Below are 144,179 nucleotides of genomic sequence, written 5' to 3'. Positions count from 1 at the left end.
AAGTGAAGTGGGGCTAATACATATAACTTGGTCAAATCGAAAGACCCCTTGTGCTACAAGTCCCCTGGAAAATAGAAAAACCCAAAGCAAAAGTACCACTACAATAAATAATCATCTAACTCTACAAGACAGCAGTGCAGCATTTGAAGCAGAATTTAGGAAAATTATATTTTAAAAAAGAGTTAGCAGGGATTTAACAACTAACAGCATCTATTGGATGAAATGATAAGCTTAAAAAACAAACAGAAAGGGACCACTCAATGTTCAAATTCTAGGAAACAACCTGATCAGATCAGCACTCTAAAAACTTAAAGGAAGAGGAAAGGACACTTCAAAATGAGGGAAACACTTCCTTGAAGGAACTAAGCAAAGTAAGAAAAAGAGAAGACCCAGGCTACCAGATTAAAACGTGGTCTGGAATAGACACCCCTACACATGCACATGAGGAGTGCACACAGGAAAGTAATAGCACCTGTCTCTTATGCTAATAAAAATAGAATGTAGAATAAGAACAAGATCAATGAACCCAAGGAAATAGAAACAACTTGGCTTCCAGAGCCTCTCTCTAGCAAAACTCTCTAACCCTCAGAAACAAAAACGACCAGTTCCTAGAAAGGGGGAGAAAAGTATTCTGTCAACCATCCCACTATAGATGGAAAGCCTTAGAAATCTGCTCAGGATAGTGAGTGTACAAGAACTAGCACAAAAATCAAAAGGGATTGTTATCCACAAGAATAAATAACCTCTACAATATTGGCCAGAGAGGATACAGCACTGCCGATAATTACAAAATATCAATGCCACCACACCTGCTCCAAACTCACTAAAGTTTACATCATTCACTTCAACAACATGCCCAGACATTCACCACTGCAGAGCAAAGTACATCTGAACGGAGATGGGAATATTGGGCAAACTAATCAAAGATTTGTCTCTGGACCAAGATCTAATAATCATAATCATAATATAACACATCCATATATCTCAAAGCACTTTACAAAGGAAGTGGGCATCATTAATCCATTTTAAAACAGAAGAAAATGAGCCCCAGAGAAATGAAGTGACTTGCCCCAGGGTCCCCAGTAGGTCAGTGGCAGAGCCAGGTGAGAGTCTGGATCTTGGTCCACTGAATTCCTCCCATAATGAACCCTTTCATCCAAGAGCTGGACACCATAGGAGTCAGCCACCATATCACTGACATGGAAGAACATCAGTCCAGCACATGACCCTAACCGTACTATGACAAACAAAAGCACTCTAGTAGAGAGACACAAATCAAATTTAGATAGTCTGACACACAGATATTATTATAGGTGAGGGAGAAAAAGCTAATAATCATGGGGAGTGGTTCTCTCTTCAACTATGGTCCTTGTATGCTGGAATATGAAACAAGCAGTAACAACTCAGTAGCTTTCTGTCATACTGTTTTAAGGTGGAATTTTGCATGTTTTTAAAAAACCATTATCTGAATTGATACCAACTCTTTGAATAGGGAAAAAAACCCACCCTGTAAATGTGTCCTCTTAAATTTTCATTGTGGCTGTGACACTGGCAGGCCAGATGCCAGATCTTGCAAGACTTCAGGCATTAGCTAAGAATTGACAAACTCATAGGTGGAGACCAGAGTAGTTCCCCTGTATGTTAATTTAGTGTTTAGACTCTGTGAAATGTTTGTAAATTGCTGCATGTATTAATCTCACTTGTAATGTCTGTATTCCATGTTATAGGAAAATATAAACATTTTGCTTTATAACCTTTGAAAATGTTTGCTCTGAAATTGTGAACTCAGCCATGGGAATCATTCCCTCTGCCCACCCATGAAGACTATCAAAATTTAAGTGGGCCTTTATAAGACAAAAGCTTTGTTAATTGACCCATCCACCCATGGAGTAGTAAGTGCAGAAGGCCTCCTCCCACCGCTTTGAATGCTGGAAGAGGGAAATAAATATAGCTGATGTGAAGATTTTTCATCTCTGCTATTTGAACTCTTACAAGTCCAGAGAAACCAAACTGATGCCAGAGATCCCCAGGGATTACCTCCAGGGTCCCCACCCTGAAAGACACTTTGAATTGACATCACTATAACTCTGTCACTCTTAGGATTTAGATGACACCTCATTCATGTGTATATGTTTGTTTGCTTTAATCTGTAAATAACTCTCTTATTTCTTTTTCCTAGTTAATAAACCTTTAAATAGTTTATTACAGGATTGGCAACAGATGTTGTCTTTGTTGTAAGATCTAAGGTAACCATTGATCTGAGGATAAGTGACTGGTCTCTTGGGACTGGAAGCAACCTGGATGTGGTGTGATTTCTGGTGTAAGTAACCATTTGTCACTAAGGCTGGGTCTACACTACCCGCCTGAATCGGCAGGTAGAAATTGACCTCTCGGGGATCGATTTATCGCGTCCCAACGGGACGCGACAATCGATCCCCGAATCGACGCTCTTACTCCACCAGCGGAGGTGGGAGTAAGCGCCGTCGACGGGAAGCCGCAGAGGTCGATTTTGCCGCCGTCCCTACAGCGGGGTAAGTCGGCTGCGATACGTCGAATTCAGCTACGCTATTCGCATAGCTGAATTTGCGTATCTTAAATCGACCCCCCCCCTGTAGTGTAGATGTAGCCTAAGGATATGGCTACACTTTCAGCTGTACAGCGCTGTGAGTTAAACACGCCTTCGTACAGCTGAATAGGGAAAGCGCTGCAGTCTGTCCACACTGACAGTTGACAGCGCACTTGCGTGGCCCCATTTGCAGCGTTTGCAGCTGCATTGGGAGTGGTGCATTATGGGCAGCTATCCCAGCATTCATGTGGCTGCAATGTGCTTTTCAAAGGGGGTGGGTTGGGTGGGGTGGAGTGTGACAGGGAGTGTGGGGGGAGAGAGAGTGTTTTGGGGGTGCTGAGAGTGTGTCAGCACCCTGCCTTGCAAGTTCCCTCACCCCTGCCCTCCCAATTCTCATTCACTCACTCAAAGCAAACAGCAAAATGTTTGCATTTTCTCTCTAGTAGGGAGCTTTGAAATGGCACTTGCATTTCTGGAGCCAATCACAACAATGAAAAGAGTGGCCACTTGATAAGGGGATTATCACAGTGCAGCAAGTTAACTCCTCGTTCACACTGACACCCCGGAGTTGTAGCCACTACGCTGCATCTCTTATTCCTCTCGGGGAGATGGAGTACCTGCAGCGCTGTAGCCACGGAGACACAGTGTTGTACATGCCTTGCCAGTGTGGACGGGGAGTGAGGTACAGTGCTCTGGGCAGCTTTATTGCGCTGTAACTCGCAAGTGTAGCCAAGGCCTAAGTCTAGTTTGCCTGGGTGGCAAGATAGACAGGAGAGTCGAAGGGTGTCTCTGACTTCAGGGTGAGACTGTTATAATGATCCAGGACGTCACATTTTTACTGGCTTGGTGAAATCTAATTATAGAATGCCCCACCAGTTTGGCGTATCTGCCCTGGTTTCAGAGGTGAAAGTAAGCTGGTATGGTCCGGTACAGCATACCGGCAAGAGCCAGTACACCGTGCCAGACCACACCGGCTTCCGCGGCAGGGATTTAAAGGGCCAAAGCCCAGAGCCCTTTAAATCCCGCCCACAGCTCCAGTGGCCGGGCTGGGGCCGGGATTTAAAGGGCTGGGAGCTCCGCAGCAGCTAGAGCCCCAGGCCCTTTAATTTGCCCCTGAGCCCTGGGGGCTCCCAGCCACCTCTGCAGCTGGGAGCCCCAGGTTGATTTAAAGGCCCTGGAGCTCCCAGCCACAGCCGGTGCCCCAGGGCCTTTAAATCTGGAGAGGCCCCACCTCTTCCGGATGAGGCCACGTCCCCCCAGGACTCCGGCAGTACCGGTAAGTCCAGTAAGTTACTTTCACCCCTGCCTGGTTTTGACAATCTGCCCAGAGATAGGCACTCACAGTCGGGAGCCACTCCACACAGCACAACAGTGGCATCTGTAGCCTCATTTACAATAAGTGCATCATGGTACATGGAATGTGTCTGTAAGGGCTCTAAAAAAGTGAGAGCAACAACTAATTCTAAATTAACCATCATGCAGGAGTATCATGAACCCTGACCTGAGAAAGCCTTTTAAAAAGGAGGAGGCTATCAAAGAGCCGTCGCTGTAAACTATTGCTCAGCACAAGAGCTGGCAATGTTAAATATTGTTCTGCAGTCTGACTACTCACTGCAGAGGTGTTAGATTGCCATAAACTCTTACCCGTACTTTACTGGTTAGGTATGCTTGAATAATAGTCACCATCCAGAGTTGCTCTGATGTGGCTAGATAGAGCATTTCTTCCATTATTCCCAGTACATCAGCAAGGACGTCATTGGGCAAATGGTTGATGAACTTGTTGGCCAAATTCTGCTCATATTTATGCTGGATTTATGCCATCATGAAAGGAGAATATGGCCTATGTTTCCATGCAATATTCAGAGCCAGGAAGTCCTCAATTCCACTCTTAATTACATGGATGCAACTCCCACTGCAGTCAATGGGAACTCTATCCATGTAACCAACAGCAGACTTGGGCCTCTACAGTTTGCAGAGGGCTAGACTGTGATCTCCTAAGTCACAATGTGTAGTACCTTACTGCACAAGTAGTCCCATTGATTTGAATGCCACTACTCATGGAGCAAGATACTATTCAACGTGAGTAAGGGCATTATAATCTGGCCCTTATATAAGCTCACTACCGTGTCCTATTCCAGCTGTAACAAGCAACTTGTCCGTTGGTATTACCACCCAAATTAGAACAACATTAATTTACAGATAAAGTTCTGCAGACCAAATCCTCCAGAAGAAACAAGTAAGAATTGGATTTCATTGTATTCTTGTCAAACAGAATAACCAGTCCTTAACCCTTTCATCAAGAGCATATCATCTATACAGGGCCAAATTCTTCTCTCCATGATACCAGTGTAGATCCAGGGATATCAGTGGCATTATTCCAAGTTTACAATGGTTAAGCCTGGCCTAAGTTCAGAGACAGAATGAGTTTTGGAAAGTCTCAGAGTTTCCACAAATTTACAGTAGGAGACTATCAGTTGTGACTGTAATGCCAGTAGTCATCAAATCAAAGCATTCAAAGGTACATCACTTGCCAAAGCAAAACACTTTCCTTTGCACAAAACCAGAGAGAGGGTAAGCTCCAATTGGCCAGACCCCAATTATCTCAAATTTGCGTCTGAAACAACAGCAAAATAAGCTCATTTACTTTCAGTCACCTCCCTTCATCTAATAATGGGGGCCCTGGTTTCAACTATTTTTTTCCTGAGTCTGATACAAAATGCATGCCTTAATTACCTTGTCATTCAGTGCAGAAAGTTTAAGTTTAATATGATACATGGAGGCAGCATAGGGGCACCTGCAAATGGACCAGATGTTGCTGGTTCATGATGATCACTGTGCAATGTATTTGTATATGGTTCTCATTTATCCAGCAGCAGTTGGAAAGAACAGCTGGTGCTGGGAATTCATCAGCCATACTTCATCAACACACTTTCTAACAGACTGTTACAGGAGTGACTGTGAATGCTGATAGGTTTTCATTGGAATTAAGGGAAACTATAGTAGGTAACCGGAGTAGGAGCAGACAAAGATTAACCAAGACCGATTAACACACTAAAAAGATAATCCTTCCTAGTGTCTTGAAAGAAGGAAGTAGAAAGATTCTTTGAGCTGAGGGGTAAGTATTTTAAACCAATTCCACATAAGTAACCTCAGCAAGTCCTCTAAGTGAGCTAAAAGAAATAAAGCAGAAAATATATTGATCTATCTGCAATCAAAGCTTTACAAGCAGCAGTAGAGAAGCATCTAGATTAAAGCAGGCCTCGGGCAGGACTGTCACTCTGGTATTAAAGGCATAAATGTTCCATCATATTTTTAGGAGGTAATTATTTGCTAGAGAAACAAAATATTTGACTATATAAAGTGACGTCTAGTTACCTATGGGTACGTGAATAAAGTTTCATATACACACATAATAAAAAACAGTGTGTGCATATATATAGTAATATACAGTTAAGTGTGTAAATGGTCAGACATTCAAATCCAGCCATGCTAAAGTTTACACATACAATTTTAAGTCTGCTCCCCTGTAGAGATACATTTCAAGAATCTTCAAACATGTGATCACATACTGCTTCACAACCAGAAGCAGCCAAAGCAGGGACTGCTGCACTGGAGGAGTGGTGGGGGAATGGGTCGTAGCCAGAGCCACCCCTCTCCTCACCACCCCCTTAGACCAATAACCCCAAGGCCAGGCCCAGACCAAATGGTCCCCCCCCATTTCTTAAAGCTTTGAATACCTTATTTTTTGTTGCATGTGTACTGCATTTCATGACTTTGATGTAAGATTTGCATGCATGATTTATCCTTGTTATATAAGACAATAAATTTGCATGCTAGGATCTGTAAATCTGTCTTTATTCGTGCCATATATAAGCAAATAAAAAATTGTTTCCTCTAAGCGTAGAGAAACTTTTTAATGTTAAGAATAACTGAAATGTACTAATATGAAGAAATTGCACCAACACTGGGTAGACCAGATTACAGCAGGTGACAGCCTTAGAATATTAACCCTAGTCCTTTAGTCCAAAAGCTCACTTTTTTTGCCTTTGCCCACGCAAACTGAAGCACTGCATCAGAGAGATCCAAACACTGGCCAATGGCATTTTCAAGCAATAAAATAGCAAGTGATGTCAGTCTTTCTTCAGCCATTGTCGATCGAAGATATGTTTTAATGAGCCTGAGCTTCGAAAACCTGTGCTCACCACTCGCGGCTGTGACCATCAGCATGAGCAGAATCCTCAAAGCTATTCACACAGCTCTGCATCATGAATGAATTGGAGAACTTAGAGTGGAGAGTTCTTCCCATGTGGCAAAATGTGACGGATGTTGTCCAGTTCGACATAGATGCCTTTATCATTGATGTTCAAACATTCCCTATGTGTCAGCATCTGGTGAAAGTCCATGCAATTGTTCAAGAGTATTTTCCTTTCTGCAAGCAGCTTATTAAGGTCATACAAACTCCCTCAGGTCTTTTTATGGTGCTTCATTTGTCCAAACTTTCTTCGATGAACACTTGAGCAGTGTCAATGAGTGAGCAAAAATCTCCCTCTTAAAATTTGTCTTCTGAGCTTCCCTCACCTCATCTCTGCCCTCATAATAAAACTGTCTCTTCTTCCGAGGAATACGAGTTTCCCTGAAGATAGGCTCAACTCCTAAGTTTTCCACTGTTTCTTTGGCAGCAGTGGTGGCACCTTCAAATCCATTAACTTTGTAGGCCACAATGAACTCAAGGAAGCTTCTCATCGAAGTAGTAGCAATCACAATGTCCATCCTCTGAGTTTGCAATGCTTTGCTTACAACATTTAGTTGGAACAGGATACCAGGCCAAACCACAAATGAGATCAGAAATTTGAAGTCAGTGGGCTGGTTTGCCAGGCTTTGCACCTTGTGTCGGATTCTGGCCTCGACTCTACTCAACTGTGCCAGTTTCATCAGGGCATTGTAAACCTCGGTCACTTGGTACCTCACTGGCCTTACGCTGTCAATGTGGTCTCCCAGCAGGTGTCAATGAGCAGCTTCAGGATCAGATTTGTAACATTGTCTGTGAGGCTCTTCCACCCAGTAGTTGATGCTGAAAACAGGATGGATATCCTTTGCAGAACTCTGAAGAGAGATACTGAATCTAAAGAAGATGACACTGCATCTGACACAACCAGGCTGAGGGAATTGCAGCCAAAAGGCACAAAGAAAGCTCTTGGATTCAGCGCAAGAATTCTTGCCTGGACGCTACTGTTTCTTCCCTTCATGTTCATGCCATTGTCATAGCTTGGCCGGGGCATTCCTGAAGCTTTATTTTATTCTCATTCAAAATGTTCATAAACAGTTCTGTTAGGCCTTTTCCAGAAGAGTTGTACACCAACCGGAAACAGATAAAGTGTTCCTTTACTTGGACACAGCCATCCTTGTCATCAACAAATCTTACTATAAATGACATCTTTTCACTGTGACTAATGTTGGGACTGCAGTCCATTATGACAGCATAGTACTTTGCTTTGCTGAGCCGCATCAATATGATATTGAATACCTTCCTTGGCATAGGATCAATCAATTCGTTTTGAATTTTTTTGCTGCAGTAATGGCCCATCGCTTCTTTATGAATTACTCAACAAAGGGGCTTACGCATGACATTGTCGTATTTCCCCAGCAGCTCTACCAAACCGAGGAAATTACTATTATGTTCAGTGAACAACTTATCGGATGATCCCTGGAAAGCCAAATTATTCTTTGCAAGGAAGAGGGTAATATTCTGTTTGAGCCGGGACTTAACTTCCATCAATTTGGAGTAGGCCGCAAAATGGCCAGATGACTTTTCATGCTGATTCATGTTGATTCAGAGCATCAGCTAAGTTATGCCAGTAATTGTCCCTCAAAAGCACAAGCAACAACTTGGCATTCTTGTCAAATATTTTGCAACAAAAACAGAACACTTTGTCAGTTGATTTCGAGTAAACTAGCCAATGCTGATTCAGTTTCTCACCATTCTCAAGAACTCTTTTGCAGTGTGACTTTGGGAAGTGTCACTTCTGCTCATTTACTAGAAATGTCATATCCTCCATTTTACCCAGTCCATTCAAAATTGTATGATCAATATCGGTAGAGTTTAGGATCACCCACCATAAAGCAGGATCTGATTAATTGATTTGTGGTGTGCAATTTTTCTCACTGCTGTTTCTGTCATCTGATTCTTCTTTATCGTTTCTCTCCTTTTCATAAAAAGAAGAGGAGTACTTGTTGCACCTTAGAGACTAACACATTTATTTGAGCATAAGCTTTCGTGGGCTACAGCCCACTTCATCGGATGCACGTAGTGGAAAATACAGTAGGAAGTTTTATATATATATATACATAGAGAACATGAAACAATGGGTGTTACCATACACACTATAAGGAGAGTGATCAGTTAAGGTGAGCTATTATCAGCAGGAGAGAAAAAGAACTGTTTGTATTGGTAATGAAAATGGCCCATTTCCAGCAATTGACAAGGAGATGTGAGGAACTGTATGATTCGCTCCTCAATTTCTTCTGCACTGGAACAATCGCTACGGCCTAAAATCTGGTATATGTTGTTCTGTTTCAGATATTTTTCCATCAAATTTGCCCCTTGTTGCAAACTAGATTGCAACTGAGCTTTTCACTTCCCCTACTGAGCTCCTGAAGGCTTCTTCGAGAGGCATCTTTTCTTTTCTATGGGGGGAAACAGACAGTATTAGGGAGAGCAAAAGTCGATGTTCTGCAGTCTTAGAAAGTCATCAAACATTATGTGTTAAGCATGGCAAAAGAAGTAATAGTATTTATTTTATATTGTTGCATAGATAGGGTTTGATAAGTATTGTGGTCAGATGTTGGCTGCGTGTGTGTTCATTCAGTGTGCTGTCCCAGCTCTGCACAGATAGAGGAGATAGCAGACCTCAATTAAATTGCCCAATAAATCCACAGACTTGGTTTTCAGCGAAGACACCCAGCCAGGTTTACTGTCGACAAAGCACGGTAATAGTACCTGGCAGACTCTACGAGGCTACTAAAATATGTATGCCTGTAACAATGGACACAACCCAGTCAGTGGCGGGACTTTCCACTGCTCCTTAGGCTGGCCAAAGACACTCCCTCTAAGATACATCTTTATACCCTGATGTAAACAAGCTACATACTGTCATCCTGACCTTATCTTTTAAGAGGGGTCAGTGTGTTCCTGTTATCCTTGGGGGATGTTTTTGTACCATCTTTGATATCAGGATGTTCTGGTACCACTTAATATCGAGATGTGTTTGCATAAGTATTTTGTGACTAGCACTTCTTAGGAATGTGTATTTCTGCAATATCAGCCCTGTTCTTGCCAGATTCTGTGAGCAGGTCCTGCCTCATATCAGGCCTCTAATACAAGGGCTTATGTCTCAGGCTCTCTTCCTACTACAGGTATCTCTGGTGTCTCATTAAATATGTCCTTTATTAGTCGCTACTAATACTCTTCAAGTCTTAAAACACAAGTACACTTTCACAATTACACAATAAACCAAGGTTCCCAATATTGCAGCTTAGCTCTCACTTCATTTCATTCTTATAGCTCACTGACTGATTGGCAAGACCCGGTCCCTTTTATACCTGTGAGGGTGTGGCTGACAACATTCTAGGACGTTTGAAGAAAATATAGTTCTCAGAAAGTCTGGACAGTTTTGCGAGTTTCTACAAAGGTCCACAACCTTCTAAGAGGTTAGTGACAAATGAATCCACATACGGAATACCTGGAACATGTTACTTCAAACATTCTATTTTCCCTTTTGTCGCTAACAACAAAAACAGCACCCCAAGCCCAGCGCCGCCAATGCCTGGCACCCCAGGCAGTCAGCTGGGTCTCCTGCCCCTAAACCCGACCCTGCAGAACCCCTCCACTTTAAAAGCACTAGAACCCAGCTGGTACCTCCCCTCCTTCCCATTGCCATGTGGCCTTGGAAGAAAACTGCAGAGAGAAGCCAGCGAGAGACTCCAGTCGGTAGAGGAGCAGAAGCATAGAAGCAGACAAAGCAGGGACATCTGGATATTCAGAGCACTTGCTACAGTTGTGCCTGGTCTTGATCTGCCCTCTGCTGGGAGGTTGATGCTCCTTTCCCCTCCCTCACAGTTTCACTCTACACTTGCCCTGCCTCCGCCCCCTCCCCCTCCTTTTCTTTTCATTTAGCTGATTTCACATGGTGCTCCTGTTTCATGTGATTGATTAACACAATGAATGTCCTCTAAAGGCTGCTGGACATTGATTTGTCGATCTCGCGATATGATTAGCAATGTGAAATTTGTCGGAATATTGCTAATCACCTCTCTTGCCATACAAAAGAGGAAGATAATCCCCTCCTAACTGAACCCATCCTCCCACCAAAAATACCATGGAACTAACATAACGTTTGCCACCATCACTGTGCTTCCTCACCCATTCTCTCACCCTTTGCCTGTCTTGTCAATTTAGATTGTAAATTCTTTGGGAGCCAGGACCGTTTGCTACTCCGTGTTGGTACTGCGCCTAGCACAATGGAGGCTCATTCTTGGTTGGCCCTTAGGCACTCCCATAATAAACATGGTTAATGAATTAATTCTCAAATGCAATATTGCATCATGCAATCTTTCCCCATCATCTTACATACACATGTATTCCAGAGGTTTCTCGAATGTATTAGACAACTTTATCTCCCCCTGAACCCTGTTGGACTCATGTTAGCTGGTTTTTCCATGCAAGCAATAAATCCCCACTCCCAAAGAGTAAAGAGTCTCTAAAAAAGATTTCCCACTGTACAATAAATGGTACAATCTCCTGTATGTAAATGTGCAGTATTAGTTTTACCTCAGGAAGGGAGAGAGCCATGACTCATAAGAGATTAAGCCCTCTTGTGGGTTATGAAATGTATTTTCTCCCAGGCACAGAGGATAAATCTGGTATAACACTGCCCACTATGACATATATATTGTTTATGCTAGGGGGAATTCTGAATCCATGCCAACAAGAAGAGGTTCTGCAGTAACCCTCGTGTGGATGGTAAATCAGAAACCTTTTGGTTTTAATTAATTCACAAATAAGTTATCGATCATCCTCTCTATCAAAGCCAAGCTTACAGCACAGCATCCGAGCTGACTGAGACTAACAGTCTTTTCAACCTGAACGACAGCCAATTGCACCTGTCCAGACCTTCGTTTATATCTTCCACAGCTAAGGACCAAACTCTGTGTTAACTTACATCCCATGTAACTCTACTGAAGTCAGTAGGATGCCAAGTGGTGAAGTCAGGGAAGAATCTGGCCCCAATAATTTTGAATTCAACATCACGGTGGGCCAGAGCCTCATATTTTAAATCCAGTCATAGACTGATGCAGTTGTCTGACAGTGATTGACAGCCTTATGGGCCCTCGGTGCTTGGGTGAATCTCAGCACGACAGCTAGTTGGACTGAAGGAGTGCAGTCAATGATCGTGCATGCATTTCAACTTTACATACACATGAATCTGAATCCTTCCGGCACAGTCCGATGCCACTTAGGGCACGAACAAGGTTCTACCATCCCCGTCTATCTTAGGCCATTCTTTGTGTGTCTTTTGTGTTCTTAAATCCTATAAACTTTCCCTTTCTAAGCACTGTTTGACAGGATGATTCTTTCAGTTGGCCCCTATGGCCAGTTCCTCCAGCTGCAATGGCAGATGTCCCGACTTCATTCTTAGCACATGTCCCAGCTATTCCCATCTTCTTTTCTGAATAATTTTAGACATAAGAGGTTGTAGAATTATCTGCTGAACCTCAGCATTTGTTATGAACTCATTCCATTTAATAACTAGTATTTTTAAGCCATTTGCTTTCAAAGGCATTTTGATGTCTGTCTGTACCTTTCAGTGGATTTCCAGCTTTCACATCCATAAGAGCTGAAGATTCATAGTTTGGTCTTTAATTTGTAGATTTTAAATCACCAAATCATGTTTCAGCAGCTGCTGTCTTATCAGTTCATGACATTATTTCCTTCTGAACATCCCATTTGGCTTGCAGGTTCATATCTATACACTTATACAGGGATCGGCAACCTTCGGCACGCAGCCCACCAGGGTAAGCCCCCTGGCAGGCCGGGCCGGTTTGTTTACCTGCCGTGTCTGCAGGTTCGGCCGATTGCGGCTCACACTGGCTGTGGTTCGCCGTTCCAGGCCAATGGGGGCTGCGAGAAGCCGCTGCCAGCACATCCCTCGGCCCGTGCCGCTTCCCGCAGCCCCCATTGGCCTGGAGCAGTGAACTGCGGCCAGTGGGAGCCACAGTCGGCCGAACCTGCAGACACGTCAGGTAAACAAACCGGCCCGGCCTGCCGGGGGCTTACCCTGGCGGGCCGCAGGTCAAAGGTTGCCCATCCCTGAACTTATATATGATAAAACTCAACATGGCCTTGCCAAGGAGTCAAGACAAGTGCTTCTGTTATATAATGGTATATCAAGCAGTAGCTAGTACCTGAAAAACTGTTACTCCATGTACAAAGCAAGGCAGTTTTTGAGTAGACTGGTACAGAGCTGTACTCAGATGCTGGAAGCATGAAGCAGGAAACTCTTAAGGCACACAGTGCTGTACATCCTATTCATTCTGATACTTACCTTAACTCGAAAAAGCTATATGTTTGCAGGTTTTCTTCCAGAACTTGGAACACAAGCCTTATCCTCATCTTTCTAGTAATCATACATAACACTTTCACCCAGCAAACGTTATATATCCTGACAATGGGATGGATTCTTCCATCCATGAAAGCTACTTTGTGCTGCAAACGTAGGACTCGGTGGCTAGAAAAGGTCAGGGGAGGATTCCTCCTCTGCAGTTCTGCCACATTTCACACCAGCTACCTCTCCCATGGCATAAGGGAATGGAGAGCTATGTGGCAGGGCTATGGTGGAGCAGAGCTTTGCTATGCTTGATCCTCCACTAGTGTAAGGTCCATAATTTGTGTTGGTCCTAAGCAGTTCCTAAGTTCAGGAGCCACAGCAGTTCCCTGTGGCCTCCTCTGCTCGGAGGGCATGGAGAATCATGTGTGCAGAATGTTACTAAGTCAGGAAAAATATACTGCACTAATATCTACCACGATCAACGCTTCGTCATTTCAGCCCTGGGGGCCTTAGCACTCTAATGGGCATCCCAGAAATAGTTTTTTGTTACTATAAGATTGGACATTCCAGGGCATTTGGAGAGGGAGCCTTATCTGACCATTAGAACATGGGACTGGGTTTCATTCCCAGTTCTGCCACTAACTAGCTGTGTGACCCAAAGCCATTTAACCTCTCTGTGCCTCACTTTCCCTGAATATTAATACATAATACATAATTACATAATACATAATTATTGGAGATGACTAATTGAGCAGAATGTCATTCACAAGAGTAAGACTGGTCTACACCCAGTTTGTGTATTGGTATAACTATGTTGGTTAGGGGGGGTGATTTTTTTTCTACCAAATGATCACACCAACACAACCCCTCGTATGGAAGCAATTATGTGGTTAATAAATGTATTTATACGGATACAGCTTCTTCCCCTTCCCATACAAAAATAAGCTGTACCAGTACGAAGCACCTTTATACATGTATACCTGCATCCCCACTGGAGGGAGGAGGGGAGTGTACTGCTTAAACTATACCAGCATAATTAAGCAGTACAACTTTTATTTAGGCCTTAGATTTTCCTTTCACCCATTTTACCTCCATGCTAACCTTCCCTGCCTAAATTCTGGGTATATCCGATTTTAAAATATATCCCAACTGTATGTCTTTGACAGAATAATACATGCTTTCCAGCTACATAAGCAATTATCTTTCAATCCCCACTCTAGCTATCATCTCTTGTTTACTATAGAGATGTTGACTCCTCTGATTGGCCAATGACACCAGCCTCCATTGTCTATTTGTTACATTTTCAAATGAGCACCGTTGTGCTTTATCTCATGCTGCCCTCACGCTTGGGAGAAACTCCTCATAAATATCTGCAAAGCAACCTCATTATCCTCCTAAAAACTCTCCTTTGCCATCATGCCTACAAAAAGCTTGACAATGGTTAATCCACAGGTATGCTGGGACAACCCTATCATGGTGACCAATACTGTCTCATTGTTTCCTTGCACTCTCCCAGCTGTTTATCTAATCAAGCTTTGTCTCATCTTACACTTTGATACCTAAGCGCCTTGGAGCAGGGACCATCATTTGTTCTCTTTGTACAGCGCCTAGCACAAAGGGGTCATGGTGCATGGCTAGTGCTCCTAGGCTCTACAGGAATACAAAATAATGAATTCATAATTCCTCATCTATATCCCAAACTACCAAATTTCATCTGAATTAGAATTTGTTATGGGAAATGTAAATCCGCTCTAGTATTTATACTAAATATAGTAGAAAGAGAGAGCTTAAAGCATGGGCCCGGTGCAAGGCCTGAGGCCTGAACCAAAGTCAGCAAAAGTTATACTGTGAGAAACAGTCAGGCCCTGCCAAACGCAGATGCTTGCCTGACAGTCAGAGTCCGGTACACGAACTGGGCACCAGTATTGCTAGCATTGCTAAAACACACTGAATATGTAAACACATTCCAGCAGGCCAGCACAAGAACACCCCACCCTAGCGCACGATAAAATGGTTTAACAAAAGTGAGGAATGGGGATATTTTGTCTGAAACATCAAACAGAAAAGTACAAGGGGTGGTAACAAACATCATGAAACGTGTAAGGTGATACGTAGGTTGTTTATCCCAGATTCTTTGTCTCAGTCTATAAATGTTCGGATACCGGGCTTTAACCCTTCGTCTGACCTAGGAGGCAGTGCAAAGTCCCGCTAGTGACTGAACTGGTCCATTGTCCCGGGCATACATGTGTAGCGTACCTGTAACCATTGAGCCCCGTGCTTCATTGGCAATAAACCTAACTGAGTGCCTTCACTACTGAACAGGTCTGTGGTTATTGGTTAGTTCGATCAGAGCTGCCATATGGGCTATCTGGCCAGAGCCAGTGCAGCAAGCAAAGAGAATGCACACGTACAGCCAAACATCTGACCACACGTACCTGCTTCACAATAGTGTTTTGTATCTGCTCTAATTAGTGTTTAGATGTGACTCGAGACCCTTGGATGACAACTGCAAATTATGATTAGTTTCTGACTCTATCAACTTAAGCCCAGCTGCCTCTTTGCAGCAGTGCAGAGGAATGACTCCTTTATAGAAAATATGGAGAGGCAATTCAGGAAATAGGTTTATCTGCAGGCCTTTGCTCCCAATAAGGAGGATCATAACTTCAGGCATAATGGAGGAACATAACCCACAAAAGCACCACATGTCCCTCCAATTCTGAAGCCAGCGAAGCTAGGCAATATGGATGATTTTTTAAACTGAGCAGTGAATTCAGAACTAATACCTAACAACCTAATAACAATGTCCAACCAAGAGGGGAAAGCAAGCCTTTTAAGGCCTACTGTAGATCTTTCCTTTGAAAAAGTACCAATTTAGACAGCTAATGATTGATTTTCCAGGGTAAGGTTGCCAGCAGGATGATATAATATGTTGTATTATTGCTTGATCAATGAGCGGTGAAGTTAACAACCTGTCCAATATGGGTTTAATACATATAATGACCAGAAAAGCATATTCCTCAATGCCTGACTAATGTGGAAAGATGACAGCGTCTATTGTGCAGATAGCCATGAAGAAATACAACCTGCAATGGCATTGCCATCATCAGCTCAAGGACCCCAGGAATGTATATCTTTGTATTGTACACTTGACAGGCTGGCAAGAACAAGTAGCTGCACTGGGCACTGGAAAATTTGCCTACACAAAACTATCCTAATGAACAGGCTTTTCACTTTCATATATGGTCAAACTACTGAACCAAAAAAAAAGTTTTCCTGACATTTGATTTCATACACTTAATAAGGGCTCTTGTCAAAGGTTTAGGTACTAAATTGGATCAACCTTAAGACTGTTAGAAGTCTTGTTTCTTTAGTATTATTGACTATCCTTTTTATTTAAACTACCTTTCTGATAAATCCAGTTCTGGTTACCTGGTGCATTGTTATTGTTGGAACTATATTATTTCAGGGCTTAGATTTCAAGTTCCTTTGGCAAGGCCCACCTCCTATTTTGTACAGCACAAATCACTGTCACCAGTCAATAAGGGCTGGATTGTGTCATTTAGACAAAGCCTTACAATTCTGCCTAATCTTAAAGCTGCACTTTGGAGTCACTGTTCGCCCTCATGAAAGTCTAGAAGAAGCTACCTAGGTAAATGAGAGGAAGGGTGGTCCAGTGATTCAGTCACTAGCCAAGGCCTTGGTAAACATAGGTTCAACTCCCTGCTGTGCCACAGACTTCCTGATGGACCTTGGGCAAGTCTCTTAGGACCAGATTTTCATAGGTTAGTATCTAAAGATGCAGCTGAACTGAAAACAGCATAGGTATTGCTTAGTCATTTTTGAAAATTCCTGTGTCACCTTTCTGTGCCTCACCCTGGTGACAGTGGTGGTGACAGTGCTATGGTCAGAGAACATGCTATAAGTGCTGGGTGTCCAGGACTGGCAAAGGACGGTGCTTTTGCAGCATGAAGTGAGGTTTTTTACTCACAAAAGCTTATGTCCAAATAAATCTGTTAGTCTTTAAGGTGCCACCAGACTCTTTGTTGTTTTTGTGGATACAGACTAACTCGGTTACCCCCTGATGATTGTTAAATGTGGAACACAAATCTTCATCAAAGCCACAGTCCCTAGTTGTTACTGGATTTGGTGAGATGACAAGATGGAATTTATATTTTCCTGTTTTGGAACACTTAGGAAGGATAGTCAGGCTCTAGGAGTTCCTGATTCCCAGTCTCCTGCCCTAACCATTAGATCACATAGTTCAATATGTAAATATTGGCAGTAAAGTTGACCTAACCTCATTTAAAACTGGGAGCTAAACCAGATTTCTAATGATCAAAACCATATCCGTTCACTGACTTACTAGTAATAGAGAGAGACACCAAATGTACTTTGCTTGATTTTAACCAGAGAAAAGGGTAAAAGAGCCCACTATGGTTAAATAAGGATGTAAAGAGTACAGTAAGCAATAAGCTGAAGGCTTTTTAAAAATCCAGCTATCTAGTATGGAGCAGGATTGAGGAAAATCCATATATAATGCAAGAGTTGACAAGGTTTTTATTACAGAGAAAGAAACCTACACAATGAGTGAGAGAGTGTTTCAACCAGCATCATGAATCTCAGACAGTCGCTCAGCTCTTTAATTTTGAGGAGAAGTTACCTTGGACGGTTGCATGAAGGCTATAAACATCAGCTGTTCCATTGTGACTCTCCAGGAGCAGATGGGAGGAAACAAACTGGAGAGAGAAGAAATCCAGAGATCCGGCAAATCCCAGGTCTGACCATCTTTAAGGAACACTGCAAACCTTCTAAAAAGTCTTTCCACCATAAAAATGATTCATAACACTGACACCATCTCCTGCTTCCCTAGATCCCTACCAGCCAACACCCTTCCCTCTCCTAAAAGAGAGAAAATTAATTTTTAAACATGTAAATAGCCTCTGCCAAGCAGAGTTTGGACCCCAAAGAGGAAGCTGTTCCAAAGCCCAAGCTTCAGGGCACACTGCAGTGATTGCCTGCTCAGCCAGTCTCTACAGAACGGGGCTGGTTTCTTATTTATTTTTGTTGACATGGAGTTGCTTTGTTGCATTAATTATTGGTTTCGCTGATGTTATTGACTGTAAATGACATAGGGTTGCTTGACAGGTCCAGTTTATAACTGGGGAAAACTAAATCAGTTAATTGTATGGGATTTAGTAAGAGAACTTCATGGGAAGAAATAGATTATTCTAAAACCATCTAGAATGCATGTGATCTTTCTCATCGTAGCTTTCTTTGAAGATACGAGGCTTTTATCTTGGTTAAAATCAATGATGTTACTCCAGTGTAATGGAGAATCAGGCCCATTTATTTGTTACCAATATATTGTGATTTTTCAGCAGAAGAAAAACGCTCAAATTGTTTTACAAATGCTCATTCACTCTCCATACCCCCTCTGAGATAATTAGATATTATACCCATACTCCAGAAGTGTTAACAAAATATGCCAAGTGACAATCAGGTTCACACAGCAAGTCAGTGTCAGAGCTGGGGACAGACCAAGGAGTGAGGGCCAAGATTTAGCAGGATTTTAGATACCTGTCTCAAGACGCAGTAAAAAGGCCTGATTTTCAGAGGGAAAATACTCACTCTGTCTGAAAATCAAGCCCTTTTGCAGTGTTCAAATAGTACGCCCAAATCACTAGTTACTTTGGATATTCTTGACCAATTACTCTGATTCTGCTCTATCCAGTAACAATGCTCCCTCCCAGTTGCTGACGTAACAGCTGAGAATTATGTATGGAATATATAGCAGCACATAATATAGAAAGTCTATTAGTGCTTGTTTAAAACCAGAGCCATTTTAATGTGCTATCCCAATGATAGCACTAACATGTTACTCATCTGAAAGATAAACAAAAATCTTCTCCAACAGAAACATCCTAACCTCATATTATTAAAAAAACAAACCATCAATATGCAAGAATATAATACCATCTAACATCTGGTAAAAATAACCACTTGAGCTCTTCTATTGCAGTGTCCGATGTTCCCACAACCCAGCAGTCTCCCACCACATCATGCACAAGGATCCAATCCTGAAACCTTTAGTCACATGAGTAACACAGGGAAGCACACAGGACTGCTCATGTGAGCCAGGGTGGCAGGATCAGGCCCCAAAATAGCAGACACGGACAACGTTCAAACGGTCCTTTTGAAGCAATTTTCTGCCTGAGCACTACTGCTAACAGCTGTAGATCATCCCCCACCAACCTATCCTGTCTCCTTTTAGGACTATATAATATCTCAGCAGCCAGGCAAATGATCAGCTAGAAAAAATATCACAGGAGTGTTTTTTTTTCAAAAGTTTAGAGATGTATAATGGCAAAACACACTTAAGCAACTGAGAGGACATTGCCGATGTATAGAAGGAGCATGTACTGTAGCATCATATCGTAATCTTCTTCTTAGTTTTGGTTTTGCAACCAGCCATGAATAAGCAAGGAGGAGTGATCGCTTAGGGAAATGATTTAGTGTTCCTGGTGTGCTGTATCATTTCAGTTCCTCTATAGTAATAGCAGCATGACATCCTCCGCTCCTGTCCTGCATATCTGACTAATGCAAGTGAAAGAAGTTTGTAATGGAACTGCCATTAGAGGGCTATAAATCAAAGAAAAGATATACTCATGCATACATATATATGTGGCAGATGATTAAAATATATATTTCACACATATATATTCTTTTCAACCACTTCTCCAGTGTGAGACTATCTTCACTAGAATCACAGTTTTATGTTATGAATACTAATGTTATTTCAAAGTATGGGGGTGGATTTTACCTCTCCACATTTTATAAATTTACATTTTTCCATTTTCTGGAAAGGCAGAAAATCTTAGACAGTTACTAATTGATAATCCCTGGCACTGTAATGGTTTTAACAGCCAAGGTTCAGCCTCTAATTCCATGTTGCCCCTGACAGTGTGTATATGGGCAGTGATTAATTTGGTCATCAGAGATTGAATGTCAGACCTCTAGGCCTAGACCCCGTAGTGCAGGTATTGCACTGTGCCCATATAGAGCCCCACTGAAGTCAATGGAGCATTGTGCAGATGCAAAGATTCACCTGCATATATCTCATTGCAAAATCAGGGCCTAAATCACAGGTGCAAGAGCTGCAGCAGACATATCCTCTTTGGAATACATGCAGAGCAGGAGAAGGGCCACAACACTGAACAAAACAACAAGGAGTCCTTGTGGCACCTTAGAGACTAACACATTTATTTGGGCATAAGCTTTCATGGGCTATAACCCACTTCATCAGATGCACGGAATGGAAAATACAGTAAGCAGGTATAAATATACAGCACATGAAAAGATGGGAGTTGCTTTACCAAGTGGGGGGTCAGTGCTAACGAGGCCAATTCAATTAGGGTGGATGTGGTCCATTCTCAACGTTGACAAGAAGGTGTTCCTTCAACAGAAAGAAAATATTTTTTCGTAGTGACCCGCCACTCCCAGTCTTTATTCAGGCCTAATTTGATGGTGTCAAGTTTGCAAATTAATTCCAGTTCTGCAGTTTCTCGTTGACGTTTGTTTTTGAAGTTAGGCCTGAATAAAATCTGGGAGTGGCTGGGTCACTACAAAAAATAATTTTCGCATCTTTTCATGTGCTGTATATTTATATCTGCTTACTGTATTTTCAAACATTTTGAATTGAAAATTTTGCCATTTTCCTGAAAAAAATATTTTTGCTTTTCAACCTGCTCTACTTAGTGGTGTGTGTGTATGTAATCTATCTATCTATCTATGTATCTATCTATCTATCTATCTATCAAATCACCAATAAAAGTTATAAAGTGTCACATTAAAAGGAACAGCTTTTCATAAGGTGTGCCAGTATTCAATGAAGCATATGCAACACAATATGCATGACACATAGGGCCTGTTTCTCTATTCTGTTACTTCATGTTTACAGTGTTGGAACCATTGATTTCAATTGTGTTAGCTGTGTAAAACTGGGGAGAGGGTGGAGAATTAGAGTGTCAACAGATCCCACTAATGCACTAATTGATCGGATGCTTTTTTCGAAACTTACTGCATTACATACAGAGATGCAGAAAAATGCCATCGACCTGAGGTTTGCTTCGCTCAGCCAATAATGAGCAGGGCCTGAAGAAGAATGTGGTCATGCTCTAGTCACAATCTTCACTGCCCACACTTACGGCTTCCCACCCTTCCATGACCACCACATCCAGTACCCCAGTCACCATGTCCACATTCCCAGGATTCCAGGATGAGCCTGTAACTAATCTAATGTGTTGATCCGCTGATGAAGAAAAGCCCCTACAATACAGGCCAGGCTATGGGCCAGATTGAAAGCCCAATGAGATCAATTAGAATGAGGACCAGTGAGAGAAGTGCCTCAGACTTCCATTGAAAGCTTTTTTATTTTAAGAAATAAAACTGTTCTCAGACTACTACTGCTGAGGCTGATTGGAGTCCAATTGGATTTACATTCCCCCTCAGTGTAAATCCAGAGTCATTCTATTAACGCAAATGGATTTGCTCTCCATTTACACTTGTGTAATTTGGCCTCATTTGAATTTGCATCTGTATCTGTGATGCATTGCCTTTCCACACTGCCATCCTTTGGAGCAGGTAGGGGATTAAAATCTCGCTTTTTGGTGTATGCTCCAAACATCCTGCCTGCTCAGAAGAACAGAGCAGACAGGCAGAACAAAACCCAAGCAGAAATTGCACATCTGCAGACTCATGGGGAAACTCTGCTCCCTGGCTTTGTTATTCTTGTGGTTGTGGTTGCCCGGCCAAGTAATTTCTATATTAATATCTGGCTGCAGTGAAGTTACAGCATATTTTCAGAGCTCAGGAAAACAATGGGAATAAATGTTCTTTGTTTAATAAAATGTTCAAGGTCCAAGTTCAACGGAGGCAGTGCAGCCTAGTAGACAGAACTGGAGTCTCTAATCTAGTGCACTATTCCTGATTCTGCCACTGACCTACCATATGACCTTGGGCAAGTCACTTCCCTACTCTATGCTTCTGTTTTCCTTCACCCACCCTTAGTCTGTCTTGTCTGTTTAGATTGTAAACTCTTTACGGCAGGGACTGGTGAGTTTGTAGGATGCCTAGCACAACGAGACCCAATCTCTGTTGGGGCTTCTGGGCTTTCCAGAAATACAAACAATTAACTCACAAAATTAGAGAAATTAAAAATTGAGGTTTCCACTGTCAACACACCCAATTGTGTTGGTGCATATAATACAGCTCACACCGATCACAGACTCCTGTAAAGCTAGCCCCTGATTCTTGGTTGGTATAAGTCAGTGCAGCTTCAGTGAATGCAGAGCTATGTCAATTTGCACCAAAGGTACAAAAAAGGGTGTGCGAAGAACCTCGACTCTGAGTGTCTTTACTCTTTTGGATTTAAGTTCGTTACATGAACATTGCTTTACATTGATAAGGGTCCCGTGGGCCTGTTCCTCCTCAGGCTGTAAACAGTGGATTAACTGTAGTGTAGACACAGTGTACATGAGGGTAGAATCTGGCCCACTCTGTTCATTTTACAGTAACATTTTTCTTTGTATAGGTCCTTGAAGGAAAAGAAGCTCTGTTTCTCCTCTCAGGTCAAATTGGTTAAATAGGAGATAAATGGGATCAGTTTAGTTGATAGTCTACTGATGCCATCTGGTGGTTAAATGTAAGTACTACAGACAAATAAGAGAAATATCTTATTTACAAATCTTTTGATCGTGAATAGTGAATTTAATGTTTTCTCATTTTATGCCTTCAGTTGCTCCCAGAAAACATTATCACTTCTCCAGTTGTTCTCACTCCCCAGTGAACCCTTTTTTGCCACAACACCCATCCCGCGGTAAAAAATCCATTGCAATCAACATACTACACTGAGTATGGTGAGAGACTGTGCCCCACACTCTCAAAGAAACTGAGATACCACCAGCCACTGTACTATGGGCCGCGAGTACAGGTCTGTCGCATCGTATGTGCATTTAACATGCGCAAATTCAGCTTTACGCGGTCGGCAAAAACAAACACACAAAAAAAGAGAAAAAAAACAATTTGAAATACTGTTCTTGTAGTGTGGGCGATTCCGCCTGCCATTACACTCAATGTAATTTTGACTATACGCGGTTTTCGATTTATGCACTGACTGCGGAACGTAACCCCAGCGTAAGATGAGACAGACCTGTACCTAATGACTGTGGGTAGAGAGGCCTGGCCTTGGGGCACTAGGTAGTGCTGGGTTGGCAAATACTGGTTAACAGTGGGTCTTACGAAGTAGGTGGGCATTTAGGTTGCTATGTGCTGGTATTATGAGCAGGGACGGTTGTAGTAGGTATGTTGGGGTTTACTGCTGTTGCACTGAATTCTATAACAAAGATATAATCCTGTGGTGAATTCTATGGGATGGTTCAAAAAGCTATCATTTGCTATTAAATTCTAAGGGTTTTTTAGAGGGGTAGTTATAAATGTTTCATTTACAGTCATTTGAAGTCTCAATATACAAGTTTTTTATTTTCTCCCTAATTGGTATGTGGGTCTATCAAAGACTATTGGTCTTTCCCAACATACTTCTTTACCCTGGCTAGATGGAGCCCTTTAAGAAGTTTTCATAACTTCATGCATAAAAAGCAGTTACTACTTTACTAGGCATTATTAATCCTTATAGATTTTAATCCCAGAAGGGACAATTATGCTTATCTAATCTAACCCCCTCCACCTGCATAGTAGAAGTGAAAGAACCTAATCCAGTGTTTTCTATATCCAGCTCATAACTTCTGTTTGAGCTAGAGCATCTTTGTGAAACACATATCCAGTCCTGACTTGGACTGCCAGCAATGGAGCATAGAACATACCTCTAGGCAAATTGTTCTAATGGACCCTTCAAATGGACACTGGGTGGTGTCTCAGCACACGCACTACTTGGAGTAGATTCTAGTATGTTAAATGACTTCTCTTCATGGCTGAATGGTAAGATCCTTGGGGCAGGGATGCTTAGTATATGTTTTTACAGCACCAAGCACAACAGGGTCTTAATCTCAGTTGGGGCCTCGAGGGTGTCATTGTAATACAAATTAATAATAGGCAAGAGGATGTAGATGGTATAGACAATATGAACGTCTCTATAAATTTTAAAACAAGTATCATCCTTGATAAAATGTGGACGGCCACCTTTAAACAATAGCAACAAAGAAAACTCTAATACCTTAAAATGGTTTGTCTTGGAACTGCCACAAGGAGGAATTCCAGCAAGCTGCAGACCAGATTTACTTTTGCCTTCAGAGATGTTGAGAAATGCTTCATTGGGTTTTTTGGGGTTATGTAGTAAGGCCAACACTGGGGTACTCTTCCAAGCACTCAAACCAGCCACTGAAGTTTGTTTCAGTTGGTATATTAGTCAGTCTCTTCTGCACCTCTCCAGCTAGGACATGGCTTTTTCAGAGGAGCCTGCATGGTCTTTTTTGTCTAGATGCCATGTCCGTTTCTCAGGCTGCCAACAGTCATTTTGTTTCTCTAAAGAGCTTCCTAATTGTTTCATTGTAATGATCCCTAAATGTGTCCATTCCCACTGACTCCCCTTCTGCTGTCCATGTATGCTTGTCACCTGGGCTCAATCACTGAACATAGTATCGGTTCAGCCGTCGACTTCAATGGGAGCTGGATCAAGCCTTATGTCTCTTGCATAGCAACAGCACCACCTGGAAAGGACTCCTTTGGCAGTGATTTCCTACTCGAAAGTGAAATAGGATAGTAGCTCTGAGCCATTGTGCCTGCCTTGCATATCAAGGAAACCATCTGCCAAGTGACTGGTGGTATGTAGGTGAACGCCGACAGAGACAGTCTTCGCCCTATGCTGCTATGTTCGCAGTCCAGGATGTTGCCCAGAGGTGGAAGGAGCTGGGCATCACTGCCCTTCATATCAAGCTGCGAGCTACAGGTGGAAATAGGACCAAAACTCCTGGACCTGGTGCCCAGTCAGCCCTCAGAGCTCTAGCTCGTTCTGGAATGAAGATTGGGTGCATTGAGGATGTCACCCCCATCCCCTCTGACAGCACTCACAGAAAGGGTGGTCACCGGGGTCATCATCTGTAAATAGTGGCTGGCTTTTGTTTCATCATCAAACCTCTCAAAGAAAAAAAATCACAGAAGGAAAGCAGGAAAGTTTGACTCTCTGCATAGTCACTAGTTTGCATTGACCTTCATTTGGAGGCAGAGAGATGGATAGCAGTAACTTCAGCAGTCTTACTGAACCACAGAAGAGCTGAAAACATAACCCCTCCCCCTTCTGTGAACAGTCTCCTCTCTAGCAGGAAGAGGGAGGGCACTATCTACATCTGAAGTGATTAATCTGGCAATGATTAAAGGAAGAAGTGGACCCAGAAGGAGGACTGATTTCCAGTCACCTGCAAACTCTCAGAGCCTCATTTCAATTAATCTGTTTTATTGCTCGATTCACCTCTGCTGTAGGTTTAGCGATCTGCCTTTCAAGGATCAGTAGAGAGTATTTCCTTCCACTCCTGGACAGAGCAGCCTGTGTGATTTTGCAGCTGAGGATTTCTGTTCCCTCTTGTCTAATACACTGATTCTATCCGTGTAGCAGCAGCATTATTGTCAGATATTTACAGAGCTCGCCTTTCAGATACTGGCTCCAACTCCTAGCCTTCCCCAAAGGCAGGAGGAGCAAGTTGTTTTTCTTCTACCACATAAGTTTTGTGACAGTTATTTTAAAAGGATTAAAATTTAATCCTTTCCTTCCCTTTGTTTTCCTTCTTAACCTGCGCTCGATCCTCTTTTATTCTGCTCTACCTTTACATTTTCTTTGATCGGTTTCTCAGTTGCATTTTTTTTTTAACCCAGGAGGCTGAAAGTTTATCTGTTTGTACCTAGCACACTTATTACATAAAGCCACCAAGTCCAAGAGCCTGATTCGCCATTGCATTGCTCCAGTTTCATACCACTGCAACTCCCTTGATTTGAGTGGAGTTACACCAGGATAAAATTGGAGTAGTGCAGCAGTGGATCAGGCCCCAATGTACAGATCTGGATCTGGAAATGAATTTCCTTAAAGCATTCAGATTCCTGCTGAAGGTTCAGTCCATTCTAGATTGGTTTCTGAATCATGAAGTTTGGATCCAGACTGGAACTTCTCCGAATCTGGGAGGATGATTTGGATCTCCCATTCTGGACCAATCCTTAACAAACATATGGAACCAATATTATTTGGTCTTAAGTCCATGTAAATTTGTCACCTGTTTCAATGGGTGTGGGATCAGGCCACTAGTTAGGTACCATTATGTGCCTATATCATTTGAAGTTTGTGGTGGTCTGAGACCTAACTATACAGTAACATCAGGGGGCTCTATATGCTTGTTCTTCCTCAAATGTGTTCAGTTTTCAGAGAAAAGAATGTTTTCTTCCTGTAACTCCTACTACTGCAAACTCATCCTAAGATCTGAAAGTTGAGCTTTCTCCCTGTTGCCTCTCTCTTCCAGAATCGAAGATCCAGCAGTTGGAACGTTGCTGGCAATATTGTTGTCAGTGCATGAGGACAAGCAGAACTCAACTCACTTTTCCAGAGCTATCCTGTCTCTATGACAACAGTCATAAAAACTAGTTTCTCAGGATATGTCTACACTACGAAATTAGGTCGAATTGATAGAAGTCGTTTTTTTAGAAATCATTTTTATACAGTCGATTGTGTGTGTCCCCACACAAAATGCTCTAAGTGCGTTAACACGGCGGACTGCGTACACAGTACTGAGGCTAGCGTCGACTTCCAGAGCGTTGCACTGTGGGTAGCTATCCCACAGTTCCCGCAGTCTCCGCCGCCCATTGGAATTCTGGGATGAGATCCCAATGCCTGATGGGGCAAAAACAGTGTCGCGGGGGGTTCTGGGTACATGACATCAGGCCTTCCTCTCCCTCCCTCTCTCCCTCCCTCCCTCCGTGAAAGCAACGGCAGACAATCGTTTTGCACCTTTTTTCCTGGATTACCTGTGCAGATGCCATACCACGGCAAGCATGGAGCCGGCTCAGCTCACCGTCACCGTACGTCTCCTGGGTGCTGGCAGATGTTGGACTGCATTGCTACACAGCAGCAGCTCATTGCCTTTTGGCAGCAGATGGTGCATTATGACTGGTAGTGCTCTTTTCGCCGACCTCGGTGAGGTCAGTCAGGGGCGCCTAGGCAGACATGGGAGTGACTCAGCCAGGTCATTCCCATCTTCTGCCGAGCAGCCAGGAGATGACAATGGCTAGCAGTTGTAATGCAGCATCTTCTGCTGGGCACCCAGGAGATGACGATGGCTAGCAGTCGTACTGCACCATCTGCTGCCAGCCTAAGATGTAAAAGATAGATGGAGGAGAGACTTGAAACGAGGTCTTCCCATCCCTTCCTCCCTCCGTGAAATCAACAGCCAGCTAAACCCAGGGTTTTGAGTTCAACCCTTGAGGGGGCCATTCTGTGTGACAGTTGTTTGTGTTTCTCCTTGATGCAAAGCCACCCCCTTTGTTGATTTTAATTCCCTGTAAGCCATGTCGTCAGTCACCCCTCCCTCCGTCAGAGCAATGGCAGACAATCGTCTCGTGCCTTTTTTTCAGCGCAGACGCCGCCATAGCACTGGGAACATGGAGCCTGCTCAGATCACTGCGGCAATTATGAGCACTGTAAACACCACGCGCATTATCCTGGAGTATATGCAGAACCAGAACCTGCAAAAGCAAAACCAGGTGAGGAGGCGACGGCAGTGCGGTGACAAGAGTGATGAGGACATAGACATGGACATAGACTTCTTACAAAGTATGGGCCCTGGCAATGTGCACATCATGGTGTTAATGGGGCAGGCTCACACCGTGGAACACCGATTCTGGGTCTGGGAAACAAGCACAGACTGGTGGGACCGCATAATGTTGCAGGTCTGGGACAATTCCCAGTGGCTGCGAAACTTTTGCATGAGTAAGGGCCCTTTCATGGAACTTTGTGACTTGCTTTCCCCTGCCCTGAAGCGCCAGAATACCAAGATGAGAGCAGCCCTCACAGTTGAGAAGCGAGTGGCGATAACCCTGTGGAAGCTTGCAATGCCAGACAGCTACCAGTCAGTCAGGCATGAATTTGGAGTGGGCAAATCTACTGTGGGGGCTGCTGTGATCCAAGTAGCCAATGCAATCAAAGAGCTGCTGAAAATGTGGGAAATGTGCAGGTCATAGTGGATGGCTTTGCTGCAATGGGATTCCCTAACTGTAGTGGGGTGATAGACGGAACCCATATCCTTGGCACCGGAGCACCAAGCCAGCGAGTACATAAACCGAAAGGGGTACTTTTCAATGGTGCTGCAAGCCCTGGTGGATCACAAGGGACGTTTCACCAACATCAACGTGGAATGGCCGGGAAAGATACATGATGCTCGCGTCTTCAGGAACTCTGGTCTGTTTCAAAAGCTGCAGGAAGGGACTTTCTTCCCAGACCAGAAAATAACTGTTGGGGATGTTGAAATGCCTATAGTTATCCTTGGGGACCCAGCCTACCCCTTAATGCCATGGCTCATGAAGCCATATACAGGCAGCCTGGACAGTAGTCAGGAGCTGTTCAACTATAGGCTGAGCAAGTGCAGAATTGTGGTAGAATGTGCATTTGGATGTTTAAAAGCGCGCTGGTGCAGTTTACTGACTCGGATAGACCTCAGTGAAACCAATATTCCCATTGTTATTACTGCTTGCGGTGCGCTCCACAATATCTGTGAGAGTAAGGGGGAGACATTTATGGCAGTGTGGGAGGTTGAGGCAAATCACCTGGCCGCTGATTATGCGCAGCTAGACACCAGGGCAGTTAGAAGAGTACAGGAGGGCACGGTGCGCATCAGAGAAGCTTTGAAAACCAGTTTCCTGACTGGCCAGGCTACGGTGTGAAAGTTCTGTTTGTTTCTCCTTGATGACACTCCCCCCCCATTGGTTCACTCTACTTCCCTGTAAGCTAACCACCCTCCCTTCCCACTTTCGATCACCACTTGCAGAGGCAATAAAGTCATTGTTGCTTCACATTCATGCATTCTTTATTAATTCATCACACAACTAGGGGAATAACTGCCAAGGTAGCCTGGGAGGGGTGGGAGAGGAGGGAAGCACCGGGTGGGATGGGGGAGGAGGGAAGGACAAGGCCACACTGCACTTTAAAACTTTAAAACTTAAAAACTTTAAAACTTATTGAATGACAGCCTTCTTTTGCTTGGGCAATCCTCTGGGGTGGAGTGGCTGGGTGGCCGGAGGCCCCCCCAGGGCATTCTTGGGCGTCTGGATGAGGAGGCTATGGAACTTGGGGAGGAGTGTGGTTGGTTACACAGGAGATGTAGCGGCGGTCTGTGCTCCTGCTGCCTTTCCTGCAGCTCAACCATAAGCTGGAGCATATGAGTTTGATGCCCCAGCAGCCTGAGCATTGACTCCTGCCTTCTATCAGCAAGCTGATGCCACCTATCAGCTTCAGCCCGCCACTTTCTCTCTTCAGCCCACCACCTCTCCTTGCATTCATATTGTGCTTTCCTGCACTCTGACATTGTCTGCCTCCACGCATTCTGCTGTGCTCTGTCAGGGAGGACAGCATGAGCTCAGAGAACATTTCATCCTGAGTGTGTTTTTTTCGCCTTCTAATCTTCGCTAGCCTCTAGGAAGGAGAAACATATGCAGATGGTGGAGGAAAATAAGGGAGAGTGGTAGTTAAAAAGACACATTTTATAGAACAATGGGTACACTCTTTCATGGTAAACCTTGCTGTTAACATTACATAGCACATGTGCTTTCGTTACAAGGTCGCATTTTGATGGCTTCCATGGAGGACAGACTAAGGCTGCCCTCCCCAGAAACCTTTTGCAAAGGCTTTGGGAGTACATCCAGGAGAGCTTTATGGAGATGTTCCTGGAGAATTTCCACTCCATCCCCAGACACGTTAACAGACTTTTCCAGTAGCTGTACTGGCCGCGAATGCCAGAGCAAATTAATCATTAAACATGCTTGCTTTTAAACCATGTCTAATATTTACAAAGGTACACTCACCAGAGGTCCCTTCTCCGCCTGGCGGGTCCAGGAGGCAGCCTTGGGTGGGTTCGGGGGTTACTGGCTACAGGTCCAGGGTGAGAAACAGATCCTGGCTGTTGGGGAAACCGGTTTCTCCGCTTCCTTGATGTGAGCTATCTTCAACCTCCTCCTCATCATCTTCCTCGTCCCCAAAACCCGCTTCCATGTTGCATCCTACTCTATTGACGGAGTCAAAGCACAGGGTTGGGGTACTGGTGGCTGCACCCCCTAGAATGGCATGCAGCTCATCATAGAAGCGGCATGTTTGGGGCTGTGACCTGGAGCGGCCATTTGCCTCTTTGGTTTTTTTGGTAGGCTTGCCTGAGCTCCTTAATTTTCACGCAGCACTGCCATGAGTTCCTGTTATAGCCTCTGTCCTTCATGCCCTTGGAGACTTTTTCAAATGTTTTGGCATTTCGTTTACTGGAACAGAGTTCAGCTAGCATGGATTCATCTCCCCATACAGCGATGAGATCCTGTACCTCCCGTTCAGTCTATGCTGGAGCTCTTTTGTGATTCTGGGACTCCATCATGGTCACCTCTGCTGATGAGCTCTGCATGGTCACCTGCGCTGATCAGCTCGCCACGCTGGCCAAACAGGAAATGAAATTCAAAAGTTCGCGGGCCTTTTCCTGTTTACTTGGCCAGTGCATCTGAGTTGAGAGCGCTGTCCAGAGCAGTCACAATGGAGCACTCTGGGATAGCTCCCGGAGGCCAATACCATCGAATTGCGTCCACACTACCTCAAATTTGACCCGGCAAGGCCAATTTCAGCGCTAATCCCCTCGTGGGAGGTGGAGTAAAGAAATCGATTTAAAGAGCCCTTTAAGTTGAAAAAAAGGGCTTCATTGTGTGGACGGGTCCAGGGTTAAATCGAGGTAATGCTGCTAAATTTGACCTAAAATCATAGTGTAGACCAGGCTTCAGTCAATTCAGCAAATATGGGGAGCAGACAGCTAGAACAAGGAAGGAGTCACTGTGATCCTGTGGATCAGACACAGGCCTGGAAATCAGAAACCTGGGTTCTAGTCCTATCTCTGCCAATAGCTTTCTCTGAGACCTTTGACAATTCACTGTAACTCTGTGCCTCAGACTCAATAAAGAATAAGAGAGTTGCCCTCCTTGATATAGTGTTTCAAAATAGAGGGCTGAAGAGTGCTACAGTAAGAGCTGAATATAATTACTTATAGTCACTTTTCAGACTACAGCCACACTAAGAGTCTCAATCTATAATCTATTCCTGAGTTCAGGAAAGAGTGAGACCGAAGGAACAAATATTCATTCTGAACATGTTTTCCATGCTGACCATATATAATTCCACTGAGATGTGTCATCTTTTCTTTGAAATATTGAAGAGGGTGTGATAAAAAATTTCTATTTCACATTGCATTGCAATCACACAGCAAAATAAAATGAAAATTTAAAGTTTCATACATTTTTAACTTGTTTTCAATGTTAAGGTCATGATGCCTTGTTCTCCCATACAACAGAAATGGATCTGTGCTTCTGAGTTAATGCACCAAAGCTGCTCGAGATGTGGATACTCTGAGTGGAAGATTTAAGTGGGTAAATGTTTGCTATCCGATGAACTTGTTCAAACACATATGAAGGTATTAATCATGCAGGTAGCATCCTAGCTAATATATATGTAAGCAGAATCTGAATGAGCTCTCCCCTGACATCTAGTGATGAACTGGGGGAAAAGACCTCAGGAGTTGACTGTATTTTCATAGGTTTCAGAGTAGCAGCCGTGTTAGTCTGTATCCACAAAAAGAAGAACAGGAGTACTTGTGGCACCTGAGGCTTGGTCTACACTACCCCCCCTAATTCGAACTAAGGTACGCAACTTCAGCTACGTGAATAACGTAGCTGAAGTCGAAGTACCTTAGTTCGAACTTACCTTGGTCCACACGCGGCAGGCAGGCTCCCCCGTCGACTCCGCGGTACTCCTCTCGCCGAGCTGGAGTACCGCAGTCGACGGCAAGCACTTCCGGGTTCGACTTATCGCGTCCAGACTAGACGCGATAAGTCGAACCCAGAACTTCGATTTCCAGCCGTCGAACTAGCTGGTAAGTGTAGCCAAGGCCTTAGAGACTAACAAATTTATTAGAGCATAAGCTTTCGTGGACTACAGCCCACTTCTTCGGATGCATATAAAATGGAACATATATTGAGGAGATATATATACACACATACAGAGAGCATAAACAGGTGGGAGTTGTCTTACCAACTCTGAGAGGCCAATTAATTAAGAGAAAAAAAACTTTTGAAGTGATAATCAAGATAGCCCAGTACAGACAGTTTGTACTGTACAAACTGTACAAACTGTCTGTACTGGGCTATCTTGATTATCACTTCTAAAGTTTTTTTTCTCTTAATTAATTGGCCTCTCAGAGTTGGTAAGACAACTCCCACCTGTTTATGCTCTCTGTATGTGTGTATATATATCTCCTCAATATATGTTCCATTCTATATGCATCCGAAGAAGTGGGCTGTAGTCCACGAAAGCTTATGCTCTAATAAATTTGTTAGTCTCTAAGGTGCCACAGGTACTCCTGTTCTTTTTTTTGTATTTTCATAGACACACTTACTCTGCTTGGGGATCAGTAGATAGACCTGCATTGCCAAAGTGATCAATTTTGGCTGTTTTAGATTAAGACTCATTTTAATATGGGAAGCGCAGTCAGGAAAGTAACTAAAATACTTTCCTCATGGATTGTATTTTCTAAATGGTGAACCTACCCTAAATTCTCAATTACTGAGAGACAGTCTTCACTCATTGATATATTTTGCTTTCCACAATCAAATCTCTGTACATCTTTTCATGAGTGATGTACCGGAATACTTGGATGCTAATATATAAACTATATTCGTAAATGTATTCACATAAATATGCGTTATTACTGATTATATACTATATGTATCATATAACTTTTAAAAACAAACTCTGTATTTGTGGATAATCTAAGCACTATACGCACATGTACAGACACTCTTGTCTCAATCTATGTATTATATAATTTTTTTAACATTAGTTTTAATAAAAGTTTTAAATGTATTGAATGCAAGGGTAATGAAGTGTTGTTATCCTTATTGTATGAGTAAAGGGCAGCACAATTGTACTGAAACAACCCTAATTCAGGGGGTCACCCTAACTTGAACATCACTCGCTAAACAGGGGGTAGTGATACCAAATGCAAATAAGAGTTAAAAAGGAGAGGAGCTGGGGGTCTGAAGCTGTTGAATGGGTCTTTGAAGCTATTTGCAAGAACACATCTATGGGGCCAGTTCATTGTGGCTATCATTGTTGTCAACTGCCAACCTCCCATTGACTTCACTGAGAGAAGTATTGGGCCTAGTACCTGTGTTGTTTAAAAAGTGATAGAGAATGAAATGAATGAACCTGCTAAGGGAAAAACAGTCCAAAGGAGAAAAGCAATTGGAAGGAAGATGAGTGAGTAGTAGCTACTGTAAAATTGATCAGCAGAAGCTAGCATATCTTCTTTATTTTATATAACTAAAATCTCTGCAGCTGAGACTTTATCCTTGCAATGCAAGTATTCACACGCTCCCAAGCACACACTGTGGAGGGTAGAGGAAGGCTAATAAATATAACTAATGAAAAACCTAGGAGTGAAATTAAAATCAGAAAGTCATTGGCCAGGTTGATTTTTATCATTACACAAAGTTCCTCTTATAGCACCACAGGCCAAATCAGCAGCATTCCTGCTTCTGCAGGTTGTGAGAGGCTCTGCTGGAAGAAATGTACTAATCAGGGCCAGCTCCAGGCACCAGCTTACCAAGCAGGTGCTTGGGGCGGCCACTTCGGAGAGGGGCGGCACGTCCAGCTGTTTGGCGGCAATTCGGCGGACGGTCCCTCACTCCTGCTCGGAGCGAAGGACCTCCCGCCGAATTGCCGCTGCAGATCGCGGCTTTTGTTTTTGTTTTGTTTGTTTGGCTGCTTGGGGCAGCCAAAACCCTGGAGCCGGCCCTGGTACTAATACAATTTAACGTTTGCTTGTAGTGCCAGAGATGTGCATGGCACTTTACAGAGAGAATACAGAAATGGGGCAACATTTTCAGATGTGCTTAAGCGACTTGGGCACCTAAGTCTCATTGGCAGCTGTGATAAATGAAAGCAGGGGGTAGCTCCCTTCTATGGACACCCAACCAGCCAGTTAGCTATAAAGTCCCTCTCGGTAGTTGTTCTCTGCTTGCTTTACCTGTAAAGGGTTAAAAAGTCTCCCTGGCTAAGTAAAAGAAAGGGAGCGGGCACCTGACCAAAAGAGCCAATGGGATGGTTAAAACTTTTTAAAATTGAAACAAGACTCCCCCTTTGTCTGTTGTTGTTCTCCAGGGAAGAGGGGAACAGGGCAGCAGTTATGCTATGAGAAGCTTTAAGCCAGGTATGAAAAATCATCAGATCATACCTAGAGCTACTTATTTGAAACCCCCAGATGTGTAAGTAGATCAGGAATGTTTAGAAAGATGTGATTAGGTTTATTTCTGTTTATTTCTTATGGCTACTGGACTCCTCTGTGCTAACTCAAATGCTTTTGTTTTACTTGTAACCTTTAAGTTGGACCTCAAGAAGGTTATTCTTTATGTTTTTAATTTTTGTAAGTGGGATTTTTAAATCTAGCAAAAGCCTAAGATCCAGATGTATTTTCTTTCTGTTTGTTTTTAATAAAATTTACCTTTTTTAAGATCAAGATTGGATTTTTGGTTTCCTAAGAGGTTTGTGCACATGTTGTTTAAGTAGCTGGTGGCAACAGCTTATTTCCTTTGTTTTCTTTCTCAGCTCTTCCCGGGTTGTGTGTGTGTGTGAGAAAGGGCTTGAGGGTACCCCACAGGAAGGAATTCCCAAGTGTGCCTTCCTGGGTCCAAGGGGGGTTTTTTTGCACTTGAGTGATGGCAGCATCTACCCATCCAAGGTCAGAGAAAAGCTGTAACCTTGGGAGTTTAATACAAGCCTGGAGTGGCCAGTATTAATTTTTAGAATCTTTGCAGGCCCCCACCTTCTGCACTCGAAGTGCCAGAGTGGGGAATCAGCGTTGACAGCAACCAATGGGAACTATGTTCCTAAATCACTAAGTGCTAATCCATGTCTAGATTATGCCTAGATTCACAAACGGGGCGATTTGCCACCTATTTCACCTGCATGACCTAAGCCACACAAAAGATGTATGTGTGTTTACATCCAATAGCCAGGGCACTCCTCTGAGAGACCCAGGATCAAGCCCCTGCTCCAAATCAGACTCAGCAAGGATTCAGACCTGGGTCTCCTACCGTCCAGGCAAGCGCCTTGGGTATTCTGGCCTGGATCTCTCTCACTCTTTCCTGTTGAAGCTGATCCACTCAGTATAAATAATTCACTAATCATTAGGGCAGAGAGAGAAGGTCTGTACAGCCCCTGGGATGGGAAGACCTCGTTTCAAGTCCCTCCTCCAAATCAGGCAGAGCTTGGATTTGAAAACAGGTCTTCTCCATCCCAGTTGAGTGTCCTCACTCTAAGGGTGTGGGGCTTCTCTCTTTTTTTGAGGGGGTGGGGAGAAAGGACTGACCTGACTTAGTCTCCTAATTCCAGGAGAGGGTTTATAGTTGTGAACCCCAAGTGGAAGGACGTGCCTCCCTTCACCTCAGAGTTAGGCACCAACTACCTTTGAGGAGTGGGCCTTAGCCCTGCTCCTTTCCTTGGTATTTCCTATTGGTTAACTCAGCTTGCGGTCTTCAGAGAATCCCAATCTTAGGCACCTAATTCTCCTATGGGAGCCTGGGCATCTTCCTTGGGACTGTGGATTCCACTAGGCAGCAGGGCACTAGGTGTTGCAATAAGTCTATGTCCTGTGTGCAGATCGAGCCCTGCCCCAAGAAGCTTATAACCTAGGTTGTAAATACATCAGGAAAGGGATATGAAGTGAAAAAATCTGCATGTAATAAAAAAAGTCACAAGTTGCTTCAGTGCCTTCTGTTGGACAGGTACATAATGGGAAGTGGGTGGCTCAAATTTGGTTGAGGGAGGGTAGGAGTATGCGTCCCCTATGTTTCATGTCCTGCTGTCCTATTGACACCATCTCTATACATCTCCTTTAATTCATCCATAAAGCATGTAACAATAACCTATCTCTCAGAGGACGTGTCGGGTTTAATTAATGGGCTCTTTAGGATAATACTTGGCACTTACACTGCTTTACATTTTCAAAGTAAATTTAATCTTCACAACACTCCTGGGAGATGGGAAGTGCAAATACTTGCCTTTTTATACACAGGGATACAGGGCTAGCTGCTGATCCTGACTGCAGGTGAATGGTAGTACATTACTCCATAAGTTGCCCCCAGAAGTAAATGGAACTACTTCAGAAACTACAATTCAGACATAGACAACGAAAACAAACTCACAGTCTCTTCAGCTGACTTGTTTGCTAGGGCAGAATTAACCTTCCAGGCTCCCAAAACAACCTCTTGTCTCCACACCCAGCAGCTGATAGAGGGTATGTCTACAATGCAGTTAGACACCCAGGACTGGCCTGTGCCAGCTGACTCAGGCTTGCAGGGCTCAGTTTAGGGGCTGTTTAAATGCAGTGTAGACATACCTTTACTCTTCCTTAAATAGATTGCAGGCAGGCTAGCCAGCTTCAGCGGTTTCCCAGGCTTTTCTATTAACCTTGGCCTTTCTGTGGACAAATTCTAGAGCATCTTGCATTAATCACCATCACCAGTTTAGCTCTGGAACTCTAATGGGTGGTACACTCCATCAGAGAGCCCCCGTAGAGCAAAGATTCGTGAACTTTATTCAGAGTAAATTAATACAATAACATGCTCACAGCCACAATCTCTACCAGAGATTAAACTAGAAACTCTGCAGCCACTGCAAAGGAAAATTGCAGACTTATAATTAATTAATTGTCTATGACTAGGCTCTTAGGTGCTACTGCAATACAAATAAACACATAATAGAATTAACCAGAAGTGGTTTTATTTGTACCAGGGAAAACTGTATCATGCCAATGACACCAGACTGAATGATCCCAGCTAAGAGATTATCTGTGTCCTGCATTTTAACAGACAGCAGGTTTTTTGGCCTTCAAACTACTCAAGTTGGAAAAAAATAAAGGAAAAAAAAGTCATTCTGCCTCCACCCCCATGTTTCACTAACAAATTAGAATAGCTGGTAGAGTTTGGTAACAGGTTCTCTGCTAGATCACAGGTGGAGAAGAAATATTAACTTCCCTGATTCTTGTGCCAGTTCCACCTATCCAAATTATCTGTTTGGTTTCACATGTGAACTCTATAATCCTGAGTGTAATATATCACACTTTTGCACTTACATAACACCTTCTGCTTACCAACCTCAAAGTGCAAGACAAAAATTATTGAATTAAACTCATAATGCCTCTGTGGTCTACTTATTTTGTTTATTCAGACTTGGTCACTGCACCTGTCTATGGCTCTAGACGCATTACAAAATTTGATATAAAACAGCCTCAATGCAATATTAGCACAGGGCCCCCAAACAGGCCTGTAGATCATTTGAGAAAACACACAGACCTAACAACCCCCAGCAACATCCACAATCCGGTTTCTCCTCTATCAAATTACCCCGCTTTACATGATCTGGAATTGTTTGGCTAGACCAGGGGTGGGCAAACTTTTTGGCCAGAGGGCCACATCTGGGTGGGGAAATTGCATGCAGGGCCATGAATGTAGGGCTGGGGCAGGGTGTGGGAGGGAGTGCGGGGTGTGGGAGGGGGTGCAGTGTGCAGGAAGGGGCACAGGGCAAGGGGTTGGGGCGCAGGAGGGGTGCGGGGTGTGGGAGAAGGCTCAGGGCAGTGGGTTGGGGTGCAAGAGGGAGTGCGGAGTGTGGGATTGGGGGCTTTCCACTCGGCTCCCGGAAGCAGAGGCCTGTCCCCGCTCTGGCTCCTATGCGTAGGGGCAGCCAGAGGGCTCCACACACTGCCCCTGCACCAAGTGCTGCCCCCCACAGCTTCCATTGGCTGAGGTTCCTGGCCTATGGGAGCTGCAGGGGGCGGCGCTTGGGGTGTGGGCAGTGTGCGGAGCCCTCTGGCTGCCAGTACACATCCGCGTAGGAGCTGGAGGGGGGGGGCACCTGTGGACAGGATAGCATGTAGAGCCGCCTTGCCACGCCTCCGTGTAGGAGCTGGAGGGGGGAACATGCTGCTGCTTCCGGGAGCAGCTTGAGGTAAGCATCGCTCAGAGCCTGCACCCCTGACTCCCCCCCCGCGCCCCAACCCCCTGTCCCAGCCCTGACTCCCCTCCCGCCCTCTGAACCCCTCGGTCTCAGCCCAGAGCACCCTCCTCCACTCCAAACCCCTCATCCCCAGCCCCACCCCAGAGCCCTCAACCCCAGCCTGAGCTCCCAATCCCCAATTTCGTGAACATTCGTGGTCCGTCATACAATTTCTATACCCAGATGTGGCCCTCAGGCCAAAAAGTTTGCCCACCCCTGGGCTAGGGACACCATCCCTGCCCATCCTGGCTAATAGCCATTGATGGACCTATCCTCCAGGAATTTATCTAGAGGCAGAAATGAAGTCTGTCAGAGTGGATGGACAGACATAAACAAGTGGGATGTGAGCGAACAGGTAGAAGGAGGGGCAGTGGGGTATGTAAAAAGAGGGAACTGGAGAAAGAGCCCCTCGGCCACGCTAGCATCCCCAAACCCTATTCAGATCATCTTCTCCCTCTCCCGCATGTCTGTCTCCCGGTTCTTTTCAATTCGCAAGAGGCAGAAGCTGCAAACTCTGGCTCGGGATCCGGATCTTCCCAGGGCCTTTGAATTGGGGAGGGGCTGATCTGAGCCCGTCTCTAACCGAAACAAATTCCTGCTCCCTTAAGAGGCTGGAGACTTGCGGAGCTGCCTCCCAGGGCAGGCGCCTCTGCCACGCAGCGAGAGTTGGCGGGGCCCGGGCTGGGTTCAGGGAAGCGCCGTAGTCCGGAATCGCCCGTCCCTGCCTGCGGGAGCGAACCGGACTTCGCCCCGGCGCGGAGCGGGCTGGGGACAAGTGGCAGCGCCCAGCTCAGGGCCGGATCGCCGGGCAGCGCAGAGCAACCCGACCGGGCCAGCATGTGGACCGCGCTCCGGAGCGGCGCCGAGCGGACCTCGCCGCGGGGCAGCAGGGGTCGCGTTTGTGCCCTGAGCCTGGGGGTAGCCGCGCTGCTCCTGCTCGGCTTCCTCATCGGTACTGTGCAGCGAGCTTGGGGCCAGGCTTTGGGGCGGGGAGGCGAGGAGGGCTCTGGCTGGGATAAAGGGGGTGGGGGCTTCCTTACAGGCCCACACAGGGAGTGAGCCCCTTTAGGTCAGGCGAGGTTTGTTCGTCCTTCTCCAGGGCAGTCTCCAAGTCTTCAAACTTTTTTTTCTGGCGACCCAGTTGAAGAAAAATTTTGATGCCCGCTGGGGATGAAGGGTCTGGGGTGTGGAAGGGGCTGGGGGGGGGGGGGGGGGTTGGGGTGAGGGCTGGGGGATGGGGCCGGGAATGAGGGATTCAGGGTGTGGGAGAGGGCTTGGCTGGGCAGAGTGTTGGGGTGCGGGAAGGGGTCAGGGCTCTGGGCTGGGGGTGCAGGCTCTGGGGTGGAGCGAGGGATTTGGGGGGGACTCAGGGCTGGGGATTGGGGCATGGGAGGGGTCAGGGCTCTGGGCTGGGGGTGCAGGTTTTGGGGTGAGGCTGGGGATGAGGGGTTTGGGATGCAGGAGCGGGCCCTGGATTTGAGGGGGTCTCATGGCTGGGACAGGGGATTGGGGCACAGGGTTGGGGTGCGGGCTTACCTCCGGTGGCTCCCAGTCAGTGGCGCAGCCTGGGAGCAGAGGCAGGCTTCCCGCCTGTCCTGGTGCTGCAGACCGTGCTGCGCCCCGGAAGCAGCCAGCAGGAGGTCCAGCTCCTAGGTGGAGGCGTACATGCGGCTCTACACAGCTCTCGCCCACAGGCACTGCCCCCACAGCTGCCATTGACCGATTCCTGGCCAGTGCTCAGGGCAGGGGCAGCGCGCAGAGCCCCGTGGCCCTCCTGCCTAGGAGCCGTACCTGCTGCTGGCTGTTTCTGGGGCGCAGCGAAGTGTCAGAACAGGTAGGGACTAGCCTGCCTTAGCTGGGCAGCACCGCCATCGGGACTTTTAACGGCCCAGTTGGCAGTGCTGACTAGAGCCGCCACGACCCAGTACTGGGTCTCGACCTGCAGTTTGAAAACCACTGCTCCAGGAGATCAAACCCGCTCCACTTTGCAGTCACTCACTGCAGGGTAAAGCGCCCCAGGCAACACCTCGGACTTCGCAGCAACTGAGCTCACAAGCAAGCGCGTGGCGTGGGGGATGGGCGGAATTGGTGTTTTGGGTGTGATTGTTTCACAGTTTGTCAGGGAGAGGAATAGCAGAGACAGGGCCAGAACAAAAGGCAGAAGAGAGACACACACTGAAAGAATGAAACAAACACACTGAAACAAAGAGCCCCAGATGAATAGCCACAGACTGGCTGGTAGAGAGCATACACTTCTTCCTTTGGAGGTTTTTCTTTTAACTTCTCATCTTCCCCACCACTGAACTGAGCATTTTCCATAGGAGACTTCCATTTCCCCCCAATTCCACAGGTTAAAAGGGAGCAGTAATGGAAAAAGGTATAAGAAAAGGACCAAAAAGTCCTATCTTTAATCTTGGGGGTTTCTTTGCCATTTATTCATGGTTTGTATCGCTAGAAAGCCTTAAATGAATTATTTTCTGCTCAGAGAGATGTACATATGTATTAGGTTGTGCTAGTCCCCCTCTCTGTCACTGAAGGGTTTTTCCCTGTTGTATATTTCCCTTTCTACATTTTGAAGTTACCGATGTAATCTCTGCCGTATTCACACAGAAAACTCTGTGTGTGTGTGTGAGGAGGGGGGGGGGGAGGAGGGGAGCTCTTTTAAAAAATGGAACTCAGAACTACTGGAATTCTAGTTTCTATAACCAGATGTCCCTGGTGGAGCACATCCTCTGTCTTTACTGTTCTAACTGATTTTTTTTAAATAATTATTTAGGACGTTTGAATAAGTTTACAAATCCTTGCCCTTTGAATATCAGAAACAAAACAATCATTACAACAGTTAACTTTTGTTTAAGGAGACGTTATAATAACCAATGTTTCATAGGAGAAAAGTCTGGAGTATGCAGAGCCCAAAGTTACAGAGATTTACATGTCACCCCATAAACTTGCAACCCACGTCCTTCTTTGTTTCTGTGCATCTTTCTAAAGATGCTCTGCTGAGATGAATTGAACCAAGGTAATTAGTCATTTGGTGGCCTGGTGCTTATGGGACAGTAGATGGAACTCTTCAAAATCCACAGTCAAGTAGGGTTGCACTGACGAATAGGGATAATATTTCCTTTTTTCCCATTCCATCTATCTTATCTATCCAGGCTATAAGCTCTCTTACTTTGTGTTGGTTCAATGTCTCACATATCAGACTTTGATCTTGGTTGGGTCCTCTAAACACTAGTGTAATAAATCCAATAATAAAAGGCATGATAAAATCTTGAACTGATACTGAAAGTTATTGTCATGGCCCATAGAAATAATGTTTTCCTAGTGCGCTTATCGTTGTATTTTGCAGGCTGGTTTACAAAACCTACTGATGAGGTAACAGCCCCTATTTCTCATGAGAAGGTGAAGAAGGTATTTATGGCTGAAATGAAAGCTGAAAACATCAAGCAGTTTCTATAGTAAGTGAAGTCTGTACTTCTATCCACAATATTCATCTGTGATCAACTGGTACAATGACTAGGTTTGTGAACAGACTTTGGGTTATAGCCTCTGTCTAAAATACCCATGTGAGTCATGTTTGACAGTGGAGCCCATCACAGCTCTTCCTGTTGCTTCGTAACTTTTGTGGGAAACAGTGGTCCCTCTATAGAGAGCAAGGTCCAATGATTTCAGTGTTCAAACCCTCACTCTGTGCTTCTCTGGGGTGGTGAACAGTATTAGAGGACTCAGAGGTCAAGGCTGCCACCCCATCACAGCCCAGCCTCCCCCACTGCAGCCAGGTTCCATTTGCAGGGGAGTGTTTACTCTGCATCAATTTTCAGGCAATACTCTGACTGCAAAGGGAGATGTACAAGTGGATCGGGGAAGTTAGCGGAGTTACACCAGTGTAAATGGGAGGAGAACCAGGCAGCAGGTCCTTGCCTTCCAGACTATTTGCAAGTTAGCTCCTCCTCCCTGTCTGCTCTTGTCTTCTACTCACATTTGCTATGTCCAAGTCACATGTCCTTTTCATTTTCGTCTGCCACTCTTACCCTGGCAATTCTTTCCATGTGGACCCTATGTCTGGAATCTCCTCTCTGACATGCCTCTAAGCTCTATTCCTTTGTGATGAGAATAATTGATATGGGCGTCTGGAGATGGGCATCTGGAGATGACCCCAGCTGGTCAATTTAAAATCTGACCAATTACCACAAAATAAATCTGTGGTTCTCACACCTTCAAGTTCCTTCTTAAGGATACATTTAATCCAAAAGGCTTATTCCACTCACCCATCCCAAGGCATGTTAACTAGGAGGGTAGGCCCAGATTGTCTGTGGTATTTAGTCACCTAGCTCCCACTGATTTTGGATTTGAGGATCTGGTCCATAATGTTTTAAATAATCTTGTCCTTGTGTTAAAGCCTGGCTGGAAGGCTGTTAGCATCTCCTGAAAATTGAGACAATGGTACAAGAGGATGGGGGGGAGCATAGATTAAAAAAAACAACACCCGATAATAGTCCTTAATTTCTATAATTTATTCTAGAAACCTTAATTAGGGAAAAGTTGAGACACATTTAGTAATTTATATGACGTGGTTGGGTAAATTTATTAGTAGTCTCTTAATAGAGTCCAGCATTTGTTAGAAGTTATTATTAATTCCAGTCAGGAACAGACCAGAGACCTCTGTTTATTGCTAGTAATTAACTTTCAGTGTAAGAAGTATCAGTGATTTAGGGATTCTGCCTACATATAACTCCCAACCTTTTAAAAAACACATGGTTGGGCCTAGGTTTAAATGTTCTTAGAAAACCAATCTCACTTGATGAGATCATGGCAATTCCACTGATTTAATGTTAAATGCATTTGCCACAAACCATTGCAATTATTAAATTACCCTGGACTAAATAAGATCAGGCTAAATGATTGTATAGGAAATAAAATTTTAAACCAGGATTTGGTTATTACCAAAGTAAGATGGTTGCTAAACATTCTTGCGGTAGGATTGCTTTATGCCATCAGAACTCCCTATCTCTATGCCCACCGCAAACATTGCTGCCTCAGCTTTCAAAACGCAGGCAGCTCTGAGGTAGAATGTGGCAGTTACACAACAGTAATACTGAACAGCAGATTGGTGCAGGAAATGAACACAACATCCAATTAAAACAGCAAAGGGAATATAAGGATAGAGAATTCAATTACTTGAAATGGACCTTAGCCAAGATCCTGGGAGTTAAACGTTCCCAACTCTAATGAAAAATGTGACTGGCTCTTTAATGACCACAAATGGTCAGGGCCTTAGTTCTACATGTCACCCAGGAGTTGACACCTCTACCAGAACAGTTGCCACAACACCATGTTAGAACATGGGCTTAATATTAACTTAGGGAATGTTGGGTTAACCACAAACATTCTTTGTAAAAGAAGAGGAACACGGGTCTTCCAGAATGCTCAGTTTGCCAACTCTGTTCTCATTGATCTAGGGAGCAAGGGTCAAAGTTGTTCTCAATCATATCTCTGCAGTTCACATAATATTGCATTACTGACTAATATAGTGACTCTAGGGCTTGGCTAGTAACTGCTCTCTGTAAAAGTTGCATTGCCTGATCTTCACCAGAGTACTAGAGTATCAGGAATTCTCCCCAGGTTAGGGCTCAGATGCCACTGTACACAAGGGTGCACAATGTGGCAGATGGCATGTATTTAAAAGTACATAATCTAGTATTTTCAAAAAGCAATATCAGTGTAATTAAAAAAGTAAGTATTTAAGTAAGTAATGTAAAACAAAGGAAGCACTAGATCAGGAATCGGCAACCTTTAGCACGAGGCCCACCAGGTTTGTTTGTTTACCTGCCATGTCTGCAGGTTTGGCCGATCGCGGCTCCCACTGCCCGCGGTTCAACGTTTCTGGCCAATGAGGGCTGCGAGAAGCCACGGCCAGCACATTCCTCGGCCCACGCTGCTTCCTGCAGTCCCCATTGGCTTGGAACAGCGAACCACAGCCAGTGGGAGCTGCGATCGGCCAAACCTGTGGATGCGGCAGGTAAACAAATCGGCCCGGCCTGCCAGGGGGCTTACACTGGTGGGCTGCGGGCCGAAGGTTGCCGATCCCTGCACTAGATACTGTGACAGGGTCAGGCCAGATGGCTACAGGAAAGTGATAAAAGGTAGATATATTAGCCCCAGATTAAGCAGGTCCCTTTTCCCTGAGTAAGATAATGGGCTGTTCCAGAACAATCAGGAAGTTGCTGGAACCAATTAAGGGCAGGCTAATTAGGACATCTGGAGCCAATTAAGAAGCTACCAGAATCAATTAGGACAGGCAGGCTAATTGGGGCACCTGGTTTTAAAAAGGACCTCACTTCAGTTAGTGAGGTGCGTTTGAGCAAGAGGCGCAAGAAGCTGAGAGTGATAAGGTGTACTGCTGGAGGACTGCGAAGTACAAGCATTACCAGACATCAGGAGGAAGGTCCTGTGGTGAGGATAAAGAAGGTGCTGGGAGGAGGCCATGGGGAAGTAGCCCAGAGAGTTGTAGCTGTCACGCAGCTGTTACAAGAGACACTGTAGACAATTGCAATCCACAGGGCCCTGGGCTGGAACCCGGAGTAGAGGGTGGGCCCGGGTTCCTCCCATCCCATTCAACTCCCTATTTGAGACAAGAGGAGGTGACCTGGACTGTGGTCCCACCAGAGGGGAAGGTGTTTTTTGGACAAATAATCATTTGTGCCAAAATTCATGAAGACTTATGAAAAACATCATGAATATTGCATATCATATGGCCCCATGAACAGTAGCAAATCAAATTTAGAGATCAGAGTTTGAGTAAATTTGTAAATCAGGTTCTTCAGTGTTTGTTTGGCTGTAGTACAGGGAAATAATAATAATATCTAGTTCTTATCAGTAGATCTCAAAGTGCTTTACAAAGGAGGTCAGTATCATTATCCCTGTTTTAGAGATGGTGAAGGCCTCATCTAACAGTCCAATGGTAGAGCTGGGAATAGAACCCAGGTCTCCTGAATTTCAATGCAGTGATCTATGCACAAGGCAACACTGCTTTCTAGAAGGGGAAAGTAGTAATAGTTGAGGGGAAACTGAAGTCTTTGATTTCTATGTTTATAAAACTGACTTAAAACCATAAGTACAGGGATGACAGGGTAACTGGTTTATTCTGGGCAGTTCTGATGGCTTTTCATATGTTTTAAAATGTACTTGTTTCCAGTTAAATCAAGAAACTCACTTCTAATTACAAAGTCCAGTTCCTAGTATTGACTGCTAATAAATGCCCATTCCTTTCCCTAGTAATTTTACACGGCGTCCTCACCTCGCAGGCACAGCTGAGAACCTGCGCCTTGCACAGCAAATCCAAGCCCAGTGGAAGGAATTTGGATTGGATTCGGTTGAGCTGGTTCACTATGATGTCCTGTTGTCCTACCCTAATAAAACGAATCCCAACTACATCTCAATTATTGATGAGCATGGAAATGAGGTAAAGAAGACACCAGGTTTTGCATCTCAGGGTTTGTCTACACAGGGAAGTTAATTTGGATTAGAGTAGGATGTGAATTTAAAGTGGAATTTAATCCTTATTAACTCACTCTGTGGATGCTCTTATTTTGGATTAGGAGTGCCTTATTTTGAATTATTTTAGTCCATTGAAGGATTAAGTGGATTAAAATAATTCAGAATAAGAGTGGCCACATAGATAATTAATCAGGATTAGCTCCCCATGTAGACAAGCCCTAAGAGGAAAAACTCACTTTCATATACCTTGGGATAAGAAACTGTGGGTGCGGGGAGGGGAAATCTATCCTTCACTCTGCTAATATTTTACTGTATGAAAATCACATTAGGCCCAATCCAAAGATCATTGAAATCAGTGGTAAGAGACTGTCACTGACCAGCTTTGGACCAAAACTGAGACCTTAATCTTTTTGTACCTTAATTTTCCCTACTGTAGATTGCCAACTGGGGGGAGGGATAGCTCAGTGGTTTGAGCATTGGCCTGCTAAACCCAGGGTTGTGAGTTCAATCCTTGAGGGGGCCACTTAGGGATGTGGGGCAAAAATCAGTACTTGATCCTGCTAGTGAAGGTAGGGGGCTGGACTCAATAACCTTTCAAGGTCCCTTCCAGTTCTATGAGATAGGTATATCTCCATATATTATTATTAATACTTGCCCATATTTGTAGAATGTATTGTGGTCTATGGATGGAAGAAGTACTACATGAATGCTGCTTATTAAACTACCACTCCAAATATAAGGAGAAAAGCTGCATTCAGCTTCATTAGTCACATACTTATAGTGGAGGTAATTGTGCTGTGTTCAAACTTAGCAGTTGTAAGGGTGGCTGTGTGTGTCTAGGGCTAGAGCATGGGATTAAGGCTGTATATACACAAGCAAAAACTGGATGTGTAGTTCACTACCCGGGCAGCTCCTTTGCTGGTAGAAGCTGTGGTGTATACAAAACTTAGATCTTTTTACCACTCTGTTATCTAACCTTGGGTTGCATATTGTGCAGAGAGAGCCATATGGGTGGGCCACTGTGCTCATGCATATTTTATTGGGGCTCCATGCTGGTGCAGGGTCTCCCTACTTAGTTCTCTTTGCAAGATCAGGGCTTTAGCCTGCAACCTGAAGCGCATGCCCAATAGCTGGGCGGGAGGAACCCTGGGTTAGACAGCAGAACTAAATTGATCTAAACCATAACCATCTGAGAAATATGCCCATTTGGACTGTGGCTCTTTCTAATATTCTGTCTTTTTCTTCTTTCAAACTAGATCTTCAATACATCATTATTTGAGCCTCCCCCTCCAGGATATGAGACTGTTACAGATGTTGTGCCACCATACAGTGCCTTCTCAGCCCAAGGGGTACCAGAGGTAAAGAGATTAGAACTCTCAAATTCCAGGCTCCCCACCCTATGTTAGGGTTGCCAGTTTTGGTTGGATGTATTCCTGGAGGTTTCATCACGTGACCTAATCTTAAAAGATTAATCTTTAATTCTTGAAGACTCCTGGACAATTCTGGAGGGTTGGCAATCCTATCCTACACTCATACCATGAGACCACATCATCCCTAGAAAGTGTTAGCCCTTGTGTATTGGGAAAATTTTGAATTAGGCAATTATATTTGCCTGCTTAAATTTCACCCTCTAGCTTCAGTTGAAGATTTTTGACTCTCTTCCTAAAAAAAAGATGTTTATTGTTGTTGGCTGCTATATTCTACCCCAGTGATCACTGTAAACTTAGTTTAATATTTTCAATCTTGGGTAAAAAGTCAGGATCCTAAATCCATATTTAGGTATCTAAATAAATAACATTGTTTTCAAAGGTGTTGTGCACCCACAGCTTCCATTGACATCAATAGAAATTCTGAGCTTCAGTATTTCAGAAGATGGCCATATAAATGTGCCATATTAAACATAAGGGATCCTGGCCCCATTGAAGTCAATGGGAATTTGCCATTGACTTCAGTGGGGACAGGATATTGTCCAAGGAGAAACTTTGTAACTTATGGGCTTGTCTATTTGGGGAAAATACGTCATGTTAGAAATTGTGTTAACTGACATGTTTTAATTAGCACAGTGTTAAATGCTACTTTGCCCTTGTCTACACTAAGGACAACCATATTTCAAAACAAGCTAGCTTAAGCAGCAAACACAGCTGACTAATATTTATTAAAATACCATGTGCTAGCTAGCACATGTTAAAATACATATTTCTCCCAAGGTAGACATGGAGGTAGATATTCAGAAGGTCAAATGGCACATATCAGAGGGGTAGCCGTGTTAGTCTGAATCTGTAAAAAGCAACAGAGGGTCCTGTGGCACCTTTAAGACTAACAGAAGTATTGGAGCATAAGCTTTCGTGGGTGAATGCCCACTTCATCAGACGCAAGTAATGGTAATGGCACATAGGTGCTTAACTCTCATTGAAATTCAATAAAGTGCTTAAGTGTCCTTTATGCCTCTAAAAATCTACCCCATGGCCTCTCAGGGCAAATTTTTTTTTATCATCATGTTAGCTAAACAATATGAGTTTAATAACTTTTCTAACATGATTCATTTTACCAGTGGATTAGACAAGCCCTATTATGAGCAACGAGTATTTAACCCATACCCCAACTCTTTCAAAAGACACTTGTATGAAACATTAGCTGGTGATGAAATGCTCGGTACTCGTGGGTATCTGCGTGGTTATACTTTAATCAGCCACACAATCTATGGAGTAATGGTGGGTGCCTTATTGCTGTGTTGCTTCTGAAAGTACCAGTGTTTCTGTGAATGCTGCCACAGTCCCACATCGCAATATCTTGTGCCACTGTCACTGCCATCAAGTATCAGAGGGGTAGTCGTGTTAGTCTGGATCTGTAAAAGCAGCATTAGTCTATAAGGTGCCACAGGACTCTTTGTTGCTGTCACTGCTGTGTCATTCTTAGAAAGCACCACATTTCCAGAAATGATGAGAAATCATATGGCACTCATCATGGGCTGGATCCTTCATTTCCTATGCACCCAGAACTCCCATTGACGGTGGCTGGAGTATAAGGAATGCAGGATCAGACCCCCATGTGGTGTGGAAAGTTTTGGTTACAAAAAATTCTAGGCAAGCTACCCATGTCTTAGGGCGAGTAGTTCCTTGAGGACACTGATTATACCAAATGGATCTGGAAATAATTGTATGGGGGGAATGTGCATCCAGTCAGTTGTGCTGCCCACTGCAGAAGAGGAGTTAGGGAAAGCTTTTTGTGTCTTTCCCCCGCCCGGCACACATGGGCAAGAATCAGGTACAATCTGGCTCTTGTTAAATCCCAATGCTCTTGTGTTGCCAGACATTTGCACTTTAGAACATTCCGTGGAGTATTATTTTTGGTACCTCCTGTTTTGCAGAGGGTTCCAAAGGACAGAGGCTTCCTTGTAAAACTAGTCTGTAGAGCAGGAGCTTCCCTGTGTTATGTCGGGCTGTTAATTACTATTTTTTTTGGAGTTTAGTAATAGGCTGCTCAAGTCCAGAAAATTAAAGGTATCCTGCTCACAGTTTGGTTTAATATTCAGAGGTAGCTGGAAAATCAGACCAGATAAACTCTATTCACCAGGGAATTTTCAGTTAATGAGATTTTGTAGAACTGCAGCAGGACATTTGGAGCATGGTGTATGGGAACACTCATGGATTATGACCGCCTGTCATAAAATAGTATCCTGAGAAAAACACTCTGACTGTGTCATTTTATTTGGTCTCTGGTGAGCCAGAATAAGTGATAGAAAGTAGGGGAACAATACCAATAGATCTGAAAGGCTGAAGCTGCCTTTTCGAAAAACTAATTAAAATTAAATACATGAATGTTATCTGAGGGGGAAAAAAATGATGCCTGAGAGACACCAGACTTTCTCTTCAAAGAATTGGATGCTAATTGTTCCTTACTCGTGGTCACAGAGTTGGCAAAATCTTCATACATCGAGCTAGTGCTATCAACAATAAAGTGTTCCAATGGGCTGCTCCATTACATATCAGAAAATTCTAGATGATGGGTTTTCTTTTTATACTAACTATATGCTTTTACCCCGACCCCCCATACAATTAGTTTTAGTGCTTGTGAGAAGTTCCAAGTCAGCAGACCTGGCAGCTTGAAGTCTTTAGTTTCTCCATACAACAGATACAGTACGGTCTACATCAGTGCCAACTGCCTCCCCTGTTATTTATTATTTGTATAATTGTATGACGTAGGGGCCCCAAACACTATCAGGGCTCTCTTGTGCCAGGCACATAGTAAGAGACAGTCCCTGTCCCAACGACGACGTTACAATCTAAGCAAACAAGGCAAACAGAGGGTGGGAGAAAGGAAGTATTATCCCCATTCATAGGTGGGGAACTGATACACAGAGGGGAGGACTTGCCTGAGGGCCCACAGGAAGTCTGTCACTGTCAAGAATTAAAATCCAGGTTTGGTGAGTCCCAGTCCAGTGCCCCAGCCACAAGATCATCCTTGCCTAGGCACAGTGGCCTTCCCATTAGTCTGAATGCTGTCGCTAATAGTTTCTGTATCAATCATGGAACATTACGTGGGCTCCTTTAGGAGAGGCAACATAAGATATGATTGGTTCAGCTGCACAAGATGCAGAGCCCCTTTTCACTTGTGAGTTATGTTTTAGCCAGGGATGCCCACTCCATTATCAGCTCATTATATTTATGGGCCAAATCCTGCTTGCTGTACTTCCCTGGCATGCTCTTGGGAGCGTGTTCAAATAATGTTACTGAACTGAAGGCAGACGTGGGGTGACTGCCTTGCTTCTGATAGAATTCTCCCTTCTTTGGATACAGTATCACCACCCCATCAGGGTTGATGCATACCTGCGGTACATAAAAATATTTTTGATGAGCAAATTTATGCCACCTATGATTTTGGCCCCATGCACACAGCTGAAGAAGAAGATGGCAACTTGCTCTTTGTAAGTATAAATGGGACCTCCACCAGGAAGCAAAAGCTCATACAGCTTGGAGCAGCACTCCCCCTGGCCAACAAACGTAGGCAAGAACACATCATAGCTAGAGCCCTACCAAATTCATGGTCCATGGTGGTCAATTTCATGGTCATAGGGTTTTAAAAATCGTAAATTTCATGATTTCAGCTATTTAAATCTGAAATTTCATGGTGTTGTAACTCTAGGGGTCCTGACCCAAAAAGGAGTTTTTTGGGGGGGATCACAAGGTTATTGCAGGGGAGGTTGCGGTTCTACTACTCTTACTTCTGCACTGTTGCTGATGGCAGTGCTGCCTTCAGAGCTGGGCAGCGTGAGAGCGGCGGCTGCTGGCTGGGAGCCCAGCTGTGAAGGCAGTGGCACCGCCAGCAGCAGTGCAGAAGTAAGGGTAGCATGGTATGGTATTGCCACCCCTCCTTCTCTGCTGTAGCTGGTGGGGTGCTGCCTTCAGAGCTGGATGCCTGGCCAAGAGTTGCCACTCTCCTGCCACCCAGCTCTGAAAGCAGCATGGAAGTAAGGCTGGCAATACCACGACCGCCCTAAAATAACCTTGTGGCCCCACCCCGCAACTCCCTATTGGGTCAGGACCCCCAATTTGAGAGAGGCTGATCTCCCCCGTGAAATCTGTATAGTATAGGGTAAATGCACACAAAAGACCAGATTTCACAGAGGGACACCAGATTTCTCAGTCCGTGACACGTTTTCATGGCTGTGAATTTGGTAGGGCCCTAATCCTAGCACAGTGCTGAGAGCTCCACTGTCAGCCTATCTATTGCGGGAGTGACTGAGATCCTGGTCCACAAGGCACATAACAGGATGAGTGCAAGCTGCCTCAAAGACCACCATTCATGACCTTTAAGACAGCTGTGCTTTACAGGGACACTACAACTAGACGGGCACACAATAAGGCTCTTGTGTACAGACAAAGCGGAGTTCAGTATCAAGACTGCAGCTATGGAACAGAGGAGATCATAGGAATTGCCATATGCAATCAGACCTATGTATCCTGTCTCTGACAGTAGCCAGTGCTAGATCCTTCCTAGGAAGGTGCAAGAACCCTTCAGTAAGCAGATGTGGGGTAATCTGCCCCCATGTAAATCTCATCCTGCTTTTGAATAGTTAGAGATTGGCTTAAACTCCAAAGCATGAGGTTTAATAGCCTTTCCAAATGTTCGTTATTAATCATGACTCTGGGTATTCTTGTTATCCATATAAATATCCAATTCCCTTTTAAAATCTTTTTAAATGCTTTATCTCAATGACTTCCTGTGGCAATGCGTTCCACAGTTTAATCACACATTTTGTGTAAAATTATTTCTTGAGTTTCCCACCTTTTAATTTAATTAAATGTCCCCTTGTTCTTCTGTTCCAAGACAAGGACAGAAGTTCCCGATCTCTCTTCTCCAGACCATTCATTATTTTATTTACTTTTATCATGGTTCCCTCTTATTTGTCTCCTTTCTAAGGTAAATAATTGCAATCTGTTAGCTGTCTTCACAAGAGAGTTTTTCCAGACCTTTGATCATTCTTATCACTCATCTCTGAACCCCCTCCAGTTCTTCAATACCCTTTTTCCATGTGGATGATCAGTACTGTATACAGTATTCCAGATGAGGTCACACCATTGATTTATATAAAGTCATTATAATATTCTCCATATTATTCATCATTCTATTCTTTATGCAGCCTAATATCATCTTAGTTTTTCTTACCATGTTCAGGTCTAGATGCAAGAACGACCTCTTAGAAAAGGCCTCCTCTGAGGCTTGCTCTACACTACAGAGTTAAGTCAATATAAGGCATCTTACATCAATTTAACTCTGTAAGTGTCTACACTGGGGTCGGCAACCTTTGGCATGCGGCCCCCCAGGCTAAGCCCCCGGCGGGCCGGACTGGTTTGTTTACCTGCCGTGTCCACCGGTTTGGCCAATCGTGGCTCCCACTGGCCCCGGTTTGCCGTTCCAGGCCAATGGGGGTTGCGAGAAGCCACGGTCAGCACGTCCCTTGGCCCGCGCCGCTTCCCACAGCCCCCATTGGCCTGGAACAGCAAACCATGGCCAGTGGGAGCCACAATCGACCGGACTTGTGGACGCGGCAGGTAAACAAACTGGCCCAGCCCGCCATGGGGCTTACCCTGGCGGGCCGCATGCTGAAGGTTGCTGATCCCTGGTCTACACTAAAATGTAGCTCCTACCAATGTAACTCGCCCACTACACTGACTTAATAACTCCACCTCTGCAAGAGGTGTAGCGGTTAAGTCGATGTAGTTAGGTCAAGACAGTGTCCATGTAGGCACTGCATTGCTTACATCGACTTTCAGAAACTGTCTCATAGACTCATAGACTTTAAGGTCAGAAGGGACCATTATGATCATCTGGTCTGATCCACTGCATGCTGCAGGCCACAAAACCGTCCTTACCCTTCCCTTGACTCTGCTGATGAAGTCCCCAAATCCTGTGTTTTAGTGACTTCAATTGGCAGAGAACCCTCCTGCTAGCGATCCCTGCCCCATGCTGCGGAGGAAGGCGAAAAACCTCCAGGGCCTCAGCCAATGTACCCTGAAGGAAAATTCCTTCCCGACCCCAAATATGGCGATCAGTAAGACCCCGAGCATGTAGGCAAGAGTCTCCAGCCTGACCCTTGTTAGGCATTATACTATTTACCTGCCATTGCTCGGTATTCCTCAGCTAATATGTTTTACCATTAAACCATTCCCTCCATAAACTTATCTAACTTAACAGTGTCTCACAGTGCTCAACACTGGCAGTTAAATTGGTGCAAGCGCTCCTGGTGAGGAGGTGCACCACCCACGCAAAGAGTGTAGTGTGGACATATAATTGAATTGATTTTACTGCAGTGTTTGCACATCAACATAACATAGGTCGACTTAATTTTGTAGTTTAGACTTGCCTTCAGTAACAGCATCCTCCATCTTATGAAATCTGAAGAGAGGAAGTACTATAGAAGACAAGAAAACAAAAAGCAAAGAAAATTGGGGGAGGGATAGCTCAGTGGTTTGAGCATTGGCCTGCTAAACCCAGGGTTGTGAGTTCAATTCTTGAGGGGGCCATTTGGGGCAAAATCAGTACTTGGTTTTGCTAGTGAAGGCAGGGGGCTGGACTCGATGACCTTTCAAGGTCCCTTCCAGATATAGGAGATAGCCCATCTCCATTAATTAATTAAAAAAAAATACTGAAGTATATAGAATGGGCATAAGGAAAGGGTGAGAATTGCCATTATCTGTTCTTGGAAAATGAGTAGTGTTTTTAAATGTGTTACATTTCTAAGCATCACTTAGCGCCATGACCAGCCACATTTTTAAACATGACTGTCTTTGTCTGCACTAGGTTCTGAGTGGTGTTAACAGGGTGGCCAATCAAGCTGGGTGAAGATTTTGGAGAAATAGAAATTCTGCTGAAAAATCCATTTTGGAGTCTGAAATTCTTAGTGAGTTTGGGTCAAATTCAACAAATAGCTTCTGCGGGGGGGGGATCTAAAAAGTAGAAATGAAATATTTTGAATATTTTAAAACATTTGATTTTGTTTTTTTTATATCAAAATGTTTCAATTCTATGAAAATTTAAAAAAAAATTCATTTTGGTTCAAATCAAACCAGATCAATTATTCACTCAGCTCTAATTACCAACAGCAAAGGAGTCAGGTGGCAAAAGAAAATATGAGATTGGTTTAAAAATCCTAAGATTTTTTTTTTTTAAATTGGGATTATTTTTATTTGGATTCTGGTTTTCAGCCTTTTGAATGCACTCAGGTCACATTCTCCAGCTTTTCTCCATAATCATGAGGGCCAAAAACTTTTTTTTTTTTTTTTTTAAATGAAAGCTGATTTTTTTTTTTTTTTTTTTTACGTAATCACTTATCTCTGGGAGGTGGTGCATTAAGTAACACATCAACTATCCCAAGAACCAAGATAAAATTACAAGAGCTGGCAACATTAGTTAAATATATGGGTTTGATGCTGGAACCACTTGGTGAAGTCCTATTGCTGTATTGTGCAGGAGTTCAGACTAAATGATGCAGTGGCCCTCTTCTGGCCTTGAAATGAATAACTCCATAAATATATTAGTTAGCACATTTTAAAATACCACTTACTTTTCCAGCATAGACAAACCTTTTGTTTGCAAACACATCATACTGTCTCTAATTGCTAGGGCTTAGATTCCACAATGACAGACACCATAGAAAAACCTATAAAGATCTGATAGGTGATAATTGTCTACAAACATTTGAAAGGGTGTAAAACTGATCACTTGGGTGAGGTGATGCAGGGTGCTACAAAGAGGTACAACTAATGTTGTCAGATGCTACCGGTGTGGTGCTCTGCTCTGTTCATTGTTGATAACAGTTGGCTGTGTGCGTGTGTTCCCTCTGTGTGCTGCCCCAGCTCTGCAGATCGCTGACACAGTAGACCCTGAGAGAACCCCCAATGACCACAGTCTCTGAGAAGGTATGAAGGCACCCGGCCAGGTTTATTGTCAAAGGAAGCACAGTAATAGTTTCCTGCAGACTCTATAGGACATACTACGAATATATGCCCCCTGACAATGGACCGGCTCAGTGAGTGGCGGGACTCTCCACTGCCCCCTAGGCCAGACAAAGACATCCACTCAGGGGTGCACTCTTAGGCCTAGTCTTCACTTACCGGCTGGTCCGGCGGCACGCCATCGATGTTCTGGGATCGATTTATCGCGTCTGGTTAAGACGCGATAAATCGATCCCGGATCGATCCCGGAAGTGCTCACAGTCGGCGCCGGTACTCCAGCTCGCTGAGAGGAGTACGCAGCGTCGACGGGGGGAGACTTCCGGCCGCGTCTGGACCGCGGTAAGTTCGGACTAAGGTACTTCGAATTCAGCTACGTTATTAACGTAGCTGAATTTGCATACCTTAGTTCGAAGTCCGGACTAAGTGGGGACCAGGCCTTCTACACAGGTACAAACAAGTTACACATTACTCCTGACGTATTGAGGTGCAACCCCCCCCACACACGTAGTAAGGTACAGCCCTTCTACGCAGTAAGGTGTCACCTCTCACTTTGTACATGTTGGTTTGAACAAAACAACTCTATCCATCATATTACCCTTTTGACTCTGTCCTTGTTATCTGTGTGGAATGTGCAAGTATCCGAGTGTTCTGGTACCATCAGGGCATATGTTTATATCTCTAATGTCCAGTATTTTTTAGGTATGTATATTTGTGCATCATCAGCCCTTTCCTTGCCAGCTTCTGTGAGCAGGGCCTGCCTCTGGCTCACAGCTTAACTTTGCTTTATATTAGCAAAGTCTTGACCAATACTTTAGTTCAGGCCTTAGGCCTCATACCGGCCCTCTGGCCCAGGGCTTCATCTTACTACAGCTAAGAATAATTTCATCAATTAAGGAAAAAATAACTTGAGGCTGAACATCAGGAAAAAAATTCCTAACAGCACGATCCAGTTAGGATTGTGGAACAATTCCCAAGGGGATATTTAAAACTGAACTGGACAAAAGATTGAAAAATATGCTGTGAAGTATACTATGAGGGTTAGATGACCTAGTAGGCCATTTTCATCTCTGGGCCATTAGAGGCTACTAATAATTAAACTTTAATCAGTAGGACTATTCATGAGAGAGGCCATGTCCTACCTCAGTAGGATAGCAGAATTGGGCCTACCTGAGTATTCACTGCTAGGCCTGGTGTATGCTTAACAGTTTTTCCAGCATAGCTATGTCAGGGGGGAGGGGAGTGGAAAGGAATTGCACCTCTTAGAGAAATAGCTATGCCGGCAAAAGCCCTACTGTAGATGTAATTATTTAGACAAAAAATCCAGTCAGGAAAGGCTGGCAGAATCCAACACTGAATTTGCAAACAGGTAGGGTAGAGGGTACCTGCCAAATCCATGAGCTCTGCCATTAAATTTAAAGAGTCTTGCAAGACTTTAATATAATAATTATTAATGGAGATATCCCATCTCCTAGAACTGGAAGGGACCTTGAAAGGTCATTGAGTCCAGCCCCCTGCCTTCACTAGCAGGACCAAGTACTGATTTTGCCCCAGATCCCCATGTGGCCCCCTCAAGGATTGAACTCATAACCCTGGGTTTAGCAGGCCAATGCTCAAACCACTGAGCTATCCCTCCCCCCAAACAGACTCCACAATGAGTTCCCACCATTTGCATAATTTCACCCCTTTTTGAAGTGCTATTTCTATAATTTACACTGGAACTTGCTTGTAATACTATGAAATCATCACAGTGTTCTGAAGGGATCTACACTCGCTGTGCGATTCCCAGTGGTATTACTGAAAGCCCTAGTTTTGTTATATATGGAGGTTCATTTTATAGAAATGATGACAATCTTTTGAAGGAGCCAGGAGTCCAAGTAGACACGGGTCTTACTAAGGTAAAATTGCACATGGATTTTTTTCTTTGCACCCTGCATGCTCCCAAACATCCAACATGAGAACTGTAGTTAACAAGACTCCTGTTGGACAAAAGCAATGGGATGTTTTTAAAAAGCACAAACCATTTGAAAAATATGCTGCACCCATAACAATTTGAGCCCCCCACCCACATGACCAGGAAGCAACATACCACAGTTAGACTAGACTTGACTCCTGGTTATCACAAGGAAACTGTTTGATCGTATAATGTTCTAAAGTGATTTTCTTTGTTTCTGTTAAAAGTGCTTGCTTCAAATCCACAGTTAACATCATTAGGAATGTGGGGGAATGCTCATTACAGCATGTGGCATCATAAATTTAACAGAGACCATTACAAACCTCCCCCTCCAAAGAAACCCTAGGGCACTTCACAGCAGAAACTTAAAAAAAAGAAGTGGGGAAGAGAGAAATCAGCCATTTAAATGAATTCAAGGCTATAGGTCCAAAATACGTTTATTTACACCAGTGTACGTCCATTGATTTAAATTAAGTAGCTCCAGATTTACATCAGAAAGCAGAGTTTGTCCCTGAAATTTGCATAATCCCAGATGTAAATAGTACTGAAAATTAGCCTGTTTACTTTTTACTTGGTTTATTTAACGGAATCCCAGTAGGAAGGATAAGAGAGAAATATTAACCCCCCTAACAGTGCAGATGCTGACCAGCAGGAAACATAATAAAGGCTCCACTGTAGCCTGTCTGAAAGCACACAGAGAAAATTGTAATTGAAAGACCTAACCTAAAACCCATTGAACACAGCTCCTACCCACCCAAGCAGGCGATTCTGCATGTGGGGCACTTGCAAACAACCCCCTCCCGCCCTGCCAAAGTACTATGATGGAATGAGAGCAGTGAGGGCCTAAACACATCTAGAGTCCTCTGTGAGGATAGTATTGGAGGGAGTGCTCCAAAAGCTGCAGGTTTCAGAGTTTAGAACTCATTCAAATGAGGAGAGATAGCTCAGTGGTTTGAGCATTAGCCTGCTAAACCCAGGATTGTGAGTTCAATCCTTGAGGGGACTGTTTAGGGAGCTGGGGTAAAAATCTGTCTGGGGATTGGTCCTGCTTTGAGCAAGGGGTTGGACTAGATGACCTCCTGAGGTCCCTTCCAATCCTGTGATTCTATGGATAGGCTAGTTTACAACTCATTGAGCTATTGTTTCAGATTCTCTGCAGGTGGATACCACTGTGTTGGCTATTCTGGGCTCAGATTTTCAACAAATCTTTGTAATCGTGAGGGATGAAAACATAAGGCCAGATGTGCAGCTGGGGGTCAATCCCTCTGTTGTCTTCAGTGGAGGTATGCAATGTAATCTTCTGATATTGGGACCTTATTTCATTTTTAAATGAAGACTCAGATTCTGACATCATCATGTGACTCCAGGAGCTGCCAATTATACCTATGCCTTAATCCTGCCCTGCGCTCCTCGATTTTAAGAACAGATATCAGGACCTATTGAAGGCCTCCTTTGTTTTTGTTACTATGGTATCCATCTGTGTTCTTACTAAATAAAAAGAGTGTTCTAAAAATTTTTGAATATCCAATAGAAATCTTTATGGAAAACAGGCACAGCAGTGATGTGAGGACACGTTGGGCCAAATTCTGCACTTGTGTACACTGGTGTAAATCTGGAGTACTTCCATAAGCATCATTGATGATCCAGTTCTGCCACCTTTACTCACCTTGAATAATATTTTACTACACAAGTAGTCCCAGTCAGGAAAGGCAGGCAGAATCAGACACTGACTAGGCAAGCAGGTAGCATAGAGGGCATCTGCCAAACCCACAAGCCCTGCAATTAAATTGAAAGAGTCTTTCAGGATTTTACTACAGTGTCCACACTGAATTCTTACCATTTGAATAATTTTGTGCGTTTTTGAAGTGACATCGCTATAAACACTGGGAATTTCATTCTATTACTAGCAAGTTCTGGTGTAAAGTTCTGCGGGGATCTAAAGTAGCTGTGTGACTCCTAGTGGGGTTATTGAAAGGTAAAGCTGGGATTTTTCATAAAGAAATACCATCCTATAATGTATTTTTGAGTAATGTGTCAGAGATGCCTGAGCGTTCAGATAAGTGACTCTTTTTATTGTACTTAATTTTCCTGATCGTATTTCTTAAAAAGTGGGATTGTGTCTGCATGTTGCAGTGATTACCTTTGCTTAATCAAGGAATTCATAAAAATGAAAAGCTATAGAATTGTATGAAAAGGTTTTAACAATAAATTTTAACTCCTATGGTGACTTGGCTTATCCTTTCACTGTAAAACAATTTCCCTGATTGTGGAAACCCAGCAGGCTGCCGTTAATTGGTATAATTACAGCTCTCCAGTTATGAATGCACACAAATCAGCATTTTTGTATTGGCTGACAAATATGGAGATGTATAAAATTGGGGATTCTGTACTAGACATTCTATAGAAATAATGATGAGAGAATGGGCCAGATTCTCCTCTCCCTTATAGTGGTTTGACTCCAGTGTTACTCTGTTGACTTCAATGGAGTTCCCGATGATTTACACTGGTGAAAGCATGTGGAAACTCAAGCCCATGGTAGGGTTTCAGAAAGCTGTTACAAAAAATCATCTTAGTATGGACATATCGTTTGGTCTGAACAAACCAGGCCACAACCTCAAGCAGGTGTAAATCAGCTCCACTAACTTCAACAGAGCATCACCGGTTTACACCAGCTGAAGATCTGGCCCATCGTGTTTGGCTTAAGTAGAGTCCACTCTTTGTATGGAGTAGTCCCCACCCTCATGTTGCCTCATCCCTGCAAGACCCGGCCCCTCCTTGCTTCCCTTCCACCCCCCACTTCCCCACCCATTGCTAGCCTTTGTGAGATGGCTTGTTGCTGTGGGTGTGGATGCGGATGCAGGTAAAAGACGGCTAGTGAATCACAGGTTGATCCTGGCGGATGTGGATCGGATGCGGATCCACATTTTTGAATCCACGCAGGGCTCTAAAGACAGGCTGTTATGCTTATAAGAAGCACATGGGATCTTTTTCAGGGGAAAAGGCAATATGCTGTGTTTATTGAAGATACAGCAATTAACATATGCACACACATTAATCACACACACATGCTGTCACAGCAGTCGATGTTATAGTTACCAGTCCAGAGTCCGGATCAATCTAATGGCCAGCTAGGTCGATCACGGGTAGGTAGGAGACAGGTTTTGTTGGTTGCGACATGATGCTCCGGAGAAGTCTTGGCAGGATGAACCTAAAGTTGTATGGCAAGGCACCTTGTTTATAAAGTGGATGTTTTTTTTATTGGAACCAATGAGTTTTGCACTGTCATGCTGTTGTTTGAGTGCTTGTTTTTTTAAATTGTTCTTTTTATTTTTTTATTAAGTTTTTTAGGGAGTTACCCCATGCTGGTTTTGATTACAGCTATTTTGTCCCCATTGATCGGTGCCTGTTTTATTTTAGAGTTGTTAATTTGCCCTTTTTTGACATTTTAATAGGGGTGTGTTGTAATTTTCTGGTGCTCTTGTGTCCGTTCTTGGTTCCTTTCTAGAACATTTGGTTCGGTGATGGCCTTTACATTTATTTTTTTAACACACACATTTCTCATTCACATACAAAACAGAATTGATTTACACAGAACATTTAAACAGGAACATCAAATTGCAATGCAAGAGAAAAACAATTATTGCATTCTTTTATGTATTCTAAAATGCTAAACCTACAACGAAGTGGTGACCCTAAAGGGTCTGTTACTGCTTTGAAATCAGCCCAGCACAGATTCTGGCTGAGGCGTCTCTACCAATGGCCCATTCCTTTCTGCTATTTAAAAAGGGTGGTGTCCGGATATGGTCAAATCATATACCAATACATTTAATACATGCTACATTATTATTTTTTATAATAAAAATTACAAACATAAAATCCTACTACTACATATCCCCCTTTTGACCCTTCAAGAACAATTCTTGAGTAGGTCATATTTTATACGACTGTTTTATAGAAATATATGCTTCTCGAGGCCAGCAGCCCACGGTGAAGAGATTCACTGTAGTACCTTTTTGGAATTAAAGGAGAAAATAACTGTGCATGTGCACAGTAATGCATACAGATAATTCATTATATATGTTCTTCCAGTAGCTAAATAGCTCCATTAAAACCCAAGCTCCAGGGCTATTTTTGAATGTGAAAGATTGGAAAAATCTGCCATTCTGTGTACAGGTGTATTTATTTATGCTGCTAGGATGGCAACTGCTTCAAAATAGATACCATTGTTCCATACTTCACAAACACCTGTATATAGAGTAACAAATAGGAGACCATCTTCCCAAACTTTCAGGTTCAACCAGGCCACCACTTGATTCTGATTCAATGGAAATGATTTAACTATTGGAAGAAATGTAAATACAAAGGACTATTTTTATGCAAAAGTGTAGGAAACCAGCCTGTGAGTGGCTGAATTGGCAGGATGCAGCTATAAATGTTGCTTGAAAAGATGGTAAAAATATTCATGAATATTTTCTTAAAATAGTATTAAAATTTGTAGACAAATCAAAGAATTCCAACTAATTGTCTTGCTAGTTCAGCATCCTCCCAATTTTTTTTGTCAAGATGTAGGGTTGTTTAGTCTTTTCATCTCAAACTCTGGTAACATTTCAGTCAACTCTGCTTGCAACTGCTATGGTTGCTGCATTCAGAGTTTCTCTTCTCCTGTCTAATGGCCCTTTCATGGGTGAAAAGGGGGATGGGGAAAGAGTGCAAAATCCTCCAAATCCACCTGTTCCTCTCCATTCCCATCAACAAAACTCTTGTGCCAATAGACCTTGGCTATACCTCAACTCAGTTACTGTAACCTTCTCCTCTTTGGGCTTCCTGACAGTCCCCTTCGCCCCATTCAATCTACCCAAAAAGTTGTCACCCAAATCCTCTTCCTTGTTCACTTCTCTGACCACATCCAGACCCTTGATTGGCTTCCCCTCACCCTCCACCTAGAACTCAAGCACCATGTCCTTGCCTTCAAGGCTCTGCATAACCAGGTTCCCATTCCCTCTCCACTCTATCCTTCTCTGATTCCCCTATTCACCCATTTCATTCCAACCAAGATGCTCAACTTGGCATCCCCTTCATGTTCTTCTCCCACTCTTGCCTCCAAGTTGCCTCTTATGCAAGGAACCTCCTCAAGGGGTGCCTCCCAATGTATGCACTTCTTCCAATAGGCTTGCAAACCCTGGTCCTCTCCTCAGTGAAGTATTCATAAGCCCAAAATTTAAAAAAAAGCACATTGTTTAACCTAGCAAAACAAAAAATTAGCGGGCATATAATTGTTTGCTATAGGTAGATTGTGGAGGGTAAACACGAGGGAGGGAAGGACACTGTTGGCACAAGAACATATGAATATAAACTCACCAGGAGTAAATTTAGTCTGTAAATTAGGAGGTTTCTAATCAGGAGTAAGGTTCTGGAATAGCCTCCCAAAAGGAGTAGTGGGGTCAAGAAACTTACCTGGCTTTAAAGATGGAACTAGATAAATTTCTGAATGGGATTATATGATGGGGTTGCCTGTAACAGCAGGGGATTGGACTCGATGACCCAGGAGGTCCCATCCAGTCCGGTGTTCCATCATTGTGGTATCTTCCTTCCTCTGTTACTACATGTGTGTGACATCTATCTGGACACTGATTTTTCAGGCAGTAACCAAGGACCAGATCCTCAGCGGGTGAGAGTCATAGCTCCATTGACTTCATTGGAGTTATGCCCATGTACACCAGCCAAAGTTCTGGCCTCGTGTTTTTATACTTGTCTGAAATGTGCCCGTCACACTGCTAAAATTACAGAAATAATATAGAATGGTCACCCGTGTCCTCTCTAATCCATTCCGTCCTGTTGTTTGTCACACCTACTTTGGATTGTAAGCAGTTTGGGGCAGACATTGTGACTACTCAAGTATTTGTACAGCACCTAGTACCCTGTGCCCGACTGGGGCGTTGGAGCATAGTAGTAGTAAACTAACATGCAATTCTTTTTTCAAAATAGATGTAAGAGAACTCATATTGACTCAGTCTGTGTCTACACTATGGAGTCTGTACCGGCACAGCCTCCTAGCGTCAATGCAGCCTACGCCAACAGAAGGAGTTTTTCAATAGGAACACCACCTCCCCCAATCATATTAGCTATGTCGACAGAAGCACTCTTCCACTAACATAGCTGCTTCTACACTGTGGGTTTTGTTGGCATAATTATGTCAGTTAGAGGGGTAGGTTTTTTTCATACGCCTGACCAATGCAGTTATGCCTATATAACTTTTCAGTGTAGCCCAAGCCCAAATGACAACATAAAGATTTACAGCACACCCAGAATAAATATACTGTATCCATTTTGCCATAAACCCCCTTACAGATGGCCTCAAAGCTACTGGAGAATTGCACCGACTCCTCATTTTCTGTAAGCGCAAGAATACAATGGATCTGCTATTAACAGAGTCGTAGCAGATCCATGTTATTCTTGAGTTCATTGAAAAGAAGGAGTTGGGGTGCAATGTTCCAATAGCTTTGGGACAAAGATTTCAAGCATTTTATCAACCCACCCACAGAACTAATGTCTTCTAACGTCTTTGTTACTAAAGCAAAGCCAAAAGCATTACCTTTGTAAAAATAATACCTAGAAACGCTTATGCTTTACTTTTAATCTTCAAGTATGAATTAATTAGGACTCCCAACATCCCTGTGAAGTAGCTAGGTATTGCTGTCCCCGCTTTACAGATGGGGAAACTGATGGGGTTTCAATCCTGTGCCACTGCAGTTAATGGAAGCTTTGCTATTGACTTCAGTGGGCACAGGATGAGGAAGATAAAGAGCCTGAGTGTGCCAGCTGCTGGAGCACTTTTATCCCCCATTGTGAGGTTCTGAGCACCCTCAACTCCCATTTGAGCCAATGGGAGATAAAGGTGCTCAAGCAGCTTGCAGAGTCAGGTTCTTTAATCCCACATCAGACCCAGGGTTATAACTTGAGTTCCTTGCTCCCCAACTGCCCCCTTATTAGAGCACATCTCCTTGCTTATGCTCACTGATATCCCCGTTCTCACTGTGCCTCTCATCTACTAGGGTGAGTTGGTGTACGTCAACTATGGCCGTACCGAAGACTTTTTCAAACTGGAGAGAGAGATGGGAATTAACTGTACTGGAAAGATTGTCATTGCCAGATATGGGAAAATCTTCAGAGGAAATAAGGTAATGTATCTACTCTATCATTGATCTCGAGTCTCAGGTTATGCTTAAGATATGCCTTCTTCGTAACTGATGGCCATATTTAGAATCTTTTGGCGATCTTTGCATAATTGAGGTGTTTATCAAACTATGCTCAAAAGATGCTTCCTGAGTAGGAGATATATACAAGCACATCTATGGGTAGGTCTACACTTACCTCCGGGTCTGGCGGTAAGCAATCGATCTTCTGGGATCGATTTATCGCGTCTTGTCTAGACGCGATAAATCAATCCCGGATTGATCACGGAAGTGCTCGCCATCGACGCTGGTACTCCAGCTCAGCGAGAGGAGTACGCAGCATCGACGGGGGAGCCTGCCTGCAACGTCTGGACCCGCGGTAAGTTCGGACTAAGGTACTTCGAATTCAGCTACATTATTAACGTAGCTGAATTTGCGTACCTTAGTTCGAAATGGGGGGTTAGTGTGGACCAGGCCTATGACAGTATAAATAATTAAATACATTTGTTTAAAATTACTCATTTTTACAGATTCCGCTGTTCTTTAAAATGTATCTAACATGTTTTGGTTTAAAGATGTCCCCAAATTGGGCAGGGATTAGCCCAACAGAGGGTTTTTTAGTTTAAAAAAACCCACCTATAGATTTCCTCAAATACTTTAGGCCCTGATCCAGCACATGTTTAAGAGCTTTCTTGAAAGGGATGCTTTCCTCAATCAGGCCCATAGTCAATAGAAAGCCTGTATATGTCTGATCATATTTCTCTTAAAAATCCAATTGACTTCAATTTGAATAGGATTAGACCTTACATGTAATTTTACACAGTTTTCGGTTAACCCAGCAATCCAAATACTGAATCTTTTAATAGGGATACCTAGATTTGTGATATTCTCTTGAGGAATATTTTTCTGCCCATTGAAGGGACAACTGACTTGTGTCATTTTCATAAGTGAAAGATAATATAAATAATAGTCTATATTGCTGAATTGTTTCTAGAACACCAAGTGGTCAAGAATCCAGCTGAATGGGAAAGGCTCATGAAAAGTGAGAGGATTCCCATGTTTTGTAGCATTCCTCTGTGGCATGCAGGACCCCTAAGGTTTGAGAATGACATGGACTTATTGTCACTAAAACGAGGAACACAAATTCATTCTTGTACTTGTTGGAAACGCTGCATTCCTACTGACAAATTAGACAATATATATCTGGTCCAATGAATTCCATTGGTTGATTATATTAAGTTTGCTTATACAGTCCCATAGGATATAGGGATGAAGGCAAATATTGTATGTCCTGGGCATGGCTATGATAAGTTTTGACTAAAATATATGGACCTTACAACCTCAGTTGAAGATTATTTGCCACTCCGTTACTATGTTGATCTGTGTTACCTGCAGCAAAATAGATTAAGAAGCCAAAATGAGATCTGTAGCATCTCAAAGCACTATCTGTGGGCCAGAGTTAAACACTGATTTTGTTTGCCAGAAACACAGATATGAAAACCCTTCCCTTTGTCAAAACAGCACAGAGCTGATCTAATGCCCCTGTAAGCCTAAAGATAAACAGTTACTCTTTGGCTTTATGTACATGTTCAAACAAATGGCAGATTCAAATCCTGGAGTAATACATTTTTCTGTCTCGTATGGTTTACGATTCTGAAACCCGCCCCGGAGATATTCAGTGTAAAGCGTTCGCTTAGCAACTAAGATTTCAGGTTGTATTAACACTTGTCACATTTTTATATTGTGCACTGAATATTTCAGTAATCAGCTGCTTGTTTTTGTCTGGGTGACAGGAAACAAACTAGAATTACGCTTGGTACAGTAGTACGCTGGGAGAGGTGTTTCCATGTTATTGCACATATCTCCTGCCGAGGATTCTAAGTAGCACCAAGTCCCTTATGCACATGCTGTATCAGGTTTCTCAGCAGGATACCAAACCTACTGGCTGCCAGGAAATTGCATGACTTGAGAATAATTATGGGCCAGTTACTTATTTACACTAAAATCCCTTTAAGCCACTCGGGTAGTGTCAAGGGGCCTTAAAGTGAGTGTTAATATAATTTATAGCCCTTTACAATGCCAGAATGGTAATAAATGAGATTCCTGTCCTAGGACTTGTCATCATTTTCATCCCTCCTTTGAGGAATCTAAAAGGGGATGCTGCTTTAATCAGTTCCCTCAATGCAAAGAATCAAAGAGTCTATTCTGTGAAATGCCACATACCCTCCTCTCGCTTTGGGACCATGGCCTGGAGAATTCCTGCATTGGTGTCAAGTTGTCAAGGACTGACTAAGGAAACGGGATATGCTTTTTAGGTGAAGAATGCTGAGCTGGTTGGTGCCAAGGGAGTTATTCTGTATTCAGACCCTGCCGACTACTGCGCCCCAGGAGTAGATTCCTTTCCAAATGGCTGGAACCTTCCTGAAGGTGGAGCCCAGCGCGGGAATGTGTTAAATCTGAATGGGGCCGGGGATCCTCTCACGCCAGGTTATCCAGCAAAAGGTGAGTGGCGTCGAGAAGGAGCCATTGCCATGGCCCAAGCTCTGATGAGAGCCAGGTAGTCCCAAAGGGGTCTGGTCTCAGGAAGAGTGGGAGAGGGTGACAGGACATTCCTCATTCCTTTGGAGCAGATGTATATAAACCCATCTGTAATTGCCATTGCATGGAGGGGGCAGCTTTGGGCTCCTCCTTCACAGAGTGCTGCTGCATGGGACCCACAAGAGGGAGCAGGATGCCGTCAGAGGATTCAGAGTGGGCAGCATTGGAGAGAACAGTCTGCATGGGGGAATAACACTGAGGTTATGACTAACGTTTAACAGCCCAAATACTGGACTGGGAGGGGACACCCTCTGTGCTGGTACAACTCCTAGCTCACTGGAGCCAGCCGTCGCAGGGCAACATACACATGTTTTGTTAGGGTAATACCTGTAGAGGAGAGGGATTCACCCCTGCGGCATCTCCTGCTGGTCATTTCGGGAATTAGCTCTTCTCCAGCCTCCGGAGCGCCCTCTGCAGGCCGGTGTCTTGCTGCTGCTTGGCCCCCATGTCCTTCCCTGGACACCGGTGCCCTGTTCTCTGGGGTGCTGCCCCCTAGCAGTAACCCCTCTTTCTCTCAGGGTCTCCCTACCCAGGGGAACCCCCATCCCTCTATCCCCACCTTGCCTTAGTCGTGGGTTACTGCCAGTCGCCAACTAGCCCCCGTGCCCTGGGGCAGACTGCAGCGTCAGTCACTCATCATAGGCCAGGTTGGGTTTGGACCTGCTGCCTTTGCCTACCCCTGGGCTGCCCTCTGCAACCCCTATGGGCCCTCTGCTAGGCCGCAGCCTGGGGCTTTCCAGCTGCTCCTCAGCTCCTCTGCCTTTCCCCAGCCCTGCTCCACTCAGGTCCCTGCAGCCAGGTCCCTCCCTCTCAAAAGCTAGAGGGAATCTGTTAGCTCCTGGCTCCCAGCCTCTTATATAGGGCCAGCTGAGGCCTGATTGGGGCATGGCCTAGCTGCTGCTGCTGCTTCCCCAATCAGCCATCCCCAGGCACAGCCCTCTTCAGGGCTGCTTTTAAGCCCTTCCAGAGAGGAGCGGGTGTCCACCCCGCTACAATACCCTATGCAGGGACAGGTGGCAGGCAAGCTCCCTCCCACCCGTGCTTCAGGCCATCCGGTGGAGCGTGGGTCCACTGCTCTATCTCGGCGTTTACCTTTCTGCCACGCATCCGTCTCCGCCGGAGAACTGGCACGGTTTACAGGGCAGGGTGACGGAGCAGCTCCGGAAATGGACAGGACTACTCTGGTGCCTCTCCCTTCGAGGGAAGGCACTGCTATTCAATCAACTAGTCCTGTCCATGCTCTGGTACTGGCTCAACACCCTGGTCCTGGCCCCGGGCTTCCTGGCCAACCTCCGGAGGGCGATTCTGGAGGTCTTTTGGCCAGAACTGCACTGGGTCTCTGCAGGGGTCCTCCACCTGCCCCTAGAGGAGGGAGGACCGGGCCTGAAGTGCCTATGCACTCAGGTCCATGTCTTCCGCCTCCAGGCCCTGCAGAGGCACCTTTATGGTGCAGGTAGTCCAGCGTGGAGAGTACTGGCGCACGCCTTCCTGCGCTGCTTCCGAGGGCTCCGATATGACCAGCAGCTCCTTTATCTCAATCCGAGAGGTCTTCCGCACGACCTCTCCGGGCTGCCGGTCTTCTACCAGGACCTCCTCCGGACCTGAAAACGGTTCTCAGCAACCAGGTCCGTGGCGGCCACCGGGGGGCGCAGATCTCCTCATGGAGCCCCTGCTACACAACCCCCAGCTCTGTGTGCAGGTGGCGGAGTCCCCCGCGGTGCACCAGAGGTTGGTCCTGGCAGAAGTCACCAGAGTCGGAGACTCCCTGGATTATGACCGGGGAGACTGGCTGGATCCCCTGATGCTTGCTCGGCGCATGGGGCTCTCCAGGCTTTGTACTCCCCGGCGCGTACTTCAGGAGGTGAGGGCCTCTTTGCCACCCGCTGCTCGGGCCTACCTCGACCGGGTCCTGCACGAGGGCATGCCCCGCCCATCCTCCACCCCAGGCCCTCCAGACCTTTTCATCGGGACCTTGCCCCGTGGACCCAACCGGCACCCCCGCCCCTTCTCCATGAGCCGGCTGCATAATCTGCAGCCGGTCCGCTTCCAGACCGCACCAAGGAAACACCTATACATGCTCGTGCTCCATACCCTTCACTTCCTCACCCTCGTGTCCCGCCCCAACACAAAGTGGCAGGACCTCTTGCCACCTGTGGAGGGTGAGAAGCCCTGGTGGGCCAGCTTATACTCCACCCTGGTCCCGAGGCCCACTGGGGATATCAGCTGGCAGCTCCTTCATGGGGCCGTTAGCATGGGCGTGTATTTGGCGTGGTTTACCCCTGTCCCGGATACTGCCCCTTCTGCGGCGTGAGGGAGACCCTGGTGCACGTTTACTTGGAGTGCGCCAGGTTGCAGCCCCTATACCGGGCTCCTCACGAATATTCTGTTACATTTTTGGCTGCACTTTTCCCCTCACCTTCTTATTTATGCACTCCCTATCCGTGGCCCACAAAGTCGCGGGACCTCCTGGTCAACCTCCTCCTGGCCCTGGCTAAAACGGCCATCTATAAATCAGGGAGAGGAGGTTGGCCGATGGAGTCTCCTGTGACTGTGGGGCCTGTTTCCGATCCTCTGTCCGGTCACGTATCCAGGCAGAGTTCCTCTGGGCGGCGTCCACTGGCTCCCTTGACGCCTTCGAGGAGCAGTGGGCGCTGTCCGGGGTTCTCTGCTCGGTGTCCCTGTCTGGTTCCCTTCTTTTGACCCTTTGACCTCACTCCTGTCCCTGTTATTTTATTAGTTGTCCCCCGAAATCAGTTGGGTTTCAGGTCCTGTAGATCCTCCCCTTAGGCTGTGGGGGGATCCTTCCCGGAACCCAATATGTACAATACCCTATGCGTGTGTGTGTGTGTGTGTGTGTGTGTGTTTAAACAGATATATGTATTAAACCTTCTGTCTCTTCCCCTTCATTTCTGCATGCTACAGGTGGTCGAAGCCCACTTGCATAATCCCCATGGAGCAGAGGTATCGTTAGCTCCGCAGCTCTACAAGACTGGGTCTGTTTCCCTTTCAGCCACTTGGCCCTTTGATGGGGCCGCACTTCCCTGTAGAGCTGTTTGTGGCCATCTCTCCTCCCATCCCTACTGTTGTGCCTCTCAGTGCAGCAGGAAAAGATAGTGGGGAGAAAGTAGGAGATCAGCTGCCATCCCTGCACTAGATCCAATGATATGCTCTGCAAGAAAGCTCCGTATGCCCTTTACCCCCCAGCCAGGGTTCCTCCCACTCCCATGTTAAGGAAATCCTTCTCTCAGCCATCCTACAAAGGAACTGTATTCAGAAATGGCTTCCAAATGTGGGAATTTTGCACACACAACAGACTGGGGAATGGGATGCAGGGCTGTGGACACCCAAGGAGAATGAGTTGAGGTCTCTCTGAAACTGTATTTATGTCATGTAGAGCACAGCGTTCTTGTAGAAATCTCAGCCTCATTTTTAGCACAGCAGGGTAATTATTCCTGACTTCTATGTAGTGCTGTGCTACATGTTGTATGACTCACCCTTAAAAGTCAGATAAAATAAACAGCAGCCTTATACCTCCAGAGTACACCTATCGATATGAAGAAGCCAGGGCTGTGGGTCTTCCGAAACTTCCAGTCCATCCCATTGGTTACAATGATGCTGAAAAGTTATTACGGTAAGTAAATGGAAGACAAGGGGAAGCTTCATAAGAATGTCTTGTGAAATTCATGTAGGTATTTGAAAGAAGGAGAGAAAATAATTCATACTGTTCCTCTTGCACATTTACTAAAGTAGTTTGTTTGCTATTATGGGGACCTCCAGGGAAAAAACGTAAGGAAGCATTTTATTAGATTGTTAGTGTATGTTGGGTATGTGCCCAGAGCATTTTAAATAAATCAAAATAAATAAATGTTTTACTGAAGCTATAAAATGTACCTTAATTTGAATAAGTAATTAAAGTGTAATCATTAGCAGGGCTGTCAAGTCACCTACTTTTGGGAGGTGACACCCCCAAATGAATCAACCATTCACCCTGTGAAACATTTCTCTCTCATGTCTGGAGGATGGGTAAGGACCTGTGTGCCATCCCCACATTGCTAGATACAGGCACTCTCTTACAGTGTATTAAATCAGCTGAATGTGAAACGATGCCAACCAGTCAAAACTTGGACCCAGTGTTCATCTAGCTTTTCTCATTCATTCAAGCAAAATTCTTACCTTCTTGTAAGGCAAAACTCATTTGTTGTTAGCTTCCAGACTAAACCTATCATGTTAGTTGTACTCTAGGTGCAATTACACAAAGCTAGTGACCATCAGATTCCTTGTTTAGTCAAATAATTCTCTAGGACATTCTTTCATTTGCTCTGAGGCCAGGTGCTGGGATGAGTTTAACGATCAGCTTTTGCTTTTAGATTTTGGTAGGATGTGCGGTATTATTATTACTATTTAATATTACATTATTTATAGGGCTGTCGATTAATCACAGTTAACTCATGCAATTAACTAAAAAATAATTAACTGCGATTAAAAAAATTAATCACGATTAATCGCACTGTTAAACAATAGAATACCAATTGAAACGTGTTAAATATTTTCGGATGTTTTTCTACATTTTCAAATATATTGATTTCTATTACAAAACAGAATACAAAGTGTAGAGTGCTCACTTCATATTTTTTATTACAAGTATTTGCGCTGAAAAAATTATAAAAGAAATAGTATTTTTCAATTCACCTCAGACAAGTACTGTAGTGCAATCTCTTTATTGTGAAAGTGTAACTTACAAATGTAGGGGTTTTTTTTGTTACATAACTGCACTCAAAAACAAAAGTGTAAAAATTTAGAGCCCACTCAGTCCTACTTCTTATTCAGGCAATTGCTAAGACAAACAAGTTTGTTTACATTTACAGGAGATACTGATGACTGCTTCTTATTTACAATGTCACCTGATGACTGCTTCTTATTTACAGGCCTTCGCATGGCACGTTAATATAATATAAGATATGCTAAACATTCATAGGTCCCTTCGTGCTTCGGCCACCATTCCAAAGGACGTGCTTCCATGCTGATGATGCTCGTTAAAAAAATAATGCGTTAATTAAATTTTTGACTGAACTCCTTGGGGGAGAATTGTATGTCTCCTGCTCTGTTTTACCCGCATTCTGCCATATATTTTATGTTATAGTAGTCTCGGAGGATGACCCAGCACATATTCATTTTAAGAACACTTTCACAGTAGATTTGACAAAATGCAAAGAAGGTACCAATGAGATTTCTAAGGATAGATACAGCAGTCAACCCAAGGTTTAAGAATCTGAAGTGCCTTCCAAACTCTGAGAGGGACTAGGTGTGGAGCATGCTTTCAGATGTCTTAAAAGAGCAACACTCCGATGTGGAAACTACAGAACCCGAGTCATCAAAAAAGAAAATTCTGCTGGTGGCATCTGACTCAGATGATGAAAATGAACATACGCCAGTCTGCACTGATTTGGATCGTTATCGAGCAGAACCCGTCATCAGCATGGACGCATGTCCTCTGGAATGGTGGTTGAAGCATGAAGGGACATATGAATCTTTAGCGTATAAATATCGTGAGATGCTGGCTATAACAGTGCCATGCGAATGCCTGTTCTCACTTTCAGGTGACATTGTAAACAAGACGGGAGCAGTATTATCTCCTGCAAATTGTAACCAAACTTGTTTGTTTGAGTGACTGGCTGACGTAGGACTGAGTGGACTTGTAGGTTCTAAAGTTTTACATTGTTTTATTTTTGAATGCACTTATTTTTTGTACATAACTCTACATTTGTAAATTCAACTTTCATTATAAACAGATTTCACTACAGTACTTGTATTAGGTGAATTGAAATATACTATTTCTTTTGTTTTTTACAGTGCAAATATTTGTAATAAAAAATAAATATAAAGTGAGCACTGTACACTGTATTCGGTGTTTAATTGAAATCAATATATTTGAAAATGTAGAAAATATCCAAAAATATTTAAATAAATGGTATTCTATTATTGTTTAACAGTGCAATTAATTGCAATTATTTTTTTAATCGTGCAATTAATCACAATTAATTTTTTTAATCACTTGACAGCCCTAATTATTTAATATTGATGATAGTGCTCAGAGTCCGATGGTGCTGTGTATTGTGTTAGCAAGCCCCAATCCTGCAAACACACACAGTAACTTTATGTCCATAAATAACCCTGTTGAACTCAATGGATCTATTCACATAAAGTGACTCTTGTGCATAAGCACATTTAGGATCAGGGCAATAAAGGTGAACAATGTCCATGCCCCAAAGAGCTTATAGTGTATGTATAAAACGTCTGGGGACCTGTCTGTTTTACAAGCTTTATGAAAATTAATCTGTGAAATTTTAAGCCTAAGTAATCTTAAAACAATAGCTTCCAACTTGGTTGTGCATCAGAGATCATTCTAGTGAGCAGTGACGAAGGGGACACTGTGTGCTGGTACAAGTTCTTCAGTCTTTTTCTTTCTTCTGTTTCCCTGCTCTACAAAAGTTATTTCTCTCCCGCTCTTGCCTCCCTCTCCCCCTCTTGCAGAAATCTTTATTTGAGCCAGAAATAAGCTAGTGTTCAGTGTTGAGAACAAAAAGGTCAGAGATCACATTCACAAATACCTTGGCAAGAGTATTTGGAAAATTTAGAACATTAGGGTCATTATGGGCAAGGCGGACATGAAAATCTGGTGCCCTGGAGGTACTGTAAAGTTGTGTACTCCCTTCCCCCTCCCTCTTCCCCCCGCATCCAGTTGTAACTCTTGGGTGTTTGGTGTATCATCATGGAAGCATGAAAAGACATTTAAAAAAAAAAAACTAAACGTTTTGAATCAGCAATATAAACTTCTTTTTTTACTTCCTTCTCTTTTGAAAAAAATGTCAGAGGTGTCTAAGGGACTTAGTGTCCATTGACTTTTCAATGGGACATAGGCTCCCACACATTTATCTTTTTGCTTTTCTACTTTGTACATCAGTTGGGCGTTAATCTGTTGATATAATAGTTTCTTTTCTCTAGTAACACATAATACAATTCCTAGCTTCTGACAGGGAAAGTCCAACATATTTGATTTTACATCTGTTTAAGCCATCTGAGATACAATGTTAAAAGCTACACAAATCCAAAACTTTTGGCAATTCCAGACAATGGGCATGATATTGTCAATCTCGGGTTTACATATAACTTGCTTATAACTGGTCTTCGCATTTATGTTAGGCATTCTTCCTGCGCTGAATTATTCCCCTAGCTGTATGTGCATGACCTTCCCTGAAGCAAATATGAGCTGTCTACCTGCATAAGAGGGCACAATTATATAAAGATCAGAATGCCTAGTTTTTCCTATTTATAAAACAAATGCATTTTTCATAGATTCCATCCTAGAGGCTCCTGGGCATAAAGTATATTCTTAATAGCTTTGCTGAATGTGGATGAATTTATACAGATGCTTAAAATAAAGTACACACTTAAGTGTTATGCTGATTTGGGGCCGGAATGCCAGAATCAGGGCCACCTTCTGACATTCGTAGACCCCAATTCTTATAAGCACTTATAAGCACTTAGCAAAATATATAAATATTAAAAAAGGCATCTATTCACACAGCCAGCTAAGCAGGCACTGATTTTTATTGACTTAGTTTGGGGCTTTGGATTGTTCACTATTTAGAATAAGGACTGGTCTTAGTCTACGTTTTTTCAAGACCCTAGCACGTTGTGAAGCTAAATAAACTACACTCATCACAAGTCCATGTGTATCACTGAAATGTAATTTAAATTGAATAGCCAAATCATCAGCTTGGTGTATCCAATTCTGATGTCATTCCACTGATGCAAATACATGGAGTTACTCTGGATTTACAAGGGTGTAACTGAGACTAGGATCTAGCCCATAGGCAGTGGTGCAAGAAGAGATCACTTGAATCATCCAATCCAATTCCCCTCCATTTTAGAAGCCTATTCAATACATTTTTTGTTATAAAGCTTAGATGGTAATCTTTTTGAGGTAAGGTCTGGGGGGTTTTGTTCAGTGTTTGTACAGCGCTTAGCACAGTAGAGGCTTGGTCCATGACTGGCATTCCTAGGCACTACACTTATACAAATAATAAATAATAAAAAACAGATTTTTTTATAACAGTAACATGGGAGGACCTGCCCCACCAGACAGCAGCTGGAAAGGAAGCCTGAATGTGTCTTACAACATTGGTCCTGGTTTCATGAGCCATTACTCTACAAGGTCAGTTTTGCATTACATAAAGCATTGAAGTTTTAATAGATAGGGAAATATAACAACAGTTAGTGAAATCTCTGAACTAGAGCTCTGCAAGTTTTGACATTTGGGGGTCATTGCAAGTTTTTCCTTGGTGTCAGGGCATATGGCGCTGTTTCTGGGCTAAAGTGAACTCAAAGCAAAACATCGTCTGAGTGTCTCCTGGTTTTGATGCAAATTCGTACAATGTTCTAGGTTCAAGCAATCCGTGGCCCAAATTCATTTGAAAGGTTTCCAGATCTCAGCAAACTCACTGATCAATCAGGGCTGAGTTGAAGGCCTCACAATAAAAGTTCCACTCACGTCTATTTTGAACTAATCCGTCTTCAGCTTTGGGACTATTTGTTGCATCATATAAAATAAGAGCGTTAATAATCTCAAATGAACATTGTTCTGAAAATTCTAATGTAATGTGTCATTCCTTAAATTGCAAGGCCTCATTTTTGCTTCAGGTGACTATGACTGAGGCCACATGATCTACTGAATTACAGCCAACAGCTAGAAGCCACATGAATCCTGGAGTTCTCATGCAGGCTGAACTATTGTAATGACCTCAGATGAACCACTTGGCCTCCTCCTCGTACTATAGTCAAATCATCAGGAAAATGAGATTAAAGACATACAGGACTGCACTGAGAGTCAGATGCTGCCCCTTAGGTTGGCTGGTACATAATGGAACAAAAGACATTTTTGTGATACAACTTAGAATGTCTCCTGATGTTCTGGGGCCTGATGTCTCACTGACTCCAACCCCTGTGATTCCATTCTCTGCAGTGGAGTTACCCTGGAGTTACACTGGCTACGTGACAGAGGAACCAACCTCTAGATTTTTAATAAAATATTTATAAAATATGTTATTTTTCCTTTCTCCCTCCCAACTTTAAAAACAGCTGCACAGAACATTATTTTAAGTTCAGAGCTTTTAGTCTGTTGCCAGTATAAATCATAGCACCAACCAGTATAAATAGCATGTTACCAGTATAAATCATAGCACCAACCAATACAAAGAGCATGTTAGCAGTATAAATCATAGCACCAACCAGCACAAAGAACATGTTACCAGTATAAATCATAGCACCAACAATGTGATTAGGTAACTTTCCAATGCCAAATTGTGTCCTCAATTTCAGTAATATAAAGTTGGAGCAACTTCAGTGGACCTTTTCCAGATTTACATTTGTTTAACTGAGAGCAAAATTCTGCCCTTAATCTCTCACTCTGAACAATATATATCAGACATTTTAAAGCATATAATGTTTTATTAAGTAATCTGATGAGTTCTCTCTTTAAATTTGCTTTCCAATGCATTAGAAAGGTCAAAATGCACATTCACAGTAGCAATAAAGTGACAAGAATTTACAACGTGATCGGTACCATCAGAGGAGCAACAGAACCAGGTAAAGCCATTTGTCTTATAAATTATCTGTGAGTGCAGTGAACTGCAGATACACCTAATTAAACATAAGTAATTAAAAAGAGAGGACATGGAAGAGGGTTTTCTCTATATTCTACTTGGTGAGCACGTCTGTTTGTACACATTGGGGATTTCCTCCAGCAGCACTCATACAGTTTAGGTTATGTCAGCACTTTCACTATAAAAACTGGCTTTCCAAGGGGAACATAACCTAGATATAAACATTTGCGTCCAGGCAAGCAATATTGCAAGTACATTCTCTAATGGATTTTTTTAATGAGAGAGTTGTGGGAATTTAATAATAAATGGAAGTTTAGATCTTTACGAGTTTGAAAAGACATTCCTGATCTTGCCAATGAAATGGCTTCACCCCTTAATGGTTTATGTGTACTATATTATGGCATCTTTTATCCAACGTGATCTGAAAGCCCTGGAACTCATTTTCAGATATTTATAGGGTGGTAAGATCACGTCATCCGCAACCACAATACAGCCATTTCTGGGCTGAATCGCAATTGTAACAACATCAAGCAAGACAGTAGGATTTATTCTTTCTTTGATACTATATCATGTCAACTACATCTTCCATTGTGACTTGGTTAACCCTCATTGTAATGTACCTCTCACCTAGGGCAAGAAAATACTACTTCAGTGTCTTTAAAACTTGTTGAGTTAAGAATACTCATGATGTAAAAATGTAAATACTGGGGGAATTTTGATCATCAAATGCACAACAATAAGGTGTATGATGGAGTGTCTGTCATAGCAAAGGAAAGTTTTAAGGAGGGATTTGAAACAGAATAATGAAGCTAAATAGAAACCCAGAAGGTTATTGGTTTTGATACAGTTTTTAAATGTAATGTGTGCAGTTTTATTTTAGATTTGGTGGTTCGTACAGTTTTTGTTTGCTTGTTCATGTGACTTGATTAAACTTCAGGCAAAGAGACAGCATAGAAAATGAAAAGCCCAAATGATGAATATTTTGGAAAATGATGCATGTGAGTTATTGCAACAACTTTAAAAACTTAGACTGCAGTTGGAACTAGTTATTGTTATGGTGTCTGTTATAAACATCTTTTGGGGTTAAAGTGCTACTAAGTTTAGAACTTCTACAGATGCTAATATAAATAAGCCACAAACCAGCTGCCGTTCAGCAATAAACTTTCCTGTAATTTTTTTCCCAAAGAGATTTACAGTGGCTCCTGCCATTCTGCCACGTGTGAAGTAAACTGTTAAAGAGATGTATTTGTTGCCTGCAAACCTACATAGAATACATAGTGACTCTCCATTGACACTATTACTGCAGGAAAGAGATCCTCCAAATAAACCCCCATCATTAATTTCTCCAGACAGATACGTCATCCTGGGAGGCCACCGTGACTCCTGGGTCTTTGGTGGAATTAATCCTCAGAGCGGGGCAGCTGTGGTTCATGAGATTGTGAGAAGTTATGGGAAATTGAAGAAGGAAGGTATGTGACTAAAGAATAAAGCAAACAAAATCATTTACAGATTTTTCTTAAACTAAGGGTCAAATTTCTGCTCTCAGTTGATTTAAGTTAAGTACGGGCTTAAGTGCTCTGCTAAATCAAGGCCTTAGTCCTTCATATTTGGAATTTGCTGTCAACTCTTCAGTTATCTATTGTAGATATTTCAAAATCCCTATAATTATGGTAGCCAAAGGTGTGATCCATGAAGATATATAGGCATCTAAGTCCCATTTTTAGGCACTATTGTAATCCACAAAACTGCTGTTCAGCTTCCGCCTAACCCTGTAGGTGCCTAAATTCGCTCAGGACCTACGTTTTTGTTTATGAGCATGCACATTGCAGCCACGCTTTAAGTGCCCAGATCTGTTTCTCATGCCTAAGCCCCAGAACAATTCACAAACCAGGGTTGTTAGGCATTCAGCAGCCTAAGTTGTGTGCAGGAGTCTGAGCTGGTAGACGTGCTCTACGTTGCAATGCCTAAGTCCCTTCGTGGATCTTGGCCTACGTGCCTCTCTCATTCATAGTGTGGTACATTTGCATTGGCAAGGAATTAAAGTATCTAAATTATAGAAATTACTGAACTCTTGTATAGCAGTTTTCATCTTTACAGTGCTTTGGAGCTGCTAATCACTGTTATCTTAACTATAATTAGTTAATCAAATTATTGATGTTATGACACCCTTGGGTTCCAAAATGGTGATGGGTATAGGAAGTTTCATCTAGGGAAGAAAATCAGGTAGTGTGTAGAAGATGGGGAAGTAAATATGACATACGGGGTAACTGGTTAAAATTCTACGGTCTGTGATACACAAGAGGTCAAACTAGATCATGTAGTAGTACCATCTGGCCTTAAAAATCTATGGAACTATGCCATAAGAGAGTAAGCAAGAATCTGAGAAGACAACATTGATAGCTTCCAAATCAGTTAAGTGTACATTAGTGTTAAACCAGTGTGAATGGGACCCGGAATACGTACAGGATACACAGTGGAAAATTAATGGGAGAACAAGTTTAAAAATACAAGGTTCCTCGTTATACTCCAGGGTGGTGAGGAACATCAACACCATTAAAAGTCAGCTGCCAGAACAAATGGAGTCTCCTTTTATTGAGTCTGAAATCCTGGAGACAGAAGTCCTGACATAACCGGAACATTGTGCTACAGTAGCTTTCTTTGCCCAACCACAGCATTTAAAACCAGTTAGAGGTTAATTTGTTTCCTTCACTGCCTAGTTACCGAACATAATAGGAAACAATGTTTAGTGAAACCAACCAGGAAGGGGAGTAATAGCAGTGGCATGAAGGAGAGCTTGGATAAAGTAGATACAGATAAAAACACATTGCAATGTACCCCGCTCCAGATTACCATGGCTTCAGGTCACATGCAAAGATCATTGTTTAGAGGTGGATCTATCAAAGCCACAACGGGGGATCCTCGGTATTTGAGAGTTGGTGTTTGGGAAGAGGGTCAGGGATAGCCTTTATGGCACTAGACATGGAACAAGTACTAAGATGTATATTGAAAAGAAAGAGGACAGTAAATTAATATCTGTATTGAGTAGAACTGGTTGTAAAAAATCAAAACACTTTTGCAAAAAGTCTTCCCCAGTTATTTGCCAAAATGTTGAATTTAGGAAAATGTCAATCACCTCAGGTACTGAGCAAAGACAAAGGTCTGTTTCAGGCATAATACTGCAAACTATGAGTAAAATTACAAAAGATTTTGAGGATAGATTCCCCAAGTGTGACTTTTGCGCCACACATCATTCTTGCAGCTGAGACCCAAACTGTTGTTACTCATGGTATGATTTAGTTTCTGTTTGATATACACTCTCAGTGTATTTCTCTGGAGTAATTCTCCTGGTGCTTTAAATCTTGTATTATTGTAGGATGGAGGCCCAGAAGAACAATGATATTTGCAAGCTGGGATGCGGAGGAATTTGGCTTGCTAGGATCTACAGAGTGGGCTGAGGTAAATCAAGAATAAGTGATCTAAGAGAGTTCTGTACAATGGTAGATCTTTCCCCCACTTTTTGGAACCTCCTCCAATGAAGCAGGTTCATATACACTCAACACATGAGAGAGTGTCCAAGGTTGTATTGCTAAATACCAAAAAAACAGTCCCGCAACATTCAAGTAACAACTAGGGCCCTACCAAATTCACGGTCCATTTTGGTCAATTTCACAATCATAGGATTTTAAAAATCGTAAATTTCATGATTTCAGCTATTTAAATCTGAAATTTCACGGTGTTGTAATTGTAGGGGTCCTGACCCAGAAAGGAGTTGTGGGGTGGTTACAAGGTTATTATAGGCGGGGTTGTGGTACTGCTACCCTTCTGCGCGGCTGTTGGCGGTGACGCTGCCTTCAGAGTTAAGCAGCTGGAGAGCGGCAGCTGCTGGCCTGGAGCCCAGCTCTGAAGGCAGAGCTGCTACCAGCAGCAGTGCAGAAGTAAGGATGGCATTGTATGATATTGCCACCCTTACTTCTGTGTTGCTGCTGGTGGGGCGCTGCTTTCAGAACTGGGCTCCAGGCCAGCAGCCGCCGCTCTCCAGTTGCCCAGCTCTAAAGGTAGTGCAGAAGTAAGGGTGGCAATACCGTGATCCCCCTAAAATAACCTTGTGACCTCCCTGCAACTCCCTTTTGGGTCAGGACCCCCAATTTGAGAAATGCTAGTCTCCCCCATGAAATCTGTATAGTATAGGGTAAAAGCACATAAAAGACCAGATTTCATGGGGGTTGGGGAGGAGGAAATCAGATTTCACGATCCGTGACACTTTTTTCATGGCCATGAATTTGGTAGGGCCCTAGTAATAACCCTTCCCCAGGAATAAAGTAAATTATTCTCAGCTTTAGCAATGAGCAACCTCAGTGTGAATTTCATCTGAAGAGGCCACATGTGCTATCTACAATATGACCAAAGTAACAATGCTACATCCCAAAACAAAATGTGTCTGAGAATATACCAACCTATACTTGCAGGTAGTGACCCTGCCAATTGGAGATATTGGGCTTGATTCTCCTCTCAAACCAATTTTAAATAGGTGTCATTCCATTAACTCCCGTGGAGCTGCTTGAGATTTACACTGAAGTAAGCGAGATCAGAATCAGGTCTGTTGTTTTGGTTGCTGCCCTATTAAGAGTGACTTCTGCCCTAGAACTTTCTGATTCATACTGAGATTGTGAATTCCCAGTGTCATAAATCCATCTGTATTAATAATATTCAGAATCAAGGGTACAACGTCTGTACAACCACTTAGAGGAAGACACTGGTTCATTGACTTTAAAAGCACCCACAAGGTTAAGCTAAAGACTGTTCTAACTCAAATCTTCCAAAGAAGGCCCATAAATCTTGCATTGAGGCTCCTTTTCAGCATGTGAAGTATGACTGGCTTGCTGTTTTATCATCCAGTTTTCCTTACTGCAAAATCTTCTTGTTTTCTCTTGAATGACATGGTAATTATAAATCACAAAAGTTCACAAAATAATGAATGATCTAGAAAAGGGAGATTGGGAACTTCTGTTCTTCCTGTCTCATAACACAAGAACAAGGGGACATTCAATGAAATTGAAAGGTGGGAAATTCAGAACCAATAGAATGACTTATTTTCATATAGCACACAGTTAGCCTATGGAACTCATTGCAACATGAAGCTGTTGAGGCCAGAAGTTTAGCAGATTCAGATGCAGAGCTGTAATAGTAAATATTAAAGCAGCAAGAATTTTGGAAGGCATATAAATACCTGCAAGATTTATGGCATAAGCAAACCTCTGACTAATGGGATTAGGAGGATATTTCCCTTGGTGACAGGTTATCCCGTAACTGTCTGTTGCAGTGTTTCTTGCACTTTCCCCTGAAGCAGCTGTTCCTGGCCAGTGCAGATGATGAGATATTGAACTAGGTGGTTTGATCCAGTATGGCCATTTGTATGTTCCTAACAGTGAAGAAGGCGTGAGGTACCACCTATAGTAGTTCAGAGAATCTGCTCCATTTAACTAAACAAAACCTTGAGTTTGGTTCGAATGGGCCCCAAATCTCACCTTTAAATACTTATCCAAAAACTCTTGTTTGCAGTTCACCTTGCTCTGAAAGAAACTGATTCGTGTGTCAGTCAGTCCACTTGCTTTGGGAGTCAAGACTGACGTGTGGGCCCAAAAGTATCATATGGGCTGGATTGTGGTAGTCTGGAAAGCTGCACGATTCTAGTTAAAATTTACAGTGTTACTTTGAGGAGAAAAGTTAATTAACTTCTTTTTTTTTGTTCCCCCTCCACAGGAAAATGCCAAACTATTACAAGCACGTGGGGTGGCCTATATCAATGCCGATTCCTCAGTTGAAGGTGTATACTTGTGTTTCTATAGCAGTGGCAGGTGGGAGGTAGATGAAATTGAGACAACTTCACTTGAGGCTCCGTGCTGGCTTTGCTGTGAGCCCTAAGAAAAGTGCATTGTTGTGTTGGCCCAGGAGCAGCTTGGGAGGGAGATGGTGACCCAGAGTTACAATTACCCTCCTGCTTCAGGGAGGGAGTATACTGTGCTGGGCATATAACTACATTATCTGACACGTGGTGTTGTGGGGAGGAAAGGGAGACTATCCACCCCTCCCAGTAGCTTTGTAGAGTCAGCTTCCCCTCCCGTTCGGCTATCCGTGATATGGGTAGTCAGCACAGGGGTGTAAGGCAGGACCCCATAGCTGCTGTGCTAGCTGAAGCACAGTTCAGCCCAAATCCTAAGCCAGTGTGAATGCACTGAGCACCCTACAGCTGGCAGCCCTATCTACTTTGGAGATCCTGCTTTTTTCTCTTGGTGTCTCCTCTTATTACAGACATGCCTCTTCCCTCCACAAAGACACAGAGCAGACTTGGTTTTCTATTGTAAACGCTGCCCTTGTCTTTCAGGAAACTACACTCTGAGAATTGATTGTACTCCGCTGATGTACAGCCTGGTGTACAGCTTGACCAAAGAGGTAAAGATACACTAAAATATCAACTAAGGTAGCAACAGTAACTACCCATAGGAGCTGGTTATTGTACTGGATGTGAAACTGTTCTTATTACAAAGAGACTTAGGCCAAAATTCTGCACGGTTGTCAGGGCTTCTGCTGATTGTAGTAAAATCTGTCATGGGCATCATCAGATAGTTAGGCCTCAATGGTCAAATTCCACTCTCATTTACCTCAGTGCCACCACAGACACCAGTGTGGTTGACCAGATGTAATGAGAGTGGAATTTGGCCATCAAGAGTTCAGTTTAATAACTGAATGTCACCCATTCACTTTTCTTATATACTGGTTCTCTGGAGGGGTCAGTATTGACTCCATAGTTAAGGTTATGTTGAGTTTTTCCCTTAAAACGTGTGTGAGGGGCCAGAGAAACTGGTGTTTGGCACAGCAGGGGTTAAATAAAACCTTTAGGTTCAGCTAGCCCCACCCCACTAGACCTACAGCCAATGCATGCCTGGAGTGGGGAGAAAAGAAGGGAGCCTGGCTCAACTGGGGGATGACCGGCTAGGAGTCAGGAGACCTGCCAGCCAGCGCAGCCTCTTGCGCCAAGTAAGAGCTCCCCTGCCAAGGAGAGGCTACAAAAAAGCCCCAGCACTCGGGGCAACTGGACTAGCAGAGCCATGCTCCAAATTGAAGAGACTTGTAGGAAGTAGCCCAGGGAAGTGGGTCTTGACTCTCTGCTGGGAGGGAGACCCCATCTCACCTGTTTAGGGGTTGATCTGCACAGGGCTCTGGGCTGGGACCTGGTAAAGAGGGTGGGTCTAGGTCCCCTTACCTGCCCCCCCGCCTTACAAACTGAAAGGCCAGTAGTCTAGCCACTAGGCCACCTGGAAGACACTATCACAATGTGATTCAAATCCCATGGTTTACTGGTTGAATGCAGCTGGAATGTGATTGGTGAGGAACTGGGTGTGTACTACAGACGAGTCTCATCTTACGCGGGGGTTCCGTTCCACGGTTAGCGTGTAAAGCGAAAACCGCGTATAGTCAAAATTACATTGAGTTCAGTGGCAGGCGGAATCGCCCGCACTACAGGTACAGTATTAAAATTGTTATTTTTCTTTCTTTTTTTGTTTGTTTTTTTTTATTTTTGCCGACCGCGTAAAGCTGAAATCGCACATGTTAAATGCGCGTAAGATGCGACAGGCCTGTATTTGGGTGGTCATTTGTTGAAAATGAAAGGGAGTTTGTTGTGGAGGTGGGTATGTTTGACTGTTACGATGTTTGGCAGGTAAAGCCTTTGAACTGAGCTTTGTGTTAGAGTTGGCTGAACTGGAGATTTCCTTTACTTTTAGTGACTGTATTAAACAAAAATGCACTTGTGCAACCTTAATTCCAAGTTAACAGTATTTTGTGTGAAATTTTATTAGGTAGGTCCTCTTCTGCAGAACTGCTGCCTACCCACTCGGTCCCTAATCTGTAACAGTGCATGGGATTCTTCCTTCCTAAGTGCAGGTCTCTGCACTTGTCCTTGTTGAACCTCATCAGGTTTCTTTTGGCCCAATCCTCTAATTTGTCTAGGTCCCTCTGTATCCTATCCCTACCCGCCAGCGTATCTACCACTCTCCCAGTCCCTGGCCCCAGCCATGCCTCTCTCACAGAGTGGGAGCAGGAAGTCTGCTCTCCCTCCCATCCAGTTCCCAACTAGGTTGGGTTCTCCCCTTTTAGCCTTTCCCTCCAAGATGTAGCGGGGCAGGGCTGACTGAGCCCACAGCAGTTCATTAACCCTTTCCAGGCCAGTGTGGGGTTTGTATATGTCATCACACAAATCAACATAGTCACTGCTGACAACTGAAAGCCAGTGGACCAAATTTTCAAAAGAGCCTGCTTACACTGGGTGCCACAGTTTTCGGGTGCTCAACTTGAGATAGTTCTGGTCTAAATTTCATTGATGTGGATCACCCACAGCTTCCACTAAAGCTAGTGGAAACTGTATGTGTTCAGCGCCTCTACAAATCAAACCAAAGGCATCTCAGATTGAGCACCCAGAACACTTTTGAAACTGTTGGCCCAATTACCTAACAATGAACCTGATTCCACAACCCATACTCAAACTGAGTACCACGAGCAAAGTACACAGAATTAGGCCTAGTGATACCACAGCCTATTGGTTGCTAATGTCTGAGCAATACTAGATTTACACCATCCCTATCCTGGGCCAATACATAACAAAATGCTTTCACATTACTTCTTTAAGAATCTTGATCTTGATCTAAAGAGGTAAATGCAAATACCTTTTCTGTGCTGGGTTATTATTGTTGAGTAATTCCTTAAACAAAGAAATAAAAACGTAGCAATCTTTCTGAAAAAAATATACCGAAAGTTGTTGAAACTGCCAAGTAAATTAGAGGACACACTAAAAATAGAGGTATGACATGAGCTTAATTATTATTAATATTTATATGTGTCTGTAGCACCTTTCATCTGAGTACCACAAACCATAGCACAAACAATAATTAAGACTCACTGCACTGTTGTGAGATAGGTAACTATTATTACACCCTTTTTTCAAATAAGTAGAATTCAGCACAGAAAGGCTGAGTGATTTGCCCATGGTACCTGAGTCAGTGGCTTAGTCATTGTTCTAACTAGTCGACTTTATGTCGTGTCTGGTTGTGAATTTGTTGCTTAATAACACTTAAAATTGTATCTCTCTGTCTTTGTTTTTTAAATGTATTTCTCTAGATACCAAGCCCAGATGAGGGGTTTAAAGGCAAATCACTTTATGAGAGCTGGCATGAAAAAAACCCATCTACAGAATATAAAGATGTCCCCAGGTAAGTGACAAAGGATATGTGCAGAAGTTACTGCGGATTGCAAAATAGGTTTTCTTTGTATTTCTAGCCACATGGAAAGCTGAACTCTTAAAAGAAATAGTGGGGCAGACCCTCAGAACTGGTGTAATTGTCAAAGATCCATGGACTTGTGACAATTTACACCAGCTGTGGATCTGGCCCCGTACTCAGAATTGGAGGAATTACATATGAGAGAGTAAATTGTCAGTATAGCAGGGCTTTAGCCACATGATTCCTTATAGGTTCCAAGATGTGTCTAACTCCCTAGGAAACCACAGCTAAAATGGGATTATCTGCTTCCAGAACATTTGTGGGTGTGGTGTCAATTACAACACAGCCCATCTGGGGTTGAAGTCGACCTAAGTGTAATTGTTCTATGGTTTGCAGTAGGAAGCACCGTTTTATTGTCATTTTAGCCTTGTTTCCGAGAAAGCATAACTAGTGTGTGAAAAGAAACAGTGACCCTTAATGCTATAGGTTTAGCAGCCCTTGGAGTCTGCATTTTATTCAGTGCCTGGAGGAAGTAAAACTAGCCAGAATTTTTTGGAGCTGGTGTTTTGTTTTGTACGGTTTTCTTCAGTCTGGTCACATCAACAATTTTCCATCTTTCTTACTTCATCATTTGTTGTGCTTCTCTGAAAGGCAAGGCTCAAGCCCTATAGCCCCCCATAATCTTCTCAGTAAAGGTCTCTGCAGCTAACTGGGTAGGGATAGAAATATTTTCTCAAATGGAAAAAGCAGAAGTTGGAGGGAGGTGGATTGGGTCAATACAGCATCATCCCCTAACCCTTACTGCCAACCACATGGAAAGCCTTAGATTCTGTAGCCTAAAGAAGACACTTTGTCTGGGTGAGAAAGGGTCAGGGCTGCTTTTTGTAGCACTAGCCCCCTTCAGCTCTACTGGGATTGCCCCTCATAACATATAATGTTGATCCTGTTAAGTCATGACTAGGAGGTGCTGGGCGATGGGTCTATTCCCCTAGGCCTGTCCGCATCTCTTGTGTAGATTCCTGCTCTGTGCTGTTGTATTTCCCTCAGATGAGAGGCAGGGATTGATCAGGGTTCAGTAGAGACTCCATGTCAGAGAGGCCCCTAAGTGAGCAAGAATAAGGAAGTGGATTTGGAGCCAAATTCTTCCCTGCACTAACTCCACTGAGTTCCATGTGATGAGTCTGGCCCACTGTGAACAGCAGAGTTGCTAGGAGATGCACATGGTGGGTGATAGATGACTCAGGAATGACAGAGATTATGTTAAGGAGATGTTTAGAGGAAGAGTGTGGTGGGGAATGCCCTGGAATGGGGTGGAAGGGATGAAATAGGTGAGAGACAGGAATGGGGAGTTTATTAATACTATGTTTTGAAACATACTAAACATTGTACTTAGATACTTTACTCAAGATCTGTTCCCTTTTCTTGTCAAAAGAATAAATAAGCTGGGTTCTGGCAATGACTTTGAAGTCTTTTTTCAGCGGCTTGGCATTGCTTCAGGCAGAGCACGTTACAGCAAAAACTGGGTAAGTCTGTCATCACACCATCTCATGTGCCACAAGTACTCCTCATCTCATCACTGTCCCTCGTAACCCACTGAACACCATCAGCTGCGATTCAATGATTGTAAGCTCTTTGGGGCTGGGACTGCCTTTTTGTTCTCTGTTTGTACAGAGCCTAGCACAATGGGGTCCTGCTCCAGGACTGGGGTGCCTGGCTGTTACTGTAATAATTCATACATAGTGATGATAATAATAACTGTGAACTTGGCATGAACCAACCAAATCATAAAGGCATTTAGTTCAAAGTAAATGACAGGGTAGTGAGACAGAATTGCTTATGGCCAGTTGCTCTAAGAAAGCTTTGAATGCTGAAGTGATTTTTTTTACAACCATGACTGCTTTGATTCTTTCTGTGTCCACATTGAGAGACATGCGCAATTACAATAGGATAACAAGTCACAGTCTATTAAGCAAGGTCTTCCCCTATGAAGAGGAGTATTGAAAATATGAACAAAGAGAATTGCTGTGACACAGGCACACAAGAGGGAATGTTTTGCAGGATAGTCGAGCTGTCCAAACTGGCATTATAAATAACACATTTTTAAATTCTTTTTTTTTTTTCAGAGAGTGGAAAAATACAGTAGCTACCCAGTTTACCACAGTGTCTATGACACCTATGAGATCGTCGAGAGATTTTATGATCCGACTTTTAAGAATCACCTGACGGTGGCACAGGTACGAGGAGGGCTGATATTTGAACTGGCCGACTCTGTGGTCCTTCCCTTTGACTGCAGAGATTATGCAGAGGCTTTAAGGAACTATGCTCAAGTCATCTATAATTTGTCAAAGAATCATCAAATGGAACTGACAACGTACAGTGTGTCGTTTGGTATGTACTACCCTCCACCAGACCCTTCCTCTTATTATTGTTCATTATTTGTATTGTGATAGCATGTAGGATCCCCAGTCATGAACCGAGATCCCATTGTGCTGGGTGCTGCACAAACAGAACAAAACTAGTCCCTGCCCCCAAGAAGATTACAATCTAATTAAAATAATGATTTTATTTTTATTTTTTTTTAAAAGAAACCACGTGCCTAATTGCACAAGACCCTTTTGAATATCAGTTAAAATAAACCTCTTATAATACAAAAGGCCCAGACCCCATTGCAAAATGCAACCATACAATCAGAGCAAATGAATAAACAAACCCCCATTTTCTCCAGGTCACCACCTGTAGCCAGATGTCCAGAGAAATAAATGGGCTTTGCATTGTGGCCCTGAAGGTCAACAATTGTGCGCTAATCTCAACAAATCAGGAGGAAGGAATTACAAAGTTGAGTTGCCAACTCTTGTGATTTTTATCACGGGTCTCATGATATTTGGTGTTTTTCTCAAAGCGCCATTTGCTGTAGTCACATGACGATGGGGGAAATCTCAACTTTCATTTAAAACAAAAAGTAAGTCTCTAGCCCTGATGGTTGCTGAGAAAAGCTTGAAAAAGCTACTCCTAAAAGCTCGAACACCAGAAGACAAAGTGACTACAAAATTGACTGCTCAAAAAACTCCTTGTGATTGGTTTTATAATCTCATGATTTTGGAGGCTGTCTCAATATTTTAGAACTCTTGGGGTTGGAAATACTGAGGGTCCCTCATAGGAAAAAGAAAAAAGAAACCACTGTCAGCAACCCTCTCCTGCTTAAACTGAGCACCATGCCCAAGGAATCTTAAATCCTGCCCTGCATGGCCCTTTGCCTATCTTCAGTGGAGCCAGGATTTCACCCTGCAGACTCCTAGATTGGCATTTCTGTGGGATGGAAAAGGAGTCACCACCTGGGCAGGCAGTTTCCATACCCCAATGCCCCTCCTGGCTGCAATGTTTGGCGATACAAACATACGCTACCCAAGCTACAGTGTGGCCCATAATGCCTAAAGCCAAATGAGTGCAGGTAATAGAAGCTAGTGCAGTGCTTTGCACCAATTAAACTCTTGCTGATAAAAATACAAAGAATACCATTGACATTTATAGTGCTAAAATTACTTACCTGTACAATAAGGGAAATATGCTATACCGGCATGAGGCACCTTTATACTGGTATAACTGTGCCCACACTCGGACTGGTTCTGGTATAGTTATACCAGTAAAATCCATGTGTGGACCAGGCCTTATTTATTTTTTTAAATAATTCTTCAAATGACCCAACACTTAAAAACAAAACCACACTAACCAACTCCCACATCTTCATGCGAGCTCTGTCAGCTCTCAGCGTGCATGTGCAGTCATGTGATAGTGAGGGCATTTCTGCTGTTTGAGTGTCCGAACTGTACACGCACACTTCATTTTGCTCTTTGTGCTATGAGAATTAATATGATCATGTTGTTTCATTGGCAAAAGCTAAACAACCTCAAAGTTAAGCTCTTCCTTTCCCATCTCTGCAGACTCTCTCTTTTCTGCTGCAAAGAATTTTACAGAAGCTGCCACTGACTTTCACAGGAGACTGCAGCAAGTAGACATCAATAAGTAAGTTCTACAGGTTCCTTAGCCATCAAACCAAACAATTACATTCTTCAGGCCTAATGGGGCAGCCTTCACTCATGCTGTGAACACTTATATAAACTATCTCATTAACAAGTGCCCAATAATGGGAGTGAGGGTTGTACCAATTGGGTCCCTTTAAGGGTTATAAGAATCTGGACGCCATTAAAGCACAAATGTTTAGCCAGTCTACTGTTATACTTAGAGTACCAAATTCTCATTTACAGTAATGTCCCTTTCTGCCACTCAGGGTCTCATTTTCTGACCAACAGCCAGAGTGGTGAAACAGGGCCTTACTGCAAATGAGATGCAGATCCAGGATAGATAGTTATTGGCTTTTTAATGGTGGCCATTCTGAATTTAAATAAATTAACAGCATTTGACTTATTTATAGGCATTTGTGTGATGATCATCTCTTTAGTACCAGGACTGCTCACAGTGCTAAAGATGCAACATATTAACTCTAAAAGGCTGCTGATTTCAATACAGCATGCGGATGTATGCCTGCTGAGGAGCTGGTCCTCACTTTAAAGCTGTGTGTAGTTGGTCAGCTGTTTCTTTTACATCCCATTTACACATAAAAATGTTGCTGCTTTCTTAGTTCTCTCCTTTCTTACTGATTTTGATTTTTGCAGCACCTCTCCCTAACTCTGGGAACATGAATTTCTGTTAGTTATCAATTATAAGGCCTACACTTTAAGATTCACCATTTGTAAATGGATGGATTGTTTTTGTTTAGCTGGTTGGTTGGTTTTTGTTTTCTTCTGAACCACTGAAATATATCAGTAGAAACAAATGGACTCTAACTAAACTTTGTTTCATCATTTTTAAAAAAACGCTTGGTGTCTTTTTTTAAGATCAGAACACTAATTATTAACCTTAATCATTCCATATGGCAAAGATGGAATTTTTGCTATGTGTTGTGTTGTTGAATGTCGCTACAGCATATCAAATGGGATACCTCAGTTCAAGAGCAATTACATTAACGTAATTTGAGTTGAACTTAAGCAATGACCAAATTCTGCTTTTGTTTATACTGGTGTAAATTTGGAACTGACTACAGTTGAGTTACTCCAGATTTATACTAATGTAGCTAAGATTTTGCCCTAGTGATTCCACTGCAAAGCTCAGTGGTATATCACGTTGCATACAGGTTTCCAGTCCATTGGTAAATACATTATTTATTATTTGTTAAGCATCAGTAGAGCGCTTGGTGCTGTACAAAATACATAGATACACACAATCTCTGCTCCAAGAAACTTATATTTAAACATACCGAACAATTCAGGCAACACAATTCACAGACCAGCCCAAAAATTATTCTAACAAAGTTCCTTTTTTTATATATAAAAATTACATGCATTTTTACTGAAGTTGCTTGACTTTGATAGGCTTCCTGGAAGAAATGAGTGTTAAAAAAGAATTGTATGGAGAGGGAGTGGTTGTCTTGAACATGACAGTGGGAGAGAGTTTCAAATATAAGGGACAGTGTGGGAGAAAGTATTTAATTATCTTTTCCTTCTTACAGCACATTCCTTAGCACCTAAGAACAGCTTTACAGAACCTCCACATTATGTGCCAGATCCTCAGGGTAGATCGACATTGATCTGTTGACTTAACTGTGATTGGCGTCACAGGTGTTACACTCATTAAATTCTACAAGCTGTGTTTAGATATGTATTGAAGCTGTGAAAGTTTTAGTACAGGATGCACATGTTCAAAGTACTCTGAGGCTAAGACAGTCCTCTGTTGCTTTCTTTTCAGCCCAATCGCTGTAAGATCATTGAATGATCAGCTCATGTTTTTAGAAAGGGCTTTTATTGATCCTCTTGGTTTACCTGGCAGGCCATTCTACAGGTAGGAAAACATTATCTACAACAAACTTTACTTGTTTTTTGCCTAAGCACTCTAAGAAATGTCAACCATTTGTGATTTACAGGTATCTGCAGAGTGTGAACAAGAATGGAAAAGTATTATTTTGCATGGGAAAAGGGGGCATAAATAAGTATAAGAAGATAAGAAAAAGAAAGGGAAAAATTAGTCTGAATATTAGGATAAAATTCAGTGATATTGTATAAGGGCCTGAGCCAAAGGCCGTTAAAGTTAACAGGAGTATTTTCACTGATTTCAGGGGGCTTTGGATCAGGTCATGAGCATTTGATCCTGTTCCCATTAAAGTCCAATCCAAAACTTCAAAGCACTGTAGAATCAATCCCTAACATGCTCCTAAAAAAAGGGGGGCGGGGGGTGCCCTAACATGTGGAACAGTTAACCTTAGACTGACCACAGTGGTACGAAATATAGTGAAAGAGCAGCGCTGTAGTAGTAGAAAAATAGATTCGCTGGTCTCTAACATTTTAACTGAACCATTGAATCTTGTTTTGTGGGCAGACTGGTTGAACCTTCTACATCCTTCTCCCACTCCAGCATAATGCAGAGCATTCACCTTTCCTGAAAAAAGCAGTCTAGCAAGAGAAAACAGACATTAAGATTTACAATCCTTGTACTTTTAACAACTCCTGAATAAATATCTGTCAAGGCCAGTTTACTGACACTTTAAGCGTCAGCCTTCCTAACTCAAAGTATTCTTCAGCTGCCAGAAACTGCGGTTGTTTGTTTTTTTTCCTTTAATCAAAAACATTGGGGAAGAAAAAAACCATTTATAATCCGTGTCTCCACTCCTCCAGGACACTGGCATTCACATGGACTAATTTAGTGTGTTCGTAGGTGTGCTTAGAAGATATCTGGGGGAGAAATGGGAATTTTAGATTTTTGGTTTTTTGCTTTATATAGTGCAGGCGTCATTGCTAAAAGAATCCTATGTATTTGCATTCCCGATACCTAGGATTTGCTTTGACAGCTGATATATTCATTGGATGAGGATTTATTCAGAAAATAAACATTTGTTCTATTTTCATAATGTGCAGTAATTTTTTCTCTTTCCCCACAGGCACATTATTTTTGCTCCGAGCAGCCACAACAAATACGCTGGAGAGTCATTCCCAGGGATCTACGATGCCATGTTCGATATAGAAAACAAAGCGGATCAGCGCAAAGCCTGGGAAGAAGTAAAGAGGCAGATCTCCATTGCAGCCTTCACCGTGCAGGCTGCAGCAGGGACTCTGAAGGACCTTGCATAAACATATCAGCAACATACTCAAAAGTGAAAGACTGGAGTTGACAGCTGTGGAGCCCTCAAAAAGAAGAGCATTTACAGACATGAGTGGGATTATTTTAAAAACCTTTTTCTTTGCAAACAGTACAGTTATTTGCAGTCAGTCTCCCTCACTCACTTCCATTACATTTAACAAAATTAATAAGGTATGATGCCTCTGAAACTCTATTAGGAGAGAGTGGAATTGAGATCATTGTTCAAGTGAGATACTAAATTAAACGATGTTCATTTCAAATTGCCACCTCATGTTTAAAAACAACACCCTTCCCCCCCGCCCGATTTGCTTCTCACTTAACATGTTAAATTGCAGAAATCACAATTTTTGTAGTCTCACAGTTGTGCAATGTAATTAATCTAATCTATTGGCCTGATTGTTTTGATGATTATCTTGTAGTACTTTTATCAGTAAAACAGAACAGTCATCCTTATTTCCAACACTTTCTAACATATTGGTTAACTTTCTAGTATTCTCTACAGCATTGCATAAATACACTCTAGGTGATGCCCCTACAGCTCCCCTATTGCACAGAGTCATACAATGAGATGGAAATATCTCCTTAAAATGGTGTCACAGATGGCATGGAGGAAAGGTAGTGATCATGGAGAGTTCTGGGCTGAACGCTCAGGTGACTCATCTATGTTACTTTTCTCTTTTAGCATCTTGAAGCCATTTAAAAACAAGATGAAACAAGAAACCTCCCAGTCACTATTAAGAAAAAGGTGGCTGGGAACAATAAATGTCAGCCATGAAATGACCTAGCACAAATAAGCTTTCAGTCTGAGGATGATGATCCAGTGCAAAAGGTATTCCTAACTAAATCTATTTGTCTGTCTGTTTTCAAGGTATTTCTAACGTGCAAGCAATGAGAAGCAAAGGAGACACTGATGACTTTGAAAGGGCCAAACTATTACTGTCTTCCTTAGACCCTCCTTTCAAGTTTTGCTAGAAGTACAGCACACCTGCCAGCCGTAAAATTTGTAGAGAAAGAAAAATGTGGGACAAAGTAAAAATTTAAACATGCATGAGTCTGGCACACAATTTACTCATATGATCAGCAGTGGCTGCTCCAGTGAGCACACAAGCCAACTCAAATCAGAGAGAGAAAAGACTTTCAAAGTTAGGTCACCTCTCCAATCCCCTGCCTCTTGAATTTCTCCCTATGGTGTAGTTCCTTGTGCTCTGACCTGCCAATTTTAAATGACCCAAGAAATGAGGCTTCCAGCAGTTTTCTTGGAAGATTCTTCCATGTTCTAGTGGTTCTCACTGTCATGATGACATTCCCCCCGACCTCAAACTTTTTGTTGCACCATAAACTATTCCTCTCCCTCCTTTATGTTTGCACCCTTCAGTTACATGGTTATTATCCCCTGTAGCAGTGATGGGCAACCTGTGGCCTGTCAGGGTAAGCCCCTGGCGGGCCGCGAGACAGTTTGTTTACATTGACCGTCCGCAGGTATGGCCGCCCACAGCTCCCAGTGGCTGCAGTTTGCCATTCCTGGCCAATGGGAGCTGCGGGAAGCGGTGTAGGCCACGGGGATGTGCACGTTTGGTAACATTTCCGATCCCTTGATTATAAAAACTGAAAGCCAAACAAAGAGATTTATTACCCAGGTGGGGATCCTCCCAGGTGGGGATCCTGGCAGTTTACTAAGGGCTGCTTCCTGAAAATGGATCTGTGTGGACACAGGATTGCACCCACATGGATCCATTTGCAGAATGTAGGCCCAAGGATGAAATTCACACTGGTACAGGGGTCCAGTGCAAGTCTTATGTACTAATTACTTTTCATCCAAACAACCTAAAGACCTTTTGTTGGGCTTCTGCACTGAGGCAAATTTCAGTCTCAGACACTGTCAGGCTCTATTTACCAGAGTAACAGTTTTGGTTGTCAAAGTGCAGAAGTTCATCATCTCAGATTGATTAACAAAGATGGACAGCTGAGTTAAATCATGAATTAAACCAATTTCTTAAGCATGAAAAGGGCTGCAAAACTCTAAATATAAAAGTTGCCTATGGCCAGGATCCACAAAGGAATTTAGGTGTTGTGATGCTGAGTATTGCACATTTGCTCTTTTCAAAATTCCCAAAGACAAACTCACCAAACTTGTTAATCAAGGCCTTGATTTGTACACCCACAATTACCAGCAGATGATTTTAATTGTAGTTAGTATTTAAAAGCACCTGCCAAAAGGCAGAAGGAAGCCAAGTATAAATTTAACCAGTTATGGGGAAACTTTAACTAACATTGTTCAGTGCTTCCTTTGTTTTGAGCAATAGTATTAAAGAATGTGGTGGTAGCTTAGAAAAACAACAGTGTTTACTGAATGGATTAATTTACAAAATATGATCGAGAGATGGGATGCTGTCAAGCATTACCAAGAACTCCTGTCTCCCCAGAAGACTATTCATCATGCATATGCACCATCTTAAAGCAGACAAGAAACACAACCATGCATGAGATCAATAAAATGACACAGACCTCCAACATATAGCAGAAGAGAAACTCTGTTTCTGAGAGCAGAGCAGCATATTTGTAGGGGAGAAAATAAGAGAGGGAGAGAAAGGAGGGGAAAGAATGAGAGAGACAGAGAGAAGAGAAGTGTGATAGGGAAGGACAGAACAAGGGAGGAGCACCTTCTCCCCAGTTTACAAGCAAGGAAAGCTATACCCATTCCCCCCATCCTTGGGAAAAAATGCTGCAGCTCCAACTGCTCTGCTCCTCCTCCGGTTAAAGAAACGATGTTTTTTCGGGGGCTGTTCTCCCTCCTCCCTTCCAGAGAAATAGAAGCATCTCCAGCCCCTCTCACCAAGCTAAAATTTCTCTTTACCCCTGGGAGAATGGATTTTCCTGAGGCCTGTATATGTTGATTCTGTTGTTTTCCCAGGAGGCAGATAAGTGGGATAATGACTTAATGGTGTTTCAACACAAGGTTCCTTAATTGTGTGTGTGTGTGTGTGTGTGTGTGTGTGTGTGTGTGTGTGTGTGTGTGTGTGTGTGTGTGTGTGTGTGTGTGTGTGTGTGTGTGTGTGTGTGTGTGTGTGTGTGTGTGTGTGTGTGTGTGTGTGTGTGTGTGTGAGAGAGAGAGAGAGAGAGAGAGAGAGAATGTGTTCTAGAATGATCCACTGGGAAGAACAAAGATATGTGCTTGGTGTGTGACTCTCCTTACACAGACCTCCACCTCCACCTCACCCTTTTATTCTAGACACAGGACAATATTTTAACATATTACACTAATAAATGGCTAAAGTGCATGTGGCCTTCTAGTGGCTGGTCCACAGATAAGATACTATAGGTCTCAGCTAGAGGAATTAAGGATGGCATGTAGCTGAAGTGGCAGAGCTACTTTTACACTTGGAGGTCCTAGGTTTAGTCCCCACTGTTGACCCTAGTACTGGTTGTGACACTGAACAGACCCATACATAGCAATAAAATCATATCATACTTTTTAACTGTTGCTACTCTCATTCTCATCCTCTTCTCCCACTCCCCTGTTCATCATCACATGCAGTATTATGTCTAACTTCATCTGTTAATGCCTAAAAGCAGAAATCTGTCAGTTTGCTGTCTGTTAAATGCCACACCTGTGGTGCTACATCAATGCTAATAATACATCATGTTTTCCCAGCTATCATTCCTGTAGGTGGAATTCCATCTGGCATCTCAAATGAGCTATTGGAGTGGAAGATTTCTCTGTTCTGAATTCCGGTGCGAGCTTTGCAAGCTGTCATCAAGTGGTTAAAAACAATAATAGTAATCACAAAACTGGACATGCGTCTCACTTGTCCAAGAAAACCAGGCAGAATCTGACTAAGGGGCTAAAGATGTGAGTGAGAGCAGAATCCCCAAGTGATATAATTGTATTGTAATCAGTGTCTGTTCTGAAAAGCCACTGCCGAGTCCTTGGGAAGTGATCTAAACATTAACCAGATCGTCCACTTGTTTTTGAATGTCTTCAGCTCAGCTGCCTGTGTTTGAGGAAGGAGTGATATGTGGAGCACAGCCATTTATTTTAGCGTTCCTTACTGGGATCATCCTTTCTATGTGGTGGTTAAAGGAGAGCTGAGGTCATGTACAGGGGCCCCCAGGAAGCTTTCACACCTTCAACCTTAACCTATAACCTAATCCTATAATTGGATCCAACGTGGACAGGTCTTTGTGCCCCTTGGTTTCAGTGAGGCTCTAGGAGTCCACCTTCAGGATCAGGGTCCTAATAAGCTTTAAAGGGAAAATGTGCGATTGATTAGCAACTTGTCCACTTACCTTAGGTAAGATGTCTGAATCCCTGGGCCTGTCTGACAGCATGTTGTACTTAGGAGTACTTACTTGGCTAAGTAAGAACTGCAAGATTTGGCTGTAAGAGCCTTTAGAATCAGTCAGGTAAGGCATACAAGGCTGCTGATTATGGGCAACAATTTTGCAACTTTTGGTTTCACAATCAGCTTAATTGGATGAGTTTTGTAAAAATTCCCAGAGACAATGGAACTCAGTTGTATTTAGAGCTGGTCCAACTATTCATCACTGCGCCTGTTATCAACCTGACAATAAATAACAATAAAGAATCAGCAACAGTCCGTCATGCTTTTCCAGTCTTTTCTTCCCTTCCCACATGTACTTCATCAACCTAATCTCCTATTGCAGCCCATTCTACCATAGCAAATGGCAAATGATATATAGAAAGAGTAACTTTTAAATAAAAGCAGGAGAGAGAGTTTTCACAAATTGTCCTTCAGAACAACTGATATCCTTTGTATCAGTCTGGGTACATTTTAAATAGATATTTTCTTGCTATTATTTTCTGGTCTGTGGGTGTAAAAGAAAAACACTTGTTTTATCTTAAATGTCCTTACAGGGATAAAATTTGCCTCAAAGTCTTACAAGGAACCAGGGGCAGAGATTTAGGGGACCCAGGTTGCATCGCCACTGACAACAGTCTAACCTTGGGCATCATTTCATCTCGCCGTGCCTCAGTTTCCCCACCTGTAAAATGGGGGCGATTACTTCCCCGCTGGTGGGGAGCAGATTGAGGGTCTGGGATAAAAGGCGCTGCTAAGTCTTATAACAGAAACAGCCCCCAAAGCAAACACGAGATTTTCCTCCTAGTGCCTCCTCTGGTGGAGCAGCTGCTCCCCGCCGCTCAGCCTCGCTTGGCACGCTCAGCTCAGGCCTGCGGGAACAAGGAGGGACCCGCGGCGCTGCTCCCTGCCAAAGGGGAAGGGCCCAGCGGGGGCAGCGGCCCGCAGCGAGACACATCACACCTGGGCTCGCGCTGCGCTCCGCCCCGCCAGGGCACCACTCGCGGGGAGAAGGGAGACCCGGCGGAGGCGGAGAGGGGTCCTGGCGCCGCGCTGTGCCTGGGCTGGAGCCATGGGCGGGAGGCAGGGCGCGCTGCGCACGGGGCTGGGCTGCGCCCTGCTGCTGGCCCTCTTCCTGCTGGGCTTCCTGGGAGGTGAGTACAGATCCTCCCGGCCGGGGGGCGAGGAGACAGAGAGTAGGTGGGACCCCAGAGCTCAGGCAGGGATTGAACCGGGGATTTACACACACACACACCCCTACCTACCTTCCCCAACCCAGGACATGGTCTCCTTCACCTCCCCCTCTTCAAATACATGCACCCCTTTCTCCCCCACAGGCACACAACCTCCTAGGCACCCAGCCCTCCACACCCAACTCCCCAGTACTAGTCTATTATAGATATACCACAACTCCGCACACCATCCTCCACCAGACACAGTCCCCTTTATTATTTCCATCTCCCAAACAGTGACCAGGTCTGCACTTTAAACCTCCCTACCCTGTGTGTGTGTGAAGGTTAAGAATAGCACCCAACCAGGGGGATTTTACTGCTTGTTAGAGGCTTCCTAAATAATCACCTTCCTTAGAGGATGTCAAAAAAGGTTGTCTTTTCCTTCCATTCCCAGCCACCTGCATGATTTGTGTGTGTGTGTGTGTATATATCACCAAATTGTCTGAGTGAACTGGCAGCTTCTTAGCAAGGATGATTCAAGAAAAATAGTTTGGAAATTAGAGGGTTGTGCTTTTCCTCCTTGTTTCATTGTAAAAGGTGGGGGATGTGGCTTCCATTAGCTGCCATCATAGAGTTTAAGGGCAGAGTAACTCAGGACCTTTGGGTTTTGAAATAAGGGACTGTCAATTGACAGCTCACAGGTGGGTTGCTGCACTCCTATGGGAGCCCCATTTACTCCAATGGGGCTTTGTGTGGATGCAGAGGTCTGACTGTACAGTCACTTGCAAAATAGGGCCTAAAAATGCTTAAAACTAATCAGGCTAAACATTAAAAGAATGTGGTCAATCTCAAACAAACCCAACACTTTTGCCCTTTTTCAAAAGAAACTTTTTTACGGAACACACTTAAGACTACTATTACTGAAAGATGCTAGAGAGAAAGAGTCTCTTTCAGTTTTCCATTGTGCACTTGACATCACTGCTGTGGATTGCCATTTTCATTGAAGTCATTTTCTCTGTTTATGTGGGTTTTCTGCTACAGAGGAGCAACACCACAAAAATTTGCAAGGAATGACAGTATTTGACAATGCAGTATTTTAAGTATCAGAGGGGTAGCCGTGTTAGTCTGGATCTGTCAAAAACAACAGAGAGTCCTGTGGCACCTTTAAGACTAACAGATATATTGGAGCATAAGCTTTCATGGGTGAATACCCACTTGTGTCTGACGAAGTGGGTATTCACCCACGAAAGCTTATACTCCAATACATCTGTTAGTCTTAAAGGTGTCACAGGACTCTCTGTTGCAGTATTTGAAAACACTTTTAACTTTCCCCCTCTCCTCCCTCCTCCCCTGAACACCTAATAACTATGATGGGGCTGGCGGGAGGTCATGGAATCCTAGGCTTTCATCCTGAAAATGCTCATGCCCATGCTTCACGTTAAATACTTGAGCAGATTCATTCAGGTAGGGGTCAGTCCCTCTCACTGTTCAGTGAATGTTCACTGTGAACATGATGGGTCTGATTCTCCCCTCATTGTGAACTGCATTCAAGTTACAGGTCTAAAAATGCTAACAGAAGAATCTGGTTAAATGTATTCTATATTTATCAATGTGTGCTCATATAAATACAGGAGTGACCTGTCACTTCATCATGATCCAGTAACAATAAACATTTTACTTTTCTATTTTGGGCCACAGTCCAGCAAACACTTTGGAATCTGCTAAAATGTAAGCATGTGAATAGTTCCATTGACTTTAATGGGATTACTTGTGTTTAAAGTTAACCATATGCACAAATACTTCAGCATTGTAGGGGTTGGTAAGTATCAGGCTTTAATGATATTTTTCAGGCTGGTTACTGAAACCCACTGAAAAAACAACTAGCTCAGCAGATGCCTATCAAAATGTGAGACAGAAACTTGTGGCTGAAATGAAAGCAGAAAACATCAAGCAGTTTCTACGGTAAGCTTTATCCTTTTTGGTTTTCAAATAATTATATCAGCCACAAAAGCCATACGTTGTAACATTAGCCCCAGGGAAGAGCATTTGTTGGCTGTGTTTTTATGATCTCTTTTATATTTTGGGATTACATGGGTTTGTGCACAATGTTGAGAAAAGTAATAAAACACATGCTCTCATTTTAATGTTTTTTTCCAAGTTTTAGAAATTATTGTACTCCAAAGTGTCCTTTCCCCAAAATAGACTGATAAAGCTTGAGAAGTAGAGGGTGTGAGATATATATATAAAATATTTCTATTTACACAAGTTAGTTTTTTTGTAATATATTTGTTATATAAATGTAGATGTTAAAGGCATACATAGAGTTGTAAGACTGTGTAGACAAAACATATCTACATCCAGACCATTGAAAAATCTATGGTTTGAACAATATGATTTTCTCATTAAAAAATTCATGCTGTTAGTTATGTTGCTTTTATTAAGGTTATCTATGCAGTTCTGTAAGCTCTCTGTTTCTTATACAAAAGCCTTTCCATTATCTGAACTCCAGCTAGTATAACATTTTCCCCCTGAATCTTGCATTATTTAAGTCCTAACATCAATAAAGAACTTTGCTTTAGTCTCAAACAGAAAACTTAGAAAAGGAAAATGTTTTATGTGTTGCAGATGGACAGCTATTACATGATAAATAATATAGCTAGTGATTCATTAATCTCTGTATCTCAGCACCCAGTGACCCAATTAGCTGGGGTAAAGTAGAAAGCAATTCATCCTGTAGGAATATATTAACCATGGGAGGGGAAAAGAATGCAGTTGAACTGCCTATACAAGTACTCTCTAGTGTACAGGAATTGGATAGTATCCCTTTAAATGGTGTGTGAGCCCTCTGGTGGCCCTCAGTGTCTTCCATGTTTCAGAAGCGAACCAGGACACAAGACCCTTGCTGGGGCATGTGTAACTAGGGCCTAGTCTTCACTTACCGGCTGGTCCGGCGGCACGCCATCGATGTTCTGGGATCGATTTATCGCGTCTGGTTAAGACGCGATAAATCGATCCCGGATCGATCCCGGAAGTGCTCACAGTCGGCCCCGGTACTCCAGCTCGCCGAGAGGAGTACGCGGCGTCGACGGGGGGAGACTTCCGGCCGCGTCTGGACCGCGGTAAGTTCGGACTAAGGTACTTCGAATTCAGCTACGTTATTAACGTAGCTGAATTTGCGTACCTTAGTCCGAAGTCCGGACTAAGTGGGGACCAGATCTTGCATGTTGTGCATAGTTAGTAAACTGGATTATTTGGACCCCACTGTGCTATGTGGTTCCTTCATACGAAGTTTGTTGTATGAAAAGTAAAAGTAAAAAACACATCAGGAGCCTTTACTTCTGTCATGTATTTCACTGGAAATGAAAACAATGACTCTTGCACATGTTTACTTTTGGATAATGTAATCAAAAATATCCCCAAAAGATCACATAAATCAACGTTGGTTACTAACCTATGTTAATATTCAGCATTTGAGAGTGTGAGGATGCATCTAGGACACCAAACAACTCATAACTAATTTGATTTCTATTTTATTTTATTTATTTTAAACCTAAGTGCTTTCACTTCTAACATGAATTAGAGCCAATAAAGTACATAGACCTTGTTTTGTTTTTTGATGCTCACAATAAATTAGAGTGTTGAGAAAGAGAGAGAGCATACAAAAGTCTAGGAAATGTACCCACTGAAAACAGTGTGAAATTTCTCAGTAATTATGCTGAAGTCTCTGGGTCACAGGGAATTATAAGTATCTAGTCTGCTTGTTTTCATGATGCCAGAACACCTTCTGTACATTTTTGCTAAATCAAACTATAAAGCAGGAACTGCAGAAATTTTTACATTAATTCACTATCCAAAGACTATGTTAATGGTGTTGTAAAAGAAATACAAGATTAAGGCTTCCACATCACACTCTCGTTCCCTCAAGCTATTAAATCTGTCCCCACAGGGTGGAAAAAGCAAAACTTCAACATCAAAAAGCCAGGAAATACAGAGGTACAAGTAATACTTCCCACATCACATAACCTTAACTGTGCAGCCATTTGATCACTGCTCTAAGGAGGAGAGTGAGACCACAAGAAAAAACATATGAAGTGAACCCTAATGTATCTTTAAAAATCATTTTAATATGGGACCAAAATAATTAATATGCAGCAACCATAATTGTACAGTTATTGCATGGAGCCATTAGGGGGCTAAGTTAAGGCTGTTTAGGTGCATTTCTGTACCTTAACATATTTGGATTTCTTTTAAGTTTAATTTTGATGTCGAATTTTCTGGCTTTATTTGGGGGGTGGGGTGGAGTATTGGCAGGGGTCCAGCTCCCTCTTCCCTCTCAATTCCTAAACACAGTTTGCCGGAAAATAACAGTTCAGAGTCCAGTTTGCAGACAATTTGGTGGGTTTATTGCAAACATATTCTGAAACCCTTCACATCAGTCGGGCTATCTTTATATGCCAATAGAGTTTTCATTTTTCCCTCCCCCAACTACAGTTCTATACACTGATAGAACCCCGTTCTTCTCCTAACCCCTAGCTTTGCACGCCAACGGCGCTCCCTCTCCTCCCCCCTTTTCTTGGCAAACTTAATTATACTTGTAGTGCCCCTCCCCTGGTACCACCCCTACCAATATATGGTCATGTTCCCGTTCTGGGGGGTCCTGAGTCTGAGGTCAATAAGACCACCTCTTTTGTACCTGATGGGAGGGGTAAGGAGCGGTGTTTCTTCTGATCATGGTTACTCTCTTGCAGACTCTGCATGCCCTCCTTACACCCTTCCCTCCTCTCCCCTCCAGCTACTTGGTAACCATTGCAACCCCTTGCTTGATTAGCCCCTTATCTTCAAGGCTACCAGCTGCAGGGGGCCGGGGCGAGGGGGGGAAGGTAAGGTGAGGGTGGTGCAGCCTTGTGCTTTCACTTATATTCCCTTACTTGCTTATTTAGCCTATTTAAACTAAAAGCAAGACCAAATAATTATTATTTAGTCTCTACCCTATTTACTTTACATTCTCCTAACTGGGAGGATAACCCTAAATTACCGATATGTAACTTATTTTATTTGTGTTTTTTGTTTGGGAATTATAACTCCAGATCCATAAAGGTATTTAGGCACCCAAACCCCAGATTTAGGCACCTATATATTGGATTTAGGTACCTAAATCCCAGTTTTGTCTCCACAGTGATCCACAAATCTGCTACCTAAACCTGTAGGCATCTAAATTCACTCTGTGCCTAAGTTTCTGCCTCTAGGCATGCACACTGTTGCCTCCACCTAAGCCTTAGAGCAATTCACAAATGGGGGAACACATGCATTCGTCCACCTAATTTGCATGCAGAGCCTAATCTGGTTGGTGTGATTAGTGGCTGCCTCCCCATTCAAAATCTGGCAGGTGGCAGAGTGACCCACCTTATAACTTTTATCCCAGTGATTAGCGCACTTGCCTGGGATATGGGAGACCCAGGTTCAGTTCCCTCCTCTGTGCCAGAAGGGGAGAACGGATTTGAGCAGGCTGTCTCTCCCTTCTCAGGAGAGTGCTCTATCCCCTGTGGCAGTTACTCAGAGTGAAAAGCTAAGCTGATTTATTTTAGGACCTCAGGAAGGATCTCTTTGCACGTTATCCTGCCTCAGGTTCTGGTAACTATGTTGTTGTACCATTCAACATTTCATCTAAGGGACTTAACCATAACAATTTACTTCTTGCACGTGTTATGAAGATTAGGCTACTTGGACTCTTCTGTCAAATGCTTTTCTGAACTTTCTCCTTACCCATGACTTTGTTTTATTTTAGTTCGTTTACAAAGTTTCCTCACCTGGCAGGAACAGAACAGAACCTTCACCTTGCTAAGCAAATTCAAGCCCAGTGGAAGGAATTTGGATTGGATTCAGCAGAGTTGGTTCATTATGATGTCCTCCTTTCCTACCCAAATGAAACTCAGCCCAACTATGTCTCAATTATTGATGATCAAGGGAATGAGGTGATTTTATTTTAGTCGACTGTATGTAGAAGAGCTCTTTAAAGAAACGGGGTCAGGTTCTGCCCCCACTCACACCTGTGCATCTTCATTGTGTTTTATAATCTGATGAAAAGCCTCTATCTTAAAAAGGAAAATCCACTGCTGCTGGGTTATGTCACCCAATCTCTTGGACTAATATTTAGAAATAATTTCTGCCAGGACAGATCAGTGGGGATTGCTTACATCTTACAAACACACAAAAGGAATCTACTGGTTTATTGTACCCTCTTTGTTTCGCTGTGCAGCAAACCAAGCACAAGGCAAGTTTTGTGTATGGCGAAGCCATCCCCACTCCAAGATCGAATACCAATATTTCACTGCTTTTCGGGTACAGTTTTGACAATTCCATATGGTTTTTTTTTTCTTCTGGATCTCCCCCTCAAAGTGCCTAGTGTACTGCAGTAGACGTAATGATGCATGAATGCATTACATGCCTACCTTCTCTGCAGAATGCAATAGTACAATGCAGGGGCAACCTCGGTCATCTAGAATTAAGATTTTGGAAAGAATATGAAATATCAAGTAAGTTTTCACTTCATTTGCACGGTTAGTTTATCCAATTTATTTGTTATAGGAGGGGCACGTAGTACTGCCATTATTAAGGTTGCCCAACATTTCCCATTCTAGGATCCTCTTTTCAGTCACTTACGCCATTACCAAGCTGTAACTGTTTGAAATTTACCATGCCGGGTGTCTGCCTCATGCTGATTTTTTTTTTTTTTAATTTCAGCCAAACAAGTACAGCTGTTTCTGAGAATGAGGTTAGGGGAAAATATATTGTTTTGCCCATGTTAAATTCTGATGACCTTTTATCTAAGAAGCTCTGTAGCCCCTGTGCTTTGGAGCAGAGACTTGGAATTTGGCAGGGAGGTTACCTTTGTGTCAGGGATGTGCCTTTTGTTATCCCTGTGAAAAATCTATCCAAATTGGGTCAAGTTGTAAACCTCTGAAGAATTGGGGTTTGCACATGATCAGTAGCTACTTGGTAGAGCTAATTCCCTGAAGATTCTGTATGCACTGAGCATGCTCCAGTCTAGGGCTGAGCGGAGTTTCCAGGACTCTGGGCTGCTGCAGGCTGGGCACCGGGACTGAGAGTAGGGCAGCTGTCTCCCCTGTGCTCACAGGGGTCCCTCTGCTGATATCCCAGCAGTGGAAAAAAGAAAGCCACTTGAATGGAATGCAGAGAAGACAAGAGCCAGACTAGGGCAGGGAGAGGAGATTGGGAAAAGGAGCCTGTGAGGGGTGGAGAAAATTGGAACTGGGAGCTAAGGTGGGGGATGACTGAGATGGGGAGCTGCTGGTGAGGAAGACTGGGAGTGGCAACAAATGAGGTGGGATAGCTCAGTGGTTTGAGCATTGGCCTGCTAAACCCAGGGCAGGGCCGGCTCCAGGCACCAGCTTAACAAGCAGGTGCTTGGGACGGCCAAGGGAGAGGGGCGGCACCTGCGGCAATTCAGGGGCGACAGGTCCCTCACTCCCTCTGGGAGCGAAGGACCAGCCACTGAACTGCCGCCGCCGATTCCGGCTTTTTTTTTTTCCCAATTGCCGTCGCCGATCGCAATCGCAGCTTTTTTTTTTTTTTTTTTTTTGCTTGGGGTGGCAGAAATGCTGGAGCCGGCCTTGACTCACAGGGTTGTGAGTTCAATCCTTGAGAGGGCCATTTAGGGATCTGGGGCAAAAATCTGTCTGCTTTGAGCAGGGGGTTGGACTAGATGACCTCCTGAGGTCCCTTCCAGCCCAGATATTCTATGATTCTAAGACAGCATAAACAAGGAACCAGAGTGTGGGAGAAGCACTGGGCAAGGAGACTGGGATAATTAGGGAAGGGAAGACTGGGAGTGTAGGGAGACTTGAATGGAAAGTCCAAAGGGGGGAGACTAGAAGTGGCTGGCATGAAAATGGGGATTGAAATGAGAAACCTCCAGAGTGGAAACTGGGACTGGCTAGGTGAGGAGAATGGGACTGGGATGAGGTGCCTTGATGGGGAAGAGGCAGGACTAGGACAGGTATAGGGTGAGGGGCAGAAGGGGTGAAGTTTGGGGTGAATGGGCAGGACAGTGTATGCCCATTGGAGCGCTATCACCTCCAAGCTATGAAATTACACACACACACAAAATACATTAAAAGAACATTATTATGGTTGGAGAGTCAAGCACTGAAAAATTAGGAAATACACAGGCAACCTTAATTCTGGTATCCGTAATTCAGCCCCCTAATGCACATGTATTATGATACAGACTTTAATTACATGATCACATGTTATCTAGCATTTCCTAACGTTTCAGTGCTTGACTCTGCAACCTTAGTATGTGCACATGCAAACCCCACTGTTCTGCCAAGTGGACAACCAGTCCCAAAAAAATTCATCCTGATAAATTCCTGTACTTTTTTTTGTTTGTTTGTTTTATTTAAATAAAATCTTCACAGACCCCCTTGTAATATTAGTTATTATTTGTAAGTGTTTATAGATTTTCTTTTACATAATAATGATCAGTTCCAAAGTAAAAGCTCATCCTGCCACCGTTACTCACATTGAGTAGTATCTTACTGTGTGAGTCAGAGTGGCATGAGCACTAAAGATATGGGACTATTTTGGGTCGTAACAAAAGGTTCTGTACCTAATCAGAGAGTAGATCATCTATGAAGTAGTAGGAAAGGATCAATAGTCTTAAGTAGGAGTAACCACTAAATTACAAAAAGTCTCTATAATAATAGGGACAAACTAGGTGTCTATAATTATTGTCCCTTTTCAGCACTCTTCAGTTATTCCTTTGTTTTGATTCAGGTAGTGATGCATAAAACCCACACAAATATCTATCTATCTGTCTGCCTGTCTTCCTGCTCTTGTTCAGTTATGAAGTTCTAACTATGTATCCCTCTCTCACTTTAAGTTATACTTGATTTCTTTTTTTGATAATTTTTTTAATACAAAATGGCACACTGTTCTTAATAACTAAATTTAGTGCACAAAATTGTGCCAAGACTTCACTGAGCTTACCCAGAGGAAGAATCTGACCCAAAGCTTTTACTAAAATAACTGTTTGTTCTTCTTGGGTGTTTTGGTAGATTTTCAATACATCGTTGTTTGAGCCGCCCCCTCAGGGATATGAAAACATTACTGGTGTGCTGCCACCATATAATGCTTTTTCAGCTCAAGGAGTGCCAGAGGTATGAAAACAATTCTTATGAGTCCTGATGGTTGAAATCATATTTTGGGAAAGAGTTACCTTTCCTGTATTGTTCTGACTTCTTAAAATATCTTTGCAGTGATCTCAGGTGACAATACTGAAGTTCATTATGCTATAGCCTAAGGGATGGCGACAGTATGTACTGGACAGAATAAAGTCTAGAAGTTACCCATTGAACAATTTTAGAGAATTTTTGTTCAAATCAGATATTACTATTTCTAATTAGAAAGATACTTCAGGGTGAGGTTAAGGCTTATATGGTTCCTTCTAATGGGGAAACCTAAGCGATGGGGTGGGGGGAAGTAGTCTGAAGTTTATCTGCTTTAGTCATTAAGAGTAAACCTTCTTGTTTGTTATAAATCTGAAGCACACTCATGTTCTGAAAGATCACACTCTCTAAAGTTAATCTGATTGATTCTTCTATGATGGATAATTCCAGACAACATTCACCACACATGTCACATCACATGAGTGGGCAAAAATAAGTAAAATAGGAAGTCTACCTATTGTGCAGCCGCATGTTAGGAATAGCGCTCTTTTCTTTACTCAAGCCATAAACAGCTTGCACATGCTTTGCTAGAAGAACAATCCAGTGTTGTAGTTTTCAACATCAGATAATGAGGATGCTTCTAAACATGGGATTATAGAGAGAGTTCATCAATGAAACAAGCCTTTCTAAAAAAATAATTTGGGAGAGTTTTGCCATTAATTTCACTGGGAGCCGGATCAAGCCTGTAGAACTGCAAATATTGGGTACTATATAACAGATGTTCAATAAATAAAGTTGCATGATTCTAAAAACAGATACTTTATAACAGTTATGACAGTATATTTTTTAGTTTCTAGCCTTCTTTCTTCCTTGGATAGGCAGATCTGGTGTACGTGAACTATGGCCGCACAGAAGATTTTTTCAAACTAGAGCGAGAGATGGGAATTAATTGTACTGGAAAGATTGTCATTGCCAGATATGGGAAAATCTTCAGAGGAAACAAAGTGAGTGTTGTGGGGTTGTTTTGTTGTTTTGTTTGTTTCTCTCTCTCTCAAATCATAATTAGATTAGTAAATTAAAGGTCTGAGGCTCCTTACATTGGCATCAATAGGAGTGTTGCTATTGATGTCAGTGTGGGCCAGATTAAGCATTAAACCCTTGCTTCAGAAGCCAGAAGTTCCTTCCAAAGAGAAATTTTATTCTTTATTTTACTGTAAACCAGAACATGTGAGTGCCGGGAGCCAGTTCTGATCCAAAAATCATGTATGCTTATCATGTGTATTAACAGGGACTTGCAAAACAGCAAAGTAAGATGGCTGTATTGGAGTACTGAAACTTTGACTAAGATGAATGCAAACTTCTCAGAAGGGGCTTACAAGAGTTTAGTTTAGGGGATATAATAGCCCATACAACCAGTAAACACTACTGCCTTTTTCAGCCATAGATCTCAAAGCATTTTCAAGAGGTAGGTGTCATTATCCCATTTTGACAGCTGGAGAAACTGAGTCACGGAGGTTAAATAACTTGTCTAAGGTCATACAGCAAATCTGGCTATGCTGGGAACAGAACCTGGTTCTCCTGATTCAGTCTTATGCCCAATGCTTGAGGTCATGCTGCACTTTGACATACACTTCCCTTGGGTCAATGATTCCAGCTCTGCCACATGAGAGTTCTGAAGTGTCTCCCAGGTGGTGGCGTGTTGCAGAGCCCTTAGCCAAATACAGTTCTTAAAACAAATAATTTTGCAGGTTAAAAATGCCATATTAGCTGGAGCCAAAGGCATTATACTGTATTCAGACCCTGCTGACTACTGCACCCCTGGAGTAGATCCTTACCCAAATGGCTGGAACCTTCCTGGAGGTGGAGTCCAGCGCGGGAATGTGTTAAATCTGAATGGGGCAGGGGATCCTCTCACGCCAGGTTATCCAGCAAAAGGTGAGTGACAGATTTGTAGCTCTAAACATCTGACACTTGCTGGTATCAAAAAGGGTCTTGTCACTAGCAATTAAACTGTTTTTCGTACCCATGCAAAAAGACTTGCTGTTTAAGAGAATTTCCAGCAAGAGTTTATTTTCCTAGTGTTGAGAAGGTTCTATCTGCACATCATTCTAACTGGCCTTTCTCAAGCAAAAACAGTTGCCAGGCAATATCTCTCTGCATATGAGCCAAGCTTTATAGCACTTGTAAATCAAGATGTGGATAGGCCATGCAGTAGATATGAGTTAGGATTTATTGAGATTTGCAAGGAACTATGTTTCTCGAGAGGACTAGTTGAAACTGGATTATAGCCTACCATCATAGAGGAGTAATAACCTTGCTTGGATGTATATTTCTTTGCTGATCATAAATGCCAGGTAGAAAAACACTGCAAACTTCTGTTTATATGGAGTGAAAGTTCTGCATTAAAACTAGCAGTAGCCACTGGAGTCAGTGGGACTAATCTCTGATGTGTGACAAGATGCTGGATGACTGGAGGGATCAGTATACATCAAATCTAGATATGACTTTGGGACTCTTCATTGTTACAAAAACAACTCAACTTAAAAGGCAAGCTGATGAGGACAGCAAAATTTGATATTCCAATATATTCTTGGTTTCTCAGAATATACCTTCAGGTCTGAAGTTGATGAGGGAGTGGGAATTCCCAAAATCCCAGTTCATCCCATTGGATATCATGATGCAGAAATATTATTACGGTAGGTCAACTTCAATCCTTTGTACTTGGCTTCGGTATTCGTGTGCACACTGCAAAAAGCCTTTTTTGCATTAAAAGATAGTAAAACTGATGCCCTTTTTTATTGCTCTTGTGTGTTACAGGCAGACACATATAATAGTAGCAACATATGCTACAGAAATACAAACCACTGTTGGCTCTGAAAACAATGAGGAGTCCTTGTAGCACCTTAGAGACTAACACATTTATTTGGGCATAAGCTTTCGTGGGCTAGAACCCACTTCATAGTTTTTTACTGAAAAACAAAGTGGAGCACAAGTTTATTCTCTAGATGTGCCACAGAAGAGAGATAAGACCAGGAGTTTTTTATTAGTTTCTGTGCTTTAACTCAACGCTCATTTTAGCTTACAAAATTTCTAAGCACTTTAATAGAGTTTATGCTAATTTACGGGCCCTCTTAATAAATAGTAAATGGTTGCACATACAGTTTGTGCAACACAATCTCTTAGAGCTTTGTAATCCTTCCTCACACTCATTTTCAGGTGTGCTGTTCCACTGGGGAGACTTCTACTGTTAGCAAATTGGCCAACTGTGTTTGTCTTGGTTTTCACTTAACAGCACCCTGGGAGGACCTGCAGCACCAGACAATAGCTGGAGGGGAAACCTCAATGTGTCTTACAACATTGGGCCTGGATTTGCAGGCAGCTATTCTATAAGGTCTGTTTGAGCACTTTTGCCTATTTATTGAACACTGCAAAACCAAACACTACCTTTCAGAGTAGGATTCTGAGGAATATTACATCTTGGAGCTTAGAGGAGAAACTAACTTCCCTCTGAAATAGGCAGTATGATTGGATGAGGATCTTTAGGGTTTAAAGATAAAATGTTAAAACAATGGGCCTGCTCAGTGACAATGGGAACACTGCCATTGACTTCAACAGGCATTGAACGAGGCCATGTATATCTCCCTTCTCAGCTCTTGTATTACGTTTTCTTGAGAATTTCAAAATTGAGCATTGGTCAACAGTAACTAGCCTTTTTATTAACTTTTTTTTTCCACTGTCAAGTGAAAAGCAAATGTTTTAAAACCTTTCTCTTTCTGGGCTCTTTTCTTCCCTTCTGTTTCTGAAGACCCAGGTGACAAGAAATTGGTAATCTATGGTGGTGGAAGAGCGGAGCACAACTTCTGCAGTGGGTCTCTTGCCTTCACCTTTTCCCTAGTCCCATGGAAGCTTTCTATGAGAATTCCTTGGAGTTAGAGCTATGGAGTATGGGCGTGGCTGGGGCCCAGAGATCCGCTGCTCTCCAAAGTTTCTAGCCTTTCTGGTTGCAAAGAAAATCTTGGAAATGTGAGCCCAAGAAGGGAAATAAAAAGAACCCAAAACATATTACTTTTAAAAATCTGCTCATATTTTTGGGGCTGTGACTCATGATTTTTGAATGCTCGGGGTTTGCAATATTGTGTTTGCTCTTTGTACTTCACTCAGCTTGTATAGTGAAACAAAACTGGTCAATTTCATTTTTTGGCTCTCTGGCACTGGCAGAGAGGGTCACAAACTATGGGCCAAGGAGCTGATAGTCTGCAGAGAGCTGCTCTGGTCACATGGTGATGCTTCCTCCTCCTAGCTTCCAGCCACTGAACTGCATTAAATGAAGCTAAAAAATGCATTACTATGGTAATGGGCCATGTAAGCAGTGGCTGTTGTTGACTGACAAAGGGCCAGCCCTCCATTGCCAATGGGACAGGAGGTGGTTTGAAAGATCATGAACAGGAGGGCATAATGATGTGTTTTTTCCAACACTGCAAAGACATGTTCAAATTTAAAAAATTGAAGTCTTCATTGGATTTTTTTCATGCGTGTGTTTAAAACTTACTGAAGATTTAGAAAACATACAAACAAAAATGTCGACAGAACAAATTTGACACTTGAGATAAAGGGGACTGTAAAGGATCCAAGCAAGGGGAAGCCAAAACAAACTAATAAAACAAATGTCCCCTTTAAGAAGGTCTCAGGGAAGGAGCAGTCTTAACAAAGTTATGGCCCTTACTGCGGGGCCCTGGTTCAGAGCTCCTGAACTGAGTCAGCAAATAAAGTCTCGGGGCCTGGTCATGCTAGTCCCCAACATCCTGAGAGAAAGACCACCAACCATTGCAATCTGCATGCCTCCTTCTCCTCCTTCCCCTTACGTTTTATGACAAAGCAGACTCACTTGTTGAGTCTATGACTGCCAAGCACTGGACACCACAGCTAATTCAAGAATCAGTCTTTCACCTTTTCCAGAATTCTTTAAAGAGTTGCAATATTGCTTTATTTTTTAATAGGGCCTTATTTTCCTGACGCTCTTACTAGGCATTGCAGTGAGAATTTTGACTTTAAGGCCTCTAAGTTTTTCATATAAATACCCCGTTTTGATGATACTCTTCACACTCCCAAAGGAGATAATCAGTTGTTTTCTGGATCTTGCATGTCCCACATAATCCATCTTTATGTTTGTTAGAAACAAATTACTATCTAAGCCACAGTGGCCAGTTAAAGTTCTAAATAGAGCCACTTTGCTCTTTCTCTCAGGGCCGTGGAGTATATCCGTATTTTCAACTCTTGGGAATATTTCATGGAATCTTTCCCCCTCCATTTCTTTTCCCGTATTTCCTGCCATTCCTCTCTTAAACTCATTTTTAATTAGATTTTTAAATTCCAGTTTTCTTAAAGGGATTGCCAGATCAACTTACCGGTGTTTGACAGCATTTTTTGCCACTTTGTCTGCCAGCTCAGTGCCTAATATCCCTACATGCACTGGGTCCATGCGATTATTGTGCTTACACCCAAGTGTGTCAAATCAGTTAACAGTAATATTTCATTAGCTATATCATTTCTGCTCTCTGAAGCTGCATGCCTTCTAGTTTCCTCCTCCTGTTTAAATAGCCCAGGTTAGGGCAGAGGGAGCCTTGAATGTACCCAGACTTGGTTCAGCTATAAGCACCAGACTGTTCCTTCAGGGAGTAGTACCCCTTCTAGAGGGACAAAGGCCTAGATCCATAAGATATTTAGGCACTTACCTCCCATTGAAATCAGTGGGAGTTAAGCACCTAAATACCTTTGAGGATCTGATCCAAAATGTTTTGAGCACATTGGAGAGCAATAAACTGTATAATGAGAGGAAAAACAATATTAAAATGAACAGAACATGTATTAGGTTGCTAATCACATTTCTTGAGGACTTACTTATTCATAGGATTTTTGACATCCTAACCTACTTGACGGTGTCCTTTTTAGTCAGTTCTTGGAGAAGCTCCCATGGTTTCACTATACTACAAGCTCAGGGCACTGATCCTGCAAGCACTTGTGCACCAGAGTAAACTTTATGGATGGGAGTAGTCCTCTTGAGTCCAGTGGGATTATTCCATGTTTAACTCTTTGCAGGCTCAAGGCCTTGGGCTTAGCTTCCCTTCTGGGCAAAAATCCATTAGTTGTGCTGAAGAAGGTATTGGTTTTGACAGCTAGAGAGCTTTACCATTGAGAAAATAACTTCAAATGAGACCCTGTTGGATTTTTGCCCAGGGCAGACAAATGTGTGTTTTGTTTCACAAAGAGAGAGAGGACTGAACATTCCCTGTCTTTTACAGAGTTCCTAATAGATGAATGATTTTTTTAATGGTCTGGCAAAGCTTGATCACTTTGATCTGATGTCTTAATGTTCTTGGAGAAATACTCAATTTATTCAAAGGTTTTTACCGTTCAGTTGTTTCATGCAGTTTTAATGATTGTTTCTCCAGTTACCATTTAATCAGACTTACGCATCGTATTTCTACAAAGGAAAGAAGCAAGTTCTTATGAGATTTTTAAAAACACATTCCTTTATTAAATATTATCCAATCATTTGGGTCAAAATTTAATATACGTTCAGTTATTACTTTTTGTTTTTAGTGTGATCTGTTGGCCTGCTGTTAATCTACCCCATCTTAAAAGTATTACAAGGAGATATTATTGGCATGACTCCCTTTGAAACCATTGTGACAAATTTCATAAAGAACTTTGAAAGTCTAGGAATTCATGGGGTTGGTGGAATTTCTCTTGTCATCCTTCAGTTTCAAATAAAAATAAGGAACTACCCTGTTTCCCCGAAAATAAGACATCCTCCGAAAATAAGGCCTACTTACAGTTTTGCCTCTCGTTGTAATATAAGGCATCCCCCCGATAATAAGACCTCCCCGATAATAAGGCATCCACCGATAATAAGGCATTTTTCATTTCTGAAAAATAAGACATCCCCTGAAAATAAGACCTAGCGCATCTTTGGGAGCAAAAATTAATATAAGACACTGTCTTATTTTCGGGGAAACAGGGTAGCACAGCCCTGGTATAGATTCTGTAAAATGATAATCATTTGCCATGTATAAGTAATTTCATTCATAGATTGTAAAACAGTTTATTACAGAGATAAGGTTTCATTCTTCCTATTATACAGATGGAGAAGTTGAGATGTTAGCCAAGGCCAAATAGCAAGTCGCTGGGAATTGGTTGACCAGTGTTGCTGGATTATAATCTTAAAGCTTTAAAGATAAAATTGTACACATGGACTGTATTCTCAACTTTTATATTTTAAGTTTCAATCAGTGTTCTCTTGATAGTTTGACCATGGTAACTAGTCCTTTAATTAACTTTCTTAAATTTCGCCATCAAGAGAATCGTAAATATCTAAACACATTTTTTCTTACCTTGGCCTTATTCATTCCTCTCTGCAAAAACTCCATTTATTTTGGGGAACTAAATGGGGGACTGAAATACAATTCATCCCCTCTACAACCCAACCCTTTTGTGGGTGCTAATCCAACCTCATTCCACTACAGTGTTTAAACACCGATTGCAGAAGTACACGGGCTTGTTCTAACTGTGTTTGTAAAACATGTTTAAAATTGGTTCATCTATCACTGTTCCAACCCTAGTAAATGCCTCCTCAAGTCATGGATAACTACTTCATTTTGCTTTTGTTTCAGAAAGGTCAGAATGCATGTCCACACTCACAACAAAATAACACGAATTTACAATGTTATTGGCACTATCAGTGGAGCGGAGGAACCAGGTGACCTTTTTGCATTTGCTGAAGATGTTCTTAGGTGGCATGAGGTTTAACTTTTCAGAGATAATCAGATAAAATTTGGAACTGGAAAAGACTTACTAGGTCATCTTGTCCCTCCCATCACAGTGTTCCCCCAAAAGATCTGTAAGTGGTACACAAATGAGAATGCTACAATAAACAGCTCACTGGGACAGCGTTGCGCGAGACATCTCATTTTCTATAGGGTCTCTAACACATCATTCATACAGTCTTACACCAGCATATTCTAGTGCAACACAAAGTATGATCTAGAATGATCAGAGGAATGGAAAACCTATCGTATGAAAGGAGACTAGAGGAGCTCGGGTTGTTTAGTCTGTCCAAACGAAGGCTGAGGGGGGATATGATTGCTCTCTTTAAATATATCAGAGGGATAAATACCAGGGAGGGGGAGGAACTGTTCTAGCTCAGTACTAATGTGGACACGAGAACGAATGGATATAAACTGGCTGTGGGGAAGTTTAGGCTTGAAATTAGACGAAGGTTTCTGACCGTCAGAGGGGTGAAATATTGGAACAGCCTTCCGAGGGAAACGGTGGGGGCGAAGGACCTGTCTGGTTTCAAGATTAAGTTAGATAAGTTTATGGAGGGAATGGTTTAATGGAAAAACATGATTTTGGCCAAAGGAATACCGTACCTTGGCAGGTAAATAGTATAATGGCTAACGAGGGTCAGGCTGGAGACTCTTGCCTACATGCTTGGGGTTTTACTGATCGCCATATTTGGGGTCGGGAAGGAATTTTCCTCCAGGGTAGATTGGCAGAGGCCCTGGAGGTTTTTCGCCTTCCTCCGCAGCATGGGGCAGGGATCGCTAGCAGGAGGGTTCTCTGCCAATTGAAGTCACTAAGCCACAGGATTTGGGGACTTCAACAGCAGAGTCAAGGGAAAGAGTAGGGACGGCTTTGTGGCCTGCAACATGCAGGGGGTCAGACCAGATGATCATAATGGTCCCTTCTGACCTTAAAGTCTATGAGTCTATAATGGACTAGTCATGAGCTGAACAAAGTACTGGATCCCACAACATCCTGAACTTTGGAGATCCAAGGTCTAGATCCACATTTCTCAGCTGCTTGTATCTTTATAGTGGCTTAAATTGAAACCCTGGACACAAACTTTGGGGTGGTTGGTATTTGATTTTGTGTTCTGATTTGAATTCTGTATCTGGGTTCCATCTCCAGATCACAGAGTCTAAAATTGCTCAAATCATCATTGAGCAGACAGATCCGGGTAATTTTATTCTAACAGTGGTTCCAAGATAAGGGATGAAAAGATTGTTAAAACAAGTCTGTGTAGGTACAAAGATTGTAAACGGGGGGGAGGGGAGAATTAAAAAAGCATTTTTGTGTCAGATTGTAAACTGCAACAAGATCAGTAGGGCTGATAGGCTGGGCTTTTTAAAAACAATGAAATTAGTTTTCATTGTGGTTTGGGAAGGTGGGGAATGAAGTTAAAGGGAAAGACTGAATTATAGGTACCCCAAGTGTATTCTGAATTAAAGACTGATTCTGTATCTTTGTTTCCAGACAGATATATTATTCTGGGAGGACATAGAGACTCCTGGGTATTTGGTGGGATTGATCCAACCACTGGCGCAGCTGTTCTTCAAGAAGTTGCTCGGAGTTTCGGCAAAATGATGATGGAAGGTAACTTATTCATTGTAAATGGAGAAGGTGAAACACAAGGTCTATGAAAAACACTATTTTGAGAAATTTACCAATAAGCAAATGCATAGACTTTGTTTGCCCTCTGCATAGGGTTGAATTTCACATAATAGGTATTGCAACTTCTTATATGTGTGTGCACATGCATATGAGTCAGGAACTGGGGGAGCTCCTAAACATATATATCTGCAATGAGCTTAACATCACATATGATGTGAGTTGGTTGAATTTCTGCTCTCCTTGCCTGTGTAACGTTATGTGCTCTGAGAGTTTTGCCTTTACAATAAAAATATTGCAGTGGATGTGCTGATCTGCAGAATTTGGGGTGACAAATTTTCACTGATACATATTACACATCATTTTCCATAATGTACTAATTTTTATTTAAGTGACTCAGTCAACTGTGGCAGTCTTTCTCTAATAGAATTTTTCTCTTGAAGTCAAATTTAACTGTGTGATTACAGGTTGGAGACCTAAAAGAACTATTATTTTTGCTAGCTGGGACGCAGAAGAATTTGGACTATTAGGTTCCACAGAATGGGCTGAGGTAAATAAAGAATAGTACAAAAGCATGACTGATGAAGATATGTGGGCCTATGTCTGCCTATATGGGCTATGGAGTCTATGTGGACAGACCCCATTTAAATTAATGGAGCTCCATGCATATTCAGGGGGATCTGTATATACAGAGCCCATTGTAGGATCAAGGCGCAGTTGTTTGTAGCACAGCAGGGTCCTAATGGGAGCTCCTGGACACTACCCTAATATAAATGCTAACTAACTAATAATGATGGTCTGCGTGCACTAGCTCCTCATAAGATTTAAAAACTATAGCACTGTTGGCTTTGAATCAAATATACTAAGGAAGAGTACGGTAAGTTGCTGTCCTGCTTGAAAATCTGTTTCTTCAACAAACAAAATGGCCTCCACAAATTGAGATTCAGAGGGGCCAGACATATTTTTGTGGATGGCTTTTGCCTCCTGTGGGTCCCAGAGGTTTGGGTGCTGGACCCAGGGCTAATTCAGTTGTGGGAGCCCTGACCGCCTGACTCTGAGTTTCCCCATATCTCTCCATCAGAGAGGGGAATCTATGGAGTTTTCCTCCCACTTCTCTCTTCATGGGGGTTCACCATGAGTGAGGTAATCTGGGCCTCAGTTCTTATGTTGCAAGTGGATTGGTCACCCCTACTAAGAAATGTAGGACTTAATCAAAATTTATCTTAACTCACTGACAAACTGAGGTTAAAATTAGAGTGGAAAATTTTCTCCATTGGAAAATGTTGGTTTGTTGAAATCAAAAACGGTGGGCAGGGAAATTTTTGATTTTGATGAAATTTCATTTTGAAACAATTTGTTTAGAGACATTTTGATTTTTTTTGTTTCAAAATAACTTTTCATTAAAAAAACTATATTATATTTTATGCTGCTGTATAGCATTTAAATTCATGTGCCTACATTCATAGAATCATAGAAATGTACGGCTGGCAGGGACCTCCAGGGGTTATCTTCTGAGTCCCTCCCCCTGCGCTGACATTGGAACAAAACCAAAAACTACAAAATACTGTGACAAATGGAAAATCTTTATTCCTAATGTCCAAAAGAATCCTGTTTTCCTGCTTGATGGCAAATTTGAGGTTCCCACTGCCCTTGAACTTCTTTCACAAGTACATTCTCCAATATACAACTGAAATAGACTTGCCTGCCCATTCTGCTTAATGCAGAGGAAGTTTGGTCACTAACAAGAAAACCAAAATTAAAGTGTAACAACAGTTGACTTGAGGAAAACTAAACTTTGTGGAGTAAATATTCATCCCAACTAAACTCCAATAGTAAGAAGCATAAAAACTCATAGCTAACAGGACTGAGCTCCAGTGAACATAAAACGTTTAAAAAACACCAATTCTCATCAAGCATGTCTGTTTCTACAGGAGTATAATAGAATTTCTTTTTGTGAATCATTGTCCTAAGGTACTTTTGGTTTGATAATTTAATACCCAGTTATCCATTGTTCATCCAATGGTAGAATCATACTGAATTTCTGCACCCTAACAACCTCTCAGACTTTAGCCCCAGTTTCTCTAGTTTATTGCCTTTTAGCTTCATTTTGGTGCCATCTATTCCCTCCCTCTGAATCCTGGATTAGACTCTGACTCTAGAGATGCTAGTCAATGCTCACATTAAAGGTCCTCTGCAGTTATTTACCTGGACAATCTTTCATCCCCTAAGTCTTGGGGAAAATTAACCCTTTGCTCATTAGGTGAGGGTTGTGAACACAGTATCTGAAAATGTATCAGTACCCCCTAGTTATGGAAACATCTGTTCATAAATGAAGTGATTCATTCAAATCAAGAGGCTAGTGAATATATATATATATACACACACACACATGCTCAGTCCTTCCCTTTATTTTTCTTTTTACACAGACACTCTGTCTCTCCCTCCCTCCCTCTCTCTTGCTCACATGCACACACAACATTGGAGAAATCATCCATCAGATCATTTATTTTATCATATATTTATTTTTACATTTGATTCTTATATCATTTGTACATTATACTACTTTACAATAGAAAATTACCAAATATAATGATTACCAAAAGAAACCAGTTAGAATATCAATTGACAAAGCCAAGTACCGATTTTAAAACCAATTAGAATATTGAGTACCTAATCACCGCTTACAATCAGAATACCAATTTCAAAATTAATTACCAATTTGTCAAATAAAAATAGTGACATGTAAATAGTCAAAATCAGAATGAAACATTTTGATTTGCTTGAAACACATTTATTTTTGTGAAACTTCAACATTTTGGCTTTTCATTCCAATTCAGATCTTTTTTTTCTTTTTTCCTAAATGTAAGAGTTTCCTGTGGAACAGAAATTCCAAATTTCAACAGCTCTAGTTAAAATGGAGTTAAGTCTGAGAGCCCATATCAGTAATTCAGGGTAAGACACAGAAGAGGGATATTGTAATTATCCCAAAACCAAGTGTTGCAAAACCACAAAATTCAGAATTAATCTTAATTTTGAAAGAAATCCAGACAAGTCAAGCCATGGAAATGCACAATAAAGGCACCCATACAGGCTTAATTCTGGCCTGCAGTGACACCATGCAATTATAATAATACCACCAATAGCCTCCCCACCCCATCTTCCTTCCGATGGAGCTGCAACTGTCACCTCTAATATTTCATGAATGGCTTGAAGATCAACTTTAAAAACACCGCAGCTAACACAGCTGAATGTCATGCTCCCTGACCACTGGCCAATCTTATTCATTAATATAGTTAGGCATTTATATAGTACCTCTCACCTTGACTGGTCCAGAACCTCTTTGTTTTTTATAGTATTAATGGTGCAACATTACATGATCACATATTATCAGTAAAGTAAACATGTTTCCCTTTTCACAACTACAGGAGAATGCTAAAGTTCTTCAGAAACGGGCCGTTGCTTACATCAACACAGATTCTTCTATAGAAGGTGTGTTTAAAATTTTTTGTTAAGTCTATTGGCTTCCTAGATGTAGGTTAACATTTTGCTGCATATTTGTTACTGCCTCAAGGATTTGTGATGCAAGGTACATAACAGGATATTGAGAATGCACAGAGGCAAGTTTAGAGTAGAGTGAGAGAGAATCCAACTCGGTTCTCATACTATTTCCCCCCGGCAAATAGCACCATCATGAGCTATGTACTTGGGGAGAGATCTTTACGCCAAAGGCAGATGATTATATAAATATACCTTAAATATGTCTCCTGAAAAGGTCAGGGTTTAATATTGATAGTTTAATGAGCTCAGCAGTTTAACTCAGATTTTAATCTATTTCATCGCTACATTTGCTTTGATATCCAGTTTGCTATGTAGTTTATGGAAGGCAATGTTCACTGTACCGGCCTGACTCCTTTTACTCAATGGAGTTCTGGTGTAACGTCTCACGGTACAGTGTATTGTAGTATCACAAGACAACTCACATTATCGCTTTAAGCTTTGAGTTCACTGGGGATGGAGTTCACCCTGCTGCCACAGACCCCTGTCATCAGCTGAGCTCAGTGTTCTGTCTGTGCAGAGATGTGCCAGTGGAGCCGTTGCATAGGCAGCCTCTGTGCTGTGTGCGCTGGGGTGGGGTCCCCATGCCAGCAACAAGGGAAGGTTGAGAGTGGCCAAGAGGGGAAGTGATCCACAGATGCATGGTTCAGCTGGCCCTACCACACCACTCAGGTCCTGCAGAGGGCGTATTAAGGTTCTGACACACAGGAATGCTGCTAAGAAACTGGACTTTATTTGCAGGCCCCCAGCCACGTGATCTAAGTCAGAGTGATGACATCAATACCCCATCACATCCCAGTGTTCAGTGACACCAGTGATTATTGTTGGGGCTGCAGCTACCATTCCATCCCTGGGGTAGCAGCCAGGGGAGAGTGGGTGCTGTGCTGCACCGCGGCCTCAGTTTGTTAGAGGGTGCCACATTCTATCTACACTTTGTCCATTAAAACCCAATTACTCTGGTTTCTTTACATGAGTGAAGTAGGTTTCACCATGAATGTTTAATAGTTCAGTTTTGGTTTGGTTAGCAGAGAATTCTCTTCATCACACAATGATTGGAAACAAAAAAACAAAAACAAAACCTGCTTTCTAAATGCTCAGTAAGAATTGGGGACAGGGGCGGAAATCAGAGCTGTTCCTTCAATTACACAGCCTACATGCTGTGTAAAAAGTAGATCAGACTTTTAGCCTATATTTCATGCCTACAGAAGATCTTGCTGCTGAAATAATAGCGTTCTCCCTACTTCATAGTCGCAGTGTGTATTGTAACACATCTATTGGAGACAATTTGAAGCCAGCATGCTGTTGCAGTGCCAATTTGCTTCCAAATCTTGATTATGCAGTGATGCCTTTGTTTATGTATCAAAGCAAAATATGAAAGTAAAGCATTGTGAAACCTATAATAAACAAAACTGGCGCCACGCTTCAGTGCACTGTTTTAAGTACATTAGTCCTCTTTCCCTTGACTCCAGGCATTTGAATCCCCAATGGAGTGATAGCATCTATATTCCTTGGAGGAATCAGTTAGTACATCACAGTACATTCTGCACTATGCCAAGTACAGTACAGCACATTTATCTTATTCATTGTCCTTTCGCACAGAAAATGATTGGTGTCCTTTGAGAACGTTGCCTTGCATCTAATTTCCAATTGCTAAATATACAAACTCCTTGGCTATGCTAGCTAATGTAACCCAGTGTTCTTTTCCATTATTACATTACTGTAGTTGTCTGACTAGTTTTAATGTGAATTTAATTTGTCTGTTCAGCCAGAAACAACACACAGCTCTAAAATATTATCAAAATCTGCTAACCGTTCTAACAAAACATAAACTATCAGATGTGGCAGAGTTCTTATATATCCCTATGTACCCACCATTTGTTGCTAGAGTTTACAGTCTGTGGGTATTATTGGATTCTCTATCAGCTGATGTTAGATGATCATCTAACATTTTCTAGGAAGGCCATTTTGCACTTTTGTCTGGTTAAAAGATAGTGACCGTTTCTTTTGGCTGTGGACCTTGCTGCAATAATCTATGCCTTTGTCACCTGAACACTGGCTCGCTGTAGTGTGTTCTATCTTGACTTAAATCAACTTACAAACTAACAGTGGTGCAGAATGCAGGAGCAGACACCTGCTGGTTAACTAGTGCATTTTGTGGAGAGCAAACGACAGGCAGCCAATGCAGATTGCAGAGCACTGCTGTTTTCTGGGTGAAGTTGAGGGTCTTAATTTTTACATATAAAGCTCTAAATGGCCTGGGGATCGCTTACTTGAGAGCTGGTCTCTCCTAGCGTCTCACTGCTGTAGTTGCGTCCAGCAAAGGCATTCATTATAAGACAGAAGATAAATCCCTCATTATAGGAGAAAAGCAGCCGCTGGCAGGATTTCTTCTGTGAGGGGATTTCCACCCTGGAACTTGCTTTCCCTCCTCCCAATCCAAAATAGCACAGATTTGCTGATTTTTAGGGTGCATCTGTTCACACAGGAAAGAACCAAATGGGGTTGGTATGTGTGGTGAGGGTGTGTATAATTTGGAGGGGGGGGCAGGGGAGGGGGGTTGAGCTTGAGGATCAACGGCAGGTCTAATTTTTATGGTTGTATTTGGAATCTGTGGCAAAGATGAGTTTAGGAGAAGTGCTTTATGTATTGTAAATCTAACTAGATAATCTGTATTTGTAAGTGCTTTGCGCCAAGACCTGCAGTCCTTACTTAGCTAAAACTCCTCTTGGAGTCAATGAGAGCTTTGCCCAGGTGAGAACAGCAGGGTTTGGTCCATTAGCAGGGAGTCAAAGCCACTTAAAAAAGATTTCCCTGTCTGTGTTTGGTTTTCAGGCAACTACACTTTAAGAGTTGACTGCAGCCCCCTTCTCTACAAATTGGTGTATAATCTGACAGAAGAGGTACAAAAGCGAAGTATTTGCTGCACATGACTTTCTGATAACTGAAGTCACAAACTTACTGCAGATTAGTTTGTAGCCTGCAGAGGCACTGATCCTGCTCCCATTGAAGTCAATGGCAAAACTTCCATTCATTAGGACATGATCCAGGCCCACAGTTGCTCTTCAGTGGTCTATGGAGGATGAAGAGTATTACTAAAGCAAACAAAACTATACTACAGTGTATATTTTTAAACACCAAGAAGAAGATAATCAACCCACTAAAAGCTAAGTTATTGGACAAGTAGACAGGAAGCTGGAAGGAATTAAAAATGGGATTTAAAAAGAAATCCTGAAAATGGAAGAGATTTAAGACAAATTGGCTTGGTGCCCTCCTTACTCTTCATCTTATCCCCCTAAATCTTTTCTCACACCCCCTCCAAAATGCCTCAGTATTTATCAAAGGATTAAATTATTCTTCCAATGAGTCAGATATACCCAATTTGTACAAATGGTGTCCCGGATAGCTATCCTTTTCTCTTTCTTTCTTAGTAATGCTCATTAGATCTTCTGTTACTGTAGATGGCAGGCACATTAAAGGATGCTGCTTCTCCTTGAATGCATATAAAATGTGGCTCTTCAGGTGAATTCATTCTACTCATTTAAGAATGAGAACTGACAGTTTTCAAATATATAGAGCAAGCTTCATCTTGCCATACAAGTGACTTTTGTATGAATTCTGGGCTTGTGAATAGTGGAGTTTAGTCACCAAAGTGCCTCATCTTGAGCCACCTCCAGAGGCAGATAGCTTAATTCACTTTCCATCTCCAGTCTTTGACATTTCTGCTGGACATCTGTTCACTTGGAACTGGACTGAGATCACCCACTCATTGGTCCCTGCAGTGGATGTCAATTATTGGCACAGACACAAAAAGTTGACCCCCACTGAGATATCTAGTGTCTCCGGCTATGAAAGACTCTTCCTAGTCTGAGTTGTTCTCAAGCATAAATCATACTCCTTTATGCACAAAGTAATGCACAAGATTTCCAGGCTGTGTGCTTCTTCGTCTTCAACTGTTTCAACTTTGTGTTTCCTTCTTGTGCATTCCCCCCTCCCTTTTCAACTTTTCCTGTTTTTTTTTTTTCTCTCTCTCTTTTGAAGAGGAAAGGGAAGTGTTTATGAGATCATCAGCACAACAGTAACACTTCACACAATGAAGGAAAGGCTGTTTTACTTGCAAACACTCCTACTGCTGAAAGAAACCGATTAGGATTGCTCCCTTTCCTCATTCACCAGGGAGCCATCTGCAAAGAGAAACAGACTAAAAATGCTTTGGGTAAAAAACATTGTTAGTGGTTCCGGCCTCCACTGTTTTACATCTCACCTTAAATTAGGCATGTGTTTAGCCAGATAACTTCCATCTAAATACCATCAGATGCTTGAGAGACATGAGCATGTCTTCTTTTGGAAAAAGCTCCCATGCCTCTGTTAAGAGCTTGAATAATACATAAGTGTAGAATAGAACAACGAAGGGCCTCAGAGGCGCTCAGTAATTGAATGCTCTCTCGGTATCAGGGAATTCCCAGTACTATGTTATATTCATTCATGTTTTCCACTACTTCATTTATCATAGGGATGCATTTATTGTCATTGAAAAGCCCTGTCTATTCTCTGAACTGTTTGAAGTCAGTCTTGGAATGATCTGGGTTGTTGTTTTTTTTATTAGTTTGTAGATGAAAGACACAACATTATTCTGATTCTTTTCCTTTCTCTGCTTTTTGTCTTCATTCAAAGAGCAGTTTCCCCAGTTTTTTTGTCTGTTCTGCTGTCTCCATCCCTGAGGTAATCTAATGGCTCATTTCCTATGTCTCTCTGTTTCTTCTTGCTTTGTCTAAGTCAACTGGAGAACATCCTCATCCTTCTCGAGGATACGGAAGATTATGATGCATTTATTCCTCCGGTACAGCTAAAGCTGCTCATCGGACCCTAAGGAGAGTGGTTACCTTTTTATGTCCTGGAAGTGGCTGTTTATTTTCTAATGTAGTTATTCACCTCCCTAAATTCCTTAGGGAAGGACTGGCCAAAAACTTGTGTGAGGTTGTGGAGTGGAGAGCCACATTTTCACTTCTTCATCCTTCTAAGTGCAGGGCTGGTGAAAATCAACAAAGAACGGGACTTGAGCCCATTACAGCTATACAGGTCAAAGAGCCATACACAGTCCTATAGCCAAACCTAACCAGATGCACAGAGGCACTTTCCCCTACCTGCTCATTTAGGACTTCTCCTCTTCCTCCAGATGTATTTTAAGCTCTTCATTTAAAGTGGCAGAGGCTCATTAATGTCCAGCAATGGCCAGGAGCAGAGCTGTGTGAACAATGGATTTTTCAGTTCACTGGCCATTTTGGGCTCTGCATTCCTTTGCTAGCATTAAAGGATAAAGGTCACAGTTGAGGGCTCAGCATCTCTGTCTTGAAGAGCTCTGAAGGCAGGAAGGCATGGAGGCAGCAAGAATGGGGTGGAATAACTGGCTAGGGAGTAGTACTGCTGAAAAATATCTGGGGCGGGGGGGGGGGGGAGTCATAATGAATCACAAATTGAATATAAGCCGACAGTGTGATGCAGTTGTGAAAAAGGTTAATATTACTTTGGGAAGTTTTAACAGGTGTGTCGTATGTATGACATGGGATGTAATTGTCCCACTCTACTCAGCACTGGTGAGGCCTCAGCTGGAGTATTGTGTCCAATTCTAGGCACCGGAATAGGAGTGACCAGGGGGCCATAGCCCTCCCACTTTTCACAAGGGGCCCCACCCCTCCCAGCCAGACTGGCAGCTGGAGCCCAGCTGTGGAGCCCGGACAGCTGTGGGGCACCACACTACAGACCCTCCACCTGCCTGGGGTGGGAGGGTCGAGAGCAGTGCCCAGCCTATGTCCCCGCCCCGCACTGTCCCCCCCCCCCTCACCCTCAGGGCAGGAGGATCCACAGATTCCCACAGCAGCCCAGCCATGGTAAGAGCCTCATGAGTAGCTGTGGGGAGCTGCACCATAGATCCTTCTGCCCCGGGGGAGGGGGAATGGGGCAGGGACACGGGCCAGGGGCTGCTCTTGACCCACTTACCCTGGCAGATGGAGGGTCCACAGCGTGGCTCCCCACAGCTGCCCATGTGACTCTTACCATGGCTGGGCTGCGGTCCCCCAGACAGAGCTGGGTCCAGGTAAGAGTCATGCATGGCACGCAGGCAGCTGTGGGGATCCGTGGACCCTCCTGCCCTGGGTCCGCAGCTCCTGGCTTGCTCTGGCTTCCAGCTTGGCTGGGGGTGGGGCCTCGGGCGAAAGAGGAGGGGCGGGGTGGGGGGCTCTGCCCTCCCCCACTTCTGGGCAGGTTCTGCAGCCCTTGCGTCACACTTTAGGGAAGATGTGGACAAACTGGAGACAGTCCAGAGGAGAGCAACAAAAGTGGTGAAATTTAGAAAGCCTGACCTGTCAGAAAAGATTAAAAATACTGGGCATGATTAGTCTTGAGAAAAGAAGACCGAGTGGAGTGGGGGGGATCTGATAACAGTCTTCAGATATGTTCTTCAGTTGTTCTCCATGTCCAGTGAAAGTAGGACACGAAGTAATGGGCTTAATCTTCAGCAAGGGAGATTTAGGTTACCATTAAATTTTGGAATAGGCTTCCAAGGGAGAATATGGAATGCTCTTCATTGGAGGTTTTTATGAACAGGTTGGACAAGGACCTGTCAGAGAGGGGCTAGGTTTACTTGGCCCTACATCAGCTCAGAGGATTGGATTTGCTGATTTCTTGAGGTCCCTTCCAGCCCTACATTTTTATGATTCTGTGAAATTCAGAGAACAAGCACAGACAACCTATCTCTAGTTATCCTTAGAAATTAAGGATTGCAAAAAGCTGCTCAATTTATACTTTTTTTTAAATACCAAGCTTTTATTTTTATCTTAATTTATCTAAAATAGTGACCTCATTTATTTCAATGAGAGACTAAGGGATCTTCTGTGCCTTCGATAATAGTGCATGTAGCTCCCTTTGAGCTGTAAAGGAGCAACTTCGGTAGTGATTGGAAAATGGGACTCAATGGAAGCCTTCCACAAAAGCATAGGCCACTGGGATGCAGAGGGACTAGGTTCGTTAGTGTTGAAATGCTAATTAAAATGTCATTGCTTTGGGGAAATAATTGAAAAGCAAGAAAATGTACCACAAGGCCCTGATGGAACAAGTCCGTGCCTGGATTGTCCTATGCAGGGGGACAGCACAGAACCTTTGCACCTCTGCAGTCCCCACTTAAGCCTTCAAAACAAGGGTTGAAGTGGAACCTGTGCCTGGTGCTGGCCCTCTGTGTAGGGTTGAATTTCCTTCCCTCCTTCTCTATCCCTCGCCCCCCCCCCCCCCCCCCAACACAGCAGGTGTGGTAGGTTGTTGCACATCAGTGCAGATGTGAGTGGCGGCTATGGGTAAAATCAAGGTTATGCACTCGGCATAATCCTTTACGCTGGGCTGAAATCAGTCTTAAGGCCCCTTTACCCACTCTCCCTTACAAGTTATAAGGAAGAGTGTGGTGAATGAGGTAGAGATTTCTGAGGAGGGATGGGCTTAATTAAGCATGATCCTCAGCATGGAATTGAGATCCTTAGTTACTCCTGCCTCTCTCTTTGGCCCTACACCCACTGCAAGGCAGGAATCATTTAATAGCCACATGGCAACACTTGCATTAATACAGGACTGGGTTCTCTTGTCCCGTTCGTCACATTTTAGCCTGGGCCTATACCTGCCAAACTCTGCATCGGCACTATAAAAGATCAACCCTGAAGCTATGCGAGAGCCTAGCATTGGATGTAAGCCACTGCAAACATGAGGTTCTATTCAGCTATTCCTGTGCTGTGGAAAAGACAAAAAATGGTTTTTACATTACCTGATAATGGTTTGGCCGATAATGTCAGGATAAAGTCTGTACTGAAGCACGGAGCAGTTGGCTGTAGAGTTCAGCTTCCTCCTGCGGAGGTCTCATTTTGAGTTTAGCCCCCAAACCTGAGCAAAGTGCTTGGGAAATGAAAGCAGCCAGGCAGTTATTTCACAAGCTTGATTTCTGCTAGCTGCAGGCATAATCTCAGAGGTCGGAACCCTAAAGATTTTCAGTCTGGCGTGTATCTCTATAGCTATATATGTCTGTAGATATTCAATGCAGAAAGTGACCCCCTCCAGTATTCTGAAACGGTTCGCTCCCAGCTTTGTAGTGCTTGTGTTTGTGAAATCTCCAGCTTTCCAGGTAAACATGCTCAGGCTGCTTTTGCAAGCTCTGCTTGTCAAATCACTTCGGTTTGAGACCGGTATTGAAAGGACAAGATTATCTTCAGTCCTCGCTCTTGAAGGACAGTCTGGTGGTTGGGGACCTGGGTTCAATTCGCAGCTCTGCCACAGATCCCCTGTTTGACCTTGGGCAAGTCATCACATAAAACCTCTCCGTTCCCCCTCTGTATAATGGGGATAATAACGCTGACATTGTCAGTCTTGTCTATTTAGATTCCAAATACTTTGAGGTAGGGACTGTCTCTTACTATGCACAATGGAGCCCTGATCTCAGTCAAGACTTCAAGGCACTCCCCTTATATAAATAATTATTATTATGGTCCAGATCCTGCCGTCCAGTGCATCTGCTTTTCACTCCTCCAGTAGCACCATAATGTAGGCTCAACCTGTGTGTAGAGAATATCGCCCCTGGCTAGGGAGAACCGTGAGTGGGCTAGGGCTGTTGTCTCCCATCTCCTACCATAGGAGGCATTCCCAAGGGGAAAGGAGTGTGGTCGGGGCATCCCAGGCTGCCACTCAGAGCATCCCTAAGGGCCGTAGTCCAATGGGCATAAGTCAGAGCAACCCTCAGCACTGCTCTAATTTACACCAGTGCTCTGGCCAGCCCCAGCATTGGGCTGGTGTCAAGAAGCCCCGCTCCTTCGAGTTGTTCCAAGTGCCTGATGTACGTGGCTCAGGATCGGGACCCATAGATTATAAATAACGTGCGTAAAGCCACATATGTGTTAACATTTGAGATCAGGAATAATGCAGATTAACGATATGCATCTCCTCTTGATAAAGTTCAACTGGAAGCGGAGACACTTTCATTTCGAGCATGTGCTTTGCCTCCCCAGATTGCAAGCCCTGATGAGGGTTATGAAGGCAAGTCTCTCTATGAAAGCTGGCTTGAAAAGGACCCCTCAACAGAAAGTAAAAGTCATCCCAGGCAAGTTCATGAAACTGTGTGGTTTTTTTTTTCCCCTTTCCCCTCGTCAGTGTTTCAAATGGATCACTGTGTGTTGTCTTTAAAAGCATTGTTGCCATTGATAGTGATGATACAAAACTGTCTGCTAGCAGATGAGTAGCTAGCCGTATCGATGACTTTAGGAAATGTTTGTGCAAAGTCACATTGGCGGTACCTGTGCCAATTACTAACCAAAAGTTTAAATGTCCTGTTAATAACACTTTGGAAGACAATCTAGTGCTGCATTCTTGTTAGGATAAACAAATGTTTCGTTAAAAGAAACTACAACAGTAAAGAAGGAGAGTTGTTCTTGTACTTCTCATTCTTTTTTGATGCAGTTGACTATAAAAGGCCATGACCTACTATATATACAAATGTGTACTTAAATTTCTTTAAATATGCAAGGTGATCTACAGTAAATGTTGCTATCTAAATTAAAACATCCCCATGGAAACTATACAGTTGTTTACATGCTCCTGCTTGCCAAGGCTAAATCCTTACTCACAAGATGGGACTAATCATGTCAGTAAGGTAAATGGAGTTTAGCCCCTAATGTTATTTGATTCAAGTGTCCCAAGTCTGTTGCCCCAATCTTGTAGCCCCTGCTCACATGAATTCAATGCGGTTTCTCACCTAAGTAAGCGCTAGGATCAGACTCCCTGAGCAGATCCTCGGCTGATACACATAGTTTTATTGACTTCAGTGGAGCTACAGCAATTTGAGGAGCTGGCCTTTATTAGATTTCATTTCGTAGAAGCATGTATACGTACAAATAAACAAATCCGATCTAGAATTAAATGCTTTTCCCCTCCTCCATATACTTGTGTGTGTTGTTCTGTTTCCTTTCCTCTGTGTTGCCGCCTCTGCCCAGCAGATGGCATTATCCACTTGAAATTAACACCAGCAACAGCCTCTTCCGCAATGGAAACTATTTGCAAGGCTTTGATTGTACAGTGGTCTGCCACATATAAACACATCTTTATATAGTCTCCCAACCGATTTCAGTCGACAGTACATTATTAATGTTTGAGATCACCAAGATGCCCCAGGTCCCATTCTACAGCACTCTCACATCAGGCTCAATGTGTATCCTTTTCCAATGCATTCTTCATCTTAATAGCCTTACCTCACCGTTATGACCTTGCTTGTCAGAAGCCTTGTCCACAATACTTTGGAAACTCGGCTAGCAACACCTTGCATAATCATTCATGCTAGGTCTAACTGTCGCCTCATTTTGATACCTTTTCTTTCCTGCATGTAGAATAAACAACCTGGGATCAGGCAGTGATTTTGAAGCTTATTTTCAGCGTCTGGGAATTACATCAGGCAGAGCCCGTTATACAAAGAACAGGGTAAGGTATCCAGATTTCCTGAAAACAACTGATACTGAGGTTTGGCTTTATTTTGAGAACAGTGACTCTACCGTGGGATATTCAACAATTTAAAAAAAAAAAAAAAAACTGTTTCAAAGTGTTGGTCCTGTGCTCACAGAAATGCAATTTTGGAATTTGTGAAGAAACAAACACTGGAAGGACAATTCACCCATGATGGTGATGTGTTCATTCTAAACCTCTAGTTACACAAAGAGGGCCCTTGATGAAGAAGTGTAGATGGAGTCAGCTCCTAGTCGCCGCTGTCATTCCCACACACATCGCATTGTCCCCTTGCATGTATTTTCTTTCATTCTAGTGACACATTGCCTCATAAGTGAAAAACCACACTTGTAACCCACCACAGTAAGGGAAAGGTTTGTCCAATTTTTCCTTTAAACTACAGTTTTACGTTTAAACCAGTTTACAAGTGTTTCATTAGCACTAACGGTCAAGGTCCTACAATGTCAGGGCCAACTGGAATTTAAGACTGAGGCCTTGTCTAAAAGTTTTGTCGTTTTAACCATACGGGCATACTGAAAGCTGCAACTCTCTCTTGCTCTCTCCCCCAGATATAGGCACAATTACACTGACATAAAAGGGCCTATATCTGTATAGCTTATTCTGATTCAGTAAAGCAAAGTGATCCAAACAGATACTGGTATGTAGTAGCATAACTGCATCAGCAAAAAATCACACTCTTTACAGACATAGATAAGTCAGTAAAAATGTTTACGTTTAGGTCAGACTGTAGACATTTGGTAAAACTGAATCTTTTTGGAGGGAAAAAAAATCAAGCTGAGATACAGAAGATATATATCTAACAATCCTAATGAAGTTCTTTTAAAGATTCTAGGATCATTATTTGTCAAGCTCCATATGTTTGCATGATGCTTTACAGAATACAGAAGACTCGAGGCCTGATTCTTTACCATTCAGTATCCATAGCCATTTTAAAATGTGTAAGATGGGTATGAAGTGCTTCCAAATCAGAGCTGTAGCTTTTTTTTTTACTACCCACTTAGCACAAGTGTAAGTGGTTACACAGGATGGAGTGGACAATCAGGCCTTCGCTCTCTGCCCTGAGGAGCTAACCTATGGTTTTAAAATATGCTGTTAGTTCAAGAGCAGTTGGGAAGAGACACTGTCCATAAAGAGATCAATGTTGGAAAGAGGTCAGCATTGGAGGCTGTTTTTTCAGGGGGAGGAAGCATGCATTTCAAGGAGGAAGGCAGTTCAGCACGTAAGAAGTGGAAGATAATTCTAAGGATAGAATGCTGGATGAAAGATTGGAACGTACAAGGAAAGAAGCCAAGAATAGAGAATGGAAAGATTATAGTCCTGGGGCAAGATGATGAGGAGGAAATGAGGGAAGAGATGTAGGTGGTGGCTGAATTGCACAAGATCCAACGGGACTACTGTTTTGCACTTGTGCTACTCAAACAACCACATTGTTTTGCTTGTTGGCAATGAGTCAGTAGGTATTGGAGCTCAGGATGGGGCCAGAAAGAGGCCACCATAGACAGACAGTAAGGATTGCTACACACTTTTGTTCTGCCATAGTACCCCATGAATTTGGATTGCTTTTTTCCTCATAGGAGCTTCACACAAACAGCAGTAAGGACAGTAATTCATCTGTGTCTGGAAAAGAGCTATCATGATATGGAAGTTGTGGTGATCTATTGTTGGCCATTTCTGACCAATTTCATCCCTCAAACTGGCTTCAGTTACAACATCTGAGACTTTGTTCATTCTTTTTCAGAGAGCAGACAAGTTCAGCAATTACCCAGTTTACCACACCGTCTATGAGACTTTTGAGTTAGTAGAACGATTTTATGACCCCACATTCACGAAACAGCTTACTGTTGCCCAGTTACGAGGAGGACTGGTGTATGAACTGGCAGACTCCCAGGTCATTCCTTTCAACTGCCAAGATTATGGAGAAGCCTTAAGAAAATACACAAATAGAATCTATAATTTGACCAAGAAACATGAAGAACAGGTAGAGACTTACGGAGTGTCATTTGGTGAGTAATGACCATGCAGACATTAAACGTTTATATGTCCTGAGTGCATCAATTAGAAGTACACAAAGGGAAGAAATATGGTTGTTGTATCTATGAAGCTGGACTTTGAGTTTCAGTGTAAGCAGATCTGAGATATCAAGGATGAGGCCCCACGCTTTCTTTATAGCTTGAAGCCAGTTGTGGTCACAGCAGGCCTTCCTTGGCTGAACAATAAGTAATGCATACTGTTGCTTTGAAAGGTTTCAGAGTAGAAGCCGTGTTAGTCTGTATCCGCAAAAAGAACAGGAGTACTTGTGGCATCTTAGAGACTAACAAATTTATTAGAGCATAAGCTTTCGTGGACTACAGCCCACTTCTTCGGATGCATATGGGAAGGGTAACAGCTGTCCTGTGTACAGTACTAGAAAATCCCTCCTGGCCAGAGACTCCAAAATCCTTTTCCTTGTAAAGGGTTAAGAAGCTCAGGTAACCTGGCTGGCATCTGACCTAAAGGACCAATAAGGGGACAAGATACTTTCAAATCTTGTGGGGGGAAGGCTGTTGTTTGTGTTCTTTGTTTGGGAGTGTGTTCGCTCTCGGGACTGAGAGGGACCAGACATCAATCCAGGTTCTATGCTCTAATAAATTTGTTAGTCTCTAAGGTGCCACAAGTACTCCTGTTCTTTTTGTTGCTTTGAAGCTAATCTCTGTTTCCTAGGCATATACCCATAACTAGTTACATTCATTAGCATGAGGCAATTAATCATTCCAACAGTTCACAGGTAGTTTACTATGTGGAATTTACAAGTTTCAAAGAGAAATGAGGACAATAATATTATTACACCACAAGTCCCATCTAAATGATAATATTCCCTTTTGATCTCTGAATCAGTAGACAACATTGATGATATCATTAGAGACAGGAACAAAATTTTAGCATCTACAAGCTAATTAGATCATGTTGTTAAACTTCTAACAAGATAAAGATAAACACAGACAAATATGACAATAGAACCTCAGAGTTACGAACACCAGAGTTATGAACTGACTGATCAACCACACACCTGATTTGGAACCAGAAGTATGCAATCAGGCAGCAGCAGAGACCAAAAAAACAAAAAAAAGAAGCAAATACTGCATTAAATGTAAACTACTAAAAAATAAAGGGAAAGTTTTTAAAAAAGGATTTACAAGGTAAAGAAACTGTTTCAGTGTTTGTTTCATTTAAATTAAGATTGTTAAAAGCAGCATTTTTCTTCTGCATAGTAAAGTTTCAAAGTATATTAATTAAGTCAAAGCTGTAAACTTTTGAAAAAACAACCATAATGTTTTGTTCAGCCTTCCGAACATCCTCCATTCCTGAGTGTTCATAACTCTGAGGTTCTACTGTAGTATCTGTTCTTGATTCTCTAACAATACCAGCCCACATATCAAGGGTCTATCTACAAGGAATGGCCCTGTTTACCATTTCAATACCCTTCTAATATGTCCTTAAGGGTTGCTTTTAGGTCACTCAGCCTTCTGTGTTGCTTAACCCTCACTGATTCAGCCTCACAATAGTATTCTGGGATGATGCATTTACATGACTTTGTTAGCCTTTGTCATAGCATTGTGATATTGCCAACGCCAGACAGTCAAAAATCATAACTCAGGCCCAGGGAACTCATAGGATTGGCTTAAAATCATTATTTAAAAAATAATACACCTCTACCTCGATATAACGCTGTCCTCGGGAGCCAAAAAATCTCACCGCATTATAGGTGAAACCGCGTTACATTGAACTTGCTTTGATCCACCAGAGTGCGCAGCCCTTTCCCCCCCCCCCCCCCCGAGCACTGCTTTACTGCGTTGTATCCGAATTTGTGTTATATCGGGTTGCGTTATATCGAGGTAGCGGTGTAATAAATTGAGCTTATTTGCCTTTTGGGTTCAGGTTTTCAAGTTTTCCTCTGCAACAATGAGGGCTAGAAACTTTTTTTTTTTTTTCTCAATTCAAATTTCTCTCCCAATCAGGAGATTCCAGAAAGCGGAGCTTAAAGAAACATAAATTTTGTACATATTGTGATTTTTAAAAAAGGAGTAAGCAACACTGGCATTGTTTGTGATAAATAAACTTGTATGTTTTCAGGAGACCTTTTCCCTAGTCAGCCCTCTCCTTCTGCTTGTGAAACATGAGCTGTTGCGAAACGGTGGCTAGAATGTCAACAATGGCTAAACGCTGTCCTTGCACGTACACACAGCTCCCATTCAGTGTACAGAGGCAGCCAAGCACAGAAACCTTACATTGGGGGGGGTGATTCAACTCTCTTGATACAAACAATCAGAGGGGAGGTGGCTTTATATGGAGGGAACTACTTTAGATTTGCCAGGGCTTTCTGAAACTCGTGGTTAAATTTGAAATAGACTGAAGCTTCCCTTTTGCCTACAGAACTTGTATGTTTGGCAAGGTTCTAAAGTTTCCCCTTTTTGCAAGTTTGCCCCTGTTGCTCAATGAACCAGAACCAATTTTTTGGGGGCTCGGGGGCGGGGGAGAGGGAGGTAGGAGAATTAGCTGTAGAAATGAAATAGACGCCGTTATCCAAGTCCTGTCCACCCTGGCTGCGGTGGAACCAGTACAGCTCTGTGTCTGCGTAGGGAGAGCCTTCCCCCAAGGGCTGTGGCTGCCCTGTATGCCACAGAGCTAAGTCCCACAGGGACTTTTGCCAGTAGCCGTTAAGAGGGCTTGGGCGTGTTGCCAGGGAAAGAGTGGGGACGAGCTTGGGGTGGGGTGTTCTGCAACTACAATGATCCAACGGGCCTGCACTCCCACATAATGGGAGACAATCCAGGTGTTGAGTAGCAGCTGTAGAATGGCTCTACCACCATCCTATGCCTTGGCTGGGAGGGTTCCTCCCCAACGGGATCTCGCTACACCAAGTCTGTCTTGATATGGACGGGGAAAGAGCTCACATAAAACAAGCAAAGGGTGGGGTGGAAATCTCCTAAGGTGAAAATGGTGCAATCCTTGCACAGGCAGGCACAAGTGCTGGAAATGTTGATACATGTCAAGTTTCTTCATGTAAAGTCTGCAGTAAAATTAAAATTGCAGATCCAGGGTTTTCCTCCTCTCCATCCACCCCTATCTCAGAACTTGCTCTTTGCCAGAGGTTCCCCAAGAATCGTTCTCAGCATGTTTAAATTAAATATTATTTTAATGCCTCTTTGTAGAAGTTTTATTAGACATTCTTCCTCAGCACTGCTGCCATAGTTAAAATAGGTTTTCCATGTTACGAGAGGGCACTGCAGCCCTTTAAAAGTCCGATCTAGAAGAAATGGGGAAGCCAAGGATTCCTTGTCAAGTCAGTAAATAAAATAAATACATGGTTTTCCTCAATAAGTGAAATGTTTATTGTTCAAGGCTCTTTGTGTGATGCTGAAGTAAAAAAGGACTTTCTATTTATAGGTCCCCTTTTTTCTGCTGTGACAAATTTCACAGAAGCTGCTGCTGATTTTCACAGAAGACTTAAAGAGGTTGATGTGAATAAGTAAGTTAAAAAAACCAGTCGTGACAAATTCGCCTCCATGCTCCTCAACTTTGTTTGCTGAGGGCCAAGTCCTGCAATCCTGAATCAGGCCTTGGTCAGCAAAAACTGACTTTGAAATCAATGAGTTTTGCCTGAGTGAGGACTACAGGATTTGGACCTCAACACATTCTGTTTCCTGGGCGCACTCACCAATGAACAGTATGAGCTTTGTGATAATTTTAGTGAAAATCTTATATAATGTAATGAACGTATTTTTCACGTAAAGCAACAGCTAGTGAAAAGTTAGTATCTTCTTTCTTTGGTGGGTTCTTTCTAGTACTTTAATAAAACACAGGTTTCTGTTGCTCTTAAAAGGGCGGCCTCCCATTTTGTTTCTTATATTAATGGGAAGTTCCCCCAGTCTAACATGCAGTTTTTTCCTTCGTTTGTGTGAAATCAGTCTGAAACAGCATCTTCTGGAATCAACAGTCCTAGTTTGAAAGACCATGTGATTCTAATCACAGTTTAGAGCCCATCTTCTTCTGTAGCACTGGGCAACGCATGTAACGCCTGTGTTTCATTTTCCTCATTTATATCATGATACTTGTCAGCCTAATCAGGTGCATAGGAAGGCGTAACTAGCTAATATTTGTTTAGTGCTTTGTAAACTAGAACAGGGCTGGCAATGGTTTTCCTATCCCAGAAATATTTTTGAGAGTTTGGAAATTTTTATTGTTCTGCCTCAGAATGAAACTGAGACTTTTGAAGTTTTTCAGTGAAAAGCCTATAGTGTGGTAGTTAGGACACTCACCTGGGAGATGAGAGAACTGGGTTCAGGTCCCTGCTTTGCCTAATTTGGAGCAGGAACTTGAATCCAGGTCTCCCACATCCTAGGTGAGTGCCCTAACCACAAGGCCATTGCCTATTCTGGGGTTTGAAGGTGTCTTCCTCTCTCTCTGGTTTTGACCAAAACTTCGCCTGAGAAACCTTTCTTTGTGAAAGTTTCATCAAAGCCAGTATGTTCCCAGGAGCAGTTTTGGTTTCACCTAATCAGCTTTTCTGACTAAAAAATAATGTTGAAAAATTCTCAACCAGCTCTAGAAAACCATGTAGTTCATACATTTTCATGCATTGTTGTGTGAAATGCTTCTGTCTTCATCCCCCGCAGTCCAATTGCTGTGCGAATCATGAATGATCAGCTGATGTTTGTGGAAAGAGCTTTCATCGATCCTCTTGGTTTACCAGGCAGGAAATTTTACAGGTAAGGCAACAAGTTATGCAGACTACTAAAAAGCATTGATTGTGCTATGACTCTTCAACTTTTTCATATTATGAACAGCTTCCTAAAATAGAAATTCTCTTGTAAACACCTCCTGCACCTTCGCCATGGCATCGAGAATGCTTGGTTACAAGGAACAGTAACTAGGACAGTGCTAAAGAAATAAGATGAAAATAACTGTGCTGGTTACAGCAGTGTGAGGACATCCCTCTGCTGATTCCATCCCTCCTGACGGTGGAGCAGATTTGGGAGAAGGAGAGGGTGCTGAAAGACATGAGGTTGTGATCTACATCCTTTATGTAGCTCAACAACACATTTGGGCTATTGAGCTTCTCCTGTTGGGCGTAGGACTGTATTTTTAGTAATATTAAATGCCTCTGAATTTTGGTCTTAAATTTCAAAGCATTTCACAATCTTTATCACATTTATCCTCACATATCCCTGTGAGGTAGGGAAGGGCTGTTATTGCCCAGTTTTTACAGCTGTGAAACTGAGCCACAGAGAAGCTAAATGACTTGTCAAAGGTCATAGGGTGAAGCAGGGATTGAACCCACGTCTTCCCAACTCCTGTGCTAACCATTGGACCATCCTTCTTGTCAGCTAGTAAGGTTTGCTTATATCCTAGGAGGATTTTCATTTGAATGCTGTAATGCTATTCTATCTTACAAGGAGAGTATATTGTAAGATGTATAGTCATAAAGCTATGGTGATAGAACAGTTTCCCTCTTTGGTGTCAAGTGTATGGCTATACCTCATTTTGCCCCAATGCCTCAGTTTCATTGAAGTACGCAGTTATCTGAGAGAAGGGATGCCAGTGGTGTGGCCCTCTGGCCAAATCAGAAGTCCTCCAATCCCAGGGCCCACAAAAAATTTGATCATTACCTGTTAGGTTCACTCCCTCTGGGGCACCTGGCATTGGCCACTGGCGGTAGACAGGGTACTGGGCTAGATGGACCTTTGGTCTGACCCAGTATGGCCGTTCTTATGTTTTGTTCTTAAAATCCAAAGCCAATCTTTATCTGTTTCTAAGCTAAATAGAGTTCAGGGGTCCTCAAATGCCAACAGCCTTCCAGGAAGCAACTGCTCACCCTCCCACTACTAAATCCTTCCCTGTGCTTGCAAGGGTTTCAGCTGGAGCTGCTCACATTTTTTTTTTCCCACATAGTGTGACTTTTTGAACAGCTCAGGTTTTTGCATCATTCAGAGTGTACTGCTATTTCAGCTAAGCAGAGAAATTCAACTTGGGGCAAACATTTTTCATTTTCCCATGAAAGGGGGGAGCCAGTAATTTTTCATTTTGGCCAAAAAATGAAATCAAAATCCACTGAAACTTCAAATGATGTTAAATTCACTGAAAATTTACTTCAAAAAAAAAAAAAAAAAAAACCAGAAACCCCCTTGGGAGCTGCCACCAGATGTGCAAAGACTACCTCTGCTTCTGTTTTCCCTGCCAGCTCAGGACTCCAGCACCCTGTCTTGCTGAGCCAGCCACTCCTGTCTGGCTCTAACACAGATCCAGGGTCTGAATCACTTGTCCCAAAGCTGCAGGTTTACCTGAAGACAGCTCACAGAAGTGCACTTGTCTTTAGCACTCAGATGCTCAACTCCCAATGGGGTCTAAACCCAAATAAATCCGTTTTACCCTGCATAAAACTTATGCAGGGCAAACTCATAAATTGTTCGCCCTCTATAACACTGATAGAGAGATATGCACAGTTGTTTGCTCCCCCAGGTATTAATACATACTCTGAGTGAATTACTAAATAGAAAGTGATTTTATTAAATACAGACAGTAGGATTTAAGTGGTTCAAAGTAGTAACAGACAGAACAAAGTAAGTCACCCAGCAAAATAAAATAAAATGCACAAATCTATGCCTAATCAAACTGAATACAGATAATCTCACCCTCAGAGATGCTTCAGTAAGTTTTTTCTCAGACTGGACACCTTCCAGGCCTGGGCACAATTCTTTCCCCTGGTACAGCTCTTGTTGCAGCTCAGGTGGTACCTAGGGGATTCTTCATGATGGCTCCTCTCCCTCTCTGTTCTCTTCCCCCCCTTTATATATCTTTTGCATAAGGCGGGAACTCTTTGTCCCTCTGGGTTTCCACTCCCCCTCACTGGAAAAGCACCAGGTTAAAGATGGATTCCAGTTCAGGTGACATGATCACATGTCACTGCAAGACTTCATTACTCACTTGCCAGCACACACATATACAGGAAGACTCACAGGTAAATACAGCCATCTGCAGACAATGGGAGTCATCAAGATTCCAAACCATCATTAATGGTCCACACTTTACACAATTACAATAGGCCCTCAGAGTTATATTTTATATTTCTAGTTTTAGATACAAGAGTGGTACATTTATACAAATCAGATGATCATACTCAGTAGATTATAAGCTTTGTAATGATACCTTACAAGAGACCTTTTGCATGAAGCATATCCCAGTTACATTACATTCACTTATTACCGTATTTTCTCTAAAACTATCTCAGTTACATTATATTGACTTATTATCAAGTTTTTATAAAACCATATAGACTGCACAACGTCACAGGGTTTCAGCTGGAGCTGCTCACATTTTTTTTTCCCACATAGTGTGACTTTTTGAACAGCTCAGGTTTTTGCATCATTCAGAGTGTACTGCTATTTCAGCTAAGCAGAGAAATTCAACTTGGGGCAAACATTTTTCATTTTCCCATGAAAGGGGGGAGCCAGTAATTTTTCATTTTGGCCAAAAAATTAAATCAAAATCCACTGAAACTTCAAATGATGTTAAATTCACTGAAAATTTACTTTAAAAAAAAACAGCTCTAGTTCTAGCATAATTTTTGCTCTTTCTCTCAGGGATTCCCCCCAGCCGTGTCTCAGTAGCTCCCCTTGTTCTCCCTAATATCCCTCCTTCCCGCCTAAGGCTTTTTTCTCTTTCCCCACAGACACATTGTTTTTGCTCCGAGCAGCCACAACAAGTACGCTGGAGAGTCATTCCCAGGGATCTACGATGCCGTGTTCGATATAGAAAACAAAGCGGATCAGCGCAAAGCCTGGGAAGAAGTAAAGAGGCAGATCTCCATTGCAGCCTTCACCGTGCAGGCTGCAGCAGGGACTCTGAAGGATGTAGCATAGGAACAAGGCACCAGCAGGCTTGAACACATGGCCTAACTCTTAAAAAAAATGGCAGTCAGTGTACTAGACTTCCACTTTGTGCATAGTATTTACTCGGGTTGCAATATAACCCGCCTTTTGCATACAGAAGTCCCCTGGGAGTTAGTGAGAGCTGTTGGTGTTATGGGACTGTTGGTTAAGGAACCAGTGTTGATTCTCTGAGACTGGCAAAAGATCCACTAATTTTGGGACCTCGGTTTTTGGGTTCTGAGCACTTCTGAAAATCAAGCTCCCAAGCTGCATCTGCACTAGAGAAACTAGAACCTGCCACTGGTGCGGTTTTGTTAGTGGTAGCAGGTGGAAGTCATAATGCAGACAGAGCTCAGGGGTTTAACACCATGTGTCTTAATGGTGTTCTGAGCAGGATTAAACAACATGGTAAGAATGCCTGAACTCTGTCCGCACTAGAGCTTCCATCACTGAGGCAGCTTTTGCATTGGGTCTGATCCACTATGGCTACGCCTATGACCTAATTTTCCTAGTGTGGACAATGATTTAGGGCATAGGAATTGCAGTACTGGATCAGACCCATGGTTCTTCTAGTCCAGTATCATGTCTCTGACAGTGGTCAGCACTACATGCTTCAGAGAAAGGTACAAGAAACTCACAGCCATCCCCTCATAGAGATTGATATACTGTGCATCATCAGGCTTTATCTCCCTACCCATAGTCTTTGATTGTGGGTGTGATTATAAAAGATGATGAGCACCGACAATCCCAACTTACTTCAGTGGTATTAGGTGTTCTCTTCCTCTGAAAACTCCAGTTCTAGGTGTCCCATGCTGCACATCCATAATCAGTGAACAGTTGACAATGTAGGTCCAGATGCTTTTTATGCCATTTTTAAAAATCAAATGAAGTACTAAAAAAATCTGTTTCTATGCAGAAGTTTTGAAAACCCTTAGGCTGAGATTTACAAAGGGGATCGTGGGGGAGTTAGGCATCAAAATCCCTTTTTGAAAATTTCCTTCTGAAAATCCCAGACTTATGCAATATCACTACCCAGGTGCTTTTAAGAGGAAAAAGAACCAGTAGAGAATCACCATCCCTCCTGTGATGAGCTATCTGCTCCATTTGTAACATGCCATCACTTTCCTCTCATCAGCTGTTATTCATCGTGCCCTCTTTAATTGGGAAAGCTATTTTATACCATGCTCTCACCCACCAGCTGATGTCTGATGACAGAGGCGGAAAGTGTTTTCCCAGAATGCTATTAATTACTGTTCTGAGCAGAAGGGATGGAACGCTCGGCATTTCTCCTTCAACTTCTACAGGACTAAACGACACACAATTTTTGTCTTCTGATGTTCCCAGTTAAAACTTTAATGTGAAACTTACAGTTATTTTAAATTCCAGGGATGAAGGAAGAAAGTAAAATGACCAGACAAAAAGGGAACTGAAACGCTTTTCAGAAACCATACGCCGATATAAAAAGAAGAAAATATTCTAAGAATGGGGATTTTCCTCAGTGACTTGGCCAACATTCCCTCTCTTCCCCAGGGTGTGCAATATGGTAGCTTACCTTCAGTTCCCAAGGTGGCTGCATTTCTGTGGCTCTGGCTGCATATAAGGGTTATGAGGTCTTTCAGGCTGTCGATATAAATAGATAATATTAAAAATCACTTACACTACCCTCCACAACTCCATTTACACAGTGCCTATGTTTTGATTCATTTATTCAACCTGTCTGAAGCAATTTGTGGGTCATGTAACTGAAAAGCATCCAATCCTCAGCGTTTAAAGCCTAACATGGGACAATAAAGCAGTTTGACAAAATTAAATTTGGATGAAACTTGATGTTTGGTTTGCTAGATGTCTCTCAGAAAAATAACTTCAGGGAAACCCTGCCAAATAGTTTAGCTCTGCTGTTTAAAATGGTCAGTCAGTTTTTAATTCATTTTCACTAGAAACCAGGAGGAGGAGCCTTACTATTAATGAGGTGGGTGGGGATGCTAAAAGGCAAGTTCAAATCCAGCCCAGGTTGACAGTGATCAACCATTTAGTGGTTACTTTAGTGCCTTTTGTCCAGATCCTAGGGAACAGGTGTCAACATAAGAAAAATTTCTAGCAAAACTAACTTTTAATTGCCATCTGTATTCTCAGCCTTACAAGAGAGACCATAGCTTGAACCAGGTTAGAGACTGACCTATCTTGAATGAGTGTATTCACACAAGGGTTTAATGCAGTTAAAAACATAAAAACGGCTATAGTGGGTCAGACCAAAGGTCCATCTAGCCCAGTATCCTGTCATCCAACAATGGCCAATGCCGGGTGCCACAGAGGGAATGAACAGAACAGGTAATCATCGAGTGATCCCTGTCGCCCATTCCCAGCTTCTGGCAAACAGAGGCTAGGGCACCATCCCTGCCGGTCCTGGCTAATAGCCATTAATGGACCTATCTTCCATGAACTTTAGTTCTTTTTTTAACCGTGTTATAGTCTTGGCCTTCACATCATCCTCTGGCAAGGAGTTCCACAGGTTGAACTGCGTGTTGTGTGAAAAAATACTTCCTTGTTATGAGAAGGAGTAAATAACACTTCCTTATTTACTTTCTCTACACCAGTCATGATTTTATAGACCTCTATCATGTCCTTCCTCAGTCATCTCTTTTCCAAGCTGAAAAGTCCCAGTCTTATTAATCTCTCCTCATAGGGCAGCCATTCCATACCCCTAATAATTTTTGTTGCCCTTTTCTGAACCTTTTCCAATTCCAATATATCTTTTTTTG

At 42.9% G+C, this 144,179-nt stretch overlaps 2 protein-coding genes across 4 annotated transcripts; both read left to right on the top strand.

The window, feature by feature from the left end:
- The first annotated feature begins 39,078 nt into the window (after window positions 1–39,078).
- On the top strand, window positions 39,079–97,893 carry LOC128830043 (putative N-acetylated-alpha-linked acidic dipeptidase). Its single transcript, XM_054015675.1, has 20 exons — window positions 39,079–39,455; window positions 41,853–41,961; window positions 45,779–45,965; window positions 47,257–47,358; window positions 64,459–64,584; window positions 66,894–67,080; window positions 70,714–70,807; window positions 75,293–75,391; window positions 76,736–76,821; window positions 78,188–78,307; window positions 80,212–80,294; window positions 82,599–82,662; window positions 83,221–83,288; window positions 86,010–86,101; window positions 87,543–87,633; window positions 88,234–88,498; window positions 90,049–90,130; window positions 91,910–92,002; window positions 93,096–94,124; window positions 96,948–97,893. The coding sequence occupies exons 1-19, from the start codon at window positions 39,341–39,343 to the stop codon at window positions 93,283–93,285; spliced, it is 2,253 nt and encodes a 750-aa protein (XP_053871650.1). The 5' UTR covers window positions 39,079–39,340; the 3' UTR covers window positions 93,286–94,124; window positions 96,948–97,893.
- Window positions 97,894–98,529: 636 nt separating this feature from the next.
- On the top strand, window positions 98,530–143,231 carry LOC128830044 (N-acetylated-alpha-linked acidic dipeptidase 2-like). Of its 3 annotated transcripts, XM_054015678.1 has the most exons (21): window positions 98,530–98,768; window positions 100,637–100,748; window positions 104,572–104,758; window positions 105,043–105,125; window positions 105,528–105,558; window positions 107,864–107,965; window positions 108,853–108,978; window positions 109,723–109,909; window positions 110,577–110,670; window positions 111,267–111,365; window positions 115,645–115,730; window positions 117,290–117,409; window positions 117,892–117,974; window positions 120,850–120,913; window positions 123,812–123,879; window positions 130,012–130,103; window positions 131,383–131,473; window positions 133,254–133,518; window positions 136,940–137,021; window positions 138,169–138,261; window positions 141,222–143,231. In XM_054015678.1, exons 1-21 carry the CDS (start codon window positions 98,687–98,689, stop codon window positions 141,409–141,411), a joined length of 2,337 nt encoding a protein of 778 aa, XP_053871653.1. In that variant the 5' UTR covers window positions 98,530–98,686; the 3' UTR covers window positions 141,412–143,231. The 3 variants fall into 3 exon arrangements, with proteins under 3 accessions (XP_053871653.1, XP_053871651.1, XP_053871652.1); XM_054015676.1 differs by lacking the exons at window positions 105,043–105,125; window positions 105,528–105,558 and having other exon boundaries at window positions 98,532–98,768; XM_054015677.1 differs by lacking the exons at window positions 105,043–105,125; window positions 105,528–105,558; window positions 117,892–117,974; window positions 120,850–120,913 and having other exon boundaries at window positions 98,532–98,768.
- The last annotated feature ends 948 nt before the right edge of the window (window positions 143,232–144,179 follow it).

The sequence above is a fragment of the Malaclemys terrapin genome, chromosome 1, assembly GCF_027887155.1.
Source record: "Malaclemys terrapin pileata isolate rMalTer1 chromosome 1, rMalTer1.hap1, whole genome shotgun sequence".
NCBI lineage: Eukaryota > Metazoa > Chordata > Testudines > Emydidae > Malaclemys > Malaclemys terrapin.
The sequence above is the reverse complement of the archived record's forward strand: the minus strand, read 5'-3'. Positions and strand labels throughout refer to the sequence as shown.

Bases quoted from the DNA above. Each gene is read 5' to 3' on its own strand.
- LOC128830043 (XM_054015675.1), top strand. From the start codon at position 39,341: ATGTGGACCGCGCTCCGGAGCGGCGCCGAGCGGACCTCGCCGCGGGGC. The intron at 41,962-45,778 runs GTAAGTGAAGTC...TCCTTTCCCTAG, and splicing joins AACATCAAGCAGTTTCTATA to TAATTTTACACGGCGTCCTC. The intron at 80,295-82,598 runs GTAAATCAAGAA...CCCCCTCCACAG, and splicing joins GATCTACAGAGTGGGCTGAG to GAAAATGCCAAACTATTACA.
- LOC128830044 (XM_054015678.1), top strand. From the start codon at position 98,687: ATGGGCGGGAGGCAGGGCGCGCTGCGCACGGGGCTGGGCTGCGCCCTG. The intron at 109,910-110,576 runs GTGAGTGACAGA...TTGGTTTCTCAG, and splicing joins GCCAGGTTATCCAGCAAAAG to AATATACCTTCAGGTCTGAA. The intron at 131,474-133,253 runs GTAAGGTATCCA...ATTCTTTTTCAG, and splicing joins CCCGTTATACAAAGAACAGG to AGAGCAGACAAGTTCAGCAA.